At 32.8% G+C, this 144,179-nt stretch overlaps 7 protein-coding genes and 1 long non-coding RNA gene across 13 annotated transcripts in view; 3 read left to right on the forward strand and 5 right to left on the reverse strand.

The window, feature by feature from the left end:
• The first annotated feature begins 20,751 nt into the window (after positions 1–20,751).
• Positions 20,752–31,137, forward strand: LOC129302663 (uncharacterized). Its single transcript, XM_054941568.1, has 2 exons — positions 20,752–20,847; positions 30,345–31,137. The coding sequence occupies exons 1-2, from the start codon at positions 20,752–20,754 to the stop codon at positions 30,900–30,902; spliced, it is 654 nt and encodes a 217-aa protein (XP_054797543.1). The 3' UTR covers positions 30,903–31,137.
• Positions 31,138–45,160: 14,023 nt separating this feature from the next.
• LOC129304070 (uncharacterized) lies at positions 45,161–51,427 on the reverse strand. Of its 3 annotated transcripts, none has more exons than XM_054943704.1 (9): positions 50,960–51,426; positions 50,442–50,519; positions 49,867–49,956; positions 48,647–48,689; positions 47,637–47,743; positions 47,203–47,301; positions 46,471–46,661; positions 46,180–46,249; positions 45,161–45,468 (listed from the first exon to the last, which is right to left on the reverse strand). In XM_054943704.1, the coding sequence occupies exons 1-9, from the start codon at positions 51,140–51,142 to the stop codon at positions 45,394–45,396; spliced, it is 936 nt and encodes a 311-aa protein (XP_054799679.1). In that variant the 5' UTR covers positions 51,143–51,426; the 3' UTR covers positions 45,161–45,393. The 3 variants fall into 3 exon arrangements, with proteins under 3 accessions (XP_054799679.1, XP_054799680.1, XP_054799681.1); XM_054943705.1 differs by having other exon boundaries at positions 47,203–47,298; positions 50,960–51,423; XM_054943706.1 differs by lacking the exon at positions 49,867–49,956 and having other exon boundaries at positions 50,960–51,427.
• Positions 51,428–59,890: 8,463 nt separating this feature from the next.
• LOC129302664 (uncharacterized) lies at positions 59,891–60,658 on the forward strand. The gene has a single exon (XM_054941570.1). The coding sequence runs from the start codon at positions 59,891–59,893 to the stop codon at positions 60,656–60,658; it is 768 nt and encodes a 255-aa protein (XP_054797545.1).
• Positions 60,659–63,408: 2,750 nt separating this feature from the next.
• On the reverse strand, positions 63,409–64,544 carry LOC129300349 (uncharacterized). Of its 2 annotated transcripts, none has more exons than XM_054938924.1 (3): positions 64,185–64,544; positions 63,945–64,100; positions 63,409–63,731 (listed from the first exon to the last, which is right to left on the reverse strand). In XM_054938924.1, exons 1-3 carry the CDS (start codon positions 64,186–64,188, stop codon positions 63,544–63,546), a joined length of 348 nt encoding a protein of 115 aa, XP_054794899.1. In that variant the 5' UTR covers positions 64,189–64,544; the 3' UTR covers positions 63,409–63,543. The 2 variants fall into 2 exon arrangements, with proteins under 2 accessions (XP_054794899.1, XP_054794891.1); XM_054938916.1 differs by having other exon boundaries at positions 64,417–64,523.
• Positions 64,545–66,458: 1,914 nt separating this feature from the next.
• LOC129303965 (uncharacterized) lies at positions 66,459–89,957 on the forward strand. Of its 3 annotated transcripts, none has more exons than XR_008591559.1 (3): positions 66,459–66,745; positions 74,577–74,847; positions 89,613–89,957. It is a non-coding gene; the product is annotated as an uncharacterized LOC129303965 (long non-coding RNA). The 3 variants fall into 3 exon arrangements; XR_008591561.1 differs by having other exon boundaries at positions 89,619–89,957; XR_008591560.1 differs by lacking the exon at positions 89,613–89,957 and adding an exon at positions 82,933–83,350.
• A 1,462-nt stretch (positions 89,958–91,419) lies between these two features.
• On the reverse strand, positions 91,420–113,214 carry LOC129303075 (1,4-alpha-glucan-branching enzyme 3, chloroplastic/amyloplastic). Its single transcript, XM_054942089.1, has 21 exons — positions 112,817–113,214; positions 112,402–112,473; positions 112,036–112,100; positions 110,946–111,605; positions 109,568–109,740; positions 109,360–109,449; positions 107,995–108,070; positions 107,445–107,552; positions 102,338–102,428; positions 102,076–102,177; positions 101,287–101,389; positions 97,105–97,242; positions 96,911–96,982; positions 96,702–96,806; positions 96,212–96,289; positions 96,034–96,144; positions 95,637–95,717; positions 93,299–93,403; positions 93,048–93,133; positions 92,853–92,907; positions 91,420–91,979 (listed from the first exon to the last, which is right to left on the reverse strand). The coding sequence occupies exons 1-21, from the start codon at positions 113,083–113,085 to the stop codon at positions 91,947–91,949; spliced, it is 2,673 nt and encodes an 890-aa protein (XP_054798064.1). The 5' UTR covers positions 113,086–113,214; the 3' UTR covers positions 91,420–91,946.
• Positions 113,215–124,545: 11,331 nt separating this feature from the next.
• On the reverse strand, positions 124,546–124,989 carry LOC129302665 (uncharacterized). The gene is made up of 2 exons (XM_054941571.1): positions 124,906–124,989; positions 124,546–124,794 (listed from the first exon to the last, which is right to left on the reverse strand). The coding sequence occupies exons 1-2, from the start codon at positions 124,987–124,989 to the stop codon at positions 124,546–124,548; spliced, it is 333 nt and encodes a 110-aa protein (XP_054797546.1).
• A 19,116-nt stretch (positions 124,990–144,105) lies between these two features.
• The window catches only part of LOC129303020 (uncharacterized), a 6,708-nt gene continuing 6,634 nt past the window's right edge, over positions 144,106–144,179 (reverse strand). The window contains exon 8 of the transcript XR_008591384.1: positions 144,106–144,179. This exon is cut by the window's right edge and continues 516 nt beyond it. The gene's annotated coding sequence lies outside the window, so the exon portion shown is untranslated.

Genomic DNA, 144,179 nt, shown 5'->3' on the forward strand with positions numbered 1-144,179 from the left:
AACACATCAATCAGGTGGTGCAGCCCATCAACCTCATCTTTTAGTGCATTAAACTTAGCTAAAGAAGGCGTTGCACCTTTTGATGGCTTCGTAGTCCCAAATACTTGCTTTTTAGTGATGCCAAAACCAACACCCCTAACACGACCGGGGTGGTCAGGATTGCCCAATGCCTGAACTAAGATATCTTCATCCTCCAAACGCTCACCCTTTGAGACTTTATCTGAGATAGCAGCCTGTGTAACACAAATTGAAAAACCTATATTATTTGTTTAAATGAAAAATTAAATTTATTATGTCAAATTAATAATATTGATACTTATACATTTATTAGCTATCTCCTGAACATACTCATCTATAATATTACCCTCTTTGTTGGTTCGGCCTTCTATGAAAAGAACATTGCGAGATATGTTACTAATTCCTGTGTCTTCTTGTTCAATCTACGCATTTCAACAACAAAATAATTAGTAATTAGCAAATATAACAAATAAATGTGGGCAAATTTTAAAATTAGTAAATATTAGTAATTAGTATATTAAATACCATCTTTTCCTCTATGCCTGAATACCCCACACGCCCTTTCTTAAAAGGATATGGGTTTTTCTTAACCAACTCCTGATTTTGTTGGCTCAATTGCTATGAAAAAAATTAAAGACAATTAAACTTATAATATAAGAAAATATTATTAAAAAATTAAAATCAATTAGTAAAGTAAAATTACCTGAAATTCCATTTGGAAATGAGAAGCAAAAAATTCATCCCATTGCTGTTGGGTTACCAAAGGTCTTATTAAAGTGGGGACCTTAGAACTAATGTTTCCACCAGCTCTTTTAATATACTTTGATCCCACAAAATATCGAAAAGAATGCATTGCTCTCCCAGCTATTTGAATGACATGCTTCCTTCGACTACCATCAACAATAAATGCTGACTGCAAAACATTAGCATGTTATTAGTAAATTGATAAACTATTATGGGCACAACAGTCGCATAATGACAAGTTAACAAATATACCTTTACTTGTTTCCAAATATACTGCCTTATAGATTGATTTTCCTTCTTTCAATTTCTAAGTGTGATAGGCACATCTGCTCTTGCGACAGCTCCAATATAATTTTTGAATTTATCTTTATTGTCCTTAATTGGTTGCCCTTTAGCATTCTATTGGAGGGGATATTTTTGTCCAGCTATCCTCCATCTATTTACTTCTGTCATCAAAACTAAACCCTTTTTAATCTTAATTGCCTCCTCCTGAAGTTGATCATCATTCATTGTTAGACTCGGAGTGACACTAGGAGTATCACCACTAGCTACAACATTAGGACCACCACTAGGACCACCGCTAGGGTCAATGCTAGGGCCACTGCTAGGGTCAACGCTGGGGCCACCCTTAAGAACATCAAGGTCATCATGACCTTTGCGTTTATCTCTCTTGGGAGCTATTTACCTATAAAATGCAAGAACACACATGATTAGAAAATCAATGAACATATGTAATAATTATTTACAAAAGTCACCAAACATGTAACAATTATTTAGAAAGTAAACAAACCATATGCGATAATTAAATAAACACAAGTAATAATTATTTAGAAAATAAAAACACACATGTTTAAGTTGATCTTTTCCTCTTTTTTTTTTGTCTTCTTTTGATCTTTCCATTGCAATTTAATAAATTTAAACTAGTATTATGACCCTATTAACTTTTACAATTTACCATTAACAACATCTCAAGGCCCAAAATATAAACCAGCCATCATAAACCATTATATAGTGCAACTGTAAAACAAAAATGCATCTTAATTGGCAATATTAAGTACATTACACAAAATAAACAAAACATAGAGGCATTACACTAGAAATACCTAGATTCTTAAGCCTTTAGAGCTTTTTCCCTCTCTACACTAGAGCTAAAGCCTGTAAAATATTAAAGAATAGAAGTAAGTCTAGCCTCTTAGTAACTAAGGTAAACCTATCCTATGTAATTGTATATCAATTGAAATAAACACAGGTATGAAATAGATTTACTTAAAACATGTATTAATACATAAATCATAACTTATCATTTCTCAACTAACTCATTTTTATCTCACCATAAGACATTCAAACATGTGACCATGACCCAATATATTAACATGACTTACTATAACTTAATCATGTGACACGTCATACAATCACATAGGCATGATCAACCATCCTTATATCTTTCTTATTTCTTCTGACTAAAATTATGGGCTGTAACAACGAACGGGGCTCCGTCTGTGTGACTTGACTACTCAAGCTCGCCAATTATGAGGTGTGACTAGGCTAAAGATCACACGACTCACTCTCAAACCACAATTTCCCCTACTCTTAAATTTATAGGGTGTCGTATACCCTAGGTTAGTCTCCTCAATAAACTAATGGAAATAGCTAGGTTCTAATCCCTTGGCAAACTATAGGACAAGGTTATACCCTCGTACGCCAAAAACACCATATGGATTTTATCTACTCCTCTCCCTAGGCAAACTCCTACCCACTTATCATGTCATGTATGATACTCACTCACTATTTACAATTTTATTTTCAAAATTAACACATTGGGTTCACAACCATGTGCTACCCAAGTGAGTATCAAATTTCATTATTTTCACATTCTTCACATATTTCTATCATTTTCAACCTCAATACATTCATCTTTTTCATACTCATCTTTAACTACTCATTTTCATACCACAATGCAACTTTAAAATTCATTTCACAATCACCTTTGCATATTAGTTCAAATCAAAGTAAATATACAATCTCATGATTTCATAGCATGTTGCACATATTCACAAATCACAATTGTACAAGCCAAATACACACATTTCACATTACAATACAATTAATAGACAACTATTCAAGATAGGGTTCCCTTAGTTACCTCAGACCTTTGAGAGGTCAAATGTTTTGTCCTTCAATATTTAGCTTCCAAGCTTAATTTTCCAAGCCATAATGGTGCCCAAATGCTCAATCTACAATTAGTCAAATTCTCAACTTATCAACAATGTTAAACACACATTTTCAACCCTTATACTTTCACTTCTAGATTATTCAATGCCCATATTTTTCATGTTTGGGTTTATCCATTAGGTTTATTAACTATCTCTAGCTCCCAATATTATTAATGAGTCATTAAACTTCTATTAATGGCATTACAACTCTTCCAACAACCCTTATTAATGATATTTTTAGATATTAATGACATTTACCAACCAAAGATGTCAGAACTCATCATCTCTAGGTTTAACTACTCTAATCAATTCCCATTAACTCCATTTGAGTTAATGAGTTCAGCCCATAATCTATATGGATCAAAAATCATCATCCCATCTAAAACCCTAACTCTAATCCCCATTAAAACGAAAGAGAGAAGGAGGAATAGAGTATATGATATTTACCTTGGGCGATTACTAACTTTAAAATGTCTCAAGTACCCTTCAAATGTGAACCATAGTAGAAAAAGGACGAGCTCTTTTATTTCCCTCTTCTTTCTCTTATTTTTTGCCTCATTTCATGACAAAATTCTACAGAAAAGGGCTATGCACCATGGCATATGAAGCACATACTGAAAAGCATAGCACAGAGAGACCCTTCTGCTTTAGTAGCTATCTATGCGCAGCAACGAACATGCTACACACTGTGGCATGTGGTATAGAGACATCCTTTTATGTTTTTCTCCTCCTTTTGATGCCCTAGTAGCTTGTCTTCACTTTAGACCTAAAACTAAGGTTGAAAACATAACTGAATACCATTATTAGACCTCTCCGACCACACACCACACCAAAACACTCAATTTCATAATTAAACTTGATTATTTTCTTTAATAATCCATGGATTAAAACTTGAGATGTTACATTTAGTATTGCTAATAACCTATAGATGTGGCATGGGTTAGGCACGATACTCAGTGTAACACTTGCCCCGAGTGTTATCCAAAAATCACACAAGTCAAATAAACTAAGTGTGGTTAAGGAGTTAATCCTAAAACCAACTTAGGAAACAAACCATTTAAATTACTAAGCAAATACACAATTGCAAAGTAAACATTTAAAACCTTAAAAAAAATTATAGGTTCTACCTATAGCGCACAGAAGCAAGCTAGACAAAAGTGGAATAAAAAGATGCTGTGATGACAGCATTAAATTGCTGTCATGACAGCCCTCCCGGGCCAACTTCCGAGAGGCACCGTTCCGCCATCTGACCTCCGATCGAAGTGATTTTAAAGCTCACACGTCACATTCAAAGGGTACTATTAGTGTACTAAATTTTGAAAAGATCCAACAGTTGGATTAAAAATTAGACATGTTAAAAGATTGGCTATTTTTGCTGTCATGACAGCACTTCCGGACTAAATTCCGGGGTGCACCATTTCATCATCCAACCTCCGATCGGAGCGATTCTAAAGCCCACATGTTAATTTTAAATAGTATTATTAGCATTTCAAATTTTGGAAAGATCCAACAGACGGATTGAATTTTATGCATGTTGCAACATTATCAAATATTACTGTCATGACAGCACTTTTGCTGTCATGACAGCTCCTCCGGACCAAATTTCGGAGTGCGCCGTTTCTCTGTACAGTATCTAATCGACGTGATTCCAAAGCCCACATGAAGCTTATAAAAGGTTTTACTGTGACCCAAATTTTAGAGAAATCCAACGATCGAATTAAGATTTGGACACCCGGATGCAAAAGTGCAGTCTTTTTGGTAAAAACCATTTTCAAAATTGTCCAAATCTCCTCCTAATGGTCACAAACTTGTGGGAACACTTTGGACACATCAAATAGGACTAAAAACACCTGATAGAACATTTAAATGATAGAAAAAACCTTTATACCAAAATTTGACCACCCGGGTGCTATTTTCCAAAATGAACCCTAAACCCCCAAAATGCACAAATCATACAAGAGTGGCCAAAAACTATTCCAAATATCATATACACATATGAATACACACGCTAAACATTTTCACTTGGCTTAGAGATCTCTGTAGGGCCCACGTACCCACTTTCTCTATCCAAGGTGTATGTTTGCTTACAGCACACCATTTGTAATGCAACCACTTTGCATTTGCTTGTGGAATCACATATATATCAAAATAAATATTTGCTTGTAGTGAAAACTTGGTCTACTAAATAAATACATCAAAACCACACACCATACCCAAGTTTCCTAGCCACAAGTCTACAAGTAAATAAAAATTCATACACAAGCCATACAATCCACACATACACACATATACATAATCATATCCTATTGGCACCCTAATCCTAAATACATTACAATAGATTTGCTCAAAAGAAAGGGGTTGCAGTTCTTTACAATTCACAAACAACCCCTAGCTCTGTTCCTTTCCCCATCCTCCACTGGTTCCTTCGCCTGAACCTAAAAATATTAAAAAGAAAGGGGTGAGACAACCACAGTCACAGTAACAGAGAAATCTACATTGATTATTACAAAGCAAGCCATAATTGAATAAACGAATAATAAATTCAATATAGTATATAATTTAGCCATTTAAAATGCATGAATGCATGACCTAGGCTAGTATGGCCTTTCATGACCAACAAAATGCCCCCTGGCACTTTTTAACCCGCAGGTAAACCTTATACCTACTTGTACCTCCACAGGCACAAAATAAATCTGAGACATGATCTAATCCATCGAACAGCCTATGCCCCTTCGACGTGAATCCTGAGCAGTCAAAGCTAACTCCCTCCCAGAGCCAGCCCGACTTACTCTCCATGTGAGGGCTACCTTGGCCTAGGCACTCAACCTCACACTTTATATGTCTGATTCCCTCCCTCACTGAGAGGTGTTGAACACTCAATACACTAACCACTTTAATACACTAAGCCCACAATACATAAGGCAACACTGAGTACTGGCAGTGTGCCATAGAATATCAAAAGTCAACACCTTCTCATTGGTGAACTCCTACCGAGATCATGCCTTTTATTCGTGTCTACCTTTCCTGAGTATTGACCACTTCAACACTCTAAGGTAGTATAACATTTATAAATCTCCCTTAAACAGTTCCTTAGCCTATCTAAGGTACCTTACTTAATTACACTTCCTTAAGTGCAACTTCTATTCTTTATGATTACAATACATACAAACAAATTTCGTTTCCATAAAAACATTGTTGTTAAATAATTAGAAAACATATTTGCACTATAATCAAAGTAGTACCCCATAACCCCTTATAAAGTACATTTAATCTTTTAAAACATGTAATGCATGATAGCTAGTAATATTTATTCAAAAATAGCTAAAACAAAGTAATAAGAAATATAAATTCCCCTGTTAGCTCAACCCTTTGGTACCAAAAGGGTTCCTCCCGTACAAAATAGGACTCCGCTTGTTCCTTAACTTCTGAACAAATTCCACCAACAGTTCCTACAACATATAAGTGATCAACATCACTTATCATGTCAAATAGCATTAATGAAGATTATAACTCATAACACACAACTTGGGTCAATGAGTCATAATCCATCCTAATGGTCCATATATTAAACCAACCATTTACATAGTATCACTTAACCAACAAAACCATTTATTAGCCATTACTAGGCTAATTTCCAATTTATATAATTTTTAATCAATTAAAAACCTTCACTTAGTGTCACCAACTTTCACCATTGGCCCTTATAATGAAAACCAACCCTTAATTTAAATCTTATTGGGCTCAAATAGAAAAATTATAACTAAATCAATAGGCTTAAACCATTGAGGAGCAAAACCCAATCTCTCAGGGTTTAATTTGTGCCCAAAATACCTCTTTTCATTCAATTATCCACTCAAAATATTAGATCACTATATAGAAACTCAAAACATCCTCCCTAGGATCCAAAGAAACAAAAGCTTAAAAATAAAGCCTTTGGGATCAAAATTCAGAAATTCCCTCTTCCAAAAATTAAAGAAAACAGAGAGGAAGGGAAGAGGATTGAAGTAGAGAGTTTACCTATCGTGTAGCCGAGCTCGCAACGGTCACAAAGCCTCCTAGATCCAAGCCTAACTCCCTCTCTTTCTCTTCTCTTCTTCCTCTCTCCCTCTTGTGCGTTTCCTTTCTTTCCTTGGTTCTTTGCTCTGCGTTTCTGCGTGCTTTTTCCCTCTTAAATTGCTAATATTAGACTTTGGGAAAAATTACAATAAAGGGCCTAACATTTTTTTATTATAACACAAAAGCCCGGGTCAACTTTGGTAATTTTTCCCATAGTTAAAAATCAAATAAAACCAAACTTTTGTTGAGAAAAATTCAAACTCTGGACCTCTATCAAATTATTCTAAATTTTAATTTAATTATAGATATTTTATTTTATTTTTTTAAAATGAATTTGAGTCTTAAAATTTTTGGGATGTTACATTCTCCCCTCCTTTAAAAAGGATTTTATCCCCAAAATTCAAGCTAATTCATGAATCAAAGAGAGCAACATACCTAGGGAAACAACTGTGGATACTCCTTTCTCATTTGATCCTCAGTCTCCCAGGTTGTATCTCCAGGAGTTGCCCCTTTCCAAATCACTTTTACCAACCGGATTGTCTTATTTCTGAGCTGCTTATCCTTAGCATCCACAATACGATCTGGTTCAGTCCGGTAGGTTAAATTCTCTTGAATTTCAACCTCCTCAGGTTCTATCACATGCGACGGGTCTGGCTAGTACTTCTTCAGCTGTGACACATGAAACACATTGTGTAGACCCGCTAACTGAGGCGGCAATACCAACTGATAAGCCACCAGCCTAACTTTCTTTAAAACCTCAAAAGGACCCATATATTGAGGAGACAACTTCTTAGCCCGAATTGAGCGTCCAACGCCCGTCAATAGGGAAACCTTGAGAAATACATGATCCCCAACCTCAAAAGACAGGTCCTTACGATGATTATCTGCATAACTTTTCTGTCTACTCTGCACCGTAAGAAGCTTTTATTGGATCAATTTGATTTTTTCTGTGGTCTCATCTACCACATCCGGTCCCATCATTGTCCTCTCACTCAACTCATACCAACAGAGAGGTGATCTGTATCGTCTTCCATACAATGCTTTATAAGGAGACATCTAAATACTGACATGATAACTGTTATTATAAGTAAACTCCGCCAGAGGCAAATGTTTATCCCATGACCTCAACATATCCTCTAATGTCTGGATCGTCCGCTCAGTTTGTCTATCTGTTTATGGATGATAAGATGTACTGAACTTCAGATCCGTGCCCATAGCCTTTTGCATAGCTTGCTATAAATTTGATGTAAGCCAAGGATCACGGTCTGAAACAATATCCCTCAATACCTCCTTAATGTATATCTCAGCATACCTATCAATTGTATAATTGGTCTTGACCGGAAAGAAATGTGCTGACTTAGTTAAACGATCTACAATTACCCAGATAGAGTGAAAACTAGCCTGGGTCCTCGGCAAACCAGATACAAAATCCATTGAAATACTGTCCCATTTCTATTTAGGAATCTCCAAAGGCTGTAACAACCTCGATGGCTTTTGGTGCTCTATCTTGACCTTCTGACAGGTCAAACACTTACTAACATACTCTATGACATCCTTTTTCATGCCTGGCCACCATCAATGATGCTGCATGTCAGGATACATCTTAGTAGCATCGGGATGAAGGGTGTAGCTACTATGATATGCCTCATCCAATAATTTCTTTCGAATAGACTCATTATTGGGAATACACACCCTATCCTTGAAAACCACATACCCATCATCACTAAACCAATAGTCCATTGTCTCACCATTCTCGATGTCTTGGCTTACTTTTAATAAAATCGGATCTCGAAGCTGAGCATCTCGTATCTCCTTCCAAAATTCATTGGAAATAACTGTAGTTTTAAGACCATTCAAGGAGAACTCAATCATACCCAGAGAAGTCTCAACCAAAGACTCCATCAATCGATGCTCTCGAACCATTAACTAGGCTACATGTAAAGTCTTACGACTAAGAGCATCTGCTACCACATTTGCTTTTCCCAGATGATACTTAAATTCAAAATTATAATCTTTAAAAAACTCCATCCAACATCTTTGTCTCATGTTTAGCTCTTTTTGATCCACCAGGTACTTGAGACTTTTATGGTCGCTCATGACCCTGAACTCTGTTCCATAAAAATAATGACGCCAGATCTTCAATGCAAAGACCACCACAGCTAACTCGAGATCATGCGTCGGATAATTCTCCTTATGTGGCCTAAGTTGTCGAGATGCATATGCCACTACCCTCTCATCTTGCATTAGAACACAACCAAGACCCTTATGAGAGGCATCAGTGTACACATCATAGGGCTTTTGAGGATCCAAAATCACCAACACTGGAGCTGTTGTTAACCTTTCTTTCAACTCAAGAAAATCTATCTCGCACCTATCATCCCAAGTAAATAGCCTATCCTTCCTTGTGAGTCTAGTCAAAGGCATAGAAATCTGAGAGAAACCTTTGATAAAATGCCGGTAGTAACCTGCTAATCCCAAAAAACTACGGATCTCTGTTATCGATTTTAGTCTTTTCCATTACAAGACAACTTCAACCTTATATGGATCAACTACAATACCATTTGCCGACACGATATGTCCCAAGAATCTAACCTCTCTCATCCAAAACTCGCACTTACTGAGCTTGGCATATAGCTTATAATCTCGCAGAAACCTTAGGACAGTCCTCAAGTGTCTGGCATGCTGCTCCTCATCTTTAGAGTAGATCAGTATATCATCAATAAAAACCACCACAAACTGATCCAAGAAAGGTCAAAAAATGCAGTTCATATAGTCCATGAAAACTGCAGGTGCATTAGTTAGCCCGAATGGCATAACCAAAAACTCAGTGACCATATCGAGTCCTGAAAGCTGTCTTTGCCACATCCTTCTCACTAACCCTCAGCTGATGGTACCTTGAACGTAAATCAATCTTAGAGAAAATCGTGGCACCAACCAACTAATCCAAGAGATCATCGATGCGAGGCAGTGGGTACTTGTTCTTCACCGTAACCTTATTCAACTGCCTGTAATCGATACACAATCTTAAACTACCATCCTTCTTCTTCACAAATAAGATAGGGGATCCCCAAGGAGAAACACTGGGTCTAATAAATCCCTTATCTAATAGCTCCTTAAGTTGCTTCTTCAACTCAGCTAACTCTAAAGGAGCCATTCTATAGGGAGCCTTTGAAATTGGCTGAGTCCCCGGTACCAGGTCAATCGAGAATTCAACCTCACGCTCTAGAGGTAATCCTGACACATCCTCTAAAAACACCTCCAGGAACTCCTTAACAACCTTAATTTCATCCACTTTACCTGTCTCAAACCCTTGGGTAGCGAGCACTACCACGTAAGCTTCACAACCCTGCTCAATTAACCTTTCAACTTACAAAGAAGAAAGAAAACAAGAATGACCTGGGTATTCCTCAATCACCTCCGGTACTTCTACCAAAGTCACTGTCTTAGCCACACAATCTAAGACAGCACCATAAGCTATCAACCAATCCATACCAATGATTAAATCAATCCCTTACATAGGTAATTTGATCACATTCACCCAAGTCGATCGCCCATTAAAAGTCATCTTAGTACTATACACCATACTGGATCAATCAACTAAACCAGAAGTAAAGGAAACTTCTATATCATGGGGCAACTAGTCAACAGGCATACCCATTCTATCTAAGCGCTCAGCAGAAATAAAAGAATGAGTCGCACCAAAATCAAACAAAGCTTCTAAATCAAGGCCATAGATAGAAACCATACCAGTGATTAGATTTGATGACTTTCTAGTCTCCTCCTAAGATACTGTATACACTCTACCGGGAATCACGTTCCTCCGGTCCGAGCTCTCATGCAAATCAAGGCAGTCACAGATCAAATGGCCTAACTTTCCATACTTGTAGTAAGTAAAGCAACAACTAGAATGAACCCTACCACATCTATCACAAGGTGACCTCGCTGTGTTTAGAATTAGGGCCTGACTGGCATGTGAAGAATGTACTGGAGCATTCCCAGAGAAATGAGAACCCCCAGATCTCATATTACCACCCCGATTACCTTGAAATCTTAAACCCCTATTTAAATTCTGATTACCAGAAGTAGAAGAAGACCCGGCTCTAAAGGAGCCACCAGAAGAAGAATCAGAGCTAAAACCCATTCTCTTGGATACACCACTAGTAGGAGCCAACCCAGAAGAAAATTGACCTCGTGTATCCCTACTCTAGCTACTCTGTGTGTCTCGACCTCGGTGAGCGGCAATCCTCAGACGATTGCACATCTCATCATATGTCACCTCACCCAATAAAGATAGCTGCTGGCGGTATTCTAGCCTCATCTTTTCTAATAACCTCTTTGCTTTCCACTTTCTATCATTAGAAGCCTTCAGATATGTTGAGAACTTAGACAGCTGATTGAATTTTCTCATAAAAGTCTCCTCGTCTAAGTCCTGCTGCTGAAACGTATGAAACTCTGCCTCTTTCTTGTCTATGAAAGCTGGTGGAAAGTGAAAATCATAAAATTTTTCTTTGAATTCGGCCCAAGACATAGATCTTCCATCCGTGGGCTTAACAGAATCCCACCAATGCTTGGCTTCACCAACAAGCTGCATCGTAGCTAAGATAACTCTCTGCTTAGATATACACCTCACAACAGTAAATAACTGCTCCATCTGATCCAACCACTCCTCAATTTTCCCATCAAGCATACTACCTCATATGTGGTTGGATTAGATCGAGAGAATTCCTTCTAAGGTCCGGATATGTCATCCTTTCGGTTATCAGCAACCGGTCCATGAGCTCCTACAGTACTAGAAGATCCTTGCCCAGTACTTAGGTCAAAATGCTGATTTGGAACAGCACGACCTCTAAGATTTTGCTGTATATCCACCATCACTTCAAGTAGCCTAGCCATAACTGCATCCGTCCCCTGTGGTGGTGGTGGTGGAGGCAGAGGAGGTAGAGGTGGTGGTCGTTCCTCATTCCTCGATCTAACTCTTCCCCTTTGAGCCATATTAGAACTGAAAGGTGTACGGCCATAAGCGTACGGACCTTTCTCCCTTCCTAAAGGAACAAGCTAGAGAAAGAAAAACAATATTAGTCTAGGTTAGTGGGAGAAGGGAAAGAGCATAAGAGTAATGTATTTAAGGTACCAAATAGGAAAGAGGAATCATAAACCTAAAACTAATACCAAATGTAACACTTGCCCTAAGTGTTATCCAAAAATCACACAAGTCAAATAAACTAATTGTGGTTAAGGATTTAATCCTAAAACCAACTTAGGAAACAAACCATTTAAATCACTAAGCAAATACATGATTGCAAAGTAAACATTTAAAACCTTAAAAAAATTATAGGTTCTACCTATAGCGTACGGAAGCAAGCTAGACAAAAGTGGAATAAAAAGATGCTGTCATGACAGCATTAAATTGCTGTCATGACAGCCCTCCCGAGCCAACTTTCAGGAGGCACCGTTTCGCCATCTGACCCCCGATCGAAATGATTTTAAAGGTCACACGTCACATTCAAAGGGTACTATGAGTGTACCAAATTTCGAAAAGATCTAACAATCGGATTAAAAATTAGCATTTTAAAAGATTGGCTATTTTTGCTGTCATGACAGCACTTCTAGACTAACTTTTAGGGTGCACCATTTCATCATCCGACCTCCGATCGGAGCGATTCCAAATCCCACATGTCACTTTTAAATATTATTATTAGAATTCCAAATTTTGGAAAGATCCAACGGATGGATTAAATTTTGTAGATGTTGCAACATTATCAAATATTGCTGTCATGATAGCTCCTCCGGACCAAATTTCGGAGTGTGCCGTTTCTCTGTACTGTATCCGATCGATGTGATTCCAAAGCTCACATGAAGCTTATAAAAGGTTTTAATTGTGACCCAAATTTTAGAGAAATCTAATGGTCGGATTAAGATTTGGACACCTGGATGCAAAAGTGCAGTTTTTTTAGTAAAAACCATTTTTAAAATTGTCCAAATCTCGTCCTAATGGTCACAAACTTGTGGGAATACTTTGGACACGTCAAATAGGACTAAAAACACCTGATAGAACATTTAAATGATAGAAAAAACCTTTATACTAAAATTTACCACCCGGGTGCCATTTCCCAAAATGGACCCTAAACCCCCAAAATGCACAAATCACACAAAAGTGGCTAAAAACTATTCCAAATATCATATACACATATGAATACACACGCTAAACATTTTCACTTGGTTCAGAGATCTCTGTGGGGCCCACACACCCACTCTCTCTATCCAAGGTGTATGTTTGCCTATAGTACACCATTTGCAATGCAACCACTTTGCATTTGCTTGTGGAATTACATATATACCAAAATAAATATTTGCTTGCAGTGAAAACTTGGTCTACTAAATAAATACATCAAAACCACACACCATAGCCAAGTTTCCTAGCCACAAGTCTACAAGCAAACAAAAATTCATACACAAGCCATACAATCCACACATACTCACACACATATACATAATCATATCCTACTGGCACCTTAATTCTAAATACATTACAATAGATTTGCTCAAAAGAAAGGGGTTGCAATTCTTTACAATTCACAAACAACCCCTAGCTCTGCTCCTTTCCCCATCCTCCATTGGTTCCTTTACCTGGACCTAGAAATATTGAAAAGAAAGGGGTGAGACAACCACGGTCTCAGTAACAGAGAAATCTACATTGATTATTACAAAGCAAGCCATAATCGAATAAACAAATAATAAATTCAACATAGTATATAATTTAGCCATTTAAAATGCATGAATGCATGACCTAGGCCGGTATGGCCTTTCATGACCAATAGAATGCCCTCTGGCACTCTTTAACTCGTAGGTAAACCTTATACCCACTTGTACCTCCACAGGTACAAAATATAATCTAAGGCATGATCTAATCCATCGAATCGCCTATGCCCCCTCGACGTGAATCTGAGCAGTCAAAGCTAACTCCCTCCCAGAGCCAGCCCGACTTACTCTCCATGTGAGGGCTACCTTGGCCTAGGCACTCAACCTCACACTTCATATGTCGGATTCCCTCCCCCACTGAGAGGTGTCGAACACTCAATACACTAACCACTTTAGTGCACTGAGCCCACAATACATAAGGCAACACTGAGTACTGGCAGCGTGCCATAGAATATCAAAAGTCCACACCTTCTCATTGGTGAACTCCCACCGAGATCATGCCTTTTATTCGTATCTACCTTTCTCGAGTATTGACCACTTCAACACTCTAAGGTAGTATAACATTTATAAATCTCCCTTAAACGGTTCCTTAGCCTATCTAAGGTACCTTACTTAATTACACTTCCTTAAGTGCAACTTCTATTCTTTATGATTACAATACATGCAAATAAATTTCGTTTCCATAAAAACATTGTTGTTAAACAATTAGAAAACATATTTGCACTATAATCAAAGTAGTACCCCATAACCCCTTATAAAGTACATTTAATGTTTTAAAACATGTAATGCATGATAGCTAGTAATATTTATTCAAAAATAGCTAAAACAAAGTAATAAGAAATATAAATTCCCCTGTTACCTCAACCCTTTAGTACCAAAAGGGTTTTTCTTGTACAAAATAGGACTCGGCTTCTTCCTTAACTTCCGAACAAATTCCACCAACAGTTCCTACAACATATAAGTGATCCACATCACTTATCATGTCAAATAGCATTAATGAAGATTATAACTCATAACACACAACTTGGGTCAATGAGTCATAATCCATCCTAATGGTCCATATATTAAACCAACCATTCACATAGTATCACTTAACCAACAAAACCATTTATTAGCCATCACTAGGTTAATTTCCAATTTATATAATTTTTAATCAATTAAAAACCTTCACTTAGTGTCACCAACTTTCACCATTAGCCCTTATAATGAAAACCAAACCTTAATTTAAATCTTCTGGGCTCAAATAGCAAAATTATAACTAAATCAATAGGCTTAAACCATTGAAGAGCAAAACCTAATCTCTCAGGGTTTAATTTATGCCCAAAACATATCTTTTCATCCAATTATCCACTCAAAATATTAGATCACTATATAGAAACTCAAAACATCCTCCCTAGGATCCAAAGAAACAAAAGCTTACAAGAATAAAGCCTTGGGGATCAAAATTCAGAAATTTCCTCTTCCAAAAATTGAAGAAAACAAAAAGGAAAGGAAGAGGATTGAAGTAGGGAGTTTACTTATCCTGTAGCCGAGCTCGCAACGGTCACAAAGCCTCCTAGATCCAAGCCTAACTCCCTCTCTTTCTCTTCTCTTCTTCCTCTTTCCCTCTTGTGCGTTTCCTTTCTTTCCTTGGTTCTTTATTCTGCATTTCTATGTGCTTTTTCCCTCTTAAATTGCTGATATTAGACTTTGGGGAAAATTACAATAAAGGGCCCAATATTTTTTTATTATAACACAAAAGCCCGGGTTAACTTTGGTAATTTTTTCTGTAGTTAAAAATCAAATAAAACCAAACTTTTGCTGAGAAAAATTCAAACTCTAGACCTCTATCAAATTATTCTAAATTTTAATTTAATTATAGATATTTTATTTTATTTTTTAAAATAAATTCGAGTCTTAAAATTTTTGGGATGTTACACTCAGCATCATCAATCCTAGACTAAAAGGTGTAGGTCGTTAGGCACTTATGACACCCTAAAATTTGAGTAAGGAAAACCCATGGTTTGAGAGTGAGTATGGGAGCTTTTGACTGGGAAAACCCTCATAATTGGAGAGCAAGGCTAGTCCAGTCACACAAGCTAAACTTATATAAGTTAATAGCATATAGGTTCAATCTGATAATATAAGGAGGGATATAAGGTGGATGCATTGATCATAAAGTATTGATATTTGAATATATATGGTTGTGTAATAAAATAAGTTATATGTTATGAAATGATTTTATGATTATGATTGCCACACTTTAATATGCTTTAATTATATTATTGGTTACTGAGATTTTTTAATCCAGGAGACGATAAGGCTAAGGAAAAAAGGGAGGTGTTGGCACCAAAGAACTAGAGCTTCACTTGTAAAATCTCTTTTTTTTCCAACACTAGGACTATTTCATACATACATACATATATATATATATATATATATGTATGTATGTATGTATATATATATAATGAATTATGAATCATTTATATATAAGCACTAATTGTAGAATTGGCAATTTTGGTGAGTAGCCAACATTTTGAGAAAAGGCCAGTTATGCAAATGTGTAGATAATTATGGTTGATGTTTTCTCATACCTTGGCATATTTATACAATGAATGTGTGTGCATAATTGTCATTGAAATGGATTCAACATTTCAATTTGATATGAGAAGGGAGATACTCTGCTTATATTGGCACTTAGTATTCTAAGATCCTCATTTGATACCAGATTGAGTTGTAAATAGTACCATGAGTTAGGTCTCCTAATTATCTATGTGTGGATACTTGGATCACTTTAATTAGAGGTCCCAATGATTAATTATGTGTTTGAAGTTTAAATTCTATGTGTCATTTATTATACTAATATGAGATGTTCCACAATGGTGAATAGCTGTTTAGTTATGACAGATGAGTCAATTTGGTTGGCTATAATGGAAAGTTGCTTAGTTGCAACCAATTGGTCACTATAGCACTGGTAGCGGTGGAAGGACTTCTAGTCATGGCGGATGTGCATTGACTTGCTTTAAATGCTCTTTTTTTCCCTTGTGTGTTTATTCCTCAATGCTATTCTATTTTCTTATGTTTTTGTATATCTTTCCACTCTGATTCTTGAAAGAATTTAACTACATTATTTATTCAATATTTTCAAATGATTTTTGGGATCCAAACTTCTAGTCTTCTTTTGTAAGTTTAATCTATCGTCTTAGCTATGATTGGTTCTCAGTGATTATGAATGATTGTGGTTAATTGGGTTAATGATAAAGGTCATGATAAGTAACATGATCATATTGCATGATCATAGATAAGCAGGAGTTCACCCAAAAGAGTAGAACGTTATGGAAATCCATGTGATACTCGCCAACATTATGACACCTATGTGTTTTAGTTCTTGATTAGTACCCTGAACTAGGAAAAATGACACTTTATGAGTTCAAAAAAAGTATATCTATGGTTTGAGAGTTAGTATATGGCCTTCACCAAGTCACCCGTAATAATTAGAAAGCGAGGCTAATTCAATCATAGGAATTAGTCCTATATGATTTAATAGCTCAAAGATTCAGTTAAAAGATAAACGAAGGATAATAAGGGTGAAGCATGATCTTTGTTGAAGTCTAGAAGTTGCACATGTTTTATTTTCATAAATATATATATATATATATCATTATGATACATGTTGAATAATTGTAGAATTTCTAAATGTGATTGTATGCTTAAATTGCTTCTATATGCCACATAATTATATTCTTGAATTTATGTTCTTGATTACTGAGAATGTATAATCTCACTCTTGTAGTTTAATATTTTCTAGGAGACACTTTGGCTTTAGGACAAAGGGAAGCAAACGAAACTAGAGACACCTAACTATTGTAATGTCCCTAGTATCTATGTATCTATAATTGAATAACATATTGCCAACATCAAGATTCATTTTCATTAAGTTATCTGTCTACATTGTAGCCTATTTGTAGACATAGGAATCTTTAGTAAAGGCCCTACTCTTTATTAGATAGGCTGGCACCTAAGAAGGGGTGAATTGGGTAATACTAAATTTTTCTATAAAAATCAAAGGAGAGGAAGATAGAAGTAAGGAAAGAAGAGATTATACACAAGAGATTTATCCTGGTTGTAATGACCCTAAATTTTAAAATAAAAAATTTTTTGTTTTTTGATTTATATTTTATTTAAATTTATTTTATGGTAAATGAAAAAGAGTGAATTAGTGAAAATTATTAATAGCTTACTTGAAGGTCTAAAGTTTTAATATATTTTTCTAAAAATATATTAATTTTATTTAGTTTAAAATTTTGGAAAATTTACTAAAGTGCCTGTGTCTTTTATGTTATTAGAGAAAATGTTGGGCTCTCTTTTGTAATATTTGCAATTTCTTAAAGTTCAAATTTATGTTCCTCCCTCAGTCAAATATGCATACACCGCCTCTTTTTTTTTTCTCCTTCTTTACCAGAACCGAGAGAGATCGCCTCTTCTCTCCCTCTGTTCTTTCAGCATTCATCCTTGCCATTGCTGGTGTGAGTGTGAGCCAAAGAGAGAGTTGAGAGTCTTGGTCCTTTGTTCTTCTCCATCCATTTCCTTTCTGTGTCTCTGAAGTGTACGAGTGAGGAGCTAGGCTGTTCAGTCTGTCACTAATGTCAGTGTTCGTTATGAATTCGCTACTATCAAGAACTAAAGTCGCGAGTTCGTCCACTCCCCTGCTCCTCCAATGGTCTTCTTTTCATGCAATGGTGATGCCTAAACCTCTCTCCCCTGTTTGTTTTCATTAATGAATCCTCCTTTCCCATTTTTTCTTTGATTTGTTACCAGTGCTCAAGTGAGAGAGGAACTGAAATTCTTGATCTCTTTCGCCTTCTCCTTCCTTCCTCAATTGCCTTCAACATTGCGAATGTGGTTGTGAGCTGGAATGCCATAATGTTCTTGAATTGAATGTTTCTAGCTGAAGTTATGATCATCTAAAGTTTGGGATCAATTATGTGTTCATAACATGTTAAAACTAGATGAAAAGAGATTAAGCTTTATTGTTATTTAACTATGGATGTTGGTTATTGGTAAGATGTTTTAAAAATTCTAAGTGAATTGGAATGAGCTTCGGTGGTGAATGGTGGAAGACAAGCATTTTATTTCTATGTTGGAGCTATGCAATTAAACCAAAAAAAAATTAGGATTATTTAGCTGAAGTAATTTGAAGGACTAGAGACTATATTAATAGGCATATCTACAATATCTCCCTCTGTTTTAAGGGAATTAAGAGGAATTTAGGATTCTATTTCTGCTTTTATTTCAGGAAAATGTTAAGAAATCCATTTAGGAAATTTTGAAGGATTATGTTGATAAATTGAGGATGTATGAATAAGAGCAAGTATAGTAATATTTATAAAAAGGATGAATATGATGTTTACATAATTTCTTAATAAATTTATGATAGAATGTATGGATGAAATTGTTGTTGACTAGAAGAGAACATTAAAGGACAATAGCAAAATATGCATACCTTAAATAGAGGTTATTATAAGGAGTAGAATTAACTCAGTGTGTATCAATTATTCTTCAAAGGTCAAGAAAGGTGTACCAAGATTTATAAAACAAATAAACTATTTGTATTGTGGGATAGTTTGAGGAAAGGCATAATAGACTTTATCTCATGTTAGTTTGTGTGCAACACTCTAATTTACTTTGTGCCTTTAGAAAGCCTTACAAGAGACTTTGGGTGCTATCATAAACTAATGATCTATATGAAGGGATAGTTTGAATTTTAGACATTATGCCAAGATCTTATATTTTGAACTTTGGTCATTAAAAGTTAGGATAACTACTGACTTCATTGTAAAGTGCATATAATAATAATTATAAAACTAATATTTAATATTTGAGGAGTTATAAGATAAATGATGAGGATTTCTAATTGAATGGTTTGATATTACTTAAGAAATTCGAGACAGGATCTAATGCAAGATGCTATTAAGAAGGTGAAAGTAATTAGATAAGGATGGTTAATAGCCTAGAGTTAATAGAAGTCTTATGTTGATAACAAATATTAGGAGTTAGAGTTTATGGTTAGAGACAAAGTATATCTCAAGGTGTCTCCCACCAAGGGAGTGAGGAGATTTGAGAATAAAGGCAAGCTAAGTTCGAGATATATTAGCTCCTTTGAGATCTTAGTGAGAGTTGGTGTCATCACTTCTCGATTGACATTGCCACTTGAACTATCGAGTATTCATCCGGTGTTTCATGTATCAATACTACAAAAATGTGTGTATGTGTGTGTGTGTGTGTGTGTGTGTGTGTACTTGTACAACCCCTTTCATGTGATCAATACTCAAAGAGATATAGATAGACTTAGGTTTATCATATGAAAAAATCCCTGTGACTATTCTTAATAGATAAGTAAAGAAGCTATATAGGAAGTTGAAAGTAGTATGTATGTTAAGTATTTGCACTTATCCGAAATTTGAGGTAAGTGTTCATTAAAATTCAGAGGACCAAATTTCAAAAGGGGAAGAGAATGTAATGACCCTAAATTTTAAATTAAAAAATTATTATCTCCCAATTTATATTTTATTTAAATTTATTTTATGGTAAATGGAAAAGGGAAAATTAGTGAAAATTATATTAATAGCTTACTTGAAGGTCTAAAGTTTAAATATATTTTTTTTGAAATATATTAATTTTATTTAGTTTAAAATTTTGGAAAATTTACTAAAGTGCTCATGTCTTTTATGTTATTAGAGAAAATGTTGGGCTCTCTTTTGTAATATTTGCAATTTCTTAAAGTTTAAATTTATATTCTCCCTCGGTCAGATATGCACGCACCGCCTCTTTTATTTTTCTTTCTCCTTCTTCAAAAATTCCAGAACCGAGAGAGATCACCTCTTTTCTCCCTCTGTTCTTTCGGCATTCATCCTTGCTCGCTGGTGTGAGTGTGAGCCAAAGAGAGAGTCAAGAGTCTTGGTCCTTTGTTCTTCTTCATCCATTTCCTTTCTGTGTCTCTGAAGTGTACGAGTGAGGAGCTAGGCTGTTCAGTCCATCGCTGATGTCAGTGTTCGCTATGAATCCGCTACTGTCAAGAACCGAAGTCGCGAGTTCATCCACTCCCCTGCTCCTCCAGTGGTCTTCTTTTCATGCAATGGTGATGCCTAAACCTCTCTCCCCTGTTTTTTTTTCATTGTTGAATCCTACTTTCTCATTTTTTTTCTTTGATCTGTTATCGGTGCTCAAGTAAGAGAGGAACTGAAATTATTGATCTCTTTCACCTTCTCCTTCCTTCCTCAATTGCCTTCAACATTGCGAATATGGTTGTGAGCTTGAACGCCATCCGCCGCTATTGGAGATCTAATACATGATTTCTCCTACTCCCTGTTTCGTGACGCTCTCTGATCTCTATTCAGCCGGCTGTTGTGCATGCATGAGGATCTCTTTCTTCCTCTTCGAACAACAGTGTATCCTCTTACTTTTTGATATTATTGATCAAAGGAAATTTAGAAGGAGAGGAAATCGATTAATGTGGTGAGAAGAGGACTTTATACTTTGACAAAACTTCAGGTAAATGAATAACGTCCCAACTAAATTATCAATTATTTTTCTTGCCGAAAATTTCTATTTTTATATAGATTATTTTAATAATAAGTATGTTGATTAGTGGATATTTTGTTATTTAAATTTCTTCACTTTTAAGTTATAAGATAATAGTGAAGAATATTTACATCATGGCACATGAATGTTTTACCCCTTAATGCTTTCAAGATTGATAAAAATCATTTTCACTAGCTTTGGTAATTTTTGATTATTCAATAAATGCAAGCATGAATATTGGATATGAAATTTTATTTGGCAAGTTTTGATGCCTGAAAACTATTCATGCGAGTTTGATTTCAAGAAGAGAAATTATATTTTGCAAGTGATGATTTTCTCGCATATTTAAAAATGAATTTGAAAGGGACTTTATACAGAACATTAGTTGCTAACGACAGTTCTGTTAGCCCTCGGTGCGCCATGGTTCACCTAGCTAGCAGGGTGCTTATAAGAGGTGCTAGCCCCGTGCGATGGCCAACGCACGTGGAATGGAGGGATGATTATTCGTGAGCATTGTACTCATGTTTGATTTTGTGGCTTTGAACCGCATTTAATTAGTATTACCATCGTGGACTGTGTGTCCACATTTGTTTCGTGACTTCAGCTGCATTTGGTTATTTACCCTTATGAACTATATGTCCACGTTTGTTAATTGTTTTGATAAGTCCCTATAATTATGAGTTTTTAATCATTTGATGGATCTATTTTCATTGATTTTGATTAATGACATATTTATAATTATTTAATGCAATTATTTGCTTTACTAAAATTATATGGTAATGACGTTTGATATGATACTTTAATGAATCAAGAATTTATTTAAAGTTACATAAAGTCCTTTTATGATGAAGTTTTTCAAATATTTGTTTATAAAAATTGTTATTTCTAACCCATATAATCATGTTAAACTTCCTTTTTATACATATTTAATTATTTATTATTAGGATTTTATTCACTAGAAATTTATTTTGGTCTCAAATTTATTGTCTAACACTAAATCTATTGCTGACCTCTGAGGGGCATACAACTGCTCTGGGTGAAATTTTGTTTAGCACTATTTCCCAATGGTGTAAATATTTGAATTCATGTATTTTATTTTGGAAGTAAGGTTAGATGCTCCACATCACCTATAACTAGGATTCTATTTTGATATATGTTATCTGCTAGATGGAAAAAGTTGAGCTCTTGATTGATATTATATTTTATGTAAGATAGAGTGTTGTAGAAGTTTTTATAAGATTCTATTTATTGGGGAGGTTCTACCAAAATTTTAACAAAAATATTAAAACTTTTATTATGAGTTTTATTATGTCATAATTTTTAGAACAAATTCAACTATGCTTTAAAAAAATAGAAAGATTTCTCAATTTAGGGCTTAAGGGATGTGCGATAAGGTTCACATCCCATGCCAATCACCCTTTATTTTTGGGGCGTGACACTAGTTTAGCCTAAACTTGGCCTACATCTAATCCTCAAGATTACCTTAAAATTTTTAACTAAACTCATAAGCTTTAATGGATGCTTGCAACCACAGTACAAACTCCCAAAACTTAATTAGTCTTGATTCAACAATAAACCTTGCTACAATTAGAAGTTGTTATAACTCACTTGAAAAATCTCTTTTCAAGATTTCTGCTAAAATATCTCAAATATGAACTCTCTTAGACGAGTAGATAGATTATAATTGAAAGCTTGGAAACTAGTAAGAGCTTTTTTACAAACTTTATCAAGAATGGTAAATAATGAATGCAAGACTTTGATGCACAACTTTGAAAAGTTTTTTAAGAATGGTCAAATGATGAATAGTTTACTCAAATATCAGAATTCTTATTTTGAACTTGAATTGTATCACATATATAGTTTTGGCAATTGACAGACTGTTGAAACAGTGTTTATAATCGTTGGTGACATTTCTTGCATGTAACCAGTTGGTTTACACGTGAAATGGAGCTAGCCAAGTTTCAATCAAGCATATGTGACAATTCAAACATGAATATTAGGGTGACTCATGTGTGTTTTAGAGGATATGAATATATAAACCATTATGTGTGACAAAACATGCGTGTGACCCTAAGGTTCTCAAACGTGAAATGGCTGGCAAAATGCTAAAGCCATTCTGTGTGACAAATCACTCATGAGACTAACTCTTTATCATGCGTGGAATGGTTGGTTCTAAAACCAAAAACATTATGGAAGATGGATCACGCATGGAACACTCTATCACACATGCGTGAAATGGCTAGTTACAAAACTAAGCCATTCTAGAAAACAAAACATTTGTGGAACCAATGTGCATTCAAGTAAGGATTTCATGATTGAAGATACTTAGAACAGTAAGTGTACATGATGAATTAGGCTTGAAATGGCTTAAGACTTACTTAGCTAAAATGTGTTCAAAAGGCTTAGTGACAAATCACACGTGAATTCTTTCCCATTCAAGCCTAAAATGGAACTTCACAATATGTAAAGGAACACAAGATGATAATTCAAGTGTGCATACCCAATGACAGCTTGTATGAAATGGAGCACAGAAGCTTCATCAAAGCATCACACAGACATAAGTGACAAATCATGCATGGATCACTACTGATTTTGGCTTAAAACGTCAGTCAGTGTGCCTAAGATAATAAATCACATGCAGGACCATACTGAATCACACATGGATCATTAGACAGTGAAAACCACAACTTCTATGATCTACTTTAAGCTAGAATGACATACCTCACAAGCTTGAATAGACTAAGACAAGTCCTAAAATGTACAAATGAGATTTATGACCTAAGAATGATGCACTCATTTCAATTATGATAACATGTGATCTAGCTCTCAAAGTATTCATATTGAATCTAAGAGAATTAAATAACTCATCTTATAAAACTTCATCTTCTCTTGATTCTCCATGTTCTTAAGGTTTTTGTCTTCATCCATGATTTTTTATGTATCTACACACATAGCAAAAACATCTTCTCTTTGGTTTTGTAACCATCAAAACATATGATTCAACATTCTTGCTTTTAAGTTATGGCTAGATGGTATAAGTATAGGTGTTGTAATGGAGTTAGTGTCTATAATTTCCGTTCTTAACTTCCTAGACGATGGTAAGCCTTAGGAGGTGAAACCTACACTTCTTTAGTTTGTTAATGCATGACATGAATATGTATAATCAACTTTTGGTAATGTGAATGCTTGAAGCAAGTTAGTAGGCTAATGGTTAATATCAGGGGTTTAGGGACACTTTGTTAAAGTTGAAAGCATTTTGTGCATGCCTTTCATCCAAGGTGTCCAAATTTCCCATATGTTACCAGATAGGGGAAAGGCTGGTTCCATTAGTTAGATTGTTGATTTATCTATGTATAAGCGCTTAGGTCACTTTAATCGAAGGTCCAAGAAGTTAATTAGGTGCTTTGGAAGTTTGATTTTTGCTACTATAAAATTTGTGATGATATGGCATTGCACTGTGGTAGATTTCTTGGTTAACTACAGTGAATGCATGTGGATGAGCTGGTCATAATGGAAAAGCCTGTTAGCTGTGGTAGATAGCCTCTAGGTCATAGGCCACCCCGGACATGCATAGTGCTATCTAAATGACTATTTTATCCTTGTCTTAAAGCTATTTCCATTTTCCATGTTTTTGCATATTATTTATACTCTAATTCTTGGGAAATACTTTGTAAATATTTTTTGAATGACATTTTGGAATCCCAACTTCCAAGTTAATTTTTATGAAAGAATTATCTCTTGTGCCATGGTTGATCCTTAGTCATTAAAGGTTGTTATGATTAGTTGAATTTGGTTAGAATTAATGATAAAAGTCATTGTAGGGCTTAGGTCCAAATTTACTCCCTTCAATTGGGCCCAGGTGGCCCCATTCACTCTCTAACCTACTTCCAAGCTACCAACAAGTCCAATGAGTCCATTAGTCACCCCTAAACGTCATTTACTTAATTTTGCACCAAATTACAAATTTATCTCTTATTAACTTATTAATCATGAAATAAAATTTTGAGATGTTACAATAGTGACTTCTATTTTATTATATATTCTATGATAATGATAGATGCGGTCTAAAGGTAATGTATTAAGAAAGCTATTATTTCCCATTAAAGTAATGTATGGGTGAGAGGAAGATTACATGATATATACACACCTATGCAAGCTATGCTAATGTTTGAGACATGTCTCTTATGATATCATTTTATGGTTTTCATTAGTGTGGACACTAGGTATATGAGAGAGGCAATCTAAGTCTTATACTAACTCAAGGGATAAGATCAGCCACAAGAAATGTATATGTAGGTAAATCCAAGACATATGAAGCACAAAGTAAATATAAGAACAAATCAACTTTAAAGTTATTTCATGCTAGTCCAAAATAAAATTTCTAATACAAATGCCCAAAATGAAGATGTTATGTCCACACAATCACAACAAAGCATCTTGTATGAAAGGAAATAAGAGAAGGAGAAAAAATAATTCTATCAAGTGTAAGTGTGAGATGTTATATTTAGTCCATCCTTGGTATATTTGGGCCAAGCCCATTTTGTATAGACTAAAGTTGTAGCCTTCCAATCTAATTTGTTCCTTCTATGATGTTGTATCCTCATGCATGATTAAAAATGGGCGTGTAAGGAGCCAATTCCAAGCTAAACCTGTCCCTGGCTTCAGATAAAATTCAAAGAATATATCTATATGTGTGTGTGTGTGTGGGGAAAAATATAGCTTTTGGTCTCTATACTTTGCTCGCATTTTATTTTTGGTCCCTGTACTTTTTCAGTATTTTAGGTCCCTACACTTTTATTTTTCATTATTTTTGGTTCCTTTATGAACAAAGTATCGGAATTTTGGAGGAATCAAAAACAATAAAAAATAAAAGTGTAGAGACTTAAAATACTAAAAAAAATAAAGATAAAAAAAAGTGAGCAAAGTATAGGAACCAAACGTTATGTTTTTTTCTATATATATATATATATATATATAATATACAAGAAGCCGACAGACAAAATTTAATCAATTGGTGAAATCAGTTAAATATCAAGTTGTATTGACCAAATTGTCAAACTCCTAGCTCTTTTGGGCAACAATAAAAAAATAATTATTAGTCCTAATATATAATAGACACAAGAAACAGCTATGCCTAGCTAGCATAAATCCAAATAAAAAGTAACAAAAGCTGAAGACAGTTTTATTTCCTTCTTTATTTTTGCTAATAGATACTTTCTACCAAATGCCTCTCTATGATTTAAACAAGTTGGAACCTGAAAACAATATTTCTTACTAGGTTGCTTCTTCTATGTGCTTTCCTAGTTTCCTTACTGATAAGTGATAATGCCACTTGCACAAATGCACAATTCTGAAGTTATTCTATGAGCAATGACAAACTTCCAATGTCATTTGGCCAACTAATTAATTTATTCTTTATTATAATGCAGGAGTTTTCAAGTTATTATTTATTTATTCTTTAGTTAAATGTTATGATCTTTTAAGTGTTTGTAGTACACAGAATTAGATGAACGAACGTAATTTCATGGATGAAAAATATTTTTGGGAAAACATAATTATTGTGGTTGCTATAATTTTAATATGTTTTGATATATGTATCTATAATTTTTTCCATTGCTTTCCCTGTAGTTTATCAGATCTGTACGTTGGTTTCTCTATGTTTGAATATTTCTAAAAGAATGAGATGAGGTTGCATCAATGATGTTAAATATATTGACATGTGATTAATTAATGTTTTTAATCGTTGTGCTCAAATGAAATTATGATTTAACAGATTGGAATTTTAAACATAAAACAGAACAAGATGGACAACACTTGTGATTTATTAAATCATAATTCCACCTCAACATATTTAGCATAGTTAACATCATTAATGCCATTTCATCATTCTTATGAACATATTCAAAAATAAATGGACTGACATTGTAAATGAGATATAATTAGAGAGACTTGAAATAACAAAAGAAAATTATAGGGATTTATACCAAAACAAGTTAAAATATAGGGATCAATAGTTATATTTTTCTCAATATCTTTTTATGAGATTTTAAATGATGATAGTTAATTATTGTTGAATAATAACGGAATATATAATCTCCCTCTGATTCAAAATAATCGTTAATTATTTAGGTTTTAAATAAATTAATTATTTTTTGGACGATTTTATCCTTCAAAATGAAGAATTACTGATTTGGACAGTATAATTTTTTTAATGAACCTGATTTGGACAATACTATATATAAATAAGAGTTGTTTAGTAAAATGCGATTACATTTTATTAAAATTTAATTTATTTATAATTAGGTTGTTTAATTTGTGTGCACATAACTCTAAAGTGACAATTATTTTGGAAGGGACGAAGTATTATATATTTTATTTTTTGTGTAAACAAAAACTAACTAATCAAGCCTTTGTTGTGTGAAGCATGTAGGACTTACGATTTTGTTTATAATTTGAAAAATTTAATCATTTGTTCTTTATAGTTCTAACTCAATTATAAATCAATCTTTAAATTTTACCTTTTACTACTCAGTCCTTATAGTTTCAACCATTTAAATATTGATTAATATATTTTAAAAATATAATTATAAAGATTAAAAATATTTTAAACTTTTAATATTTATAATATGTATAAATATTAAAAGGGTTTAGTAATTTTAAATATTAGTAATAAATTTTAACATAGTTTTAATTTTTATAATTTTATTTTTAAGATATAAAGACTAATATTTAAATAATTAAAAATATAAGAATTGAATTATAAGAGTCAAAGTTTAAATATTGAATTACAACCGAGTTAAAACTTCATGTACTTAGTTACAATGAGTTAAAGTTTAAGAATTAAGTTATAACTAAATTAAAATTATAAGTATTAAATAATTAATTTTTTTTATAATTTTGTTGTGTTATGTGAGGTGAAGCATCAAGATTAGTAATGGAAAAGCATTCACTTCTTTATTATTTTTTTTTTTCCGCCAAGACATTTACGTACTTCTTAATAAAATCTATCTGAAGTGGATAGGTCTGTGTTATGAGGTCCGGTAAAACGTCAATTCAATATATTTATTGTCTTCTAGTATGATTAATTGTACCTTTTTCTTTCAGACAAATGGAAGAATCTTCAATTGGGTGAGTTATAGAATTTATAATATACGTTGTCTTGATTTTAAACTCTGACTTCGTTTAATTTTTTTTAATGTAAAAAGTATTTTATAAAGCTCATAATCAAAACATCAAACCATTAATGACTTTTTCTTCATTACAAATCAAACTATTAATTGAAAACAAAACTTGAGAATTTGGACTATATATTTAAATTTAGAACCAAGAAGATGATTATATATAAGTCAAATTTTCTAAATTAGCTTCACAACTCGTATCTTGCTATATACTTTTTTCATTAAAAAATATAAAGTATTTTTAATTAAATTTTACCTCTATAAATTTGTTAATTACTTTTAAACTAATAATATTTTTTTATATTTATACTTATTTAATAGGGTGTCTCACTTGAAAATAAATATAATTAAAATGTTTTATTTATTAAGGTAAATTCTGAAAAAAATACATTAATTACATCTTAAAATGCTAAAAATATTTTACAGCTTTAAACATCTAACTCCTTTACAGTTTTTGATGAGGAAGCATTTTATATTTGGTAAAAGTATATTTTTATCCCTCCAACTTTATTAACCACATTAATTTTATAAAATGTATTTTCAATAATTTAATCTTACACTAGTAGTCTCCTGAACACATTAAATGCCAACAGTAAAATTTTAAATATTAATAAAATATTTTTTAAAAAATAAAAATAATCAGATCAAATTATCATCACTTTATAATTCTTTATCATTGTCACTTAAAATTGAAATCTTGATATTCTCTATAATTAAAATTAATAGTGCTAGGATTAAATGATTGAACAAAATCCCTTTATGAAATTAAGGGATCAAATTAAGGCATGATATAAAGTTAGAGGATAAAAAGTACCTTTTATCTCTTTATATTGTTTTATGTAAAAAACTGATATATTTATCATTATATACTTAAAATATTTTTTTAATTAAATCAAGATATGTGTATCTTTATATATTATTTAATCTATAACAAAATTTTTTATTAATATTATTAACATATTAAAATTCATATCTCTTAACTTGATTAGATAAAAGTATATTAAATATATAAGGTTAAGTACATAAGTCTTGCCCTTTTTTATATCAATAATATAAATTTAAAATTTACTATGCACATTTACTTTGAACTATTCAGATTTAAAACATTTAACTTGTAATAAAGAAAAAAGGAAGATCCAGTTAATTAGGATACTATATTTACTTTTAATATTGTATTTACTAAAATAAAAAATTTATAAAATTATAAAAAATTTAATATTAAATATGGATCATTCAAATTAATTCTAGATAATCAAATAATACAAATTATAAAAAAATTAATATTAAATTTTGACAATATGAAGCTAAAGAATCCAGATTGATAGTGAGTAGATCTTGTAAAAAAATTTATTTTAATAAATATAAAATTAAATTAAAAATAAATATATGTATTTTGTGCTTTCACAGATTTAAAATAAATTTTATGCCAGCCCTTCTCTCTATCATAAGATCAATCTAATGGCAAATATGAACTTACTTCCCAGCCGCGGCACACTATCCATGGGAGGGGGCCAAATCCTACATACTTAACCTGAAAATTGACCTTATCTTTACTTCTTTCTTTCTCTCCTTGGACAAGTTTAAGAAATATCATCAAATTCTTTTACTATATTATTCACAAGTTGTACAATGTTTGATATTAATGACATTTATTTTAATAGCAGAGATTTAAATTTAATAATTTATTTAAGAAGGATTTGCTTATTGATTGGATTACATCTCAAATTATTATTTTTTAATTAAGAGATAGTCTACAATTGTCTGTCATATATACCTCCCTAGCTCCATGTCCTCTATATATATTATCCTCTCTCTCTTTATGAAGATTCATCTTATTAAATTATCTCCTACATCTTTAATTTCTATAGCTCTCTAGCTCGATCGCCATGGACAAGCTTTTAAGAAATCTCAAGTTGTTGTTCTCATTATCCTTGCTTTTCTTCTTCTGATCACACACTTGTTACCTTCCTCCATTAGACCTGCTTTCTTATACTTCATCTTCAACTTCCTCATCATATCTCTTGGTGCTGAAGCTGGTCTTCTCTCATTCTCATCAGCTTCTTCTTCTTCTTCTTCTTCTTCTTCTAAGCCATCATCATTACATACCAAAACAACTTCTTTTTCTGCTTCTTCTTCTCTTACCCAGAAACCTGTAATAATGGCCCATGAAGCTATAATACCTGAGGTAAAGGAACAAGCTACTTCTGTGTCATCAGAACATAATAATGAAAAGAAGGCCATCCTTGCTAGGGTTAAAAAGCCAAGCCTTTTCTTCATAGCATGTGAAGAAACTGAAGCAGAGGAAGCCAAGAATGATCATGATGAGCTGTGCGATAAAGCTGAGGCTTTCATTAGGAACTTTTACAAGCAGTTGAAGATGCAGAGAGAGGAGTCTTGGAAGAAGATTCATGAATTTCATCAGAAAGCCTTTTAATATTCTGCTTTTACTTTATATAATTAATGTGGCAGTTAACATTGGTTCTGGGGATGATCTACTAGTTAAAGGGATTAAGAGATGTCATTTTCATTTCTTCAATAATGATCCATAGGTTTGGTGCAGATTTTAGTTTATGATAGGTTTTGGCCAAAAAGTGAAAGGTGACATTGTACAAATAAATGTTGAAATGTTAAATATGTAAGATTAATTTGCAAAAAATATCCATAAATATTTTACGGGAAATTACAGATATCTTAAATTATTTGTTACTCAATGTGGAATTTTGCTCATCAACACTTCAAAAATGATGCAAAAATTTTCAATATATAACAAAGTTAAGACATCGATCTGTCAAGTAAGGATTATGGGTCTGTATAACTTTCAGATTAGTTTTACTTCAAAGTGTGTTTATCTAGCTATGAAGTGTGACAAAAATAAAATATTGTGCCTAGAGTTGCTGTCAATTTGAACAAATTTTAACACATGTATTTACATGCTACACTTCAGGTCAATCAATATTTCAACTTTACCAACATTCATAGTCAACATTTGTGAATGCATGTACCTATATATGTCAGGTATATATTAATAATTTTGTATCATTTGTTAAAATTGATAAGCCAAATTACACTATATACTTAAGTTCATTATATAAATATATATGTAGATCCTTGTAGAATACTTTATAGATATTTTTTCCTTTTTAATTAACCCATTTACACTTGAGGCAACATATGGGACTCATTCTTTACATAACAAAACATTTAGCATCTATTGTATATGGGTGAATTAATTTTGCACTGTTTTTTTTTTAAATTGATGGACGAAATGGCATCATAATATAGTTTAGGATATCTATAGATCCTTTCAAAATACTTTATGGGTATCTTCATTCTTAAACCCTTGAATGTATTATGAAGCATGTGATACGTACATATAGCAAAAATTACAATTCACTACTAAAAAAAGAAGCTTTGGTGGCATTTAAAATTTTAATTTTATGATGTTTATAAAATGTTATAAAATTTAATAATATAATAGGTATCAAGTGATGTTTCATTAATTATTGAAACACTATGAAATTGGTAAAAGAGCGAGGGCATCTCTTTTTGCAAACACCACTTCTTTGATTTTATTTTTTCAAAAGAAACTAAGAGAGGTAATATTTACTTCCTATTGAAACACTACCTTTATTACCTACAAAGGTGGCATTTACAATAAGTACAAACACTACCTCTATGACAAATTTTTTAAAAATTAAAAATTCAATAAAGGTGGTGTTTATACATTCGCGTTTATACAATGTATAAACACCACTTCTACAATTTTTTTTTTTAATTTAAAAGAACATAGGTGGCATTTCTATACAACTAAAATGCCACCTATGTTGTTTTAGTCCATAGAGGTGGTGTTTCTTCCACCTCTTTGGTATTATTTTTTAAAAAAATCATATGTGGTGTTTCTTTGTGAAAAAAAATAGGTGGCGTTACTTAATTTTATTTTTTAAAAATAAATTTTTTAAAATATTGTACATTCAAATTTTTCATCAGAATAACAGATTTAACAATATACAATTAGTCCAACAATTTATAAACAATCCAGCTATACAATAAAAAGTTACATAACATATATTTACAATACAACAAAGTAGTTTACAACTACATTAATATCTTTAAGTTCTCTAACTTGGTTAAGACATCTAACAGCCTCAAATCTTACAAAATATTTAACAATTACCAAAGTTTTAGTGTCCTAAATTCAAAACAAATGATGATCACTCTTCAATTAGATCATAAATTTGCTCATCACTATATTCCAAACACTTGTGTCCTCATAATACTATAAAATATATTAAAACAAGAAGTCATATATAACTAAAAATTATCAAACCCAAATAAAATTAGATAAATTTTTATATCTCAAATGAGATAAAAGTTTGACCATGAGTGATCACATCCTTCATAAATTTCATAATGTAGTACCCACAATCATTATCATTTTGTTGGAAAGGGCACTAAAAAAATTACTAAAAAGTAATATAAATTTATGAAGCAAATAAATTTATTTTTCATAATTCAATAAAATCTTTCATGTATAAATATACCATAATCTTTGTTCATTAGTAACTCTTTGAGAAGTCTTTATTTTTTGTAAAAGGAAAGCTCTTTGTGACCCCAAAAACTGTTCAATGCCCTATCAAAATAGAAAAAAAAATTAATCAATGATAATTAATGCAAATATATTTGAATATGTAAAATGATTCTTATAAATATAAATAATTACTTATTGAATAACCTCAATATATTAGGCCAATCTGTTATCATGCCTCTAGATAGAGGATTGAGATAATAAATTAAAGGCAAAGGAACAGCCACAGGATTGATAACAATCAAAATTTAATGTTTTCTAAAAAATTTAAACTTTGATTATATTCTAATATAAAATTGAGGTATCTATCAAGTCAAGAAATTAAAAAAATAATTAATAAAATACTTATCCCGTGTTATAAAGTATTAAGAATAACATACTTTTTTTCAACTACTGCCTTTCCTATGAATATTTCTTTTACAAGATTTACTTATTTAAATGCACTCAACGTTGACCCATGACTAATATCATGAGAACTAATAAATGAAAATCTATTCTCTTTCTCTGTGTCTTTTAAAAAAGAAATGTACAAGTACTTTGATAAACATCAGAAAAATGTATTAAAATCAATCACAATAGGAAATAAAAGAATCAATATCAAAAGATGTTATGAAACAAGTACCTTATTCAAATGTTGATAGCAGAAGCAATAATGCATTCTCAATTAAGTATTTCCACTATAATATTTCTATCAAAATATTTTCAACTATCTTTAAAAAGATTTTTTCTTCAAATTTTATTTCAATTGTTTGGTCATTAGTAGTAAGCTTTGCCAAAAGAAAACAAAGAGCTTCACGACAATTATTAGCTCTTTTCATCTTTAAAGCTCCATGATATACACTTTTTTGCTTATGTATGGAATTAAATTCCTTGAAAATATTACCATGCACTTCAATTATGTTCTTATTTTTTTATTTTGATTGAGTATGTAAAAATAAAAAAATTAAGTCATATAATTATAATTATATTAAAATATTATAAGAAAGGGTGAAATATAATTACCTTGTTAAATGACTCAATGAGATATAGAGGCCATGCAACAAAAGTGCCCTCAACATCTTTAACCAATACAATATCGTCATTAAGAGGTATTGATAACTTAGTATCATCATTAGTACAAATGTCCAAACAATGCCCACGACAACTGCATTTTTGAAGGGAATTTCTGTGTACAATTTGCATGTTGATTCCTCATAGAAACAAATAAAATATTTAGCAATTTATATTGTAAAAATGATAATAACCTTAAAAGTTATCTAGAAAAAGTATTGCTAGAGGGAGAGTGTGATAGTCTGACACGAAAGTGTAACTATCTCTCAAACTAGGTCTTTCAATTATTGCAACTCTCACCAAGCCATGTTGCATCAAATAAATTTTTACTTTGTTCTTGTAACTAAAGATATTGTTCTTCATAATGTTGCTTGCACATATTATGTTCCAACATTTGTTGCCGAAATACATTCATTTTCTCTTTCAACTCAATAATGACACTCTTGTTTGAGCGTCTTTGACCCTCGAAATAAGTGGTTTGGGTAACACCAAAACCAATCTCTCTGACACGACTAGGGACTTTTAAAACATTTAATGCTCTACTAAGGATGTCATCACAGCCAAATTGTTGTGCTTCTTCAAGCCTTTTCTTGTGACAAAGTTTGTTGTCATATAAGGATCATAATAGAATATTTATAGAATGAAATCATGTAAATAAAATTTTAAATATGAACTAAATACTAATACTTACACAAGTCTACTAAACTTGCCTCATACCTTCATCTTCAATTTCATCTTTTGAATTTAATCATCCTTCAACCCACACTTCATGCTGTGTAAGTTGTTCACAATTTAAATTATCTTTTTGGATCTACATATTAAAACAATTAATTGAATTTATAAATCACTCAAACATATGTAATAGATGAATGTAATAATTATTGAATATAAGACATATACTTTATCTTGTTCAATGAATACGTATCCTTTTCTTCCCCTTCTGAAGCAATATTTTTGGCATTCAGCTAGCTAATGATATCGCTTGCTTTTCACCTATTCAAATGCAAATTGAATTCATATTAATTTTATATGAGTAAAACTATATTTAATTGGCAAAATATAGAATTATTTACCTTAAATTCTTCCGTTGTGTGTGTTGGAACAAATTAATCCCATTCTTCTTGAAATATGATCCTATCATAAAGCTCCAGTGGATGTTCAATGATATTTTGATTATTATTTATTAAATACCACTTGCAAAGATCTGCTCAAAATTTTCTAAGAAGAACACCGGCTTTTTTGAGGACATACATTCTATGAGCCTTGTCAAGATCAAAACAAGATTGTAAGAAAGAAAATAATTTGGATCACTATAAGTATAGGAAAAAATAGTCAAAAAGATAAAATATTAATGGCTTTTTTTTACCTCAATTTGTTCTCATATAAATCTCTTGTATTCATTCAGTGCTTTTCTTCAATTAGTAAATGTAATAGGCACATAGTTTCAAGCCACAACCCCAATATAATTGACTAGTTTTTTTCATTTGGTTTTATTGGCTAACCCCTGATATTCCAACTAACTTGTAGCTTTATTCTCATACTTCTATTTCTAATCAACCATCACAGTCTTACCATGACGAACATCTCGAAACATTTTCTCATTTACTGCTTCAGAATCATCATCATTTGAAATAGGGTAAGGCTCATGGTCACTATGAGAACTCATTTTCTTGCAAGTTGAAATCAACATATCATCACATGCATAATAAGAAAAATGAAAAAATTAAACCAAGTAACATGAGAAATCAAATTACTTTCTTGCTTTTTCTTTTTTTGTTTTAGACTTGATAGGTCAACTCATATCCCATCTCTATGATAATCTCTCATGTACAAGTGTTTCATTTCAGTTAAATCATAATTAAAAGATTGTATTATCCTGTGAAAAGGATCATCTTCAAGATTCATATCTTCATTACCTTGAGCTTGATCATCATCTTTATGTTTTTTGTTTGATAAAAGTACAATAGACCAGTTCTTTTTAGCAGGATTATGAACAAAAAACACTTGTTGAGCTTGTTCAGCTAAAATAAAAGGGTCATCTCTATATCTAACTTTAGATAAATCCATTTGAATAAATCTAAAATTATCAATCTAGAATCCACTATAATTGTTAACCCACCTACATCTAAAGACAGGAATCCTAAATATAGAGTAATCCAACTCCCATATATGTTCAATGATACCAAAGTTTGACATTTCTGCATAGACAAGGTTAGTATCTTTTGAATCGAATACATGTAAACCACCAGTAATAAGCATTACTCTGCTATTCTTCATTGTGCTTTTGTTATCTTGTTCTTTGGTATAGAAAATGTAACCATTGATTACATAACCAATGTAAAATAAAAGTTGTAAACTCAATCCTTTGACTAGCCATCTCAATTTTTCAAAAACATTACCTAGATAATTCCCCAACTCCTCAAGGATGTGACTTTTAAACCACTTTTGAAAACATCAATTGTGTTTTTTTGTTACAAAATTATAATTTCTAACACCAAATATGTCTCTGAGAATATATTTGCGTTCTTCCACAAATGGCTTAACTTCTTAAGTGTTGTGCATAATAAATAGGTGAGCTTGTTCACATTCAGCTACTGAAATGTTAATAACTTTATTTTTAATTATTCCTTTCCTTGATCTTCGTCTATCATGGCAAGACTTTGAAATCCCTATAGCATTAACGTTGGATAAATAATCTGTACACAATTCAATTGCTTCTTCGACTATGTACTATTCTACAATACAATCCTCAAGTTGATATCTATTTTTTACATAACTTTTTAAAATTTTCATGTAATGCTCAATTGGGTACATCCGCCACATACAAGTCAAGCCACACATTTGAACTTCTTCGACCAAGTGAACAGTCAAATGAACCATGATGTTAAAGAATGAATGTAGGAACTACATTTTAAATTCACATAGGGTCAAAACAACTTGCCTTTGCAGGGCTGGCAAATTTGCAAGGTCAATCACATTATTACAAATTATTTTGAAAAACAAGTATAGATTTGTGATGGTGCATCACACTTTCTTAAGCAAAATTGATCAAATACCAATGGGTAAGAAATTTTGTATAAGCACATGACAATCATGAGATTTAAGACCTTGTAACTTCAAATCTTTCATTGATACAAGATTCTTCACATTTGAAGAGTATCCCTCTGTCATTTTAACACTATGAAGAAACTCAAAAAAAGATTTTTTCTTATGCCTGGATAAAGTGTAAGTTGCTAGTGGTAGATAAGTACAATTTTCTTTCTCCACTAGAGTCAACTTTTCTCTTATTCCCATGAAAACCAAATCCAACCTTGACTTCACACTATCCTTACTTTTTCTTGGCAACTGGAGTAACGTCCCAATCACACTATCATAAATATTTTTTTAATATGGAACACATTAAGAAAATGTCTTACATGTAAGGACTTTCAATATGATAGATAAAAAAAAATTGATCTTTTCTTCCAACCATTTGTCGTAACATTTTTTACAAAAGGTTTGCCACAATGGATGTGAAAATAGAAAACATGAATTGATCAAGTACAAGCTAAAATGAGGAACCACAAAATGAGGAATTTTAAAAGAGAGTTATGGAGAAGACAAAAGTAAACATTAGTGGGGACAAGAGTTATCCCAAGCTAACGAGTTAGAAGAAGAGGAATAACTAGATGAGAGCTTGAATAAGCTGAGAGATCTTGAACCAATACGAGTTGCAACCATGAGCTAAGAGACCTTAACGAGTTGAGGAGTTTGAACATATGGCATTGACACGAGTTGAGGAACCACAGGTTGAGAGCTGGGTGCATAAGCTGAGAGCTCGTCTAGAAGTGATGGATAAAGCTAAGAGATTTTTACAGTGAAGGAGACAACAAGATGAAGCCCTTCATCATGTGCACGGACAAGGAGAATAAATGTGATCAAATTTTTTTGAAAAAAATAAAAGACAAAGGTGGTGATTTCGAATGACCAATCGCCACCTTTATCAATATTAACATTTCAAATTCCTTTAGCTGTGCATTAATGTCAGGCACTAACTGATGGCAATAAAACTGTACGAGCGGTGGCATTTCCTATTCCACTATTTAATAAAAAAATAATACATTAAAAAATTAATGAAAAAAATAATTATATATCTAATAAAATAATATAATTGATGATTAAATAATTTTTATTATGTTAATTATATAATCATAAGAAACCAATTAATTTCAAAATCTAACTAATTGTAAAAAATTTATATTTAGAAAAAATATAATCACTTAAGTTATAATAAATTAATTAAACATCTAACAAAGTGTAGTTAATTATTATATAAATTATGTCTTAATAAGTATCAAATCTTATATAATTCATTAATCACAACATTGAATAATAATAAAATTTAAATAAATAATAATAAAATGTCATTTTCTTAATTTATTAATATAATATTTAATTAATAAATATTAGAGAGGTGGCATTTCTAATACCCTGAAACGCCGCCTCTTTTCTAATAAAAATTTATCATGAACCACAAAAGTGGCGTTTCCCTAAGCATAAAATGCCACTTGTATTATTTTCAAATTAAAATATAATTTTATATATACTAATTATTAATTATAATATATAGATTAAGTAAAATAATATATAAAAATATAAAATATAATACTTATCTTAAAAAGTATGATAGGTGCTGTTTTCAAGAATGGGAGACGTCACCTCTCTCATTATTATTAATAATTTTTATATTTATAAAAAATGTAATTAATTAATGAATTAATATTAAAATTATTAAATATCTAAAAAATTTATAATCACTTAATAAATAAATTTCATTATAATAATTACAAAATATTATAGAATTAATTATTTGCAACATTAATTAATATAAGCTTTTAAATAATGTTAATAATATGTTATTTTTTATTTTTTTTTAATTTAATATTTTATTGGTAAAAATTAGAGAATTGGTGTTTCCAACATCTCTTCTATTATTGATAAAAAATAATATATTAATAAAAATATAAATAATTAAAATATAATAAATAAAATATATCTAATAAGGTAATAATTGAAGGTTAAATAAATTACGTTATGTAATTATCTAATCCTTTGATACTAATTAATTAAAAATTATTATTAACCTAATATAATTTTTATTTTACATATATAATAATTAATACTTATATATTATTTAATTACTTATTTATTTAATAAAATTAACTAAATATATTAATTCATTATAAAATAAAAATTTATCATAAACTATGGAGGTGGCATTTCCTTGAACTTGAAACGCCATGTATTATTTTTAAATTAGAATATATATATATATATATATATATACTAATTATTGATCATAATAAATAAGTTAATTAAAATAAATATATACAATTATAAAATATAATAAATATTTAAAAAAATTAAGAGACGTGGCGTTTTCAATAGCTAGAAATGTCATCTCTCTTCTTTTAATTTTATATTTCTAAAATTTATATTTGTAAATAATATAATTTGTTAATTTATATTAAAATAAATAAATATATAGTAAAATGGTAATTAATGATTAAGTAGATAGCATCATAATAATTATCTAATCTTATACTCTCTCCGTTTAAAAATATAAGACATTTTTTAAGGAGTTAGATATTAAAAAATATAAAGTATTTTTAGTTTTTTTGATGTGTAATTATTATCTTTTTTTTCAAAACTGCCCCTACTAATGAATAAGTTTATATTTATTTTAAGGTGTTAGGAGTAAATATGAAAAAATATAGTTATTTTAAAAGTAGGTAATTATTTTATTTAAGATAAAATTTAATTAAAAATGCCTTACATTTTCAAATGGAGGGAGTAAAATTTATTAATTACAAATATTTATTCATAAATAAATTTAAATAAATAATAATAGGATATTATTTTCAATTTTTTAATGTAACATATAATTAATAAAAATTAGATTGGTGGCGTTTCTAGAAGTTAAAAACGCTAGCTCTCTGTGACTGTTTATGAAATAATCATACATTTATTTAATTGCACATACTAATTAATTAAATTATAATATAATAATTTTTTAATATGATAAAATCATATTCAAAGAGAGAGAGAGGTGACGTTTCCATGTTCCAGAAATGCCACTTCTCTCAATTTAATGAAAGTAATATATGTTTATTATTTTTCAAATTTAATAAATTATAATAAAATTATTTTTTAATGTGATGTATAATGGTGGCATTTCAAAAATTAAAAACACCACCTCTCTTATTTTAATTTATTACTTGAAACATTTTTTTTTTGTAATGAAGCAGACAGGTAGCATTTTCAAACTTCTAAAATGCCGCTTTTATGATTTTAGTTAACTAATTAAGAATATATAATTATTATTAATGATAATTAAATAATTATATTAAATTTATTATGCAATCTAATAAAAAATATAGTTAATTAAGGATAAATTAGATAGGTGGTGTTTTATTACTGTAATGCTACTAATAATGTTATTCAACTAGAAGCTGTAGCATTTCTTAAAAGAAATGCCACATATTATTATATGCTAAAATTATAAATAAAATGAGTAATTTAGAAGTGATGGTATTTGATAAAAGAAACGCCACCAAAGGTTTTTGGATTTAATATTAGTAGCATTTTATTTTTTATTGTTACAAAATGCATGCTACTAATTTTTATTTTTGTAGTAGTGATTACATACTCAATATAAGATAATTAATTATAATAAAAGATAATAAAATTTTAGAAATTTAAGAGAAGGACCAAGGTCGATTGAAATTTTAAAAAAGAAAAATAAGTGAATTTGCAAGAAAATTTCATTTCCAATCTTATTTGCACAACCCTACTTATTGAAAATCTAATCTATAAAGTTTATCAAGGAACCCTAATTCCCTAATTGCATATTAAAGGGAATAAAATGAAATGATTGTTTTTTGGGGCTGAAAGCTTCAATCATTCTTAATATAATATTAATTATTGAGCTAAGTCCATTTAAAAAAAAATAGTGAGATTCATGATACACTAATTTATATTGCATCGCTGCAATCTACCTCCTCTCGTAATATCATTTTTTGTCTTCCCATTTTCTTATTCTAAACCCTAAATCAGTGCCAAACATCAATATCAAGGTCGCATGAGTTTTTAGATCATCAAGGCCGCAACTTTATGCCTTATTAAAATCTTGTCTATAATTTATATATAATTATTGGTTTTTCTCATTAACCATCTCTCTCCATTGAATTAATTTAGCTTTTTATTATAATTACTATATTATGAAACTTTAATATATGATTTTCTAAAAAACTGACAAGTAGATTTTTTTTTTTAAATGGGCAATTATACATGCTAGATTTCGCTACCTTAAGTTTCAAAACTTATTTACATGACCCTGACATTTATGTATACAATTTGCACAAATTTATATAGTTAATCTTCTTGTAAGATATGTAACTATCATTTATATTATGATGATGATGATGATGATGATGATGATGATGATGTGAGATACATGTATTATAATGATATATCTCTTTTTTTGTTAAAGTATTGGTATGGTATGCCTTACATGATTTTTTTCTTTGATTACAATTAAATTATAAAATGTATACTTAAATGTATATCAACACTGTAATTGAATCCAAGACCTTTTTCAAATTTGAGAGGTGGCGCTGCTATTGGTTACAAGATTTTAATGTATTTTCTTAAAAAACAAAAGTGACGCAAATTTTCTTAAAAAGTGAAAAATGATGTTTGAGAACCTTTTAAGAACTTTAATTATAACTCAAGATCACTCATTTTAAAAATTTCAAAAAAGGGACCAAGTTCCTTGGTTGAACTAATATATATTTGGCTAGATTTCTTTAGCATTCATATTTCTTGTTCTTAGTACTCAAATTTAATATTTTCAAAACTAATATTTAGTCTTTTATTTTAAAAAATAATAATTTTTTAAATTTTTATTTCCTTGTGTTCATCATTTCTTTAATATTTACAAACAATCATCTTTGATTTTTTTGAAGTTCTAAAAATGTTCAAAAGGAATATTAAAAATATATAATGTAAGTATTAAAAACCATTGAAATAATTATTATTTGAATTCTAAAATAATTTAAAATGAATACTAAAATAATCAACTCAGAAAAAAAAATTATTTACAACCACGATCTTCTATATATCATTTGTTAAAATTTTTAAAATTTGTAATTTTTAATTGTAATTAATATTTTTAGAAATTTTTCTAATGTCATTTTCTTAAAAGAATTTTTTTACCAACATTTCTTAAAAGAATTAAAAAAACAGAAAGATAAAGAAATACTGCTGGCATTATGAGACCCCAGATTCTTTGTGTTGGATAATGAAGATATATATATATATATATATATTGGCCAATAAGAGATATTTATTTGGATGATGAGCTCTCTATCCGTAGAAATAGCAACTTTTGTTTCTATCACATTGGCTCATGTGAGAAATACGTAGGATGAGCTCTTGTCAGTCGTTAGTGGGCAACTTGAGTTATTTTATTTTATTTTATTTTCCTCAAAATCATGTTGAGCAATATAATATTATTTTGTTTAAAATACAAGCTGTAAATTAAAGTGAATTTCAACCGGGATTATATTGGCTTCAGATGAAGAGGGGGGATATTTTCATATGTATATTTAGTATTTAGTTTATATCTGACAAAAGTTCAAAAAGATCCAACTATTTATTGACTTTAGCAAAAATACATCCCATACATAGTTTGAATGTACTTTTAAGAATTATTTAAACAAGTCCTGTGGAGGAGTACATTATTTTAATATGTATTTATATATATATATATATATATATTTGAGTATTATACATAAGTAGCTTCTAACAGATAAATCGGGCATATAAGAGACAACAGATAGTCAGATACACATGTTTGTCTTTATATTAGCATAAAAAAAGAACTATATTTGAATAATGATCTCTTTATTATCTACTTAAATAATGAGTTTTGTATTTATCACATTGGCTTATTGTAAGAAATACATTACGTTTTGCGCTTAATTGTTACCATTTGCTGGACAACTTGAGTATTTTTATTATTTTTATTTTTATTTTTTTGGATATCTCCCTCAAGTCATGTGGAGGAATACATCATTTTTTTCATAAAAAAGCAAGTTGTATTATAGATTACGAAATAATTTAATGAATTTTACTTAAATAATCATGCAAAAGAACTCAAATTATTTGAATGCCCAATATTAGATATGCCGGATATAGAAAGGGAAAGCAAATAAATATAGAAATAAATAAAAAGGGAAAATCACATATAAAGATTGCTGAAACATATTATTCATAGACAAAGATTAATAAAGTTTGACTTCGCAATGCAAGACTTGATGACTTATATGAAAATAAGATTGAAGTTGAAATAACGAAAATAACTCTTATGAAAATAGCCACTTTTTTTTTTAAGAAAAACAAGTGCTGTGATATTATGAACAATTTACTATTAAAAAAAAAGTCCTTGTTATATTTTAACAATAATTAATTCCTTATTTAATAAGTGCAAAAAAATAATCCTTTTTTTTTTATAGAAACAAGTTTTTTGACATGGTGAATAAGTCACCCTCATGAAAAAGCAAATTCCCATTCTATTTTAAGAAACAATTCCTTTAGTTGTACTTCCTTTAAACTCATAAAGGTTATTTTCATCATTTCAACTTCAATCTTATTTTCATATAAGTCTTCATGGCCCGTAGTGCTAATCCTTGTTTGCAAATTACATGCTTCAGCAGTCTTTGTACACGATTTTCCCTAAAAAAAATTACAACTGTGTTAAAATCTTAAACAAAGTAAAAATGAACTAATATTATTGGATAAAGATCACAAAAATATGATAAATGTTAAGAAAGAAACAAGCAAATGAACTCCAATAAATTGTTGTTCAAATCATTTGGGTTTTGTGATTGAAGTGGTAAGTTCACCTAGCTTCCTTTAATTTAGTGATCAATGTTGGAACAACTAAATACTCAAGATTTTTCCATATACAAGCGCATTTTTAAATCCTCATCGCTTTAAAATCACCAAGATAAGGTGCTTGCTTTTGAGAAATGCACACATTAAAAATGTTAAGATTTGACTTTATATATATATATATATATATATATATATTTTAGATAGTATTTGAATGTTTAGGATACTTTTATGATTACATTCATGATCTAGTCGCATCTTTACCTATTGGACCAATTTTCGTTAACTTACAAGTTACCCTGACATGATACCAACACTTAAGATAAAGCAAAACATTAAAACAATGCTAAGATTTGGATTGTGTCCAGCTATCAAATCTTTTTGCTTGTCCATGACACATGACCACATGATTAAAATCTGAACCTTGAATGGTTTTAAAAGAGATAATTACTTCAACAATTTAATTGAGCGGGTCTCGGTTCATCATCCACTACTTTGCCACAACATGGTGCATGATTTTGGCTTTGCACTCAAATATTTCATTCATGAAGGCTTTTGGTTTAAAATGTATATCATGAAACTTGGTTAATTTGTGGGACACGCTTGGGATGGCCAAAAAATGGAGAGAATGATCTTTATTGAATTACAACTAGAACAAATGTAAGAAGAGACTTTGAATGATAAAACTCATCTCATGTGACACAATAACTATTTGATTTAATCGAATGATTGTCAAAAATCTTATCATATAATACCCAGAAAATATCATCTCAATTTTATTTTTTTTTGTTGAGGGAACAACATGAGTATGAAATGTTCTCATAATGAGGATTGCATTGAATTTTTAGAGAGAAATATATCTTGATAATTTTTAAGTATTGATAAAATCTAATGACTGTAATTGAGACAGACACTCATTGAGTGAATGTACTTAAATCACTCACTGAATCCAAATCTGTGGAATGTTGGATGGAATAGATGATTACAATATGTGCACTTCACAGGCATGCAAAAGAAGCCGCGTTGAGGATCCAGATGCCGTAACCTTATAGGAAATTATCACAGAAAGTCTCCTGGATCTAGAAATAAACTTCCAACATGCAAGCACGCCGAATCACAAGTTATATGAATCAAATATATTAATGAATCAAATGTATATCATTTCTACCCTGTTGATTGGACCTAATGATGAGTCAGATTCACAACATTGCTCATGCTTGCCATGGGTTCATTTAGTCTCATTTAAGGAGAAAGAAAAAAAATTAAATAATAGTCTTACAAGATTCTTATTGGACCATGAATGAAGCTAAATTCATACTTAATTCACCATCAAATCATTAAAACCTTCTAGAGCCTATAGCGGCGGCATGCGATTCACTTCGACATTGTGAAGCAATTGTTGCAGCAATCTCCTGGTTGTTGGATCTTCCTGCATTCATACATACAAGACCAGAAAATGAAAGCCAAAAACACTACTAAAGCGGAATGCTGTATCCAGTTCTGAAATAGATATTTTGGTCTTTATGCTTCCCTTGGTCGCATGATCACCATATCTATGACATTGCAACTCAATTCTAATGATAAAATCAATGGAAAATATAAGTTTTGGTCTCTATACTTTTAAGTGTGCTTTGGTATTAGTTCCTAAATTTTTTTCATCATTCCAAATCTTTTAAGTTTCATTTGTTTGATGCATTAGTCATTTACATAATTATGTTACTTCTATTGCTTAGTTTGTAAAATTATGATGTGTTGGACATTACATGAGCAAAATAACTACTAACCTTTCTGTATGTCTGCCCTAACTATCGTGTCTTCTTTCTTCTAAAACTTCATCCATTTGCTTATTTAAGAATTATGATTTAATGCCCTACTTGTTTTTCACCTTCTATTCATTTTTTATATAACTCATCATAATTTTAATAAGTCAATACAAGAAGTAATAGAGTTTATATACACATTAGCCACTATTAAGCCCTTATGGTTATATTTAAAAATAGAGAGACTAACATTGCAAACAGATAATACTTAATGGACTTAAAGCAATGAAAACAAGTGTAGGAACCAAAAGCAAAATATGCTAAAAGTATATTTTCCCAAAAATCTAATTATGAGTAACATGAATATAGCATGTACTTACACGGAGACAACTACTGAATGTAGCATCCCTTAGCATGTCCGGAAGGCAATTTCTTAATGCAGCACAAGCCCTAGTTGAAGAATACATAAACAGATTAACAATATTGTTAAGAAGTAGAGTTGCCCCAAGTTTGGTTAAGCATTTGTAGAATAAAAAGTATTTTTTTTCTTCCCCTTTGGACCCAAAAGTAACCCTTGCAGAAGACACAAAATTATGAATCCTTAAATCTGCATACTGAAAGAAATTTAAACATTTTGTAACAAAGATTACTGAGAGGGAATATAAATCAACCTTGGATTATCTGATAGACGAAGATAACAACAGATAATGTGTTTCAACAGACGAGATGAGGGTTGCTCAGCGAGAGATGCCACCATGTTCGCCAAAACTCGACCAACTGCAAAGAATCGCTCAGCTGCAGTACAAATATAATCCAGGCCCACATCGTCTGACAAAATTTTTTGAACTATAAATGTTGCAACCTGCCATAGTACAATTTTTCATTACACATTATTTACAATCGTCATTTTTTGAAGGAACTAAACAGCAAGAAAGTTTTCCACCAATCCCATGTCTATATCATAAAACTTGTTATAAGACCAATATCTCCATCAAGTATCATAAGAGGATTCACAATGTCAAACAACCCAAGGCTAAAGCCACTTTCTTAAAGGTCATGACATTCATTTTAATAAAAACCAGAAGTTCATAAGCAGATACAGTATAAGTGCATTGCCTAAGACTTGCTTGTCTAACACTGCACTGGAACAAAGGAAGATAGACTTCATGAATACTGTATAAGTGGGAAATAATTATATATATATATATATATATATAGAAATGCATAAATTAAAACCATAAGACTACCTGCATATAAAAGTACCATTTTTAAAAATTAATAATATGGCAACAAAAGGATGGAAAAAGAAAATGACAATGCACTTGCGACTAGGCGAAATACACTTGTAGACCGTAGTGGCATGAAATTACACAAGGCTAAAAGAAAGAATGAAAAAACTCAACTGTTTTTGACAATTCACTACCCATTTCCATGGTGCGAAGGCAGAGTGGAATTATTTCTGTTGAAAGAAGAAAACTGATAACTTCTGTATCATCAACCTGCTAAAGAAAGCAAAGATTATTAAAAACTGATAAACACACATGTTAAGTATTGACTCCATCAGTCCATCTTCACACTTACCAAATATGGAAGCATGTAATTTCAAACAATTTGCTAAAAAAAGTAACATAATAATGAGGAACTTTTATTTATCACTTTGATTGCACTGACGAGTTCATCAAAACAAGTTGCATTCAGTTATATATACAAACTTTCAAATCATTAAGAACTTTGAAGATTTGACACAAATTTACCAAATACAATAAAAGCATGTTTGGTTACACATTGAAACGAAACATGCACTAAGATTGTCTAGCAAAGTAACAAGGATGATTACCTTCACCAGGGCACCAATGACACCTAGACTAGTAAGCCTTAAGTATTCAAATGGTCTTGATTTGCTTGTTGTATTAAGAAAAGGATAAAGATATAGAGGTATATGGGCTGCAAAAGAGAGAAGATAAGTCTAAATAATAACTATGAATGACAATATTGTTTCTGTCCATACATTAAGTATATTCTATAAACAAGAACGAATCATATAAAGTAGTATAAAAGTCACGTCAAGGAAAAATAAAATACTAATATCTAATCTTAAAATGAAGAGAGCATACTCTCTTCCTGTTTAACCTTGGGAAGAAGGTAGTCAAACAGCCAGAAAAAAATGATCACCAGGAAAGAAAATCATACACAAATTTATGATGACATTTAAATTATGGGAGAAAGAAATTCTATCTTGAGCAATATAGGAAGTTAGGAGCTCCAATGGAGTCAAAGGCATGGGTATCTTAGGTGCCTTAAATTTTTTTCTAATCAAGAACTGATTTTATTAATGGAAACTAATTTTTGAATGGGAGAATTAGATTTCCAAGGCAGACATATATCAATTAAGCATCCAATACACCGAAGCAGTCAGCTGAAGGAAGTATAAAAAATTAGAGCTGTAGAAAGAAAACTTGTGAATCCGTTTTGGCAGATAATTAATTTTTAGCAAGATCAATTTAAAAGTAAGAATCTGAATTTAATAGCACACACTCATCCCTCTTCTCAAGATAATCCCGAGACCATAAACAGTTCATAACTTAGCTCATCTACTTACCTTCTAACCCTTCCTTTCTCATCTTAATCCGGTAATTTATACAAGAGAAAACTTGCCCGTTATGGTTTTAATCAGATACCATCAAACATAGCACAGTAAGTTGCCACTGTCTCCACAAAAATTATAAAGGAGGAACTCTTACGTCAAGCACATGCTACAGCTAATGATATCACAGGTAATCATGCTGAGAAGATAAGTAGAAAACACAATATCAAAATCCAGCACATCAAGAACAGAAGTGGAGTTACCATTGAGGAATAGCATCTTTGTATCTGGGTGAGATGCAACACACTGCCGAAAAGCATAAGAATCAGAAGTCATCATGACATCTCTTTTGTTATTTCATTTTTATAGTAGCATGTCTCAAATCAATAGAAGCAATAGATGATAGCTCCCAAACAAAGGAAAAAAATTAAGATAAAAACCATGACTAAAAAAACATATGGGAAAATTAATATATAGGTCCACGTAGATTGATTTAATTTTCAAGCACTGTCCCTGTGCTTCAAAAGTTTATAAGGCCCTCCTCATAGATTTCATTGGTCACATAGTTAGTCCTTGGACTTCTAGACATTTGTATCTCAATCCCAATGATGCTGATGTGTCTTAACAGTGCAAACAGATTTAGAAAAGTCAATAGGTTTTACATGAAAAACAAAAAGTTATATCATCTACCCCAATATTTTTGAATTATAAAACAGATGATTCATTGTGTGAAGAAGGAATGTTGGCTCCAGCTGCAAGCGCTCGCTGATGCTGCTGTGAGAAGATAGTGAGGAGGGCTGAAAGAAAACGAGGAAGAGGAAAGAGTTGACCATTATATTGGTTCCATGATTGTCCCTTCCTAGTATCGTAGGCATTATAACGGTTCTGCTTTGAGGACAGAGTGGAGCATTTATATCCCATCATTTCAACCAGTGTCTTGTGGGCTCCAGAACAAACCAAAAATTAGTTTGCAACAAAATCTCGTCTTGATTAAAAGATTCACATATGATAAATGTAGAATCCTAAATTGCCATTGATTATTTCAGTTCCATCTTTAGAAATGAAGTCTCATAAAACCAAGAACAGGATATCACAGAACTTAATGGAAAACGAAATTAGAGCCTCCAAAGACCACAAGCCTAAAAGTAGCTATTTGAAAAACAGACTATAGGAACTTGCAGAATAATTTTCCCTAAAATAATTATGGCTTCACCTATACCTTAAGCAAATGATTTCCACAGTTCCAAAATTTCAAGAACTTATCTACTTTGCAGAAGCAAAATGTTCAATAAAGTAACTGTGCAAAAAAGTAACAAAGTTGAAAATAAATAAATAAATACAGGCTATGCAGTTTGATGATATATAACATGATATAATAAAGCTTTCCACAACGTTATTATATGTCAAATATAATATACTGCATACAAGGAATTTATCACAACTGACAGCCTAGCTGTAAGGACCCAGTACAATGGCATCTTACCTGAAGAAGAGCAAGAGCATTGCACACTCGATTTGATTGTGCTGGAGTAAGGTTTGGGGGTGAAAGAACGGGGTATATTGAAACTATTTCCTGTAGGGGAAAAATGAATTGAAATCCCAAAGGAACAGGACAACTAATAAGCAGTCTAATAATTCAATATAACATGCAACAAAGCTTCAACCTTCGAGGAAATGAGAGTTGAATGTTGATGATATTATTATACATTAATAGAACATGAAAAAAATGGAAAAAATACAGTGCAAGCAGCAAAATAAACTATGATAATAGAACAACTAATGTTCATTAATTGTTGTCAACATTAACAGAGTCAAAAGGTACTATGACCGATTTTTCAATAAGAATGACTATGCCCAATTTTGTCAAAGATGAAAACGGAATTTGGGAAACAATATATCACATATTTGTGGTAGAACAAGACCATAGGCGAGAAATATACCATTCAAAGAAGAGAGTATCTTTATCAGCTAAACAAAAAGGAGCTAAACTGTAAAAATGTACAATAATCATAAACGAAGCATCTAGAAAAGGAATAGCATGCAAGTGGGATAAAATACCTGCAAAAGTGCAGCAATGGTACCAAATGAATTCCACAACAATGGGGCTACCGCCAGGTCTTGAAACAATTCCCTCTTCTAAACGTAAACAATAAGAAACAAAAATAAAGAGATACTAATACAGCTGAATTTATATCTCTACATAACAAAGATGTGATAATGAGCAATGAAATCAATCAGGAACCAAGTCAATCGACCATAAGAACTAGCATTCTCATAAATATGGAGAAGCATAAGGCTTCCATAAACTCCTCCATTACAATGGAATATGATTGAACATTTGAGTTACTATTGCCATCACATAACAGGATACAAGATGTTATTCCCAACTCAATGCAGGTATTTGCTTCAACTGAGATGACCACATCAATCTTCGAGAACCCATAAAAACAGACATTAAAACAAACACATAAAAATAAAAAGTTTCCACCCAAATTCTGCAAATCCCGATATCATAAACCATCACGAATTCACGAAAAAAACTCCCATATGTGTGTGGATGTTTATGGACTATCTACCTTAGAGAGCTCAAGAAGGGCATTCTCACGAAGATCAGGATTGCTCAGTTGCAGAATGAGATGCTCTACAGACGCCATCTTGTGATCCTTGTTGGCCTGAGAAGCGGCGGCGGCATTTTGGGCGGAGGAACCAGCAGCTGCAAATGGCGCATTGATCGAGAGGGATTGAGGCAAATTCGCCATTGTTGATAGATAGAAAGATGCAGCGAATGAATGAAGCGGTGGCTTCCCTTACTTCCGTCCTTGTATTTCGAAGTCTTTTATGTCTGACAGCTCCAAGAAGAATACATAGCTGCTGAGTTATAACCGTTGATCGGCTCGGGGACACGTGCTATGCATGCCGGAGAGCAGAAGAAGCAACTATTGTGTGCAAAAGCGCGCGCCAAAGAAGGAAAACTTGAAAAGCCTGCCGGTGAATTGGCCGTTTCTGAAATTTTACCGAGAAAATCCGACGTTTAAATCCTTCCCAGGTTGTTTTGTTTATTCCCTTCTCTGTACTTTGAATATTTCCAGGTACAATGAATATATTTCTTGGGATTTGATTACAGGTTATCGTGAGTATTAGCCATTAATATCGTATTAAATATAATTAATGATTTGGTGATGTTTATTGTTTAAAAATATATTACATTAATAATTTTTTGGACCCCCTCACCCCTTGTAAATTTGAAAATTAATCATCCATAATTGATTATTAGTAAGTTAAATATAAAAAAGTCTACCTAACTTGCTTTCATTTAACAAAATAAAAAATTTAATATGACTATTAGACCTGATAAGATGTGTACATATTTATAAACAAGTATATATTACTCCCTTCATTTAACAATATAAAAAAAATTTAACTAAATTATACTCTCAATAAATTTATTGATGCCTTCATTATAGTTGTTAAATTCTTAAGTTAACTCTACGAATTTAATGTTTTTATGTTTTTAATTTATAAAATCGTGTCAACTTACTCATAAACTTAAACTAGATACAAACTCGGTTAAATTCGTGAGTTTATCTTCGAATTTATTGTTTTTACATTTATAACTTACAAAATCGTGTTAACTAATTCATAAACTCGGATTAGATGTAAGCTTGGTTAAACTTGTTAAGCTTGTTAATTTTCTAAGTTGAGCCAATTAAGTATATACTATGAAAAATTTAGTTCATAAAAATTATAGGACTTAGTTCAAAAAAAAAAAACTTGAAATGCAAACATTAATATTAATAAAAAAGAAAACAAAAATACTAAAAAATAAGTTCCCTTATTTTAAAATTTTTATGTCTTATATATGATAATTTATTAATGTAAATGTGTTTAATTTCAATTATTTATATTTTTAATATATTTAAATTAAATTATAGTCATATTTTAATGGCTCTTTATTAATAGAGGTAAATTTTTATGAATTTACAATCTGAATTTGGAATACTGAGTTTATATTTTTATCACGAATTTATTTAAACTCACGAGTTTAACAATCTTGGTCTTTACACCAATGTTATTTTTTCATTTATGTTCTTATTTAATAAAGTGTCATGTTTAAAGGTAAAAGGTTAAGTGACATATTTGGTGAGAGTATTTTTGAAAAAAAAAATTAATTACATACCAAAAAAATGAAAATATCTTATATTTTTAAATATTAAATATTTTATATTTTTTAAGAGAGGGAGTGCATATATATGATCTTATTTATCGACTACTTTTAATTACTGTATACAAAAAATAATTAAATTTAGTTTATGTTTTAAAATTATCTCATTTTTTTTCTACCTTACCTTTGATTATCTGCATTAAATTCTAACTCATTCTTATTATTTCTCTCCTTCCTCCCCATAAAAAAATATATTAATTAATTTCTCTTTAAAGATGTACTTCTTTATTTTAAACCAAAAAACGTATTATTACTTTATAAATATCACAAAGTGATTTATAAATAACATCATGAAAATATTTTAAAAGATAACCCATAAATAATACTTGAGGGAATATATTCATGAAAGTTTTATTTGGAAATTTAATAAAATTTCACGAAAGCTCCTGGCGATTTTCAATTAACCCAATAGCCAGGTTTGTTCAATCTTGCTTCAAATTGAAAAGAAAAGGTTTCATAATTCAATTTAGCAAACTTCATAGAAAGTTTTGTTTTTTTTTTTTTAAACAGGAAAAGTGTAACAACCTTATTTTTAAAATGAAATAATATTATAATTAAATAATGTCATGAAGCAGTGAGATCCCGAAATCATTCATCAATTGGACCAAGGGCATATGAAGCCCAACAACAATCTCAAAAAATTAGTTTGACTAATGCCAATGATATTAAAAAGGGAGAATTTCTTATTAGAATCATGGATGTGACATAATTAAAAAAAGGACAAAATGAATGTAAGAATAATTTTGTAAATAATTTTGTAAATGCGTAATCAATTTTACAAGTTAATAATTTCCCATGTCATGTTAAATCCCTAGCCACTTTACTTGTAGCACGAAGTAACATTAATGGATTTTACAAGTTAATTTAATAATTTAACAAGTCAGTGTGGATTTAACACAAGTTAAATAATTAACAAGTAGCATAATAGACTTATCAAGTAATGTAAGGAAATTAACAAGTAATATAATATTTTTATCACGTATAAGTTAAGATAATGATTTAACAAGTTACTACCTTAATTGGGGTCTAATAAATTCACAAACAAAGTTACAGATAGTAATGTAAAATATTTAACAAGTCATGTTACTTCTCCAACAACTTGCAGTGTATTTTTCAAATTTATTTAGTCTGATTTTTAAATAAGTCATATCTATGGTCCTAATATAAAATTCTCCCTATGAATAAGGCTCAACGTAAATTCAAGAAACTATCCTGTTGATTCTTTCCAAAAATTCACATTCATAACAGAAATTAGAGTTCATATGTTAAGCACAAAAATAAGTTTTCAAAAGCCCAAAATGAAGTTTATAAGTTCCTATGTCATGGCAATTTACCAAACAATTGATACATATGTTAAACCAAAAGATAAATGAGCACATAAGCCCAAATCTCTAGCACTTTTTCTCATGCTCTATCTGAACTCTCACATGAAAATGGCAAAAAGTAACAAATGAGATCTAATATCTTAATAATAAATGAATAATTTAACCTATCCGACAAACCATCACAAACTCATTTTGCAAGCAATATATCAAGGTACTATCACAATTTGTTTTTCCATTGATTTCACAGTCATGGGAATGCATGTTTCACACAATACTGCAACAATTGCCTTTCAAATTGTGTCTTTTGAAGTGCTTATGAACAAAAGCGCTACAAAACGAGGAGGCGGAACCTAATGGAGCGGTTTTAACAAAAAGCATTCTATTAAGTTAAATCTTTTGAAGTGCTCTATTAAAGAGCTCTCAAAAAGGCAAGGATAAAATAAATTTTAAAAATTATCATACGAGTGCTCCTATAAGTTCAAATAAAAAATTGAAAATCCTTTAGGAATGGTCCTAAAGGAGACATAAAAAATGACAAAAAAAAAGGGACGAACAAAGCCTTTAGGAGCACTCTAAAAGTTGTACTCTTTAGGAGTGCTTAGAAAATGAGCACTCCTAAAGCACCGCTTCAAAGTCATTGTCGCACATCACAAAAGTTTGCTTGAAGCATGCCATTGATTCAATTTGCACTCACCTCTAGTTTTTTTTTTCAAATAAATAATGATGTGTGTATGTGAATAATTTAGACTTAATAATATATAGATAAGCTGCTTTCATTTTTTTTTTATGACTTTAATCTCATGTTAGTTGATCTTAAACTTGAAATTATTGTGTTTGGCATTTACAGATCAAATAACACATACTTGTACGCCTAGTCTAAAGTTTTTTTTTTTGTTGTATACAACTTCTAATGTTCAGTTGTATTGTTGCTGGATTGGTTTCATTTTGCTGGATTAGTTACTTGTAATGGCAAGAGAAAGTGTGAAAAGATTTAAAAAAAATTAAAAAAAATTAAAAATTACCATATAGGAGTGCTCCCATAGAAACCAAATATAGGAGCATTCATCTAAAAAGCACTCCCATAAGACATACATACAGGAGCGCTCAACTAAAAAGGCTCCCGTATGAATACATACAGGTGTGCTATTCGAGAAAGCACTCCCACATGGCACTCATTCAGGAGCACTCAAATAGAAAAGCACTCTTATAGGTATATTATTTTAAAAAAAATTAAAATTCTTTGGATCTTGCTTGAGCACTTTGACAAAAAGCACTTTTGTAGGCCACACCTATAAGAGCGTTTTTCAAAATGACACTCTAAAATCCTCACCTCAAAGCACTCCTATATATACAGAGTGATGGATATAGGAGTGCTCTAAAGGTGCTTCCAAAATTTTATGTTGTAGTAGTGACAATAATTAAAAGAGATTAATCATTTAAAACAATTAAACAAGTGATATAAGCCTCAACTCATTCTTTTGTCCCACCTTGTCCACCTTATTCTATTAGCTAGAGCTCAGGTTGAGGATACATTTGGCCAAAAAAATATATTGCCTACAAAGCTACACTCCTCCCTCGAAAGAAATTGCCCTTTGTCTCACAACCCTAGCCCAAGAAAAGGAGCCCAACACAGAAGCACATGCCTTAAGTAAGAAGACGATTAATACGGCTCTTCTTCGTTTTTTTTTTTTAAGACGATTAATACGGCTCTTCTTCGTTTTTTTTTTTTTGGATGAACATTCATATGGCTCTTTTCACTGTTCATGAATATCAGCTTTTAGAGGATTTCATGAATGCTTAGAGGGAACTGCCACACCATCCTAGAAATTCTATAAATATAACCATGTTTTGATTTTATACAAACAGTATATATGTGTGTGTATATAAATAGGATTATATAAATAAATATGTAAAGTATAATGTAAGATAAATAATAGTAATAATAATAATAAAATATTTATTTTAATACAGTGACAGATCTAGAAAAATTTAGTAATGGGGGCAATATTTATACCAAATATAAATATTAATATTTTTTAAAAAATATATTTTTAAGTAATAATTAAAGTAATATATAAATAAATTAAATGAAAATTTTAAAAATATATCTTAATTTCATTTACATCATAAATATATTTTTATTATAAATAAAAGGGCAAAAAATATTTTTAAATATGTATATTTGATAGTTTTAAAGAGAATGTGGGGCAATTGCAATTTTAAAAAGGGAACAAGTGTAATTTAAACAAAAAAATGAATGTAATTTTTGTAAATTTTATGGGAACAATTGCCCCCTCTTTTTCCAACATGGATACGTCCTGTTTTAATACCTAGATGAATAATGAATTTATGATGCCTTTAGGAATTTTAAGATTCACGTATTCACTTGAATTTTTGCAGAACATTGACTTAGATGTGAAGCATTTATTTTCTATTTAATGTTGTTCTTTTAATTTTGTGATTTTGGGTTCTTTTTGCAATTTGCCCATTTCTTTAGTGTATATGTGTAAAAAGGAAAAAAACACACACTACATCACGTGAGAAGAAAGAAGAAGGAAGGGAGGAATTGATGTGATGTAAATAAAATAATTTTTTTTAAAAAAAAAGCATTGTAACGGATGGTAATTAACGTAGTATGCAAATAGTGACTGATGATCTGGTAACACTCCAGCCATCCATTCCTTCTCGTTCACCCATCCACATTACCTTTGTAAATGGCACCCCAACACTCCACCGTGACGTGGAGGGAAAGAAAAACAAGAATGTGAGAGAGAGAGAGAGAGAGACTTGGGGAAGGTAAAGTGAGGGGAAAAAAATGACAAAAAAACTTAAATACACCATCATTTATAATTTATTTAATTAAATTTTTTTAAATAATTTAAATAAAATTTTGTGTAATATTTTTTAATTAATTTTATTTTTATAACAGAATGTTAATTTAATTTTTTATTTTTTCTCTCTACTATCATTAATATTAAAATTAATTTATATTTAATACACTCTAAATGTTATGTTTTTATTAGATAGACTATAAATGATATGGTGTATTAAATCTATTTAAGAATTTTTTTAAAAAAAAATGAGGGGACTACAGTAAGATTTTTTTAAAAAATCATTTGCATATCTTTTAATAGTATCTGGATATTATGCTTATTTTCAAGATATTATTATAGAGCAGCCTCTATTAAAATTTTTTTTTACATATCTGTTATTAATTATTCTAAGACTCACGTATATATTATATTTACATAATCACATGCCCTTAGACTAAAATAAAATGTAGCTTTTCGTATACGAAAGTGGTAAAAGAAGCATGAAAGAAATGGATAAATTACACACATAATCTCACTCCCATGTTAGGAGTTTTAATAGTAATTTATACTTTCTATATTATATTTATATGCATAGTTTGTTTTATATTTTTTCTATAATTGTTAGGAATAATTATTTATTTATTTTAGGATAAATTGACCCACTGGCCAAGAAAATCTTATATCTATAAAATATAAACCAAATTTTTAAAATTTTAGAAGTATGATCGATTTATATTAATATATAAAAAATTTATCATTGATATATATGGAGTTTATCATTAAAAATTTAAAAATTTATAAAGAATTCATCATTGATATACAACGATATATCATTAACAAATATAATAAATTAATCATAATAAAAATATAATAAATATTAGACTATTTACTTAGTTTAATCCTAGAACATATGCAAAATCTCCAAGTAGTTATTCATTTAGATTAATAATTCATATTTATTTCTTTCTATAAGTGTTTGTTTGTTTTTGGCTGATAATAAGTGTTTGTTATATATGCATATATACATTGTTATTTAATGTTTTAGTTTTAATTATAGTTTTTTATTTACTCATTTAGTTTGATAATTTATATTTATTCTTTTCTATAATTGTTAGTTATTTATATGTTATATTTCAATTTTAGTAATGATTGTTTATTTATTGTTTCATATATCATACATTGACTGCTTAAATTTATTTATATAAGTTATTTTCTTAGATAAATAATTGTTATTTATTTTCTTATATAATTGTAAGCCCACACACATTGTTATTTTTATTTCTATTAGTTATTCCCTGAGATAAATAATTTGCATTTATTTTCTTCTAGGGGTTAAGGGGCAAAATTGCCTAAGAAGTTTTCTGAAAGGAGCATCGAGAACTTTTACATTTTAGAAGGAGCAACGTTACCCCATAAGTGTTAAAAATAATGTAATTTTATCCTATTATTAAGGTTGACTGTTTGTTGACCATTAATTCCTTTTTATTTGACACATGGCATACACTTACCAGTTAAAAAAAAAAAGAAAAAAAAATTGATACAAAAAATAATGGCTTTCTCTCTCTACTTCTAGTTCTTCAAGCACCTTCAAGAGGTGAATGGCTTCTGCAATCTTTAAGCATCTTAAAGCACCTTCTTCACATCCCTACTCGCCTCCCTCCTATTGTTGATTTTGGTTACACACACCATTGTCAAAGTCTTCTCGCACAATACTGTTGAACTAGGTTCTTCTTAAATCTATTGAGTCGTTGAACTACATTTCTTACCTTACTGAAACAATGTTTGATCCTTCTTCTTCATACCTACTGTTATTGGTGGCTGTGATAGTTGAAGCGTTGAGGAGGTTGAGATCTTACTGAAATGATGTTTGTGCAGAGATTGATTTTCTTCTTCATACCCATCATTTTTCTATTGGTTGAAAGTAGATCCAAGGGCTTTAAATTTAACATCTTTGAGATATGTCCAAGGTTTGACAAATCCATTGAAATGGGTTTCACTTTATTTTGATTCTTTTTTTTTTTTTTTTTTTGAGATCTTGAAATGATTGAATCTAAGGTTTAGTTTTTTCTTTGATTTTTCTCACACTCCATTGTTGAATATCCTGCTCTAGTTTCCTCTTATTTTTCCTTTGATTTTTGCTTATCCACTTCATAATGTCTTCTTCTTGGATGATTAAAACTTTGGTGTTGAAAATTTTCTTTTCTTTTACCAAAGCTTTGAATATCTTCTAACTTGACTAAAGCAGTGAATGGCACATGGTTTGATTTGTTTTCTTCAATTAAATCTCTAAAACGTTTGCCAGATGAGGTTGAGTATGGGTTGTTGGTGTGTCTAAGATTTGAGGTGGAGGAAAATCTGGACAAAGCTTACGTGTTTTGCTAGGTGTGTATCATCAAACTAGTGTTCTCCCCGTGCGATGCACGGGGAAGCTTCATTCTTGGAAGGTTTTCTATTTTTAGGTTATATAATGACCAGTTACAAATGTTTGGTGAGGTGGGGGAGTTATGTGGATGGAATAATTGTTTGCAATGTGACGTAAAAAAGTACGGTAAATGGAATCGTAGTAGAATTACAGGTAAAAGGATGATAAGTTATTGAAATTATTTTTAACAGTAAGGAATGTTTAAGGTTTGATAGTATAATGAGATGGAAGTGTCATATGTCAAGATCTATTTATTTATTTCTTTGTGCGTGTGTGTGGGGTGTTTTTTTTTTTTTTTTTGGTAATGAATCACGTTAGCAATCATTAGGCAAAATTTTTTGTATATGTTAGGGAGCTTAGTTGAATGGGTTTGGTAATGTGATAACATCGAGCCAAGGTTGGTGTCCAAAAGATGGGCTAAGGAAAGGGTGGGCTTGTACTGGAGTGCAGTAAAATGGGTCCATGTGAAGACAAGGATTGTATTGGGCCTATTTAGTATGTTGTGACGGACGGGCTGGAACTCGTGAAACTGGATAGACATGGTGAAACGATATGGCAAGGGTCCAGGAGGATGGTGATTTTAGAGGACGTTAAACATTAGCAAGTTATTTATCGCCTTTGTGGAGTCATAAGTCCAAGTGTAAGTATAAATAGGAGGTGAATTTTGAATAAAAGTACTATTGTGGAAATATGTTAAAGGAAGCAATCTTTTAAGGGATCTGTAGATGGCTACAAGAAAGCGATTTGTGGCCCGAACTGTTGGACGTCAATGGGACGTTGTTGGTTTGCCTCTATTGGCACTTCCAAATGACGTGATTATTGTGATTCTAGAGAAAGTGGCTTCGCAATCGCTTTGGTCACTGAGACAACTGAGACGTACATGTAGAGAGCTAAGAGTGTTGGCCGTTCATGAAGCTATATATCCTGTTGCCGCCACAGATCAAATTCCCTTGATGCTGGAAGACCAAAATCATCATGCAAGACTGTTTATCAAACGTTGTTTTGATGCAGGAAACTTGGAGACGATTTTCTACATTGGGATCGTAAACTTCTTTTGGAGAGGAAAGGATGCCTTTTTTGGATGGACAAACTTGGTCAGGGTTGCGAGAAGCGGTCTTAGAAAGGCAATGTATGTTTGTGTGATGTTAAGCTTTATCAATGGGAGAATGCATCGAGCTGGAGTGGAACCAGAAATGATACGGTTTTGGCAAACATTAAGGGAAGAGAAAGAAATACAAGTATGTAGGTTACAAGTTCAAGGGATTATTATGTTCCTCTCCATTGGTCTTAGGCATGGGGTCGTTCAGAAATCACTTGCATCTGTATGTTCAAAGCCAGACTGTGACTGGAGCAGCATGTACTACCCAGGGGATGTCGTCACTATAATGGATGAGGCGCCATGGAACGACGGGACGATTTGTGAGGAATGTAGACTGGACATTGAAATGCAATGGGTTTGTGAAACCATTGGGTTTTGGCCTACGTGGACTTAAGTGATGTAGTAGAGATATGATATTATTTTTATCAAAACGGGGTAGCATGATATGGCGTTACATAGGTCGTTGTAGGTCTTGGTATTTTCTATGGTTGTGTTTGTTTTATCACTTAGATTTGGGTGTGGTTTGGAAAGTGTTTTACGTGTGTTTTGTTGCTATTATTGTTTTTTTTCCCGTCTTGGTCGTGTTTGCCTCAAATGTGAGGTTATCCATGTAGGAGTTGTTATTCTAGCTGAGTAGAGCTGAATATGTATTTTGGATTATGTGTTATATGTTGTTCTCGAATGTGTGTTGGTGTCCGATACTCGCTATAAGTACGTAAAGGTTTTGTGTAAGTTGTTAGTAATGTATGTTGATTCTTATCCCAGTGGATCAAAATATTGGTGTAATATTGTGTGTACTTTTATACTAAGTGATATGGGGATACATGAGGATAGAAGATTAAGGGAAAAAGGTCATGAAGGTAATACTGGATGATGAAACGATTGTTTATAAATGTAGCGTTGGTTTACGGTGTTCGGGTAATATCAATAGATGAAATTGTGGTCCTGATAATGTTTATCATTATTCAGTTCACGTGGCAAGAATAACAATAAGAGTAAGAAATAGATTGCAAGTTTTGGTTTTATTATGTTTTTGTTAAAAGAAAAATATAAATGAGTTTATTTAGTCGAGTGGTACCAAGATTATTCAAGTTGTGGGAAGAAAATTGGATGCGTTTGTAGTCTTAACGAAGGTTAAAAAATTACAACTTTGAAACCGAGAGGAAAACGGGTGTTGTAATTGTGATCTTCAAAGAACAGATGATGATAAGCATTGGAACATGAAGATGTGTTGTGAGGAGATCTATGCTAAGTATGATGATCACATGGTAGACGGGATGAAGGCAGTCATGTCGTTTTTCCGGTTCTTGTTTTGCTTTCATAAGGAGACTGAAGATTCATGCAAAATTGAATTATGTATCAAATATGGACATGTCTTTTGAGGGAAGCTAGGGCTGGGGTGAACTTGGAGAGCTTCTCCGGGGTGAGTGGCAGTATCGCAGAAGTGATCAAAGTTCTGCCAAAGAACAGATGCTAGATGAGATTGAAAACTGTGCAAATTTGATAGTGTTCTCAGCTAGATGGGGCGTTATGTAATCTTGTAAAGTAAGATTGGGCGGAGTTAAGTGGTTTCTTGTTTCTTGTAGCGTGACATTAAAGCAATCAAATAGCCTCAAAAAAAGAATGGCAAATTGAGGTAAAATCGAAGAAAAAACTTGGGGCGGAAGGGTTTACAGCCATGTGTCGTAAGGGGAAATGATGCTCGAGAAACAATAAAAAGTTCCAAGAGGTAAAAAGGACAAAAAGAAAGATAACGTGCATTAATTGCACTTGATGTGACAAATTTTATTACAGAAAAAGATTACGGGTTAGACGCAATAGGATCACCTAATGATGTAATAGACAGTAAGAGAATAAATTGTCATGGGTGACTGTGATCCTCAAGGCGGTGAAAGATCAAGGGGATTGTGGTAAAATACATGTAAAATGGAAAAAAGATGTAAGTCCATTGAGGTGATCATTTTTTAGGAATATTTGAAGACGAAATGTTGAGGAAAATCGGGTTAGTAGATTTGACGTATACTAATGAAGCAAGTAGTAGGGGTCTAGGGGATAAAGTGGCCTAAACACGAGATCTATAGACTTGATAGTTTTCAGCTTTGTTTATGGAGTAGTAGACTCTGGATCGCTTGTTCCAAGATGATGATCAATCCTGTGAGAAAGTGTAGTACACACAAGGTTGGCTATACAGCTAATTGGCAAAACGTGGTGGAAAGAAATATGTAAGCCATTAAATGCTTACCATAATGGAAGTTCTGTAGAGTTTGACTTGTTGGAGGCACACAAAAAAGGAGTAATAAGAAGCAAATAAAGAAAAAGAAAAAAAGGACCAAAAACTAAAGGATAAAAGGGGGGGAAGAAGTTAACGTTAAAAGGGATAAGCACATAATAAGTTCTCATGTGGGCGTTCTATGTGAAATTATTAGTAGTCAAGTAATGGAAAGAGATTAGTTAGATATTGTTTTTATGGGCACACATGTTCTGAGGAATTTATGTAACATATCAAAATATTAAAGTAGGCGTTGATAGTATGGGTAAAAGTTTATTGTTGAGTATATTTATTATGTATGTATATATCAGTATTGTTTAGCTACAGTAATTTTTTTATGTTGATTTCATGAAAAGTTTCCATGCTTGATAGGTTTTAGTGGTGAATATATAAAGTAGATAAATGTTATGATAAAAGCTCATCATAACAATTGTCAAAATGGAATAGAATGTAAATAATGTAAATAAAATAAGTATCAACATGCCGGGTAGGGGAAAAAATGACAAGCGATTTTAACATGTCTTATGGCTTATTTTGTACTATGTGTTATTGCAAAAATGGGATTATCTGGAGTTGAAGGTTATGAAATACGTTAATTCATTATGGAATATATAATATAGTAAAATATAGCTTGAGTGTGTTTCATTGGATTTTATATGGTTAATGATGTTTTTTTTTATCAGTATGAAGTAGGAATAAATATAATAGATAAACTATATAAAGAAAATGGAGACGTTTCGATATTCGAAAATAAGTAAATTTTTCGTCTTGAATTTCATACATTGCATTTTTTAATTGTTTTATATTACTTTACTTTAAAAAATAAATGTATCTATCAGAGGGATGTGACTCACAAGGACACGTATTTAGAGGATTCTTTGCTCAAACTTTAAAAACTTAAGATACGATAATTCAAATAAAACTACACTGAGAATTTTAAAAAAAAAAAAACAAAAAAAAGTAGAAAATGAAAAACAAAAATACAAAAGAGACAAGATAGGGGAAAAACATTAGGTAAAAAAAAAAGAGAGAGAGAGAGAGAGAGCAAAGTTAAAGAGCAAAACGAAACATGCTAAACATGTTTCAACATTAAAAACCAAATTCAAACAGAAAACCAGACCACTCACTTGCTTGCTCCTCAACAGGTACCACTGACAAAGCCTCACTTGAATCATGGCCTTCACACCCACATACTCCACTACATAACAACAACAACCCAAATGAAGACACATAAGAGACCATGAAAGAAGTACTCTAGTCACATGAAAGGGACCAAATAATAATAATAATAAAAAAAAAAGAAAAGAAAACAAACCAAAAATGAAAATCGCATATGAATATACACCAGGCATAAACCCAACTCTAAGAGAATCATGAATCCTAAACATGTAACGAAACAATAATCACCCACCGTTCAATTCATCTTCAATTACGTTCAATTCCTCGGACCCCACGCCAGAGAAGAAATCACAGCGGCTCTGAAGACGGAATCTCTTCCTCGCTGAAACCAAGGCTTCAACATTGGCACTATCGTTGTACACCGAACCATCTCCCACATTTGATCCACCTACACGAAACAAGCTGAATCACAAGAAAGAACAATGCAATGCTCATCCCAAACCCAACAACCAAATGCCGCGACATCCATTACCCATAACAGAAGAACAACACCCCACACAATCGCCACACGATCAGCCTAAGCAAACCAGAACATGAAAGGGGAAACACACATGGACTACACCTTGAGCTAGGACACAAAGAAAGGAAACACGCGGCAGAGATCGGGGCAAAAAAACCACAAAGGAAAACAATAAATCAAACTGGGAATACACCAACAACAACTACAGTGGTCGCCGAAACTGACATCACGAATCACCAAATACCCACTGCAGGCAGCCCAAAAAAGGATGACAGCCAACGAAGCACAATATTCATCTCATGGTGCCGATAACCCCGAAAGCGGCAACCGACAGACCACGATCATTCAAATCTTTCCCTAGGCAAACCCACGTGCAAAGACACCGCCCACAAATCCAATTTTTCATGTTTTAAAAGACTATATCGATAAAGCAAATAATGATTTAAATTTAAATAAATCAAAACAAAAGGCAGCGAGAAATTTCTAGTAAGCCCGCCAAAGGCAACACGCGCGAAGCACTGTTTAAGTACCATTCACGGGGACATCCGAAATTGATAAGGATTATTGATGATTTTTCAATCTTTTCGTTAGTTAAAAGTTGGTCAAAAGTTAGAAAAAAACAATATTATTTTACTTTTAATACTTTCAAAATAACATTGCTCCTTTTAAAAAATAAGAGTACCTAATGCTCATTTAAAAAAACTTTTAAAATATTTTTGCCTCTTAACCCTCTTGTTAGTTATGTGTGTGTACATTGTTAGCAATAGTTGCTTACACTATGCATTGTTTTCTTAAATTTATTTATATTAGTTTCTCATTTAGACTAATGATTAATATTTATTTCCTTTTATAATTATTAATTGTATATATTCATTGATTAGTTTTAGTAATAATTGTTTAATTACTGTGTCAATATTTATTTTTAGTATTATTATTATGATGATTAAAATGGTGATACACACATAATTTTCCAAGGAAATTCCTTTTATATAAGAAGATTTGGGATAACCTAATGGAATTTTTAACTAGGAAGAAAATCTGAGTAAAAGAAACTATGTTTGTGGATTCTCCCTAAGGGATGTCCTAGTGTAGTTTCTTATGAATTTTTTTTTTTCATACCAAACTAAACCATCTTAGTAAGAGAAGTTACATTTATGATATCAGAGTCAAGTTCTAATTCTAAAGGCACTATTATTTCCATCTAGTCAAGTATTATAGGGTAGTACAAATATGAATACTTATATCTTATATATATATATATATATATATATATGACTCTTGCATTAGTATAATAGTTAGTATTGAGACCGATTACTTTAATACTCACTACTCTATTATGTAAAAAGAAATGGCTTTAGGTAGGAGAAGTAATTGTAATAATGTTAACAACCATATAGAAAATGATTTAGTTTATGCTATTGAAAGAGATGACTGCGAAAATGAAAGCACAAGTAGATTTAACAGCTACTATTATTAAGGAACACGTTGCTATCACTATTCAACTAGTACAAATGTTTCAAGAAACTCAAGATGACAACGTAAATTCCACTAATGGGAATCAATCGCCTACTATAGAATTCCAAAATTTTGTCAACCCAAAGATGATTCCACATTTTTCAAGCCTCATCGAATTTAGAAAGGTCAAACTTCCATCCTTTCAAGGAGAATACAAGCCAACTATGGCATATGAATGGCTAGAATAGCTAGAAATTTTTCTTGAAGTTATGCAATGTACAGATAATCAAAAAGTTTGTTTTGCCACATATATGTTGGTAGAAAATGCTTATAACTAGTGGAAAAAGATAAGACGAGCTATAGAAGCTTATTGAATTGTGATAATTAACCTGAGAAGTGTTCAAATTTGATTTTCTGGATAAATATTTTCTAGAAAATATCAAACATGATAAGGAGATAGAGTTCTTAAGATTGGTATAAGAAATTATGACTATAGATCAATATGTCACAAAGTTTGAAAAATTATCAAAGTACTCCTCCTATCTCATTAATAATCTTCATGAGTCTTGGAAGGCAAGAAAGTTTCAAGTTAGTCTACGATTGGATATGTAATGACCCTATTTTTTAAATTTAAAAAAAAAATCCCAAGAAATATTTCATATAAATAAGAAAATTTGTTAGCAAATTTGATTTTATTTCAAATCTTAAAAGAATTTGGGTCCTTCTTGTAATTTTTCCTGACTCCTTCTTATAATTTTCTTCGGGCTTTTCTTGCTAGTTTTTCCAAACTTTCTTTCATCAGATTATATCTTCCAGAGCAAGCCAGAAAACAGGGCATTCGCAAAGCCTCTTGTTCACCGACCTTGGATTACTCCCTTCTCGTTACTATGGAACCCTTCCCCCTCACCTTTGGCTTGTTCTTCTCCTCACCATCAGCGTGCTTCTTGCTTCACTGGTTCGTTTTTGCTGTTCGTCCGTTTGCTGTGTGGTAGTGAGCTAAATTTCTGCTCTGATTTTCGCTGTTCTGTGGCTGAAAGTGCTGCTCGGAGATGTTCTCTTCCTCTTCTTCAGTTCCGGTCACGTGCTGACTCAAGGGAGCTACTGCAGTTTCGTTGAAGGTGAGTTGCTGTTCTTTATTTCTTTTCTGCTCAGTGGCCGACTGTGGCGGTGCGTGCGTTCAGTTCCTACATGCTTTTCCTCCTAAATTGTTGGCATCGTGTGTTTGCTTGATCTTCATCTTCACTCTTCCTTCTTATTCAGCTAGTGGGTGCCGTGTGAGTGTATATGATAAATTCAATTTCCTCTTCTTTGTTTTTGGTCGAAACTTCTGCCTGTGCTTTTCTTGTTGCTGCCGTGACTTGCTTGAGAATTAAGGGGCTGAATTGGTTAATGCTGTGGAATTTTATTGTGATGCTAAGCTTAATGTTGATGATAAACTTTATGTGGAAAGTGAATTAAATGGTTAGATGATTATTGCTAGTTAAAGTTGGATGTCCTCAATATGTTTGTAAAAATGCGAAGAATTTAGAAGCTATTTTGTAAAACATTGGATGTTATTCTGTTGAGCTAAAGATTTATGAAGAAATTAAATGGTAGAAATTTGTATTTGTTTGGATGTTTGCCTCATGATTTTGTTAATAGTAAATGTTCTCATGATGTTTGTAAGTATGCTTGAAAATTTTGTTGATGAAAATGAGATTGTTAAATTTTATAGTAAAGTTTAGATGAATTATGAATATTATTGGAAGGAGTATATGTATGTTTTGGAATTTTAAAAATATCAAATAAAAGAAAGGAATGCCTAGATTGTTATAGTATGTTATTAAATCTAAAGGATGTAAGAGAATGGTTGATATGAGTTATTATGACTTATGGTTGATAATAGGTTACGAGGAGATATGAGAATGAATTGAGAATTATTAAAGATTTAACTAACTCAAGTATCTATGGGACAGAATTAGTTAGAGTATTATCTTTAATATTATTGGGTTGAATTTAAATGCCCATGAAGTACTTGAAAAATTAATTGTAAAGTTAGGACATCATTAGAATAAATGTGTAAAGTAAGAAAAGTAAATTTTAGAACTTTTAAAAAACTTTCAGGTGAGTGGGTAGCGTTTTGAATGAATTTTTAATAATTGTTTATAAAATTCCTTTACTTAAATTTTAATACTATCTCTTTATTAGTTATTTAAACATTCTTGTTAATTCTATTTTTTTAATAATTATTTTATTAGTGATGATATCTTGATTTTACTAATGATTTATGCTATTGATAAGTAATAATAAGAGTTGATATACGACAAATGGTGTTACTTAAAAAAAAGAAAAGCTCAATTGTTTAATTTTATGTTTGATATGCAAACTTTTAGTATAGTGTAACTCGTGCATGGAGGAAATGACAATGAATATGGGAATGGAAAATGACAACCAAATCGTATATTTTGAAAGTCTAAATTTTGAAGTTGTTTTCCAACTTTATGCACACTTGATTTTAATTACGGGGATTGAGTTCAGAACGCTAGATACTAACGGTAGTTTCGTTAGTCTTTGGCGTGCCATGGTACACCTAGCTAGCAAGTTGCTTGTTAGAGGTGCTAGACTCGTGTGAAGGTCGACGCATGTGGATTGAAGGGATGATAATTCGTGAGTATTGTACTCACGCTTGTTTTCGTGGGCTTCGTGCTTGCACTTGATTGATGGCTCCTGCCATACTTCTTTCGTGGCTTTCAGCTGCGTTTGATTGGTTATTTATCATTGTGTACTGTATGTTCGCGCTTGTTATTTGTTTTGATAAAGCCCTCCTAAGTTTAAGTTAAAAAATTTATCATTTCTCTAATAGTTCTCTGAAAGTACTTTATCGAACTACACTATATTTGTGGTTAGGATAAACTTTTAACATATATGTGATCTTATTAGCATTGTTTAATTTCAAGATCATATTATTGAGAAAAATCTTTATTTATTTCTAGCTAAAGGATGTAATTCATTATTGCATTAAGTCATTTAAAGCTAAATTTATTATTTACTATTGTCATATTTTATTATTTATAATTTTGATTAGAACACTATTCACCGGTAAATTATTTGGTCCCTGATATTATAGCTGACCCTACACCTTTAGCAGATCATTGAGGGCTTTTTTGATTTTTCTTTTGTAAAAAGAGGAGGCATATTGCGATTATTGTTTTGGTAAACTATTTATTGTATTTTGTAATTATAATTTAGTGTTCCACGTACAACGTAGTTAGGTTCTAGTCTTATTGTGTAAAATTGCTAGAATGGAGTTAATCTCCTTACTAGTCTGGTTGGTCGGTTCTATTGTTATTGTGAAAATTTTGGGAGGTTTAAGTTATGGGCTAGATTTTGCTAAAATTTCTACAAAATACTTAAGATTTTATGAACTTATTATATATAACTTACATATATCAATATTTTAGCTTAATTTCTGGTTATTAAGGTTGATGGAATATGAGTTCTCCTCATATTTCATGCCAATCATACCCTTAGTATCGAGGTGTGACAGGATATTTGTAGGGTAGTTATTGCTCTCAAAATTCAAGATTATGCAAACTTTCATACTTAATCAACAAGTGTAAAGCACTAGCAAGACACTTGATAGATACCGAGAAAGACAAACAAAAAAATAATTGGGATAAAAATAAGGTAGGAATTGTGCCAAGATGAAATTTCAAATTGCCAATAAAAAGGAAGAATATAAAGATAAGATAGAAATGATATCACTAAACAAAGCTGAAAATAGAGAAGAGAAGCTTTACAAAGATAGTTTGTCCTGGTTTAGCTCTATTCACATAAGCCTACATCTAGCTCTGAAGGCACTCTTTAGATTTCTCACTATTCACAAATATTTAATCAGGCTCTTGGTCACCTCATTACAATATAGACTTGTTATGGAGTCTGGAACTCTTCCCTTAACAAAGGTGATTATAAATTCCCTTAAGCTCCTTGAGCTTAAGTTCCTTTATTTTAAGTCGTGAAAACATGGATTAATAAAGTAAGTTTAAGAATGAACTATTCTTATTAAATATCTCTCTCTAATAGTAAATTTACAATCAATCAGGCTCATAAATAAGGAATGTAATAGCATAGCATAAAAAAAGCAATGTAATAGTAGTAAGTTGTTAGAATTGAATGCATGCATTTAGTTCAATTATTCTCTATCCATTCACTTCATAAATGAGTCCTATTTATAATTAATTTTTGAAATAAATCCGTTAGACTCATAAATTAGCTATTAGAGACTTCATCTTTATTTCTTATGAGTTTCCTATTGTTCAAAACAATAAAACAATGCTTTTCGGAGGGTTTGTGTGCCTTTGGCACCTTAAGAAAAGTAATGGCTATATGCATTAAATGCTCTAACAAAAGGTAAAAGAGAGTAATACTGGTAGAGCAAATACATACAAGTAGGAAGAATCAGTGCTTTAAAACAAGATCGAACTAGATGGTCGACTGGCTCGACCGTTGATTGCTCAACAAAACGGCTTGATTCAACCATTTGGACCACTTGGGCATTTGGACCAAGTTAACTCGAGTAGTTTTAAGAGAACTGACTTTAACCCCAAAACAGGAGCGGGTCAAAATAGGTCAACCCTAGTCAAGGTCTCAAAAGAAAAAAGAGTAAAGGTGTATTTTTGCCCCAGATGTTTTTTCCTAGAAGCATCCAGTACTTTAACATTTTTTATGTAGCATTTTTTCCCTTGATGTAATTAATTTGATGCACATGTTACCCTGAGGTTAAATCCATACTAACTTTGTTAAAAATTTCCTGTGGGCCTCATTTTATGTGATAGGTTTTCATCTCCCTCCGACGATGATTCTTCTATTGCTGCCTCAGTCTTCAGTGTTATCGTCTCTCTCTAGCACTGGAAGCATTGATACGACACCCTTGTCACCTACTTCCTCTTCTCTTTGTCATCGCTCCCCCACTTCTAATGAAGCTCGAAGCTCAGCAGCATCCATCATCACCATTTACCTCAAAGTTCGTGCCTCTATATGTTCACCATTGCCATCCTTAAAGCTCAACATCTTCATCTCCTTCTCTCTTCATAGCTATCAACCTTGAAGTTCATCCTCTCTATTGTTGGCGACACTCTCCCTCTTCCTTGGCCTCCTACAATGATTTTGCTAACCAAAAACACCTATAGTGATTTTTCAAATTTTCAAGACCACCTGTTCAAGCTTTTTGACTTCTTCCCAAACCATGAGGTAATTGTGATGACTTGGGATAGTTATGTTGCAAACGTTTGAAGTGAAGATTGGTGAGGAGGACGAGTTGTGTGGTCGACATTGAGAGTGATGATGGTGACAATTGCAAATGTTCAAAGGTCATAGCAACGCGTTTTGCTCTCTATTGGCAACAAAAGCTAGTCCACACCATTCATATTGATGCCTTTCTAGTGTCAATCATGACCTTGTCAGTTATTCTATGGATGATGCCTTTTAAAGTACACAATATGACCCTTGACTAGTCTTTTTTTCTAAGAACAAAAGCAGGAGAGAACAGAGATGTCAGCATTATCGATCCTTAACCCGTCTCCTTCATCTCCCTCTCTCTTCATAGTCGTCCCCTTCATGTAGTAGGTCCTCCTCTTTCACCTCCACTTTATCGACCACATAGGATCAAAAACCACCATAAGCGACGCATGCATGCATGATGTTGGAGAAAGAAAGGAGGAGAGAAAGAAGAGAGAAGGTTGGTGAGAGAGGAAAGAGATTAACTTTAAGAGGAATTTTTTTGACCAGTTGACTATATAGTGTAGAGAAAGAGGAAGAGCTTAGTCTAACTTAACATTTTCGATCAAAATGTAGTCTAACTCAGTAATTCAGAGTCAATGTGTGAGGAGTTAATTTTAGGGTAGTGAATGCTCTGACTTAATTATTTAAGGGTGAAAATATTACGTGAAAAATATTAGGGTACTAGGTGCTCATCGGAAAAAATATCAGGGGCAAAAATGCACATTTACCTAAGACAAACTTAGGCTTAGTCGCTCAGATTTATGATTTCTCTTCTTTAATCTCTAGTTCTCTTCTCTAATTTCTAATCTCTCCTCCACGGCCCGAGCTCAATCCTTGATCTCTCTTCCATCCTTTGCCTCCAACTCCAAAAATATAGCCTTTGGCGTCAAGATCAAAAGCTCAATCTCAATCACTTAGTTAATTTATGTTTATATTTAGAAAATGTCATCCAAACAATTCTACAATGCTGCATCCACATAATCGAGTGATTCTTATAATGTTGTGAACTTTGCAATGATATGTTAGCTTGTTGACATTTTTATACATTTTAGATTTGGGGTGTCATTGTTTGGGCAATTAGAACATATTATGCAATGGTGGTGTTACTTGATAGTTGATATATTATGATTTTTTTGAAAAATTAATATTTTATTTATATATTTGTGTATATAAATATTATTTTTTATTTAATTTTTATGTCACTGGTTCGATCGTTGGTCTAACTGGTTGAACCATGAAAACCACAACTCGTTGCTCTTTTTGGTTTGACGTCTGATTTAGGTTTCAAATCATTGGGAAGAATAATTCAAAGAATGAATAAGAGATAAATTTCACCTGTGATTGTGTTTAAAATTATTCTAGAATGATAAGAAGATGAACACAATACTTGAAATCATAAAAGGATAGCATTTAAGTGAACTTTGAGATGATATATTCAAGGAACAAAAAAAAGAGAGAGCTAAAATCTTTAAAGATATACAGGTAAGAAATGGCCTATACCTATGAATGTTTTAAGAATGATAATGAAGAGCTTCACACGGATAGGTGAGATATATGCTGGAATGACTTATCATAAAAGATGATGATTGAAGGAGACTTCTATCGGAATGATTAAAGACATTTGAGAATGAATTATATATTTGGGTAGAGCTCCAATATATTGACAGGAAAGTTATGAACATGGGAGGCAAAGAACAAAAGATGACCTTTAGGTAGGAAATCACACCTTTGGGTGGGAAATGGTCATACCGTTAGGAGTAATTTCTACTAATATGTCCACGAGCAATTTTAGCCCAAAAGTTTTAAACTAAATTAGCTCACGTTAAAGTCAATTCAAGGACCAAAAAATAATTGAAATAAATATCTATAAATAAGGAAAAGGAAAGTCAAAGATTTAAACATGTAGATCTTATTTCATTAAATATTTCAATGACAATTATTTGTAAAAAAACAACTTCTCTATTTTGTATAATCAAAATTAGGATTCAACAAGTCATAGAATGCATTTTAAGGGTTGAGACACGCACGCGTCCTTACTCAGACAAGCATGCATTCGACTATGAACACCAAATGCATTTCAAGTGTTTTACAATAAATTGCTAGAACTTACAAGTCTATGACATGTTCTAAATGGAAGTTTCTTACCATGCAAGATATGAAATTTCTGTCAACATTGTTTTTCACAAATAATTCTAAGAGAAGATAAAATAATAAACATATATAAACTAAGTCTTCTCTTGCTCTTTATGCTCTTGATATTTTGTCTCTTTATAATATAACGATTTATCAGTACAAGTAATAAATATTTTTTTTAATTTTGTAATTATCAAAACACATGGTGCTATACCTTCTTTTGCTTGTTTATAGCATTTATAAGTTATGTGAAATATGAATATAATGCTTTATGTAACACCTAAAATTTTAAATGGGGATTAATTAGATTAATTAAAGGGTTAAATTAATTAATCTAAGTCCTAATTGGATCAATGAGAGTAATTGGATGGTCTTTTGGGTCAATTAAATCTTATATGAAGCTTATAAGGGGACTAGAAAGGCATTTGGGTCGTTTTGGGCCTAAATCAATGGGCTTAATTTAAGGTCCTCGGACTGTATCATTCACTGCGATGAACAATGTTGTGCGTAGCGGTGGAAAGAAATACAAACCAACTCCGAATGGGAGGAATTTTGAGCTAGGGCTTGAGTTTGGTGATGGTTGGAGGCTATTTAGGGCTATCAAAACTTTAGGTAAGCTTTCTTTTTTCTTTTCCTTCCCTTTTATGTGTTTTTCTCTTATTGTTTGGGCTTGGGGAATTTTTGTTCTAATCTTAGGCAAGTTTCTATTCACTCTAATGGCATCAATAGAGATTAATGAGGGTTATTTAAGGTTATTATTCTTGAATTTTTGTTAATAGCAATAGTTAAAGTCATTAATGATGGATTTAGAGTAAATCCTTATGCTAATTAATTAAGTTTAAGCTAATAAGAGGAGCTCATGATGGTTATTAAGCTAAATAGAAGTTAAATAAGTTCATGGAAGTGATTTTTGGGATTTTTTAGCTTAATTTGCTTAATGAGGGTTTAAGGCCTTAATTGTGATTAAGGTTAATTAATGACAATTAGTCATTAATGATGTCTATTAATGATTAATTGTAAACTAATTGCTTTAGAGCTCTTTAGGCTTGTTAGGAAACTCTTTTGAAATTCGAAGTTCACTCTTGGGATGGTAATCTAAAGGTAGAGGTAAGCAGGAGTTAAATTCTTATAAATAATTGTTGTATGCAATTATGAGTTGTATGTTATTGATTGTGATGAATATGATCATGTGGATATGTAAGCATGTTGGTAATGATTGGTATGAATTATGCGATTTGCAGTCACGAGCTTGTTTGATGATGAAATGGAATGATTGAATTGATTGGAGTTGTATGGTTTTACCATGTTAAAGGGAATGATGACATGATTGAAGAAATTTCAATGTGACTATAAAGTATGATGTGATGATGGTATTGTGACTATTATAATTTTAATGAGCATAAATATGGGTATGTGAATTAAGGAGCATGTGTATAACATCATAAGTTTTCCATTTATGAATTTCTAGTGTTTCTAAGGATAATTTGATCAATTTGAATAAATTATTGATTAATGAGGCTTATGGGAGACTAATATGGTTTTTGAATTCTTGGACAGCCTTAGGAGAAGGCTCGGTCGATGTTTGAGCGGGCCATGGCACGGAAGGGAGTTTAAATTTTTGTGAGACTTTTTGTGTTATGTGTCAAGCCGAGCGTGTCAATGTGTCATGACATACATGCAAAAATTAGCACTTATCAGACACGAAAACAAATCGAAAACAGAAGAAAGAAAGAGAGATAATGAGAGAGTGATGGAGAAGAGCTTGTGTTCTGCTAGGGCACGATCCTTAGGTCATGTTGGGAGCATTTGGAGCTTGAATCACCATTGGGTAAGTTCTACATTCTCTCACCTTCTCCATTTGTGCGAAATTTCTGACTTAAGTTGTAGTGTGGGGCTTGATCTCGATTCCCTTTGGTTTAGACCAAACCCATTAGTTTATGTAAGGTCTTAGGGAGTTAAATTAAGTCTCTAACCCTAAGTTTATGAGTGTATTGGGATATAATGATTAAAAATTTTATGATGAGTTTTATGACGATTAAAAATTTTTGTTGAGGGTTTGGACGAACCCTAGACATAATTTGGAGGTTTTGAGACAATGTGGGGTATTGGTTAGTGATTTTGGTGTATTGGGATGTTTAATAAGATGGTTAGTGTTTGGAAATGGTTGATGTGGTTAGAAAAGAAATTTGAGTATTTTAGGTACTTAGAACCTTGTGAATTCGGGGTTATTCGAAGTGATAATTGACGATTGTCACTTGATTGTGTATATTAAGTATTGCTCGAGCTATCTCTTACATATAAAACATGTGGAGCTAACGTTGAGTCACGGTAAACCTGTTGTGTGACAAAAGGTTGAGGTAACGAAATAATTTACACTATTTGATTATATTGCGTAATTGTTTGCAAGTAGATATGTTAAATTTATTACTTGAAATTTGATAATCTTGCATATTGCAAAATGTGGTTTTGCGCATGAAAAACTATTTGTGAACGATGAGAATGATGAAAGTTTTATATGGACTAGTTGAGAAATTTGAAATGTATATGTGTTGTATATGATGAGTGTGAGCATAATCATATGAGGGGATGGGAGTTTACTCGTAGGAAGGAATAGTAGAAGTCCATATGACATGTATCTCCTTAATGTCTAGTGAGGCATGGTGTTGGAGATTTTTTCTTTAGTATTCATGCAGGATACGGCATTGGAGAGTGACACTCCTTAGCATCAGTGATGCAGTGTTAGAGTAACAACATCCCAATTCATATGCGATAGGGGGAGATCATAGTCCAAAAGTGAAATAGGACACCTTTGGCCAGGTGATCCTATCATCGAAGGTGAGCTCGAATCATTATAGATGTGCATTAGGTTCAAGAGCCTATGGTTTTAATCAGGGTGATATGGAGGCTTAGATGATAGAATGATCATGCTAGTGGGAAATGATTTGTGTTGAAGAAAAAGAGGATGTTATAATATGTAAAAGTATATTTTGGTGTTTTAATAACTTTATTCCTTGATGGTTGTATATGTTAATAGTAGTGAATTATTCTGTTATTGAGATGTTTATCTCACCCCGTGGCTATATTTTACAAGTGAAGGCTTCAGTAAGGGTAAAGGGAAGGAAGGGACGGTTGAAGAGTGATGAGCGTAATTGTATAGCTCTTCCCTTTTCTCTTTTTGGGTATTGTAATGAATATTATCAATATGTTATATATATATTTATATATATAATGTCAACTTAAAAACATGATATTATTTTGGAATATTAATTGTTTGAATTTGTGATAAGTGTGTATCTTGTTTCAAGATTGATGTTGTGGATTAAGTTTGTGTATTTGATCAAGTTATAATTACAAGTGAGATATTTGAAATGATCTATATGTCAAAATAATCAAATTGACATGTGTGTCACATTTTATCCACCTCGTTGTGTTATTGTCAAATGGGGGGTTTGATGGTCATTTTGAGTGTGATTACTTATTTGTGTGATGTGAATCAATTGTCATGTTGTGTGTGATTCATTTGAGGTGGTCAAAGTGTCTCTAGGGCTAATAGCATTTGGCATTGTGAGTTGGACACCTTTGTATGTGTTTTGAGGTAAAACAAACTATTTTGGGTTTAGGTGTTCATTTTTTTAATGGATGATTATTTGAATGTGAGATTGATGCCATTAGCTAGAGGGCTTGAAGAGCTTCATATGAATACTTGAATCGTTCAAATTGGACGTCGGATGGTGAAACGGCGTGCTCCAAAAGTTTAGAGAGCTGTCATGACAGAATTAGACGTCAAATGGCGAAACGGCGCGCTCCAAAAGTTTGGAGAGCTGTCATGACAACAATCTGTTGTCATGACAGTAGGTGGACGCCGCGGCGCATGGTAGTTGCGCTGTGGAGCAAGAGGCCTTCGTGGGACGGGTTAGGTTTTTGAAAAATGACTGGTTTTAGCTTGTTTTTGAAGTGGTTTGATTTTCATGATTTCGTATTTGTTCTTAATTGATTTTTAATTATGGTTTGAGTTTAAACAATAAATTTTTAAAAAAGCTTTTCTTAAAATCTCACTATTTTAAATTAATTATTTTTTAAATCCTTGGGTTTTGATAACTTTTATTTAAAATGTTATTTAATCTTGATTATCATAATAGTGTGTAAGAGTGTTGTTCTTGTAAAGTCAAGGACAACATTACAACATGCATGAGAATGTGGGTATGTGCTTAAGTGAATGCTTGGTATTATGATTAGCATGAATATATGACTTATATGATCTAACTTTTTAGTTTGTGTAATTGAATTCTTACTATTGCCAACATTAAGGATTCTACTTGTTATATATATACATGAATATATGACTTATATGATCTAGCTTTTTTTTTAGTTTGTGTAATTAAATTCTTATTATTGCCAACATTAGGGATTGTACTTGTTATATATTTAAATATATATATATATATATATTACATTGCATGTGCCTATGATGTGACTTAAATATTATTGCTTGAACCCTTATTTGCCTTTTGAATTGGGTCAAGTGATGTATGTGGGTTCATGTTTTTGGTTTGGTCAAATTGAGAGGATTTTCATTTACTTCCAGCTTTAGTAACCTTTTAGTTGATGGTAAGCCTTGGGAGAGGAGACTTGAATGTCTACAGCTATGAATCCAAGTAAATTGTTAAGTACGTTTAGTTAAGTATGACAAAGTTTATATGGATAACGGCTTAAGATGGGAGACACTTGATTTTGGTGCTTTTAGCATTAGTGCTTGTTTGGCGCCAAATGTTTTAGGATCGTCATTTGGTATTGGATTTGGATGAAACTAGAGCTATAAGTTAGATTTCCTACTTATTTGCATGTGGGCATTTGGATCACCTTAATTGGAGGTCCAATAATTAACGAGAAGACTTGAAAGTTTAAATTAAGGATTGTCACAGTTATGATGTACACATGGTTATGTCACGATGGATATGGCTATTGGTCATAGTGGAGTTGTCTCTACACCATAAGTTGCAATGGGTGCACACTTCGTAGTGACATATATGCATTTTTGGTTGGTTATGGTGGAAGGTCTTTTCAACCATAATGGATTGCTACTTTTGGGAAATTAGCTACAGTGATTGTGTTTTAGGCCATGACGAATGCAACAAAATTTTAAAATGTCCGTCTTGCATTTTTTTTATCCTATTTTCAATTGCTCAATTTGGATTCCTATATTTCTGCAATCTTTTCTACTTTGATTTTAAGTGTTACTACTTTGTTAGTTTTCCATGTAAGCTTGAGATCCCTTTCTTTGAAAAGAATTTTGAGAACTTTGATTTATTTAATTGTAGCCATAGTTGATCCTTAATAGTAAAAGATGAATTGATTAATTAATTGAGGTTATAATTGATTAATGATGGAGGTCATTATACTTTATCTATAAAAATGATGTTTTATGTTTTAGAAATTATGTAAAATGGGTGTAAGATTTGTTTTGGTTATGAGAAATTGATTTATTAAGTTCAATGAGAATTATGATGTTGATATAGGTTTGAAATAATAGCAAGTATTATTTAAGGAGCATGGAAACTTTTGTGGCATAATCATAACTGAATTTGGGTAGGAGCTCACCTTATGGGGGAAAAGTGAATTATAAGACCACGTGGCATTGTCAACTCTTGGGTGGCTTCGATATTGCATTATTACCTTGTTCATGATCTCTAACATAAGAATGGTGTGATTCTGACATAGCCATGTTTACCTCTCCTATGTTGGGGACTGGTATGGAATTTGAAAGTAAGGGAGCTAATGGGTCGAGACTAAGTATGGTGGCCTTTAATTGGGTCATCCTTCAAAAATTAGTGAGCTTAGACTAATCCAGTCACATAGATTGGTCCTATTATTACTTGTAGCTTAAGAATTCAATCAAAAGAAATAAGGAGGTTATAAGGTGGGATTGTCATTGATCATGCATGTAAATATATATTAATATTTTATTAGGAATTATTAGGAATCATGGATCTTATTGGAATTAATTTGCATACTTTGCATGCTCTTGAACACTCTTGCTTGCATATGATTGAGCACTAGTTATTGAGACATTGTCTCACTGCTATGGTTTAGCATTTTATAAGCGAAAAATTTGATAAGAGCAAGGGGAAGTATTCGAAAGCATAGAACTAGTTATATAGTAACTTATTGTCTCTTATATTTATATGTGTAGATGAATATTAATTATTGTCAACTAGGGTATTTTTGCATAGTACTTGCGTTATGGATCTAATAGTATTGTTTTGTTGTATTTCTAGCCATGTTGGGGAAATGCACTGTGACTTTTGGGATAAGCTAAAAATACTTGTGCAAGTGCGAATGAATGTTTAATGATGATTTATGGTGGATGTTTTGGCATATAGTTATTATTATTAAATTTCATATATAATTGTGTTGGAAAGGAAAGTCAATAGGTCAATTTGAGTTATATGATGATTTGAATGTGTATGATGTGTTGAATAGATGTCCTAAGGTCTATTGAGTGTGGTTTGCGGCCCATTAACAGCTAATGACTTTTGGTAATGGTATTGAACACTTGGATTGTTTGGAAATGTGAAAAAGTAGTGAAATATGATCTTGGGTATCTAATTTTAACATATAATATTATTTTGGAATGAAACTAAAGTTTTTAGTTAGACTATAAAATAAGTTTCGTGTAGGCACTTGAATCATTTCAATTGAATATTGGATGAAAAAGTTGTGCACTGTAGAAGTTCTCTCTTGAGTGTTGTCATGATAGGGGAAAAAAATTGTCATGAAATTCTAGACAATGTGCCCTGGTGCATGGAGCCTTAGTCGAGACATATGGTACATAAATGAGGGGAGTCTCTATAGTATTCTCTTTGTGTAATTCTCTATAGCAAATGGGTCAACTGAGGCATTTTCCTTCTATTTTGATTTTTAATGAAGTTTTCCAATCTAAAATGATTACCCATGCTTCCAAATGTGCTTCTAACTCTAATTTCAAGTTGTTTAAGTTAAATTGAGCTTGATTTGGTTTATAGTTCAGGGATCTTAATTTTTGTTATAGTTTACTAATTAAATTGTATTTTGAAACTTTATGCCATATTAGTGTTTTAGAAATAGTAGTTCAATCTTTTATACTATGATAGACTCTTATTGGGTTAGTTTGACACTTTTATTATTATGGTAGACTCTTTTTTACCATGATATTTTACTTTATTGAGTGTTTAACTTTATAAATCTATCTTTAAGCTTTTCTACTATGAGAAGAATGGACTTTGTGAGACTATGAAGTGGATATTCCAATGGGGTCCAAAACCAATATGAACCCAAGAAGATTTGAACAATTAAAAAAGCTTAATTTCTATTTTTGAAGATATGCTTGAGAACTACATGTGAAAAATAGTACTTGGATAGTGGTTATTCAAAACACATGACTAGTGATAGCTCCAAGTTCATCAATATCATGTAAAGTAAATGAGGAAGAGTCACATTTGGTAATGATACTTGGAAAAGGTAAAGTTACTAAGAACTAAGTATTGAAAATGTTTCATTAGTTGAAGGTTTAAAATGAACAACCCATATCTGAAATAATGTTTTGCAAGGAGAAAAGGTATATTGGACATTGTTAACAAATTCCGCTTAGTAAATGGACAAGTAAGCATTAATGAAATTACAAATTGACTTAAGTTCTTGACAAGTAAAAAGCTTGCTATCTGAAGTGACAATAGAACTTCAACAAATTGACAAGTGAATTTACTAAAATAATAAGTTCAGTTTAGCTTTTGACTAGTAGACATCAGGTTATAAAGGTACTCATGCATATTAAACCCTCTTGACAAGTTTATTTTAGTCATTGATAAGTAAACATAAAAAAATAACAAACTAAATTGAACTTTTAACAAGTACAAGATTAGGAAATTGAAAATTAAATTAATAACATAGATAATTTTTTGCATTATATAACTAAAAAGCAATTGTGGCTTGGTGAATTCATATCCTTTTAGTAAAATAAGGAGTCATTAGTTCAAGCTCTCCTTAACCACCTTGAGAAATTAATTCGTCACCAAAGCTCCGGCGATCAATAGCCACCATCAATGATCTTGTAGCTAGTGATGGGGCTCTAGTGATAGTTTGCCAATTATGGTGGTAGAGGGTGAGATAAGGAAAATTTGCTTTCATTTCTCATGTAAACGTATTTATAATTTGATCTTTCCATATTGCAATGTAATTTTATATTGTATTGGTCCTTTCTAGTAAATATATTCTCTCAGAGGTACTTAAATGCAATTTTAAATATGCTCTCTCAGAGGTCTTTAAATGCAATTTTTCCTTCTTTTTATTCTAAGTAGTTAAAAGCAAGGTATTAAAAATCAAATTAATCATTAAACTGGTCAAGATATTGGTTCAAAAATTAGTGATTTATTCGTGATGGAATCAAGATCAACTTAGCCATGATTAAAATAATATAATATAATTTAAATATATAAAAATATTCTAGTATATCATGAAAAGAGTGATATATAAATAAAAAAGTTATTAGTTCTTAATTAAATGGAACATTCATATATAAACCACACATAATTCAACAAGAGAAAGTTATTAAAGTACAAATATGACATACCACTATTTTCTTTATTTTCTTAATGCAGAACAATGTTGTTTTAGGCTTAACAAAAGGAGGAAAAAAAATACAAGATCCAACTCAACCGATTGTCGTCCAAAACTATTGGCCAAATTAGTTAGAAGACTAATTTATCAATTCATTTGTTAAAATCAGCCAACTTAGGTTGAATTTTAATACCATGGTTAGAAATGTTATTGGTTCAAACTTCCCTTAACCACTTTTTTAATCTATGTCATTTAGATAGAAATGTTCTATAAATAGAATTAGAGCAAAAATTGGGACTCATTTTGACAAACAAAGTTCATCTTTTATGTAAATGCATGCATTATATGGATCATAGTGCCCTTGAATGAAATCCTTTTATTTTAATTAAATTGCACAAAATAATGACATCAAAGAAAAGATTTACCAAGCTATTATGAGATCAATTATATATGGTAATAAATATTGAGCTGTAAAAAGACAAGAACATGAAATTAGAATAACAAAAATGAGAAGAATATGGAGATAGAATGCTCTGGTTCCTTCGAGAGTTGTCTTAAAGGAGAACCACCACCTTATCTTGGTGAAGACCGCAATACCAAGAAGGTAAAGATACAAAGCGAGCATGAGGAAACTATAAGGTTGTGGCCATAAAAGACGATTACTCTCTCCCTTCTAACGATGAGACTCGCGTCTCTGCTACCATCCCACCTAAAATGGTCCTTGAGACACAGGAAGCTACTAAAGTAGTAATATTGAAAAACCTTAGCCAGTAAGCTCCCACTACTCCTGTTCTATCCTTTAAGGATAAGCTACTTAACAAGGGAAATAGTGACGAGGAAGAAGATATTAAATTAGAAATAGGGGATGTTACCATTGGCCTCAATGAAGGTATTCCAATGGTTACCTTCTCAACTAAAGTTCTTAAAGTTCTGAATAAAAAAATGGGTCACGCTTTGGTGATAAAGCTCCTTGGAAGGAAAATAGGTTTCAGGAAACTTTGTACTTAGCTCCAAAACATGTGGAGACTCTCAGGGCAGTTCCAACTCAATGATTTAGATGAAGAATGCTTCCTAGTTAAATTTAAGGAGGAAGAGGATTTCAAGAAAGTGCTAACTAATAGACCTTGGGTCATATTTGGTCATTATCTTACTATGCAACCATGGACACCCTTTTTCAAGCCACAAGATCATGTTGTTAACCAGGACATAGGTTGGGTTTATCTTCTAGGACTGGCAACTAGATACTACCACAAGAGCATTATTCACTCTATTAGAAATGTATTCATTGATGTGCTAAAAGTTGATTACAATACTGATTCAGGAGACAGGAGGAAGTTTGCTTGACTTGCAGTCCCTATTGATCTTACTAAGCCACTCATTTCTAATATTCAAGTTGATGGAGAAACCATATACATGGAATATGAGAGCCTACCTACAATATGCTTCCATTATGGAAGATACAGCCACCGTGAAGAGCATTGCCCTGAAAAGACACAAGCAATGACTACAACTACAACAGAATAATCACAGCAACCACCTGAATTCATTACTCACCAACCACCTTCTGATGACCGTAAAAAGGTAAAGTATGTCTCATAGATGTGGGTCCTCCCACGGTTTACATGTAGGTATGATAGAGGTGGGAGGAAGGAGGATGCTGCGCTATGCAAGGGTATTGGAACAAGCATGAGGTATGAAATCCTTAACATGGCAGAGGAATTGGAGGAACCACGACAAGCAGTGTATGATGCTATCAAATCTGTACCTTATGGCAATTCTACTAACTTGTGACAGCCAGAGAAGGAAAAATTCTATAAAAAAAAAAGGATTGAGGCAGAAAACAAATAAAAAGGAGGCCACAAGCAATGACTGTATTTTTAATTCTCGCCTATATAGCCACACATGCAAGCACAACTCTAGATAAGAGCAACAACCAAGTGGTCGTTATTCATGATGACAGGATGCCTAATAAACCTCTGGCATTAGGCCAACCCTCTCATCCTAAGGCCTATTCCACCTTTTCAAATGACTCTCCTAGATAGCCCAAACCACTAAATCCTTAAGAGGAATGCAGAGGCATCAATCTCTCATCTAGACTTTGACTCTAACATGCCAAGGAGAAACCCAGAGACCAAGCACTAGGTCTATCTATTAGATTGATGAAAGTAATAGAAAGAAGTCATCAGGAAAACACAGTCACAATAGGGAATGATGATGTCATTGCCATGCTTGTAAAGGGAGTAAACTTTAGCTCATCTTATAAGCAATAATTTACTTTATGTTTTTTTATGTTAGTTTTCTTTTGGAATTGTCAAGGAGCCTTAGAAAAAATGTTTCCTTCTATTATGAAATCATTAATTTCTCATTATAAACCTAAAATATGTGTTCTTGTAAAACCCAAGATTTTAGGCATCAAAGCTGATCAAGTAATCAAGCATATTGGTCTTCAACATTCTTACAGAGTTAAAGCTTCAAGGTTCTCTAGTGGTATTCGGATCTTGTGGATAGATAGTGTAGAAGTATCAGTTATTACTAATCACTTTTGGTTTGTTCACATGAAGGTGGTCTTCCTTTTTTATCACAAGCAATTTTTCTTTTCTGCCGTTTATGGCAACCCTTAAAATTGCCTTCATAAATTACTCTGGAATGACCTGAGTGAAATAGCCCTAACTAATGATCATCTGTAGCTCCTTGCAGGGGACTTCAATGCAACTGTCACTAGCAAAGAACGCTTAGGAGGTTCTAGCTAACTTATCTCTAGTTGTGAGTTCTTTAGAGGGTTTATTGAGCAAAATGGACTCATTGACTTGGGCTCTAATGGACTGAAGTATACATGGAGATGGGGAACTCTTATGGTTTGATTAGACTGAGCCCTTAGTAACTCAACATGGTTCAATTCCTTTTCTTCCAACAAGGAAGACCATCTTCCAAAAGTCCTTTCAGATTATCGGCCCATCTTAGTTTGTCTCAATTCTCATGAAAGGCCAAGGGCTTCAAACAGGCCGTTCAAGTTCTTAGCATTGTGGCTTTGCCATCCTGACTTTAAAGGCTTGGCTCAATGTTGTTGGATCCCAAATAGTTTAATTGTAGAAAATATTAATACTTTTGTGAGGGAGGCTGAAACCTGGAATGGAGAAGTTTTTGGGCTTATTGGGCAAAACAAATGCAAGCTTCTTTCAAGAATTAAGGGCATTCAATAGAAACTTAAAACCTCCACTCCCTCTGACTTCCTTATCGACCTTGAATCCTACTTAAGAGATGAGTATGAAAATACTTGCTTCTAAGAAGAATTACTTTGGCTCCAAAAATCTTCGACAAATTGGTTTCACCTGGGAGATTGTAATACTTCCTATTTTCCCACTAAAGCTTTAATTCACAGGAAAAAGAATCACATTGCTCAAATTAGATCTGAACATGGTGATTGGATCACTGATGATTCTTAACTCTCTGAAATGGTCCGTGGTTATTTTGCAAATCTTTATTCCCTTAAAGATAGGAACTTTATGCCATATGGAGTTTCAAGTAGGTTCCCTAAAATCTCTGATTCTTCCCTTACTGCATTGGGTAGAATGGTCTCTATCGATGAGGTGAAAAAAGCTTTATTTAAAATGAAACCACTTAAAGCCCCTGGTGCTGATGAGTTACATGCTTTGTTCTTTTAGAGCCTATGGGACCAAGTTGGTTAGAGCTTATTTAGGCTTGTTTTTTATTTTTGGCTTGGATGTCCTCTTGACCCATCTCTTAATGAAACTCTTGTTGTTTTAATTCCTAAAGTTAGCAAGCCTCAATACTTAAAGGAATTTCAGCCCATTAGTCTTTGTTCTGTTGCTTACAAGGTTGTTACCAAGGTGGTTGGTAATTGCATAAGTATAGTCGTGCCTGATATTATTGCACCTTACCACTCTAGCTTTATTCAAAATAGAAGTATTATAGACAATATTATAATTACTTAGGAGATGATGCATTTTATGAGGAAGAAGTCAAGAAAGACTGGTTCGATGGCAATTAAAGTTGACCTTGAAAAAGCCTTTGACAAGTTGCATTGGGATTTCATAGAGGACACTCTAAAGGATGTGGGATTTCATACTCCTATGATCAATCTTATTATGACCTGTATTACTACTTCTACTATGCAAATTTTATAGAATGGTAAACCCTCAACAAGATTTTCACCTATAAGGGGTATTCGACAAGGAGATCTATTATATCTTTACCTCTTTATTTTATGCATGGAGCAGCTCTCTCATGCCATTATTGATGAAGTCATTAAGAAGACATGGCGCACCATCAAAATGGGAAGGAGGGGTATCCCTCTCTCACATCTCTTTTTTACTGATGATCTCGTCCTGTTCAGGGATACTTCCACAGCACAAATTGAAGTTATTTAAAGAATTCTGCACCAATTTTGTGCTTCCTTAGGTTAGGTTATAAGCCAATCTAAGACAAAGATTTACTTTTCCAAGAATGTCACTGTTACCAAACACAATTCCATCTGCACTCAATTGGGATATTAGTATATTGAGTCATTGGGACGTTACCTTGGTGTTCCTCTTATCACTGGAATCTAGAACTTATAACTATATTCTAGAAAGACTCCAGTAAAAACTTGCAGGTTGGAAAAGCTAAGCTCTCTCTTTGGCATGCCGTCTGACTTTAGCCAAATCTGTGCTTTGCTCAATTCCTTTATATACAATGCAAAGTGCCCTATTACTTGTTTCTTGCTGCAAGGCTATTGAGAAGATAATTCAAAAATTTATTTGGGGCCACACAGAGGATCGTTAGGGTATTAGTTTGGTCAAATGGGATGAGATGTGTCAACCATTAGCATATGGAGGTGCTGGATTATTAAACCTTCAAACCCAAAACAAGGCTTTTATGGCTAAGCTTACTTACAAGATTGTGTCAGAGCTCAATCTATTATGGGTACGTGTCCTCAAAAGTAAGTATGGACTTTGTGGAAATATGCCACATATTGTTAATAAATGTAACTCTTCCTCTTTTTAGAGAAACATTGCTTCAATTTGGCAAGATACCATTTTCCATATTAAATGGAAGCTTGGCAATGGACGAGACACCAAATTTTGGTCTGACTTTTGGGTTGGTGACTCTGGCCCTTTAAAGTTCCTTTCCTTCATTAATATTCTGGCTAGAGATCTCACAAGGCCAATCTCTAACTTCATGGATGATACTGGACAGTGGAAATGGCACCTTTTTAGACATCTATTACCATAGAACACTCTTAATAAGATTGCTTCTGTTTCTATTAATACTCAAGGAATAGAAGCTCCATCTTGCTTCTGGAATTTGACTTCAAATGGCCAATTTACTATTAAATCCTTTTATAATTTCTATCAGTCACTAGATTGGCACGACACAAATGTCAAGTGATTGAACATATGGAAACTTCCTATGGCCCAAAGAGTTAAAACCTTCATGTGGTTATTGATTAAAGGAAAATTGTCAACCAACATTGAACGCTACAGAAGAAAGATAACACTTGATCAGGAATGCTCACTTTGCCACTCTTCAGCTGAATCAATTGATCATATCTTCAAGGAATGCTCTCTTGCTACTAATGTTTGGCGAAAGGTATTGATGCAGGATATGCACGCTGACTTCTATAGCAAGAGTCTCCAACAATGGCTATTACAAACCCTACAATACTCCCATATTGACATCTGGAAAATTGAAATATGCATATAATGTTGGAAATTATGGGAGGCCAGAAATTGACATATCTTTGCTAATGAATCTTTCACTACAAAAGGAATTAAATCATGTTCGGTACATCCTCAATTTTAAATTTAGATTAATTAAGCTTAAATAGATTAGTAAAGTGTATCTTTGAGGTATGTGGCCAGAGAGGCCTAATGGGCGTGTTGATCTCGATTTCAGTTCTAAACGCAGGTTCGAAGGAGAATCGGGTCACTCGGGAATATAAGAGGAAGAAATTCTAAAGGGAGTAATTCTGTGCCACGCGCTGCAGCATGGGGTTGGTCCGCCGTGACGCATGCATGCCAACACGCCTGGAAGAAGCTCTCTGTGCCATGCGCCGCGGTACATTGTGCATCCGCCACGGTGCTGGCCAGAATTTTGCATTATTAAGTCACGAATCTGAAGTGAAAAAGAGGAGTAAACAAAAGAGAATGAGAGAGTGGCAAAAAAAGTTGAGCTAGGGCTTGAAGAAACTGACTATTGAGAGTAATTTGGAGCTCATAAACACCCAAGGTAAGCTTCCTTGCTTAAATCTTCCTCTTTCATTTTCTTAATGGTAGAGGTTAGAGTTTGATTTCTAAAGGTGATTTTCGGTCCACAGAGATAATGGGTCCGAACCTATTGACTTAAATAGAGTTAATGGGGATAGATTGAGCTAAGTAAACTTGATATTTATGATTTTATGATGATTGGTGGTTGGAAGACATTAAATGTCTAAAATTCCCATAAATCTGGTGATTGGAAATAATGTGACTTCATTAATGCCCATTTAAGAGCTCAATGTTATTAATGAGAGATAAAGGAAGCTAAGAAGCCTTATGGGTACTTCTACATGAGTTTAGAATAAAGCTTGAGTATTAAGAAATGATGAAATGTTAGTGGCAAATAGCTCAAAATGAATATTGATGTTTTGCATGGTAAATGCTTGTAGTGTAATTACTATTGGCACCATTCAAGCTTCTTAGAAGCTTCAGGAGTGAATAGTTGAGGGGTGAAACCTTTGACCTTTCAAAGGTTTGAGATAACTAGGAGAATTCTATCTTATGCTTGTGCGTGTCTATTAGTTTGTTGATTTATGAATTATTATTGAAATGTAAAAAATAAAAGAAACGCAAGTGTAGCTTAATTTGTGAAGAAATCCACTAGATCAAATTTGTGAGTTTATGCCTTATGATGTAAAATTTTCCTTGAGAACAATAATAGTAGATTTTCATACTAATGTTCATTGGGAGTGAAATGATTTCTATTAATAGAGGAGTAAAATGAATCTTTGTTTAAGAGGAGTTCAATGATTTTGAAAGTGAGATATAATGATTGTGAATTGGGAGTTCAAAGATTTTGCAAATAGAGGAGTAAAATGAACCTTTGTTTAGGAGAAGTTCAATGATTTTAAAAATGTGAGGTACAATGATTGTAATTTGGGAGTTCAATGACTTGTTAGGTTTTGAAGTTTCATGAAATGTGTTTGAGAAGTTCAATGATTGTGTAATGGTGAAGTTCAATGAAAAATGATAATGTGAAGTTTTATGAATTGTATATGTGTGAATTATGGCATGAATGTCCATTGCATGATTTTAAGATGCGGGAGTTCGCCTAGGAAGCAGAGTAGATGAGAAATCCACATAGTAAGGCCCCATCTGTGTGATGGATTGGTAAGACTAATTCTATTTATATTGTCCCATTAGTTCAACGAGGGACTGTCCCACTGGTTCAATGAGGGACTCGAACCTAGCTAGCTATCCACCGGTTCAATAAGGAAGCTAGTCTAGGGTGTATAACACCCCATGGTGAGAGAAATAAGGGAAATCGTGATCCATAAGTGAGATGGGTACACCTTGGCCGGGTGATCTACTCACAAGTGTTTAGGATAGGGAAGTCAAGAAACATAGACTATCCTAATAAATTATAGCCCACGGTTTCGTGTCAGAGGAATAAGGAGGATATAAGGGAAGTATGATCATGCATATAGTGAGAAAAGACATTTGTTGTCTATATTGAGTCCATAATGTGGATATGTCGACTTGAGTAATAATTTTTGTCATTAGGCTTATCAATAAATTGTGTGAGCAATTTTATTTATATGAAAGATGCTAAAAGCATGGTTTCTCCAAGTGAATGCCATTATGTGAGCTGAGTTGTGATTTCTTATTTCAAATGTTTCTCATGGGTTAAAGTAAAAATTTTACTATCACTTGCATTTAAACTAATTGTTATGCATTAGTATGGGTTAGTCGGGCCTTGGTTACTGAGTAGTTGTACTCACCTTGTTATCTTCAATATTTCAAGGAATAGCTCAAGAAGTGGAGACAGAGGAAAACAACCCGAGGCTTAGGATCACGATCTATTCGAAATAGGCCTATTTATTTTTGGATAATTTATGTGTATGATAATTTCGATTGCCAACTAGGATTTTCATTTTTGTTACTTGCATTAAGTGAAATGTAAATTGTAAAGGTATTTTGGGCCCAAGGGAGAGAGTTAATTATCATGTGTTATCATGATAGGGCCAAAATACTAATACAAGTGAGGGTAGTGAATATTATGTGATGATTTGGGAAATCTTGATAAAAATTGTGGTAAACTTCCCCTTTTATGATTTTGAGTTAAGGGGTTGAATAGTGGAAATGTGATCTGGAAATCTTTCTTGTGTTTCGGTGCATTGCATGAGTTAACTTTGTTGAGTTGTATGTGGTCACTTGGTGTCGGTGGCCATTGGTCCTTAGTTTTGGTTAGGACACTTTAAATTTATGAAATTTGTTGTAATAGTGTAAGTTTTGAAAAGGGTGTTTAATTTTTATTTTAAAATTTTTATTTTAAAAAGAATTTGAGCCTGAGGCCAACGCCATTAGTTAGAGTACAAAAAGAGTTTTATGTAGACTCTTAGTTCACATCATTCGGATGTCGAATGGAGATTTGGAGCGCGTCAAAAATTGGCCCTAATGCTGTCAAATTGACAGCAGAATTCACTATCAAAATTCATGCATTTGTGCCGAGTGCATGTTCAACGAGCCGCGCCTTATAATTTTTTCAAAATTTTTCTTGTTCCAGATTTTACACTTATGTATCCACTTATGTGATAACCCCTTACTTCCGCGTATTTGCAAACTTTGATATGTCTCTTTGCAAGACTATGAATTGATTTTAGTTTTATAAACTTGGGATCTTCATTTTATTAATCAACGAGAATTTCATATTTGATGGTTACCAATGCTTCATTTTCCTAATTATCTGGAATTTGGGTTTAATTATGGGATTAAAAGAAGGAGGATATTACATGTCCGAGCTCCTGTGGATCATACTATCAAATTTTTTTTCCAATTTTAAATCTCCGTTATAATTTTGTCTTCTTTATTCTGTTTATTTTGTATTCTGTTTATAATATTTCTAAAAGCTTAATAAATGATAGAGCACAATGGCGTCTTGCAATCCATGTAGCCGACCCCACCTAGTGGGATAAAGGCTTGTTGTTGTTGTATTCTGTTTATTTTGTCATCTTCAATCAGCTATATTACCTAATCTCTTTATACAGCTTTCTCGATTAATGATATATCCATTTCACTCAGAGAAAAAAAAAAAGAACAACAAAAATGAGAATGTTGAGATAAATGTATTGACATACAACATAAAAGATGATTTGGCAAGTACAAAGAAAACAATGAGAAGTGCCAGTGAAGAATGTGAAACAAATAGTCTAGAATCTTGTAAAAAGAAGTGAAGAAAGATCAAACAGAACATTTAATAAAATTGGAACAAAACTTTTTGTTTAATAATATGCCTAAAGGTTTAGTTGTTCGTGTCACGTAATACATAATAACTATCTCCACCAGGGGAGTTCAAGGCTTGTCACACAAAATGATGGCATTTAATTTATTAATTATAATATGATACAACTTATAAAATGCAAAACCTAATCATCATGCATAAGGACATTATATAGGACATTGTGACCTTGATTCTAGCCTAATAAGATTTATTAGTACACAAAAACGAAATTCAATGTACAGTTTAATTATAAAAATGTCAACACTACTAATCGCAGACATAATGGTTTTTTTTTTTTTAAAAGAAACAAGAGAAGAAAAATACCGATAACTTAAACTGTAAAAAGGGAATAGCTAAATACTTTTGTTACAATAATCAATTCTCTCAAATCACTATTTACACAGCCTATCTCATAAATCACCAGCAATCACCGTGGAGAAATTATGCCTGATAAAATTTGAAGATTAATTGACATAAAATTTGAAGATTAATTGACTATAATGACACAAAAAATCAGTTTTACAAACATAATATTCGAATTGGAAAATGAAGTGTCATGTTCCAATATTGTCTTCACGCATCTCTGATTCAAGCATCCACCTTTCTGAAAACATTTCTCAGGCATAATGCTCTATAGGCAATCAATTTGGTTCCATCACTTGTCAGGGAGAAGCACAATCAGCCCATCACCAGCACAAAGGCTTGAGAAATTTTACTTAATCTACCATTTAGTTTACCGTTTTCTGAACTTCAAGGGCTCCACTATTCACTGGCTAACATGGCTTGCCATCACAATACTGCTATTTATACAGCGTAATCCTACTCTGCCTTGAGGATTCACCATAGATGCAGTATGTCTCATATCCTCAAAATCCGCCTTAATTTGTAAACCTGAAAAACAGAAAATTTTCACACTCAATCCTGTCAAGCATATTACACACGCGCATACATATTTAACATAGCAGAACAGTTGTGTGTGTGAAGACATGCGATCAAAGTGATGTCCTTCCCCCCCCCCCTTAAAGTGGTGTCTAATACCGATTAATTCAGCATTAGCATATAATTAGTACTACATGCAGTGATACAGTAGATTTTTTTTATTTATTATTTTTTTCTAAAGAAGGGTTTTCAATAAAATATTGAACAAGGAAGAAAAATAAGTTTAGAGATTTACTACTCAAGTGTCATAAAGTATAAGTGCTCAAAAACATATTTGTGATTATTTTCTTCACGCACTATATCAATGTGCACAACTTCAAGCACTTTATGATTTACTTTTCAGATATTCTGCCTTGCTAAGTCTTGTACTTTCCAGAATTTTAACAAGCTTTTGTCCAAATTCTGCATAGTTAATTCATTTCACAAATGGCTTGGAATCCATGTAAGTTAAGACGGTAAAGAAACTATAGGTCAGACTTTGAGCACATAATTGGGTATCAGTTGCCAAAAACACATCCCAATTTCTGTAAATTGATGCAGCCCATTCATCAAACTCAATATGAGACTATGAACCAGAACAACAAAGAAGGAAAAAATTTTGACCAAAAAGGACAGATTTCAAGGCTTCAACAAAGAAAGAAAAAATGAGAGTATTGCATACTTTAATATATTATAATAGATTATAATATATTAAAGTATGCAATAAATGATGTGTTCAACAAAACATGAAGTGATTTTTAGTTGATGACAGATTTCAAGGTTTCATGTAGATTGATGCCCATTTGGGAACAAAATAAAGTGCAAGAGTAGCAACAAGCCACCAACCTGTGCAGTTCTGCTGGGCAATGGCACCTCTAAGCAGTTTCTAAGGCCATCAACTCTGCCAAGTTCGCCACATCAAAAATTTAGAAATAGTATCGTTTTCTTTTTCTTTTTTATTTGTGGGTGGTTTTTTTTTTTTTTTAATGGGGTGGGGGTGAGAAGACACAACGACAATAGACTTGAAAAGTATGAGACTACCTTCTGCTGACAGTTTTATGAATATACTGGTTTTCTTTGAGGCGCCCCTGACCTCCATACTTCATTTCATCCGTGTTCAGAACGATCTGTGCCATCAAGATGTATCCACCAAAATTAGTGCCTATCCCATTATAGAAACCGAAATAACAACAATAATAATTACAAAAATCATTTTAATTATGATCATGTTGATAAAAGAGCAACGACAACACAACAACACGAGAAAAGAATCAGAAGAGACCGATACCTACTTGATATTCTCCTGCTTCTTCTACGCCTACACTGTAGCTATCATATGACTTTGTTGGATGGAAATTGAAATTAAAGAGAAGGGGACCTCTAATGTAAGATATGACCTGAAAAATGTGAATGTATCTAAGAGCAGCACACAAAGGGGAAAAAAAAGGAAAAGTAAAAAAAGTCTGCTATGTACAATAATTGACAAAAGAAGACACAGAAAAACATCACATCCTCTCAAAACAATAAATTAAAAAATGACAGATGGACGTGCATATACTCTGGAGAAAAACAGTATCAAGAACATTTACTAGCTTCACATACCTTTGAAAGATAACCTTGCTACAACAGGAAAAGGAAATCCAAGGTGAAATGTATGCTTTTCGCACATTTAATCAGTTTACTCATTACACTGGGTTTTATTTCTGTTTACCTTTAGCATAAAAAGTGCAATTTAATTGGGGAAAGGAAGCAAGATGGAATAAAAATGACTTTAGACTAGAAAATTTCCTAAAACATGCTTTGCAATTGAAAGATGACAATGTTAGGTGAAACAGATACTTTTGGTGGTGTCTCAGGCGTCCATTCATTGTTTGAGCGGAGAGCTCCCCATCTGAATGGTTTTTTAGGAGTTGAAAGGTGTACGCTTAAAGAATGTAACAATGAAGGCTGTGTAGAATTATTATTATTATTATTATTATTATTATTATTTCATTTTATTTTATTTTTTTGGTGGATAGACGGTAGCATTTATAGCTTTACTTGGTTGAGTATCCTAGAAATATACATTTAATGCATTAAGGCCTAAGTTCCCCCCCTGATTGTTATGGACAAAAGCAATACAGCCAAACACATGGAAGAGAAAATAAATTTTTAGTTTTGGCAGAAGTCACGATAGCCTCTGCCCAATATAGTCAGGGACATTTAATGATAGGCAAACCGACCAAGCCACTTCTTGGAGGTGTCTATCCATCCTTTCTGCTACCTCATCCTGTTGAGTGGCATTTTAGTGGATAATTCTATGGATAGTTAGGTATACTTTTAGTTCAGATTTGAAAAATCCTCTTCCTTTCAGCTCCTGTCACATCAATTAAGCCATTCTTGAATGCACCGATAAGCACTTCATCAGGTAAATCATGAAAAGTTGCTAGTAGGAGCTCAAACTGCTCTCTCATCTCTCACAATTCCTTCTTGTTTTCTCACCTTCCCCGGCACAATTGATTGAGAAGTAAAACAGTTTTGAACAAGCAGCAAACTGGGTCTTCTCAGTCTAAAGTAGGGAACTCTAACATTCCAAAGCCCCCCCAAGTCCTCCTCTCCAAATATTGCAGTCCTCTCTTCCTGTTGTGCCATGTCAGTAGCCTCCATCACAGCATTGTAGGCTTCAATCATTGTATTCTGAGTTCAGCTACTATGTTCTAGCTTACCATTATTTTGTCTAGCTTGATTCCTGACATTGAAAGCAGCTTGGAAGTCCTCAAGCTCTACCTTCAGCTGTGTTTTGCCAGTTGCACCATCATCAACTCCTTCATGTCCTGGTTCCCATTTTGAAGCTCACCCAGACTCCTCTCTAGTACATCGATTCTGTTCTTTATTCTAAAACCAACCATGCACCGACATTACTGATCTAATACCAACCATGCACTGACATCAGCTCTGGTTCTATATGCTATGCATTAACGGAAAATTAGCTTAAGGTTGTCCTGAAGATAAAGAAACACAGTTAAACGTGAAAGAAAAAGCAGTAAAGCATCCTCACACACTAGTTTCTGAGAGACCAATGCTCTCCCTCACTCCCACATGCATTTTGTTTTATGCCATGTCCCCCAATCGCTATTCTTAATTCCTTGACATGCACGCACTACCTGCCAAGGTAGACCCCTTTTTGCTTCTCCTTAATCTGGCCCTCCATTTCTAGGTTGTTGCCCTAGGTTTCTTGCTCTTCTTATTTATCCTTCTTCCTAGTAAGCCTTATAGGGCTTGGCTCTCATAAACTATACCCCACAGCCCATTTTGTCCATCATCTGTTCACTTTAATTAATTTTTTTTAAGAAAAAAATAATTAAGGATACAATTGTCATTTTCAATTTTCATTTACATCCATATTACCTTTCCATTTATTTAAATATATAAATATTGTGTACTAAATATAAAGTCATGGCACAAGATCAAGATATGCACCCACAATTACTGCTAGCTATTTATTAACCAAATGAACCGAAGTGCATCTAAAACAGAACAGACTCACTTATGACAGTGATAACAGACAAAAAGAAAAGGTTATCAACTAATTGAGAAAGGTAGCCAGCAACTAAAATAACAGTAAATGGAAGGCATAAAAATGCAGTTTACCATTGAATTTTCGTTCACATGGTGAATGTTGGAAAAACCTCGAGAAAGTACTCTCTCATTTTCATCTAGAATCATCATGTCCTGGCCAAAAAAAAAAAAAAAAGAAAAGTAAATTCATCATCTGCCACTTTAAGCATTAGTCATTTCAGATTGCTAAGAGGCTTTTCAAAACATCAAGTGTGGAGCTAGATGGTAGCTTCAAGTCAAAAGTCAAAAGAAAATTTAAAACAGATTAAACAATCTCCTAGCAGTACATACTGTATAAACATTTATGATTATTTTCAAACAGACAAACACAGTCTGGCATCAGATAACTTAAAATTTCAGTTAATTTCTGAAAAGAGTCCTACAATGTAATCAACAACATAAGTTTTAAAGAAAAGGACTCGAATAACACCTTATCAAAGGAAAACAACTCATGATTAACTCCATCTTTTCCCAACAGATCCCACTGACGGTTGGCAAGTGAATATGAGAAATTGTTGCTTGGCATCGGAAACTCAACCCTCTGGCACAAGCAGAACATCATAAGTTTAAAATTATTTTTTAAGGATTCTTAATGTGTGTAACTCTACCTTGGGATGCCCAAATTCATTGCCCATGAAATTCAGAAAGGCACGGCCTCCACTTGCAAATGTTATCAATCTAATCATCTGGCTCAAGATCAACAAAAGTTAATAAAACAATGCATTGAAAGCTGTAAGAGAATCATCCATGTAATTCATAATTTGTTTAAATTCAGCCAATTCCAACAGCCAAAAATGAGATATAGAGAAACAGAAATTTGGAAGAAAAAACTGGCAGAACCCACAATACAAGTTTATTGGAGAAAATACTTTATATTCCGGCTCAAGATCAACAAAAATTAATAAAACAATGCATTGAAAATTGTAAGAGAATCATCCATGTTATTCATAATTTGTTAAAATCTAGCCTATTCCAACAACCAAAAAATGTGAGATATATAGAGAAACAGAAATTTGGAAGAAAAAACTGGCAGAACCCACAACCCAAGTTTATTGGAGTAAATATAATTATGTTGAATCTCAATTACAATTAACATACTTTATATAATGAAGATCCTCTCATCAGTGAGTCCTTATAGTTAGGTGAATGCTCATTCAATTCACCAAACAATATCTCTGCAAAAGACCTCCCTCCTGAAATGGACTGACAAGCAAAATAAGAAGACATCAATAGATTAAAAGCTACACATTCAACAAAAATATTCCTAACACGTGCAAGAGAGAGGATATAATTTAAGAGTAGGATACCTGATTGTGATTTTCTGCATACACAAGCGTCTTGTCAGCATATTCTCTATTGGACATTAATGTGTTGACAATCTGAAGAGTGAAATGCAGCAAAAACGGAAGCATGAAATTATGATAAGCTTGAGAAAAAGAATATAGAACCAACCAGAGCATCCCATTTTATTATGAAATGAACAAATACATTCAAGTACAACCTTAGTCATGCTCCACTCATGGTCAGGAACATTCTCAAGTAGAGATGCCCACATCTCAGATACAGAAAGGTTAACATAATAATCAAATCCCAATCCACCTTGAGAAGTTGCCTCACATAATCCTGGATAAAATGTTGCCTGAAACAATATATATAACGATTATACACAAATAGAGAAAGCTGATGTCCTCAAGAAAATGAATCCTAACTTTATAGAAGTCTACTCGTTATGTGAAGAAGATTCAATATGCACAAGGTGTCTTCATAAGATGAAGTATACCTATCAAAATGTTAAATGAACATTTCATTTTAGTAAAATTTACTTGTCAATTTATTAAGGGAATCTTGTTAACAAGGTTCATTAGTCACAAGGTGTCATTTAACATTTACTTATCACCTAAGTTTCCAAACCATTTACTTGTCAATAGTTTAAGTCAATTTGTCATTTCATTAACCTTTGCTTGTTAATTTTTTAAAGAGAGACTGATAGTTAAGTCCCAAAAGATCAAATTCATGACAATGTCACCAAAACAAATTTCTGAAAATGAAGTTGAAAATATCAAACTCCGCCTATGTTTATAGCCGGTCCCAAGCCCGGGTAAAGGAGGAGGGTTGTGTTAGGCCATCAACAGCCAATGTAAAACTTTGTTGAATCTATCATGAACATGGACAATAGACGTTATAATGTTAATGCTAGGTCGTTGCCCGTAAGTAACGCGCTGCATGGCTCGAGTACAGTGATAAGTGAGTTAGAGCCGCTGCATCGGCGCCCGGATGTAGTGTTAAATGAGCAAGGGCTACCGCGTCATTCTGGACGCACGCGGCTAAAGAAGTTAGTCCATAAGAGCAAAATTAGATTTGGTACTTGGAATGTTGGGACATTAAATTGTAAATCTTTAGAGGTTGTAGGGGTTATGATTCAAAGGAAAATCAATATCCTTTGCCTGCAAGAAACAAAATGGCGTGGAGAAGAAGCTAAGGATATTCAAGGTTTCAAACTTTGGTATACAGGAAAAGTAAGTGCACGCAATGGAGTAGGCATCATTATAGATAAGGAGTGGAAGAAGAACGTTGTAGAAGTTAGCAGAATTGGAGACAGAATTATTTCCTTAAAAATGATAATTGGACGTGAGACTGTTAATATTGTTAGCACTTATGCGCCGCAAGTCGGGACAGAAGCCAGTCTTAAGGAATTATTTTGGGAGGATCTAGAGGGGTTGATTCGACATATACCACAGAGTGAAAAATTTTTTATTGGAGGAGACTTTAATGGGCATGTTGGGAGGGAAGCTGGTCACTATGCAAGGGTGCATGGTGGTTTTGGTTTTGGAGAGCTAAACAATGAAGGACAAACTCTTCTTGATTTCTCATTGGCGTATGATTTTAAGATTGCCAACACTTGTTTCAAGAAGAGAGATGAGCATCTCATTACTTACAAAAGCGGAGCCTCAAGGTCACAGATTGATTTTCTTTTGGTTAGGAACACAGATAGAAGACTTTGTAAAAATTGTAAGGTGATCCCCGGAGATGCTGTTACGACACAACATAGGGTCCTAGTCCTTGATGTGTGTATTATGAGTAAAATCCAAAAATGTCGACAAGTAGTAACACCAAGGATTAGGTGGTGGCAATTAAAAGGTGAGAAGCAAGATATTTTCAAGCGAAATCTTTTGGATAAAGGAATTTGGGAATCTCAGGGAAGTGCTAACATCATCTGGGAGGATATGGCTAAAAAGATACGGGAGGTTGCAAAAGTAGTTTTGGGAGAATCGAAAGGTTCTGGTCCGAGAGATAAGGAGTCTTGGTGGTGGAATAATAGTGTACAGGACAAAATCAAGTATAAGAAGAACTGTTTTAAAGCCATACATTTGTGTAACAATGAGGAAAATTGGGAGAGGTACCGTATGGCTAAGAAGGAAACTAAGAGAGCTGTGGGTGAAGCTCGTTCTAAAGCTTTTGAAGAATTTTATAAGAACCTTGAGACGAAAGAAGGAGAGCAAAATATTTATAAGATTGCCAAGAGTAGGGAAAGAAAATCAAGAGATCTAGAACAGGTAAGGTGTATTAAGGATGAAGAGGGAAGAATTTTAGTTACAGATGATGAAATTAAAAATAGATGGGAGACTTACTTTTCTAAACTTTTCAATGATGGAGAGGATTCATCTAGTAACTTGGAGGATTTAGTAACTGGTGAAGGAGAACAAAATTTGTCATTCTATCGAATAATACGTGATAAGGAGGTAAAGGAAGCTCTTAAGAAAATGGCAAATGGTAGAGCCAACGGACCTGATTGTATATCTATTGAAGCGTGGAAATGTTTAGGTGAAGAAGGGGTGAGATGGTTAACTAAGTTATTTAATGTGATTTTACGGTCCAAGAAAATGCCTGATGAGTGGAGGAGAAGTACATTAATTCCTATTTATAAAAATAAAGGAGATATTCAGAATTATACTAACTATAGAGGGATTAAACTCATGAGCCACACAATGAAATTGTGGGAGAAAGTAATTGAGCAGAGGTTAAGATTGGAGACAAGTATTTCTGAGAATCAGTTTGGTTTTATGCCAGGTAGATCAACTACAGAGGCGATTTATCTACTAAAGGGATTAATGGAAAAGTATCGTTGTAAAGATAAAGATCTACACATGGTTTTTATTGATTTGGAAAAAGCTTATGACCGTATACCAAGAGAAGTGCTTTGGAAAGCGTTGGAGAAAAAGGGAGTACGGATTGCTTATATTAAAGCCATACAAGATATGTATGAGGGGGTAAAAACTAGTATAAGAACACCTAGTGGTCAAACAAAGGATTTTCCTATAAAGATTGGACTACATCAGGGATCATCTCTGAGTCCTTATTTGTTCAACTTGATTTTAAATGTTTTGACGGAACATATTCAAGAGGAAATCCCGAAATATATGCTCTTCGTGGATGATATAGTTCTTATAGCAGAGACAAGAGAAGAGATTAATTGTAAACTTGAGTTATGGAGGAGGACATTGGAGTCGAAAGGTTTTCGTCTGAGTAGAAGTAAGACGGAATATTTATATTGTAAATTTGGTAAAGGAATATTCAACAATAATTTAGAAGTGAAATTGGGAGATCAAATTATACCTCAAGTAGAAAAGTTTAGATATTTGAGAGCCATTATTCAAAATGATGGCGAAATCAGTGGAGATATTTCACATAGAATTCAAGCTGGGTGGTTTAATTGGAAAAAAGCTAAAGGAGTTATTTGTGACCGTAAGGTGCCTAATAAACTTAAAGGAAAGTTTTATCACACTGCTATCAGACCGGCAATGATATATAGTAGTGAATGCTGGGCTCTAACGGGACAGCAAGAGCATAAAGTTGGAGTAGCAGAGATGAGAATGTTACGATGGATGTGCGGACATACACGTAAAGATAAAATTCGAAATGAGCACGTACGTGAAAAAGTGAGGGTGGCACCTATTGAGGAAAAAATGGTAGAAAATCGGTTGAGATGGTTTGGGCATGTACAAAGAAGACCAAGGGAGACACCAGTGAGAAGAGTGGAACATATAACTTTGAGTCCGATTAAGAGAGGTAGAGGAAGGCCTAAGAGAACACTCTTGGAAGTTGTTGAACGCGATCTCTTAATTAATAATATTCCTAAAAGTTTGATAAATGATAGAGCACAATGGCGTCTTGCAATCCATGTAGCCGACCCCACCTAGTGGGATAAAGGCTTGTTGTTGTTGTTGTTGTTGTTGAAGTTGAAATATCAATTCAAACAATTGTAAATTCAAGAATTTCAATTGCAAATGAGGTATTTCAAATTCAAATGTGACTAAGATTGTAACTAGTATTCCTGTTTGTAAGTGCCTAAATTAGTATTTGCAACTCTTCTTAAAAAAAAAAAATTGTTGAAGACTTAACTAGTAACACAAAAAAGAAAGGAGAGATTCATGGAATTATAGACCCCTAAAGTCTAGGGTTAAAATTCTATAAATAATTAAATCATGCATAATATTATCTATTGTGAATGAATAGATGTTGTGGTTGGGGAATAACAAAAGCAGTCCTCATGAATATGGGAAAATTTTCAACTCCAAATTAAACAATCAGTAGCATATTGATTTTTGTTTAATACGCTTTGTGAAGACAGAATACTCAAATTATCAAGAATATCTAAATAAATCAGAAAAGAAAATATACTTACGTCCTCTGCTATAGTGATGATAGTAGGATAAAGAGCGTGCAGTATTTCATTGGCCAATATGAGGTATAATAGTGCATCCTTGTCAACATATTGATTGCAGTAGCTGCGAGAAAATAGGATTCAATGCATTGATTTTTAGTGTTATATATATATATATATATATATTTTAGATGAAAGAAGAAATTGTATTGAACAGAGAATAAAGTACAAAACAAAGTAACAAAGTAACACAACAAAATAAAAGTATAGGAACTAATACCAAAATACATTAAAAGTATAGGACCAAAAGTTATATTTTACCTTCATGTTTTGTATCTAGGATTCAATGCATTGATTTTTAGTGTTATATATATATATATATATTTTAGATGAAAGAAGAAATTGTATTGAACAGAGAATAAAGTACAAAACAAAGTAACAAAGTAACACAACAAAATAAAAAGTATAGGAACTAATACCAAAATACATTAAAAGTATAGGACCAAAAGTTATATTTTCCCTTCATGTTTTGTATCTTCTTCAATTAGCAATAATCTAATTGCACTAATAGTCCGGGTTTCTTCCTCTCTCCACTCTTCAAAAAATGGTACAAAAAACCTTCAAGAACCCTTTTAGAGGGTGGTAACTATCATATGGATACCTTCTTAACAGCATGAGGACACTAAAGCCATGTATTGGGAACTAAATAGCCTCTGTAAAGCCAACTGATAGCCATGCCATAAATTCATAATACAAATAGTTTCACGCACAAGTTAAAAAAAAAAAAAAAAAGTTAGAGGAAGGCCGTACTCCTCCAAATCACCAGTGAATGAAGCAAAACCGTTGTGAGTATATATCATAGAGGACAGGGAATGGAACTGGAAACCATCAATCTTATACTCAACGATCCACCTGTTCAAACAAAATTTCATTAGCATAAACCAATACTGCCTGTCAAATGGTTGGGGGGGGGGGAGAAAGAAAAAGAACCACTATTATGTCTATAGTTCAATCACATATAGAAGGAATAACTCAGAGGCAGTAGTAATTAAAGTATTTGCTACGCACATACCAGTTCAGGTTTGAGAGAAGGAAATGCAGAACATCAGGATCGCCATAATTAAACATTCTGGTGCCCCAATATTTGTGCTGTCCTCGTTTACCTATTCAAGAAAGGAATTTGGGATCATGGCCAGTATTTAATGCAATTAGTTTTATATAAGATTAATGACCATTCACAAGTCAATTCTCTTACATAATTATTATAGCTTTCTTGTGAAAGATCTAACAAACAACAGCATATTAGCATACATGTATAGTTGGATACATAGAAACATGTCACTAGCAACAACAACAAACAACAACAACAAGCCTTTATCCCACTAGGTGGGGTCGGCTAAACATGTCACTAGCAGAATTATTAAAATAGTCCCTCAGAAAAGCATCAACGAGCTTGTTTGTGAAGAGCAATTTATCCTTACCTCATTGGAAATCTAAGAAATACCATCAGGCACTAAAAAAAAAACTTAAGTCCCAGGTTCTGCATTAGAGGAAAATATTTACAACATACAACTAGCACTCTAGAGTTCAATAATATGGAGCAACTGGCACTCTCATTTTTCTTAATTAACGAAAGATATAGCAACATGATGCTTAGGGTGTCACATAACTTGTTAACTAGACACTTGTCGATTTAAAAAAAAAAATTGTCAATTCACACTAATTTTCAACTAATGGTGCTGTCACAAATTACATGAGTCCATCCTGGCTAGCTATAGAACTAACATATCTATTACTTACAAATACATTTGTAACCTATGATAGTGTAGACATACATAACATGTGATAGTATTGTCAATGGACCCTAACTCTGTGTTGGTAGACTTTTTTTTTTTTTTTTCCCTTTCAACTGACGAATACCTGATTGGCAAGCCATGAGAGACCATAAATATGATGCCACATGTTTTGATATTTAAAAAAAAAAAAAGCAGAGAGAGAGAGAGAGAGAGAGGTAAGGGTGTGGGTGACAATTGTTCATCCACAAATACTTTAGGGACAAACATACCCATTAACCCAAATATTTTTTCCCACCATTCATGCCACATGTAGTTATTGTATAGTTAAAATGCCCTTTTGACTCTATAAAAATTAATAAAGAACAGTTAGGGAACTTTTGTGGAGATATTCTAGTTATTGCAAACATCCTTTTCTATTTATTAGGAGTTATTAGTCTTTGTTAGTTTTTATTAGTCACTATTACCTCATTTTTCCATCTTGACAAATAAATACACAAAAAAGTATCGCACAGAAAACTATATATCAATTTACATAAACAGACAAAACCCTATAAGATCTAAATCAAATGACATTCGTTGCATAATAGAATTAATAATATGAGATGAAGTACACTATGTGAAAATAAGATCTAACTCAACTTTACATCCAAGCAACATAAAACAGTTTTCAATATGTCAATATGCAGTTAAAATTAGTTATTATGCATTGTCTGTGTTGCAACTCCGCCTATGTTTATAGTCGGTCCCAAACCCGGGTAAAGGAGGAGGGTTGTGTTAGGCCATCAACAGCCAACGTAAAACTTTGTTGAATCTATCATGAACATGGACAATAGACGTTATAATGTTAATGCTAGGTCATTGTCCGTAAGTAACACGCTACATGGCTCGAGTATAGTGATAAGTGAATTAGAGCCGCTACATCGGCGACCGGATGTAGTGTTAAATGAGTAAGGGCTACCGTATTATTCTGGACATGTGCAGCTAAAGAGGTTAGTCCATGAGAGTAAGATTAGATTTGATACTTGAAATGTTGGAACATTGAATTGTAAATCTGTAGAGGTTGTAGGGGTTATGATTCAAAGGAAAATCAATATCCTATGCTTGTAAGAAACAAAATGGCGTGGAGAAAAAGCTAAGGATATTCATGGTTTCAAACTTTAGTATACAAGAAAAGTAAGCGCACGCAATAGAGTAGGCATAATTATTGATAAGGAGTGGAAGAAGAACATTGTAGAAGTTAGCAGAATTGAAGACAGAATTATTTCCTTAAAAATGATGGTTGGACGTGAGACTGTTAATATTGTTAGTGTTTATGCACCTCAAGTCGGGATAGAAGCCAATCTTAAGGAATTATTTTGGGAGGATCTGGAGGGGTTGATTCAACACATACCACAGAGTGAAAAGATTTTTATTGGAGGAGACTTTAATGGGCATGTTGGGAGGGAGGCTGGTCAATATGCGAGGGTGCATGGTGGTTTTGGTTTTGAAGAGTTAAACAATAAAAGACAAACTCTTCTTGATTTCTCGTTGGCGTATGATTTTAAAATTGCCAACACTTGTTTCAAGAAGAGAGATGAGCATCTCATCACTTACAAAAGTGGAGCCTCAAGGTGACAGATTAATTTTCTTTTGGTTAGAAACACAGATAGAAAACTCAGCAAAAATTGCAAGGTGATTCCCGGGGATGCTGTAACGACACAACGTAGGGTCCTTATCCTTGATGTGTATATTATGAGTAAAACTCAAAAACGTCGACAAGTAATAGTACCAAAGATTAGGTGGTGGCAATTAAAAGATGAGAAGCAAGATATTTTCAAACGGAATCTTTTGGACAAAGGAATTTGGAAATCTCAGGGAAGTACTAACATCATATGGAAAGATATGGTTAAAAAGATAAGGGAGGTTGCAAAAGTAGTTTTGGGAGAATCAAAAGGTTCTAGTCCGAGAGATAAGGAGTCTTGGTGGTGGAATAATAGTATACAGGACAAAATCAAACATAAGAAGAACTGTTTTAAAGCCATACATTTGTGTAATAATGAGGAAAATTGGGAGAGGTACTATATGGCTAAGAAGGAAACTAAGAGAGCTGTGAGTAAAGCTCGTTCTAAAGCTTTTGAAGAATTTTATAAGAGCCTTGAGACGAAGGAAGGAGAACGAAACATTTATAAAATTGCTAAGAGTAGGGAAAGAAAATCAAGAAATCTAGAACAGGTAAGGTGTATAAAAGGATGAAGAAGAAAGAATTTTAGTTATAGATGATGAAATTAAAAATAGATGGGAGACTTACTTTTCCAAACTTTTCAATGATGGAGAGGGTTCATCTAGTAATTTGAGGATTTAGTAACCCGTGAAGGAGAACAAAATTTGTCATTCTATCGAATAATATGTGATAAGGAGGTAAAAAAAGCTTTTAAGAAAATGGCGAATGGTAGAGCCAACAGACTTGATTGTATATCTATTGAAGTGTGGAAGTGTTTAGGTGAAGAAGGGGTGAGATGGTTAACTAAGTTATTTAATGTGATTTTACGATCCAAGAAAATGCCTGACAAGTGGAGGAGAAATACATTAATTCTTATTTATAAAAATAAAGAGAATATTCAGAATTGTACTAACTATAAAGGGATTAAACTCATGAGCCACACAATGAAATTGTGGGAGAAAGTAATTGAGTACAAGTTGAGATTGGAGACAAGTATTTTTGAAAATCAGTTTGATTTTATGCCAGGTAGATTGACTACAGAGGCGATTTATCTACTAAGGGGATTAATAGAAAAGTATCATTGTAAAGATAAAGATTTACACATAGTTTTTATTGATTTGAAAAAAGATTATGACCATATACCAAAAGAAATGCTTTGGAAAGCCTTGGAAAAGAAGGGAGTACGGATTGCTTATATTAAAGTCATACAAGATATGTATGAGGGAGTAAAAACTAGTATAAGAACATTTAGTGATCAAACAAAAGACTTTCCTATAAAGATTGGACTACATCAAGGATCATCTTTGAGTCCTTATCTATTTAACTACATCCTAAATGTTTTGATGGAACATAATCAAGGGGAAATTCACAAATGTATGCTTTTTGCGGATGATATAGTTCTTATAGCAGAGACAAGATACGAGATCAATTGTAAACTTGAGTTATAGAGGAGGACATTGGAGTCGAAAGGTTTCCATTTGAGTATGAGTAAGACGGAATATTTATATTATAAATTTGGTAAGAGACTAGTCGACAATAATTTGGAAGTGAAATTGGGAGATCAAATTATACCTCAAGTGAAAAAGTTTAGATATTTGGGAGCTATTATTCAAAATGATAGCGAAATCAATGGGGATATTTCATATAAGATTCAAGCTGGGTGGTTTAATTGGAAAAAAGCTAAAGGAATTATTTGCGACCGTAAAGTGCCTAATAAACTTAAAGGAAAGTTTTATCGTACTGCTATCAGACCGACTATGTTATATAATAGTGAGTGCTGGGCTCTAATGGGACAGCAAGAGCATAAAGTTGGAGTAGTAGAGATGAGAATGTTACGATGGATGTACAGACATACACGTAAAGATAAAATTCAAAATGAGCACGTACGTGAAAAAGTGAGGGTAGCACCTATTGAGAAAAAAATGATAGAAAATCGTTTGAGATGGTTTGGACATGTACAAAGAAGACCACGGGAGGCACCAGTGAGAATAGTGGAACATATAACTTTGAGCCCTGTTAAGAGGGGTAGAGGAAGGCCTAAAAGAACACTCTTGGAAGTTGTTGAACGCGATCTCTTAATTAATAATATTCCTAAAAGCTTGATAAATGATAGAACACAATGACATCTTGCAATCCATATAGCTAACCTCATCTAGTGGGATAAAGGCTTGTTGTTGTTGTTGTTGTTGTATTGTCTGTGTTGCCAAGTGTTAGATGTTAAGTGTTGATCAGTTGCCTTATGTGTGACGTGCTGTCACATTCCAAAGGCGGTGGTATTTTCAGTTATTGCTGTCAGTTCTATAATACATGTGAGACTTCGCTTGTGGATTTGAAGTATCATTCAAATCTATTAAAAGAGATTCTTCTTGTTACTTTGTTGGTCTGCAAATGTAAGATTCTAACTTATAATCTGCCAGAGATTTCAAATCCTTATAATCTCTTGATCCCAGAACTTATCACCCTTTTAGAGTAGCGATGTGCATCAGTGTATTCTAGGTAGATAAGATGTTCAGTATGCTAAAAATAACTTTTTTGATGAATTCAACACAGGATAACACATTAGAATCGTTTCTAACCAAAGTGTAACAGATAGAGATTAGACTGCATGACTTAGATGAGGGAGGAATTCAAAAACACACAACACTTTAAGTGTTATTAAGCTAAAGAGAAGCATTAACAGATACCAGTATGAAAATAGCAGTCATTCGACCCATCAAAAAGTGACAATCCAACCATCTCATCAGCAGCTGCATAGGAATGGACGATTTCTAAGAAGACCAGCAGTCCCAATCCTGAGAAGAAGAAAAAAAAAAAGTAAACAAAATGGACTCTTGCATAACAAAGACAATGAAAGAAACAAAAATAATAACTGGAATTAAAATGAATATATAAATATCCTTTCATACAAAGAAGAGTAAGTTGAAATTGTGCACTGATGAAGACAACATTTCCGTATTTAATTCCTAATATATCTGTGTTCAAGTCACCATTAATACCATTAATTATCAAGTTCATGCATTACGGCCGTCTATGTCATAATTTCATTGCACTCCTCCAAGTTATCAACTTTTTATTAGGCATGTAAATATTATATCAGAAATCTTTTGCATGTACAAAGCATTTCAATTAGCTGCAATGACTCAATAAAGTATATGATCAACATAATCACTCCTAATCTTCTCACTGAAACAAAAAGGGAAAACAAATCATCCCTATGACATGGAGAATGCTAACCATGGGCTTCATCAACTAACTGCTTGAAATCTTCAGGAGTGCCATATCGACTACTAACAGCATAAAAATTGGTAACCTGCACTCGCAAGGAAAATTTATAGCAGACTCCAAATAATATACATTATTAGAGTCCCAAAAAGGAAATGAAGATGCCAATGAACATCAGAGCAGAATCATTCTCTAATTAATAACATACATTACTAATGAAACTCACAAAGAGATATCAATTGCAATTGGAAGGAACACATGCATATTTCTATCATAATTTACAAACACATGCATATTTCTATCATAATTTACAAGATAAAGCATGTATGCATTTAGCATTATCAGTGCTTATCAATTATTATAAGAAAGGCTGCTTTAAGAATCATTTGGCCATGCTTGTAGGTAATTACTTTCTCCAGTGATCAACACATGTGTTTGGGGCCGTTGTCAAGGAGACACATAATTTTGTTATTTCATTGATTTTAATTTTCTTTTTCTGTTTTTCCTTTCTTTTTGCATTTTACCCTGCTTTCATGCTTACTATATGTTCTAAAAGCCTAAGTGACTAAATTAATTTATATTAATCCTGAAATTGAGCAACTTTGTGAGGAAAACAGATCTAGGAAGAGAAAAGAGATGGCTGCAAACAATAATAACAATGTTATGGCACCCTGCTGGAGAGACATGCAAATGCCAATGGTGATAGAAAGCCCCCTTCTGTTCGGGTAGGTAAACAAAGCTAAAATCAACATTTCTTTAAATATGATTCAACTGATAGAACCAAACATATTGAAGTGGATAAGCCTGTCATCAAAGAGAAGGTAAAGGAAAGCATCATGTGTATCATCTATATACCCTGCAGACATTCTCACAAACAAGCTTTCAAGATAGTTTCAAGGATTGTATAGGAAAGTTGGAGATGATAAATATCTATGATCTAATTTGAGGTGAAGTGTATTCACATGATGATATCTAATATCCAATGTAAATATCAGTGTAATATACTAGATAGTATGATTGACTAAGGGCCTGTTTGGGTAACTCCCAAAAGCACATTCAAACTACATCTAAAATATGCTTTTGCCAAATCCAACAAATAGTTGGATCCCGAAATGTACTTTTGCAAGATGTGAACTGAAAACCAAACACACAAAGTCATGACTCATAAGTATTCCTTCCCATGTTTTTGGTCTCTTGGTTGTCACACATGAGTATATGTATGAATATCAAAATTATACTGTGTTACTCAAATCAATGAAATGTGATTCCTAATATCCTCAAAAGCTTCATCAAGAAAAATCTATTGTTTTATATGGGGGAAAAGAAATATTATTAGAGGAAAAGTGTAATAATGAAATACAAGAATGGTTTACTTACTCTATAGCCCACAGTGAAATAATCCTTGTGTTCAATAACTCCAATTAACTGGATTGCATTGTACCCAGCTTCCTTGATGTGAGGAAGAACCTACTTTGAACATAAAATAAAATAAAAATGTCAATAATTCAAATTTCTATACATGCATAATATACAATATACAAATCAGTAATGAAGGGGGAAATTAAAAAAGAAACGGGGAAGAAACCTTTTTTGTGAATTCACTGAAAGAGGATATCTTTGGCTCAGATCCACTGATTCCAACATGACACTCATATATCCGCAAGGAAGTTGGGACTTTGGGACTTGTGTTTTTCCATTTGTATGCTTGTTCTGGGGAAGGTTCCCAATGGACTGCAAAAGCTTGGCTTCCCTCAGCAACTGCATAAAATCAACAACATTTAGATTATCCACAAGATTGATATGAGGAAGGGAAAAAACAATTACAGTAAATAAATTAAACCCCATATCCTAGTAGAAAGGATACCCTAAAAAGTAAATAGGACATGTTTTTAATCTTATGCAAAAGCATTGAAAACTAGCAAACAACTTATACCATACCTATCAGCGGAAGAGTAAATTTAATCTTACCTCCCTTGAGAAATACCCAAATTATATAGCTCTTCCATCTATTATTAAGATAGCTTCTTGAACAACCAAAAGATAACCAAAACACACTCAAGGATAATATTAATTGTTTTAATTGAAAATATAACTTATTAAAAATTGTACTTCTTAAACTTTTATTTCAAGGATAACAAGCATGTGGAGATTGGTTGGCATTTCATTAAAGAGGTGGAGTGATGGAGATAAGGTCCATCTAGCCGCCCAGACTACATAGCATCTAATTTATTTCATTTATTACTTGTACAATCTGTTTTATATTTTTATCAGATTAGATTGTTACTAAGGAATTCAATTAGATTGTGATGTCTTTGATTTCGGTGGTTAGAGTAGTTGTTTGCCATGGGGCTACCAACCCAATGATACTTGGATGTACATCATTATTCAATGAATGGCACAATAAACTCCCGAAATTTTCATAAACGAATCTTAAACACAGAGGCATTGTCCAACATAAAGTTAAAACCAAATAAGCATTAATCAAAATGAAACAAATACAATGATTAATCGATGGGAATAATAGTTGCAATCAATGGTTTAAGGCATAACTAACATATAAAATGCTCAAAACCAGCTAATAACTCGAGTAAAGATGCTTTGGCATTGTATCCGTTGACCGGTAGACTAAGCACCATTTTTCAATCATGGCAACCAAAAGATGCTACCATTGATAACTACCATTCTCCAAACATCCAAATTCAAGATGCATTTTGGTTGCAGATACCCAAACTTTGCCATCAGTGCAAAGACTAGCACATCAAAGGCACACTTCTAAGATTCAAATTAACAATTGAACACAATGATAATATACATGCATGCTACCTGTTTAAGTCCAAAATTAAATAATCCAGATCTTTCAAATAGAAATAACCACAACATATTGTGTGATACCACATATAGCTCCAAAATAGTTTATGCAAGTGGAAGAATAAATGATTTCCAAAAATCCATATAACATTTACCTGGCTCCACATATGTAGCCCAAGCAGGTACTCGCTCTAAGGGCCCATTAGGAGTGTTAAAGAAAACTCGATACTTGCTGCCATGAGGAATGCCAGGAATATATTTTTTCAGCCATGCCTTCCTTCCTTTACGAGTCTCAAGCCAGTATGCTATAGGAGGCTTCTTTGCAAGAATTTTTTCTTGCCATTCAGGATCCACTATCACATTAAAAATGTCATACTCTTTACCACTATCAATCACATCATAAGGCGTAGGTTCATTGTGTGCTGTCCATCGCTTGTATCTAGTTTCCGCATCTGGTATGTCTTCTAATTCCTCCTCAGTTTGAGGTCCATTAGGACCAAATATTTGCTCATATAACTTTGCTGGCACTTCCAAACGGTTTTTTAAGTAACGATCTTCTCCTGGCTCCCAGTACTCCTCATTTGCTTTCTTGAAGATTTCTTCAATGGTGACACCACTATCACCTTTGTCATAATCATCCACATAGTTATACTGTTGAAAATAGAGTTTGTCTGGCTCTTCACCCTCTCTTAGCTTATCTTCAAGAATGATAAACCAGTATCCATAATCATCTCGCCCAAAGTGACCCTCCCTTGCACAATTTTCAGTAGGTGACCACCCATTGAAATCACCAATAAGTGCACAATAGCGAGCCCCTATATTTTACACCATTATATTAACACAAGGTGAACAGTCTACTTCTACAGAAGACTCGACAAGAGAACAACATTATTTTTATGGAATCTTTTTTCAATAGCCGCATATTATCACTGTTAGGAAGAACTAAGCTAGGTTTTTGATAAATACGAGGTGAGCAGGACAGAGACACATAGTTAAACAGAAAACACTGGAACCTAACTATGCCTCTTAAAAAGCCAAGAAAAGTGGATGAGAAGAAAACATTCACTTGCATCTCAAACACAATAATTTGCCAATATATTTAAAGAGCTCATATAACTCAAGAATAATTCAGGGGCAAGACTGAAAAATTAAGAGTCAGGCGTGTAACATGTCTGAAATTGTCAAAAGAAATTTATTCAATAGCCAAAATGACCACAAAAGTAGTCCACTGGAACAATATCAAACCTGGAGCCCATTCCATATAATCCACCCGATGTTCTGGATGACGATGCATGCCCAGTATCTCAAATCTGGACAAAAATATAAACGAAGCATATGCAGGTCATAGGTGTCTAAATTGCAGTAATCCTTGGGAATCTTTGTAAAGTAAAATTGAGTAACGGAAACCAATAATTCAAAGCATAATGATAACATGAAATTGGGACATGAATTTTGAATAAAGAATGAGTCAGAAACACTCAAAGACGCCACAACAATAAATACAAAATATACACTGAATTAAAAGTACAAGTTTCGTCAGTAAAACTAGTCCTCATGGGGAAAGCGAAAGGAAAAAGGTACAAGTTTCAACTTGGATCACACAGAACTAACCCAGAAGACATCTCCTTGAGGTTCATGTGACGATTGAAAATTTCATCTTTCAGGTCCTTCAGTGATTTATATCTGCAAAATACAAAATAGTACATAACATTTCCCTGCACGAAATCTCCAAATTTATTTCGAAACAAACAGTTTCCAGTACGCTTTTCCCTGCGCTGCTACGTTGCATCTTTGCCGAAAAATAAAGAAAATGAAAAATGCAAGTCACTTTAGTCCTCCTTAATTAGTCTCCTGACATGTCTTTTAGAAATGTTCAACCTAACACACGCAGCGAATTCAAACGGCAACACTTTAAACCTTTACGTGAATAACGTCATTATTGACTTCACAAAACGGGGGGAAAAACACCAGAGACTTTCATTTCTCATCTCGTCCCTGTAGTTTTCAGATGTAATGTAAGTGTTACCTTTCACGAAGGAACTGGCCAAATGTTTTGTGGGTAATGCCGCGTTTGGTGAGAAACCCAACTGGGTCAATTCCCTTTTCGCCATCGTCGAAACTTCCCTTCTTTGTTGGATTTGGTTGTTTTTGCTGCTTCTGGGGTTGCTCTGAGGCTGAACAAACTACGTTTGTTTTTCTGGGAAAAGTAATGGTTTGAGATTTGGGTTGGGATTGAAATTGAAGAAATGAAGTGCTGGGATAAAGTGAAACTTTAACCGGCATGGAAAGCATCATTGGGAACAGCACAAAGAACAAGTCGAAGAGGGAGTTTGAGATAAGAAGGGCGGGTCGAGTTCTTAAACGGTTGGGTTTCTGGAGAGGTTTATGAGTCGACTCGGTGAACAAACCGATGGGTGGGACGGAGAGACGCGACCCTCCTGTTTTTTTGGATTTTTTAATATTCGCGCCTTTGATTCGGTTAATATTTAAATATAAATATATTTATGAAAGTAGAGGCACAGCACAACACAGCATGCAGAAAATAGGGCAAATTGACCTCGATACAACGTATAAAAAATGGAAAAAAAATAATTATGAACTTTATAAAAATATTAATGATAATTAAAGACCTCTAAATATTGAAATACTAGAAAAAAGTCATAGTGTACTAGGAGGTGTAATTTAATTAAAAATATTTTATATTTTTTTTAAGGAAAGAAGTATTAAATCACTCTTGTTTAAATTTTGAGGTAAAAATAAAAAAGTAGTTTAATTTTAATACAATTATTACTTTAACTAACATACATTAAATTTAATGGGTCAGTTAGAAATGACTTTAGAAAAAAGGTTGGAGTCCAATTTTATGTATTCTAGAGCTCGCAAGAATCTGTGCGAGGGCGATTGCACGACAAAGCCAAGGATTCGTGTCTGATGATATGCTTGGATTTGGGAATTTCTCTGTTTGATGACATGCATGGATTGGATTTGTCTATCTAATTGTTTGCTTAGATTGGAACTGAAGGGAGGGAGAAGAAAAATGAAGACAACGAACCATTCCTTCAGATTTTCCTCATGGGAGGATCAAAAGGGGTCTGACAATTACCTGTCAAGTTGCATGGGCCCCATTCCATGGCACATAAGTAAAAAAATAAAGGAATAAATGATTGATTAATAGAAGGGCAATTTTTGTTCCTTTAAAAAATAATTTAAAAAAAATATTGTCTCACTTAAGAGCTTAAGATGTTTAATGATCCTTAAAAAAAATATAAAAATAAAATTAAACCTTAACAAAAATAGAGTTAAAGGGCTAAAATGATCATAAACTTTTCTTTTAAGAATGTCTAGTATCTTTGAAAAAAAGATGATACAAAAGTTTCCATAACATTAACTAAGTGGTTCAAAAGTACCCAACTGTTAAATACCTCAATAGTTATGTTGACCGTTTAAAATGGTTGACTAATTTTGTTGATGTGCAGTGAATAAGGTGTCTTTGCTTGTTGAGTCACTTTCTCTATGTCTTCCTCGAGCTTGTCTGTGCTCAGAACATCCAACCCGAATAGCAAGTCCACATAAGTATCACCGATCAAACTCATCATCTCATAATAGCAAGTCCCATTCTGGGCTTTCTATCCCAGGTCCTCACTTTCCTTGACCTCTCATTCAATAATCTTTTTGGCACAATCCTACCCTTCCTCACCCAATTGCATCACCATACATCCCTTAATTTGGACCACAATCGGTTTCCACCATGAGTCCTTTGGTTACTTCAACAACGGTCGTAATATTTATCTCTCTCGCAACAATCTATTTAGTCAGATCCTCGACTCTCCGACCAACTTGAATTTGACTACCATTGATTTTTTATGGAATGATTAGTGGCTACTGCGCAAGTTCCGCAAAAATTTGAAGAGCATTGATAAACAGAATGGAAAAAAAAACCAGTCACCGCCTATCCCACTCAACTCAAAATAAAATGAAAAAGTGAGTGCAAACAAAATGCATATTCCCTCCATTAAAAAATGTAAGGTATTTTTTAACCGAATCTCACATCCCAATAAAGTAATTACCTACTTTTTAACTAACACTATCTTTTCATATTTACCCCTATTAAACACCTTACAATAAATATAAAATTATTATCAATAGGGACACTTTTGAAAAAAAAGGCAATGATTACAACTTAAAAGATTAAAAATGCCTCACATTTTTTAGCATTCAATTCTTCAAAAAATATCTTATATTTTTAAATAAAGGGAGTATTAAATATGAATTATCATGAAATTAGGGTAATCTGTAAGCGCACAAGACAAAATTTCCTTCTGGGAAAAAAGTTCTTGTAGACTATGTTCATGGCAAGAGACTCAAGCTTGGTATATATGCATTTGCAAGGTATTAAATACTATTTTTTAGTCAGTTTCTGACAATATGGCGCAATGACAATACATCAAAAGTCTCTATATTTAAGGCAAGATCGAAAAAACCTGTCCCCACATATCCCACTCAACTCAAATTAGGAGGTAGAAAGAAATGAGGAGGCTTACGATTGTCTAGAAGATTAGAGTGAGAAAGGGAGGCTAAAAATGAGGAACCCTCCAAGCAATGTTTTTAGAACTGAATTGGATGAATCAAAAAGACTAGCAGTTCATGATTCGCATGATCCAATTGGATTGAACTAATGGCTGAACCAATGATCTAATGATTAAATAAAAATAGTTTTAAATGCATAAATAAAATAAATACAAGAAAAAAATAATATGTTAATAAAATGATACAACATGGTTGTAAATTAATAATATTATAAATTATAAATTATAATTTTATAAATTATCAAATATATGTAGATCTTGGTTAAAATATATATGAGTAAACTCAAAAGTACTTGTATTTTAATTTATAATTGTCAACATCTTTATAAAAAAAAAAGTCTCAAATCATATTTTATACATGTGAATTGGCCAAAAATAAAGTTGGCTTTTAATAGAATCTACTTTTTTGAATTTTTCTATTTTTTTAAGTTTTTAAGCTTTTTTAATATTATGTTTAAAATCATCTGATTTCTAAAAACTGCTTTAGTTCTCAATTCAACTCTAGTTTCCGACTCAATAGTGACTCAACTCCAATCTAATCCGGCTCAATTATGAAAATAGTTGTTTTGTCCAAACCGAGCCATTAACGGCTCTGGTCAACAATCCAACCATCTTATTCTATCCAATTTTTAAATCATTGCTTCTAGGTAAACAAGGTCAAAGTAGTCAATTTTGACAAGTGTCAAATACACTTAGCATTTAATGGTGAAAATTAATGGATGTATGAGGCATTTAACAATTTGGGCACTCTTGTGCCCCCTTAATTAACGTTATGGGTACTTTCACATCATCTTTTACTTTAGGATATTAAGTGTCCTTGGATAAAAAGTTTATAAGTATTTGTGCCTTTTAAGCAAAAAAAAATCAAGTAGATAGTATATGCAATAAAATGAGTACATCAAAATGGGCTTTTAGAATAAAAACTAAAAGCCCCAGAAGATGACCCAACGTAAAACAAGGACAAACGCACAAATAAAAACTAAAGTGTAGAAAAGAAAGACAATTAGATGACTCAAACCAACACCAGCTTGAATGTTAAAGTGGTCCCTATTGCCAAATTATAATTCATGTAGATGATTGTTTTGAACACTCATGTAAAAGAAATAAGTAGACAATTTTCATTTAAAAAGGTAGTAGGCACAATGAGTGAAGGATGAATGAACTAGTCTTTTTTTTAATTTGATATTTAGAAATTAGTTCAATTAAAGGTATCCTAAGGATTTGAATATCAAAGCAATAACAGCTTTGATATGAAAAGAAAATTATCTACATGAACCATAATGAAGCAATAAAAAACTATGTCAACAAACACAAATGAACATATATGAAAAACAAAGACATAAAACACTAAAACCAAACTCAATAAGCAGTTACTAACAAAATGACGCCATCTACATAATTGTAATATGGAAAAGAGAGAGCAAGAGAGGGAAACAGGATAGAAGCAAAGAGATAGCAAGGAAAGAGGAGAGAATAGAGAAGAGAGAGAGAGTTGCAAAGAGATTGAGAGAGAATAGAAACACAAGAGATTCTTAATAAAACATAGTACTCACATTATACTAGCATAATGTTTACAATTGAATCACAAAGTATTTATAAGTTCTCAATTCCAGTAGCTATATTCCTAACTACCTAATGGCTATTCCCTTAAACTAGAATATTAACTAATAAAACAAATAGAATGTCATAATTATAATGACATAGCAATACCCCCATCAAAAAGACTCTTACCCTCAAGAGTCATTGACAATAAATTGGGGCAACTTTTTCTAAAATTGGTAAAAGGGCATCTTAGATGCTTCTTCATCCAGTAATTGCTTCCATTTAACCAAGACTTTAATGATAGTTTGCCCTCTTTCATTTTCAACATGTTTATTTAGAGTAGTTTCAGATTCAAAAATTGTTGGTAACTTTGGCCAATCAATTAGAGGATGTTTTTACTTTACTTTAGGGTTTAGAAATAACTTTAATAAGGACAAATGAAAATAGGATGAATTTTGGAATCTCATGACAACTTTAGCTTGTATGCTACTGCACCAATCTTCTCTAAGATTTTATATGGAGAAGCAACTTTTGAGAGCTCCTTGTGGATGCCAAAATTTGGCAAAAAGGCTGTGATTTAAAAAATATCCACTGTCCAATTGGGAATTCTTCATCAAACCTATGCAATTAAGCTTTCTGCTTCATGATATTCGCTAATCGATGAAGATGATGCTTTAAAACTCCCAATACTTCTTTCCTAGCTATAAAATGTTTGCCTAACACATCTAAAATAGAGTCATGAGGCAAAAAAGGAGAATGAATAGGATATTTTTTACCATACAATAATTCATAAGGAGTCACATTTGTGGCTAAATAGAATGTGATATTATACCACCATTCAGCTTGGGGTAGCCAATTGCTCCCATTCTTAGGTTGCTCCCAACACATGTATCTTATGTAAGTCTCTAGACACCTATTAAGAACCTTTAATTGTCCATTTATTTGGGGATGGTAAGCTATAAAAATTTCTATTGCATCTCTAAAACTTGTAGAAATTCTTTTCAAATCCCATTCACAAATATAAGGTCACGGTCACTAATTATTTTAGCCAATGCCCTATGCAATTTCTACATATTGTCCATGAACATTTAAGCTAAAGTGAAAGCAAAATAAGGGTGAATAAGAGAAATAAAGTAGGCATACTTACTCATTCAATCAATTACAATCTAAATAGTGTCCTTACTAAAATATTTAGGGAGACCTTCAATGAAGTCCATAGTGATGCTTTCCCAAATCCTACTTGGATTTAGTAAGGTTTGCAATCATTCAGGCAGTGGCGGAGCTAAGACCCTGAGTCAGGGGATGCAAGATAATGTAATTTAAAAATTAATAATTAAAAAAATATTCTAATTTTTTAAAATTAATTACATTAGGCAAAGAATATATTAACATAAGTAAAATTATACATATTTTTATTTGGGAAAAATATGTTGAGAAGGTTGATATAGAGTTTAAATTTAGACCCCTAAATATTTTTTTAAGGAGTCTAAAGAGTTCAAAATACTAAAAATATGGGGTGTAATGTTGTAAATTTCCCATGCTATAATATAATTTCCCTCATATGATGGGGTGCATTTGCCCCCCACATGAACTTGGCTCCACCATTGAGTCTAGGTGAAGCAATAGGCTCATATTTGTATCGAGCAGAAGTATTGCACTATTTAATAAATTTTGAGACATCATTGATCAATTTCTTCCACCAAAACAAGGACTTAACTTGTTGGTAAGTAGCTTGAATCCTTAAATGGCCCCCTTATGGACTAGAATGAAGCCACTTTAGGATTTATTAATTCAAATTTAGGTCATTTTCTATCACAAATTTCCCCTCCCTTCTTAACAAATTGCCATCCCATGTAAAATGGCCCCAATTTCCATCTTGTTTTTGAATGTTTTCTTGTAACAATGTAATGACAACATCATACACCTAACTTTCTTTGATTTTCTCAAGCATTTATGATGAGGAATTGTCTAATACCATTGCAAAAGTATTGTTTAGGCATTCTAGAGAGAGGATTAGCCACAAAATTGTCATTTCCCTTTATGTATTGAATCTTATAGTCAAACCTAGCAAGTTTTGCTATTTAAAACATCTTAAATGGTGTTTTTAGCTCCTATGTTAGCAAGTATTTTAAGCTTTGCTAGTCTAATTTGATCGTAAATTTCTTTCTCTTAAGATATTAGTGCCAATGAAGCATGACCAACACCACTAACATCTGTTCCTTCTTAAAAATTAAGAGCTTTTGGTGCCTTTTAACTAACCCCTGGCTGAAATAAGCAATTGGCTAACCACCTTACATCAAAACAACTCCTAAACCAACCATACATGCATTAGTTTCTAGCACAAATGGTTTTATAAAATCGAGAAGTATAAGGATAGGTGCTAAAATCAATACTCCCTTAAGCTTGTTGAATGATACAGCATCTATAATAGGCCATTCAAATTCATTTTTTTAGAAGAGTTATTGGCTTAGCCAAGATCCCATACCCTTTGATAAAATGCCTACAACATCCAACCAATCCCAAAAAATGCCCGAAGTTGCTTGATATTTCTTGGCTTTAACTAATCAACTACTGCTTGAATTTTCTTAGGATCTATACTCTTCTTCCCCAATTAAATGCCCTAAATGCTCAACTTCAATGGCAATAAAAGATCACTCACTCTTTGTTAACAAAATACTAATTTTTTTTCTTAATATTGAGAAAATTTGTTTCAAATGCTATATATGATCAACAAGACTAACACTATAAATTAAAATATCATTAAAAAAAATACTAAAACAAACCTCCTTAAATAAGGTCTAAAAATGCTATTTATAACTCATTGGAATGCTACAGAGGCATTGGTTAAGCCAAATGACATAACCAACAACTCATAATGCCTACTATAAGTCCTGAAGGTAGTCTTATGAACATCTTCTAACACCATTCTAATTTGATGATACCGTTCTCTTAAGCACCATTCTATTCAAGTTTCACTTAACTCATCAAACAGGTCTTCCACTAATGGAATGGGATATTAATTTTTGACATTTTTCTTATTCAACTCTCTATAGTTAATGCACATTTTCTAAGTGACATCCTTTTTCTTCACCAAGACTACAGGAGATAAAAAAAGATAGCAACTTTCTTGTATAATCCCAGTTTGTAAAAAATCACCCACCAATTTTTCTCAATAACAGTCTTTTTGTGCAGTAGGGTACTTATAGTGTAATGTTCGCCTCGACATTACTAGGACAACACTCATACATGCCATTGTGATAATTGGGATTAAATAAAATCCTATAAAGAAGTTATCACAACTTAAGGGTTTAAAAGATAATTAGTTTAAAACATTGGGATCCCAAGAAAACCCTTTTTTAAAATATTGTTTGAGCTTAAACCATAGTTAAAAATTAATTTAGAATAAATACGGAAACATAAAAATCAAACCACATCAAATTAGGCTAAAACAAGTCACTTTTCAACAATTCTGGTCCGTCCACAGTGACGAATGGCATAGACCCCTTGCACCGTGGTGCAACAACCACGCGCCGTGGTGCACACCTACTATCATGATAGCCTTCCGAACCTCCGAAGCACGCTGTTTCGCCATTCGATGTCCGATTTGGGCGATTCAAGTGTCCACACGAAGCTCTTTGAGCCCTCTAACTAATGGCACTGATTTTATACTTAAACAATCATCCGTTTAAAAGACAGACATCCAAACCCAGAATGGTTTGTTTTCACATCAAAACACACACAAAAGTGTCCAACTCACAATGCCAATTGCCATTAGCCCTAGAGATACTTTGACCACCTCAAATGGACCACACACAACATGACAATTCAATTATAATACACAATTAAGCATTCACACTCAAAATAACTATTAAAACCCCAATTTAAAACAACATAAAAGAGGTGGATAAAATCTAACACACATATCAACTTAGTCATTTTGGTACATCCATCTCTTTAAATATATCACATGCAAGTGTAACTTGGCCAAGCACACACACTTAATCCACAATATCAACCTTTGACCAAGATACACACACCCTTATCACAAATTCATATCAAAGGATAATCACAACAATGTCATGTTCTTAAGTTGGCATTATATATTGACAATATTCATTACAATACCCAAAAAGAGGAAAGGGAAGAGCTATACAACTATGTTCTTCACTCTTCAAACCCTTCCTTTCCCTTGCCTCTACCAGAGCCCTCACCTGTAAAATATAACTACGGGGTGAGATAAACATCTCAGTAATAGAATAATTCACTACTATTAATTAGCATGCACAACCATAAGAGAGTAAAATTATAAAACTCCAAAATATACTTTTAGCATATCACCATATACTTTTTTCATCAGTACAAATCTTTTACCACTAGTATGATCATTCTACCATCCGAGCCTCCATATCACCCCGACTGAAACCATATGCTCTTGGACTAAGTACACATTCACAATGATCCAAGCTCACCTTCAGTGGTAGGATCACTTGGCCAAAGGTGTCCTATCCCACTTCCGGACTACAGTTTCCCCCAATTGAATTGAGGTGTTGTTACTCCAATACCACATCATTGATGCTAAGGAGCATTACTCTCCAACGCCGTATCTTGCATGGATACTAAGGAGAAAATCTCTAACATCGTGCCTCACTAGACACTAAGAAGATACATGCCATATAGACTTCCACTTCTCCTTCCTATAGGTGAACTCCCACCCCTTAACATGATCACGCCCATACTCAACATATATATCACATATACATTTCAAATTTCTCAACCTATTCATATATAACTTTAATCATCCTCATCATTTATAAATAAATTTTTTATGCACAAAACCACATTTCGCAATATGTAAGGTTATCAAATCTCAAGTAATAGATTTAACATATATACTCACGTACAGTTAAGAAATATAATTAAATAGTGTAAATCATTCCATTACCTCAACCCTTTATCACACAAAAGGATTATTGTGGCTCAACGTTAACTCCACACGTTCTATACACACGATATAGCTCGAGCAACGCTTAATCTATACAATCAAGTGACAATCATCAATTATCACTCCATATAACTCCATATTCACTAGGTTCTAAGTGTCTAAAGTACTTAAATTCCTTTTCTAACAACATCAACCATTCTCAAACACTCTAACCATCCTATTAAACATCCCTAACACCAAAATTACTAACCAATATCCCACATTATCTCAAAATCTTTAAATTATATTTAAGATTCATCCAAACCCTAATTAAAAATTTTAAATCACCATAAAACTCACAAACCTAGGGTTAGAAGCTTGACTTAACTCTCTAAGACCTTAAATAAATTAATAGGTTCAATCTAAACCTAAGGGAACCAAAATTAAAGCCCACATTGCCCCAAATGTCTAGATTTTTGCATAATGAGGGAGAGGGAGAAGAAAGGAAGGCTTACCCAATGTATATGAAGCTTGAAAGGCCTCCAAAATCATGTTAGAAGCAAGCCCTAGTAGCCACAAGTCTCTCTTCATTGCTGCTCTTGAGTTCCTTCTTTCTCTCTTCTGTTTTTTGAGTCTGATTCGCGATCTGATAAGTGTAAATTTTGCACGTGCGCCGCAGCACATTGACACGCCCGTTGCGGCGCATAGCACAGAAAGTCTCACAAAATTTTAAACTCTTTTCCGTGCCATAACCCGCTCAAACATAGCCCTAGCCCTCTTCTAAGACTGTCCAAGGATGTAAAAACTATATTAGTTTCCCATAAACCTCGTTAAATCAATAATTTATCTAAATTGATCAAATTACTCTTGAAAACACTGATAATTGCTAATTGGAAAACTTAGGTTGTTATAATTCTTCTCTCCTTTTAGGAATTTTACCCTCAAAATTTAAAATCTTGCATAAACACATACTTATAAAAATAATTGAGGATATAACTGCCTCATTTTGTCCTCGATCTCCTAAGTTGTATTACCGAGAGTCATACCCTTCCAAAAGACCTTAATCAATCGAATAGTCTTATTCCTCAATTGTCAATCTTTGACATTCACAATTCACTTTGATTCAACTCGATAGGTCAAGTTTTCCTGAAGTTTCACATCTTCTGACTCAATAACATGAGAAGGATTTGGTTGATACTTCTTAAGCTAACTCATATGAAATATATCATGAACACTCGATAAACTCGATGGTAAGGCAATCCGATAGGCAGTAGGTCCCAACTTTTCCAAAATCTTAAAGGAACCAATAAACCTGAGAGTCAATTTCTTAGCCTTTATCAATTTCCTAATGCCATTCATTGGCGTGACCCTAAAAAATACATGATCACCAACCAAAAATTTCAACGGTCTTCTACGCCGATTTGCGCAGCTCTTTTGTCAACTCTGGGTTGTCAACAACTTTTGCTTAATCAACTAGATCTTCTGGGTGGTTTGGTCTACCAAATCCGAACCTAACAAACTTCTTTCACTTAATTCTATCAAAATAAAGGCAATCAACATCTTCTTCCATATAATGCCTCATATAGAGCCATTCCAATGCTAGAATGAAAACTGTTGTTGTAAGCAAATTTTGCTAACGGTAGATGTGTATCCCAACTACCTCTTTACTCTAAGGCACAAGCTCGTAACATATCCTCGAGCGTTTAGATAGTCCTCTCAATCTAGCCCTCCGTCTATGGATGATATGTCGTGCTAAATTTCAATCTAGTACCCATTGATCTTTACAATGCTCGCCAAAAGTTTAATGTAAACCTCAGATCATGATCAGAGACAATGTCTTTCGGCATCCTATGAAGTCTTATTATCTCATTTACATAGACCTCGGCATACTTTTTAAGTAAATAGGTATTCTTCACTGCCAAGAAATGCATTGACTTTGTCAACCGATCCATAATCACCCATATTACGTCATAGCCTGCTTGAGTTCTAGGTAATCCAGTGATGAAATTCATTGATATGCTATTCTACTTCCACTTTGGGATCTCTAGTGGTTGCAACACACCACTAGGCCTTTAGTGCTCAATCTTAAACTTTTGGCACGTCAGACACCTAGTCACAAACTCTGTTACATCTTTCTTCATTCCTGGCCACCACCACATTTGCTTCATATCCTAATACATCTTAGTGACACCAGGGTGAATAGTATACTCACTATAATGTACTTCTTCTAGAGTCACCTTCCTTATCTCCTCATCACTTGGTTCGTAAATCCGATCCTGATAAGTTACATATCCATCATCATTGAATCCAAATTCTGTGGATCTTTTCTCTTCAATATCCTCCCAAATTCCCAACAAATATTGATTGTCAAACTAAGCAGTCCGCAGCTCTTTTTAGAATTCATTGGTTATAATTATAGAATGCATATTGTACAACGTCATCTGAGGCGCTTTCCTCTGAGTATCCAGGCAGGTCTCAAGTAATTGATGCTCTTAGATCATCATGTGGATGACATGCACTATTTTCCTGCTTAACGCATCGGCCACTATATTGGCTTTACTGGATGATACTTAATCTCAAAGTTGTAGTCCTTGAGAAATTACATCCACCTGCGTTGCCTCATGTTTAGTTCCTTCTTATCCACTAAGTACTTCAAACTCTTGTGGTCGCTAAGTACTTCAAACAAGACCCATAGAGATAGTGTCGTCAAATTTTCAAGGCAAAAACCACTGCTGTTAACTCTAGATCATGAGTCGAGTAATTCTCCTTATGCGGTCGTAGTTGTCTTAAGGCATAAGCAGCAACTCGCTCATCTTGCATTAAAACACACCCTAAACCTTTCAATGATGCATTCGTATAAACCACATATGGTAATTGAGGATTAAGAATAACCAGTACTGGAGCAGACGTCAGTTTCCTCTTTAGCCCTTGAAATGCCAACTCACACTTATCTGTCTACATATACGGTTGATCCTTTCAAGTCAACTTAGTCAATAGAGGCGCGATCTGCAAAAATCCTTAAATGAATCGTCGATAGTAGCCTGCTAATCCCAAAAAGCTTCTGACCTCTGTCACTGAGGTAGGTGGTTCCCATGTCAACATATCATCTACCTTGTGTGGATCCACGGTAATCCCTTCTGTTGACACCATGTGACTAAGAAATCTCACTTCCCTTAACCAAAACTCACATTTACTGAGTTTGGCATACAACTTATTATCCTTTAAAAGTTACAGGACAGTACAAAGATGCTTCGCATGCTCTTCCTTGTCTCTTGAGTAAATTAGAATATCATCGATGAATACCACCATGAACTTATCCAGATAAGGACGGAAGATTGTATTCATATAGTCCATAAATACTGTTGGAGCATTCATCAATCTAAATGGCATCACTAGAAATTCATAGTGACCATATCTAGTGCAAAAGGCAATCTTTGGCACATCTTCAACCCTGACTCATAGTTGATGATAGCTTGATCACAGGTCGATCTTAGAAAACACTGCAACTCTACCCAGCTGATATAGTAAGTCATCAATTCTGGGCAAAGGATATTTGTTCTTGACTATCACCTTGTTCAACTATCTGTAGTCAATGCAAAGTCTCATACTACCATCTTTTTTCTTCACAAATAACACCGGTGATCCCCACAGAGATATACTCAGTCTTATGAACCCTTTTTCTAGCAATTCCTCTAGTTGTTTCTTTAGCTCTGCCAACTCAAATGGAGACATCCGATACGAAGCTTTTAATATAGGTTCTGCTCCAAGCACAAGGTCAATGAAAAATTCCATCTCTCACTCATGCAGTAATCCAAATACTTCCTCTGAAAAGACTTTAAGGAATTTGTTCACCACTCCTATTATCTCAATTCCTCCATCATAAGTAGCATGAACAGAAAAGAACACCATATATGCCTGACAACCTTGTTGAATGCACTTTTCTACTTGCATCATAGACAAGAGTTTTAATTGACTAGGTTTCACAATAGATGCAGTGTACACTAGCAAGGATATTATCTTTCTTGCACAATCTAGTATTGCATTATTTGCTGACAACCAGTCCATACCAACAACTACATTAATCCCAATCACGAGTAGACAGATCAAATCAATAGTAGTTGATCTATTCTCAAATCTCAAATCAATACACAGGCAAGCACGGTAGGTTCTTATAAAAATTCCCACTAACATAGACACATTAATCACATATGGCAAGGTATGCATAGACAATTTCAACCTCAACACACAGTCACCAAAAATACAAGAATGGTTAGCACCCGAATCAAACAAAGCATCTATATAACAGTTGTGTAGAGAGATTTTACCTCTAATCAAATTTAGAGACACACCTGCCTCCTCTTAGGATAACCCGAATACTCTTCTAGGAATAGTCGATCTCTGTTCTGTAGTACCCACTTTGCCCTCTTCACAATATTTGGCTATATGCCTTGTCTTGCCACACTTAAAGGAAATCCAATACTTTCCCACATGGTATCTCCCACACTTTGAGTACTGAGGGATTCTGGCCATGCTAAGAGTAGGCACAAGCACTGTAGAAGCTTGTTGAGATGGCTGTGTACCACTGGCACTGTTCTTGGGTCCACTACTCCTTTAGAAAGAACCTCGGGACTGTGATCCCCTCTAAAAAGTCTTCTTCTTCCCAAAGCTCTCAGAACTACTAGAGCTAAAACCAGATCTCTTGCTAACTCTACCAGTAGGGCCAAGCGACTGTGAGAATCTGCCTTGACTATCCCTTCTCTTCTTAGTCTCTGCCTCTCTGCCCTTTCTCGTAGCTATTCTTAGCTTATTGCACATCTCATCATAAGATGTGATCTCCAACAAGGCTAATTGCTATCAGTACTCAGGCCTTATCTTCTCAAGTAGTCTCTTAGCCTTCCATTTCAAGTCATCATTTCTTATGAGGTAAGTGGAGTACTTTGACAATTGGTTGAACATAGCAATGAATGCTTCTTCATCAAGATTCCCTTGCTTGAATTTGTGAAACTTAGCCTCTTTCTCTACTCTAAAGGCCATTGGAAAGTAAAAGTTGGAAAACCTCACTTTAAATTCATCCCATGTCCACTTAATTCCACCCGTTGGTCTCACCGACTTCCACCAATATTTAGCCTCTTTTATAAGTAACATGGAGGCCAAAGTCACCTTCTACTCCTTTGAGCATGGCACCACTTCAAATATTATCTCAATTCTCTTCATCCACTCTTCGGCTTCGTCCTCCATTGTTCCATCAAAGGTAGGCAGATTAAGCTATGAGAAACTCTTCCATGCTTGATTCATGGAATTCTGTAACCACTACCATCCACAGCTCTAAATTGCTTGGGTGTGCTCTCCTCATAAGCTTCATCTTCTTCCTCATACATCTCTTCTTCATTCTCAATTGTTCTATACTCTCCTCTTGCCCTATCATTCTTTAGTGTACCTTGCCCCCGTATTGAATTACATATTTCTTACATCAAATTCCTCATATCCAATAGCAAGGCCTCATTACCCTATGGCTCATTCCTCAGTTGTTCCAAGTTCTGACCAACCAAAATGTGATTCTCTGGCAATAGCTCATTAATCTCTGGTACCACATCCGTATTAGATGGGTTACTACTCGTAGCCATTCTGGCAGTTCTTCTTCTTGCCATTCTCTCTCCCCTCTTAAGGATGGAAGTAACTATACAAAGAGTAAGCGTTACATGAGATAACTATGCAAAGGGAAGGTAAGTGTAACAAATATATATGCTAACTTCTAGACATGAATGCAACAACAATACAATCCAACACAACAATCACATATACCAGTCTCAAAACACTTGAAACTAATACCAAATTGTAATGTCCGCCTCGACATTACTAAGACAACACTCATACATGCCGTTGTGATAACTAGGATTAAATAAAATCCCATAAAGAAGTTATCACAACCTAAGGGTTTAAAAGATAATTAGTTTAAAACATTGGAATTCCAAGAAAATCATTTTTTAAAATATTGTTTGAGCTCAAACTATGGTTAAAAATTAATTTAGAACAAATACGACAGTATGAAAATCAAACCACGTCAAATTAAGCTAAAACAAGCCACTTTTCAACAATTTTAGTCCGTCCGCCGTGACGGATGGCATAAAGGGATGAGTCCCTCAAAAGCCCCTTACATTATGGCGCAACAACCACGCATCGTGGTGCACATCTACTGTCATAACAGTAGATTGCTATCATGACAACCCTCCGAACTTTTGGATTGCGTTGTTTTGCCATCCGACGTCCAATTTAGGCGATTCAAGTATCCGTATGAAACCTTTGAGCAATCTAACTAATGGTACTGATTTCACACTCAAAAAATCATCTGCTTAAAAGATGGACACTCAAACCCAAAATGGTTCATTTTCACATCAAAACACACACAAAGGTGCCCAACTTACAATGCCAATTGCTATTAGCCCTAGAGACACTTTGATCACCTTAAATGGACCACACACAACATGACAATTCAATCATAACACACAATTAAGTATTTACACTCAAAATGACCATTAAAACCTTAATTCACAACAACATAAAGGGGTGGATAAAATCTAACACACATATCAACTTAGTCATTTTGGTACATCCATCTCTTTAAATATATCACATGCAAGTGTAAATTGGCCAAGCACACACACTTAATCCACAACATCAACCTTGGACCAAGATACACACACCCTTATTACAAATTCATATCAAAGGATAATCACAACAATGTCATGTTCTTAAGTTGGCATTATATATTGACAATATTCATTACAATACCCAAAAAGAGGAAAGGGAAGAGCTATACAACTATGCTCTTTACTCTTCAAACCCTTCCTTTCCTTTATCTCTATTTAAGCCCTCACTTGTAAAATATAACCATGGGGTGAGATAAACATTTCAGTAGCAAAATAATTTACCACTATTAATTAACATGCACAACCATAAAAGAGTAAAACTATAAAACTCCAAAATATACTTTTAGCATATCACCACATACTCTTTTCATCAATACAAATCTTTTACCACTAGCATGATCGTTTTACCATCTGAGCCTCCATATGACCCCGACCAAAATCATAGGCTCTTGGACCAAGTGCACATTCACAATTATCTAAGATCACCTTCAGTGGTAGGATCACCCAGCCAAATGTGTCCTATCCCACTTGCGGACTACAGTTTCCCCCTATTGCACACGAATCAGGGTGTAGTTACTCCAATACCGTATCATTGATGCTAATGAGTGTTACTATCCAATGCCGTATCTTGCATGGATACTAAGGAGAAAATCTCCAACACCGTGCCTCACTAGATACTAAAGAGATGCATGCTATATGGACTTCCACTACTTCTTCCTATGGGTGAACTCCCACCCCCTAACATGATCACGCCCACACTCAACATATATATCACATATACATTTCAAATTTCTCAACCTATTCATATATAACTTTCATCATTTTGATCATTTACAAATAGATTTTTCATGCATAAAACCATATTTCACAATATGTAAGGTTATCAAATCTCAAGTAATAGATTTAACATATATACTCACATACAGTTAAGCAATATAATCGAATAGTGTAAATTATTCCATTACCTCAATCCTTTGTCACACAAAAGGGTTACCGTGGCTCAACGTTAGCTCCACATGTTCTATACACATGATATAGCTCAAGCAACGCTCAATCTACATAATCAAATGACAATTATCAATTATCATTCCACATAACTCCAAATTCACTAAGTTCTAAGTGTCTAAAATACTTAAATTCCTTTTCTAACAACATTCACCATTCTCAAACACTCTAACCATCCTATTAAACATTCCTAACACCAAAATTACTAACCAATATCCCACATTGTCTCAAAATTTTCAAATTATACTTAGGGTTTGTCCAAACCCTAACTAAAAATTTCAAATCACTATAAAACTCACAAACTTAGGGTTAGAAGCTTAACTTAACTCTCTAAGATCTTAAATAAATTAATATGTTCGATCTAAACCTAAAAAAACTAAAATCAAGGCCCCCATTACCCTAAATGTTCATATTTTTGCATAATGAGGGAGAGGAAGAAGAAAGGAAGGCTTACCCAATCTATATGAAGCTTGAAAGGCCTCTAAAATCATGTTAGAAGCAAGCCCTAGTAGCCACAAGTCTCTCTTCATCGCTGCTCTTGAGTTCCTTCTTTCTCTCTTCTATTTTTCGAGTCTGATTCACGATCTGATAAGTGTAAATTTTGCACGTGCACTGCGGCGCATTGACATGCCCTCCACGATGCATGGCACAAAAAGTCTCACAAAATTTTAAACTCCCTTCCGTGCTATGACCTACTTAAACATAGCCCTAGCCCTCTTCTAAGACTATCCAAGGATCCAAAAACTATATTAGTTTCCCCTAAACCTCGCTAAATTAATAATTTATCTAAATTGATCAAATTATCCTTGAAAACACTAATAATTACTAATTGAAAAACTTAAGATGTTACATATAGGGCTTCAAATTAACGGGGCTTGTACCATCTTACAAGATGATTGAGATTATGACATTATCCACTACAAAAAATAGCATATCAGCGATGAAAATTAGTGATGAAATTCCTTTCCGTCGCCAATCTGAGGCAAATCCTTCACAAATTCCATTGCTAAAATTAACGACGGACTTTTTCTATTGTAAATGTTCAGTCACTATTCCGTTGCTAATTTTTTTGCGACAGAAATTTTCGTCGCAAACCCCAAGGATAGCATATTCTTATTTGTGATAGATTTACTGATAGAATTGTTTCATCACTAATTTCTGTGGCTAATCCATGTCTAAATTCCATCACTAAGGAACTTCCCACATAATATTCCATTGCAAATTCCGTTGAAAAGTTGTTCCACTATTCCGTTACTAATTTATTATTTTAATGATTTTAATATCTATATTATTTTAAAATTTAAAAGAAAAATCAAGAAATAGTTAATTATATCTAACATATCTCTACTTGCAATTTGCACTCTTTGTTTCATAAAATATTATTTTTTGAACATGTATAATATATGTAATTTATACTTTATTATATCACAATCACTATAAATTAATTCAAGCTAAAGATAATTCTCTATTACTTTCTTAATATAAAGCTTCTTGTCATATATTAGATATTTCAAGATTATTCCATTATTGATTTAATTGATTTTTTTAATATATGTCTTAATCATGAAATAGTTTTGTATATATCGAATTGATTTTAGTAGTAATACAAAAAATTGGAATTACAAAGTTGTGCTTATCTTGCTTGTATCCAATTAATGATGAAATTAGTTATATATGCCTTGGTGATGTATTTTATTTATAATTTTATATTGTAATTAATATTAACAATATTTTTTTATTTGATTATAGTGAAATTTTTTATGTAAATCAAATTATGTAATGTCGGTTAATCCAATTTTACTAGACCAAATGCCTACTTTATTGTCACCAATTTTCTTCTACTTGCTACCCAGTAAGAAACCTATGGTTTCTCTTCTGTCTAAGTAGCTACTGTCCTTGAAGGCGAGGCATGCCTTTTTTCAAGGGTAACTGAGGAGAGAGGAAGCTAGCGGCTACATTTTAGTGTTCGACTGTAATAGTATATCTACTCCGAATGGACAAGTACCCTAAATGGGATGGTATTTGTGGTTGGACTGGAGTTCCTTTTGCATTTGCTTTAAAGCCCTCTATTTAGCTCCTAGCTAAAAGAGTGGAAAAGGTGGCTGCCCTAACCCTTTCACGCATCATACGGGACAAGACTATAGTGACTAGCCATCGGAATGTATCTACTTGTAGAAAGAGTTTCTCATATGGTTATTGCTTCAAAAAGTGTGTCATAAGGATCCTCATTCATACCTTTAGGCTAGCATACTTGAGAGCAGTTATTTACTTTTTTTTAGCAATTTTTATTTAGGCCAAGAAAGCAATTCTTTATTGGATATATAATTTCATAAGTAGTCCTAATCACCCTCACAGCCTAGGTCACATTACCATTTTTGCTTATAAAGGAAACTTCAAGCCTCTAGATAAAAAAATTAATTGATTACTTTGCTCAAAATGTTCTTTGGCTACTCGGTTATTTTAATGATGTTTTGATTGAGAAGTAATGGTTGCAATAGTATGTTGATCTTTTTGTAATTCTCCATTTTTATTTTCTTTTGAATTGTAAGACTACTTTTATACCTTTTAGTTAATATATTCATTTGATTTTCTTTAAAAAAAAGAGTTTTCATATGATATACATATAAAGTTTAAATTTATAACATTACAAATCACTTTTCATATGTGTAGTTTTTAATTGTAGATATTAGTAATTTTTTTTAATTATAATATAGAGAAATTAAAAAATAAATAAAAATTCATTAAATTTTTTTTCATATGATATATATATATATATATATTATAAAGTTTAAATTTATAACATTACAAATAACTTTTCACATGTGCAGTTTTTAATTGTAGATATTTTTAAAAGTAATTATTTTTTGATTATATATAGAGAAATTAAAAGATAAATAAAAATTCAAAAAAACATTACATTTGCCCATTTGGAGTGTAGAACACATGACCTGCACTTTGCAAGTCCACATTTGAAGCCATTAGGCTAAAACAATTTTATTTATTAACTTGGATAACCTATAAATAAATAATTGGCCTAAATGAAAACCCAATCTAATTTCCCTCCCCCATTTTCATTTCCCTCTTCAATTTTCAATTGATTAGAAACCCTATCAAATTTTATTTTCACTCTCTCACATCTCCTTTGTTTACCTTTGCCTCCTACTCTTTTTCACTCTCTCTTCTTCTTCATCCCCACTGTGGCTTTCACTCCCGCACGTCTAAATCCACCACCACCCGCTTGCTTTTACTGGTGGTCTTGCTTGATTTCATCTTGCTCACATGATTTTGGGTTGAAGAAGAAAAGCTAGAAGGGGTACAAACATGAAGGAGAAGCAAAGTAGGAGGAAGAACGAGCTAATTTCCAAAAAAAAAACTAAGTGTGAGTATGCTATTTCTACCACTATCAGAGCTATATTTATGACTTCTTCTACTTCTTCTTTGGATTTTTTTAAAAAGATTTATTATGAAGTTTTTAAGTTTGATCTAGTTCTGAGTGAGAATGTGGATTTTTTGTGAAGTTTTTAAGCTTGGTTTGCTTTTAATGACATACTGAAATATTATATCTATGATTTCAGTTGATTAATATTAGCATGTTTCATTAATTGGGAAATAAAATGGAGGTTCCAGAAAATTGAAGATGGATGTATAATAGAATAGATCCAAGTACTAGATGGTTTACAATAGATTTTGAGCAAGGTGTAGAGGCATTTCTTACTTATGCATTGCAATTACCTTATGCTAAAAAATCAAGAAAGATTAGATGTTCATGTGCCCAATGTAAATGTAGGCCGTATCTAACTTTTGATAAGGTAAAGACACACATTTATAGCTATGGATTCATGCTAGACTATTATATATGGAGTAATCATGGCGAAGAAGAAATTGATGTAACTGGACCAAGTGCCCAAGATGCCTCACATAGGCCACTTGCTAACCAACTTATGCAATATGAGACCATGGTGATGGATGTAGCTAGGCCAAGTTTTAGGGAAAGCTATGATGAAGGTGTTGAAGAGATGCCAAATCCTAATGCAAGAGCATTTTATGACATGTTACATGTTGTACAACAACCTTTATGGGAAGATTGTAAAGAGGAATCTTAACTTTCAATAGCTTTACAATTATTAAGTATTAAGGCAACAACTAACATGTCACAACAAGGCTATAATTTAATTTCCCAACTAATGAGAAGGACACAACCTAAAGACACTCTTATGCCTACAGACTTGTACCGAACAAAGAAGTTGGTGTCAAAGAGGTCTTAATTATAAGAAGATTAATTATTATGTGAATGGGTATACGTTGTACTATAAAGTTGATGAGAGTGCAACTCAATGTAAGTTTTGTTTTGAGGAAAGATATGCCTCTAAAAAGTGTCATGGAAGAAAAAGGAAAGTTGCAAGGAAGCAATTGTGGTTCTTGCCATTAATTCTAAGATTGCAAAGATTGTTTGCTTTAGAAAAAAAATGCAAAGCTTATGTGGTGGCATTATGAGAATTATTGAGGTTTTAATGTCCTTTCTCACCCTTCTGATAGTGAAGTATGGAAGGTTTTTGATAATATATTTCCTAACTTAGCCTATAGTCCATGAAATGTGAGGCTTGGGTTATGTATTGATGGATTTATGCCATTTGGGGAGACAATATTCTTGTTGGCCTGTGATTCTTACTCTATATAATTTACCACCTGAGGTATGCATGACATGAGCTTATATGTTCTTGACATTGATCATCCCTGGCCCTAATAATCCTAAATGAAAAATAGATGTATATTTACAACCATTAATAGATGAATTAAAATTATTATGGGATAAGGGTGTCTCAACATATGATGCCTTATTGAGATAAGATTTTTGTATGCATGCCACACTATTATGGACAATCAATGACTTTCCTGCATGTGACCTAGTTGGATGATGATGGGGAGATTATCATGTCCTATATGTATAGAGAATTCTAAAGCATTTCAGTTGAAACATGGGAGGAAAACATCTTTTTTTTACTGTCATCGTCAATTTCTTCTTGATAATCACCAATTCAAGGGAAATAGAAGTTCATTTTACAAGAATAGAGTTGAAAAATCAATGCCTCCACCTCAACTAAGTGGAGAGGAAGTTTGGCAAAGTGTGAAGAAATTTTCAAAGGTCATTGAGTATGGAAAAATTGTACCTATTGAAGGCTATAAGTGCACTCATCATTGGACAAAACAAAGCATATTTTGGGAATTGCCATATTGGAAAAGTAACCTCATTTGACATAATCTTGATGTCATGAACTTTGAAATTTTTTTTTTGACAATTTGTTTCACACAATCATGAACACAAAAGGAAAAACAAAAGATAACATACAAGCTCAAATGGACTTGAAAGAATATTGTCAATGAAAGGAAGAGGAACTTGTTGAAAGAAGAGGAAAAATGATGAAACCCAAAGCACGATATACTTTGAATTTAGATCAAAAATGAGAAATTTATCATTGGGTTAAGAAGTTAAAACTCCCTGATGGATATCCATCTAATCTAGCTCGATATGTTGACATGAAGGAAGTAAAGTTGTATGGAATGAAGAGTCATAATTGTCATGTGTTTATGGAATGATTGCTTCCTATTGTCTTTGTTACTTTGCTTGAAGTTGTATGGAATCTTATTGTTGAGCTTTGTCAATTCTTTAAACAAATTTGTTCTACTACCTTGATGAGAGATCAACTAGGGTTGTTAGAGAAAAATATTAGTGTGACATTGTGCAAGTTGGAGAAGGTCTTTCCCCTAGGGTTCTTTGACTCAATAGAACATTTGCCCATCCATCTTCCCTATGAAGCTAAGGTTTAGGGACCTATCCAATACCGATGGATGTATCTATTTGAAAAGTAATGAAACCTACTTTTATGAGTTGAGAATGAATATATGATAAGTATAATAATCAATCTTAACCTTCATTTCTCTTTATGTAGGTTCCTTTATACTTTGAAATAAAAGGTCAAGAACAAAACTCAAGTTGAAGCATCTATATGTGAAGCTTATATAATTGAGGAAACCACACTATTTTGCTCACACTACTTTGAGCCAGGTGTTGCACCAAGAATAACAAGACCTCCAAGAAATGATGATGGTGGTGTATTAGATTTGCTAATGATGTCTATATTTAACTATCCAGGAAGACCTTCTAGGGAATGTAAGGAATGTTTCTTGGATAATGAAAAAGCAAAAGCTATCATAAGATATGTTCTAATGAATTGTGATGAGATGCAACCTTATATAAAGTAAGTAATGTTAAGCTATAATAAAATTAAACTTTATATCAAATATATGCTTGGTTATTAACATAGTATTTGTCATGTAGTTTATTTGTCCAAACATTAAAGGAAGAGAGCCCTCAAATTATGGAAAATGAAATAGAATCTCAAATCAATGGACATTTTCCCTCATAGTTTAAAGATCATGTGAGTAGTAATTGGTTTAAATTTTGTTTCATAAAACAAACCTTAACTAACATAATATTCATAAAAAACTATCATGTAGGTTCAAAACCGAAACAATAATATTGTGGATCCATTTTTGCATGACATTGCTTAGGGCCCAAAGAGAAGAGTTAGAACATGGCCCATGTACTTTATTAATGGATATAAATTTCATACACATTTATGGACCCTTCGAAAATCAACAATAAATAGTGGTGTTTGCATTAAGATAGCTAACTATGCACAATTAGAACATGACTTCTATGGCATTCTACAAGAGATTGTGGAAATTGAATATATAAGGCTTCTTATAAAGAGGTTAGTGTTATTCAACTACAAGTGGTTTGATCCAACACCAAATTATAGTACAAGGGTTCACGAACAATATGGGATTATTGAAGTTCATGAATCACAGAGGTACAAAAAGTATGACCTATTTATTTTCGCTCAACAAGCAGCATCAGTGTATTATGTGCCTTATCCTTGTTGCTGTCCAAAGGCTAATTGGTTAACTGTTATTAAGGTTAAGGCTCATAGTATATGACATTTCTCCATCTGAAACAAACATAGGAGCATTTCAATTGGATGGACTAAAAGTCATACTACCAACAATTATTCATGATGATGAATTAAATAACCAAAGAGATTCTGAGATTTGTTATGAAGAAGTAGATATGTCAATTGTTGTGAAGAAGATGATGAAGCTACAGAAGATGACGAAGATGGTGAAGATGGTGATGAAGATTCTTATATAGAAGATGATGAAGTTGATGATTATAATGATGAAGATATATAAATTATGGTTTTAATTTAGTATTGATTTATATTTAATTTTGTGATGGTGTAATTATTATTTATTCCTAATTCAAGGTTGAAATTTGAATATGTAAATGTCAAGTCATCACCAAAAATGTTCTCAAGCGTAGTTGAGTTCTCCAACACCTATACCATCATCTCTACAGCTTAAAAAATCTTATATTCCTCATGTAGCAGCTACAACTACTCCTACTATGGCAGACACATCAAGTGGACCTCCAACCATGCTTGAACCATCTAGACCTATATCATCTCCAATTATGCATGAATCAATTAGGAGACCTTCATTATTACCTGTACCATCTCCCATGCTATCTCATGGAACAAAAAACTCATAACCCTCCACTCCACAAAGCCCTCTATCTAGTTTTGCACTATGGGATCGTGATCCCATAGATGAACGAACTTGGATATATCTTGAGAAGAAAATGTTAGTTAATTTAGTTTACATTATTTTATTTAATATGTCTATTTAGTAGCTTAAAGTCATTCTTACATTTATAATTGTTTCTCTAAAATTGTTATTTGGTTTAATCCTGTTGTTAGTACTGTGCAGACTATTCTTCCTATAATTCAAGCTAAATTTGAGCATCCATGTTTTAGTTGGAAAGTGACACCGTCTCAAATTAAGCAAATGTGGTTTGCTAAATGGGCAGTATATCTTATATCTATTATGTATTTGTATTATGTCTTATGTTTTCCTCTCATTTTGTTATACTTTTGATTTTTTTCTTATCATTTATGAAGAAAAAATATAAATGGTTGCCACAAGATGAAGCTGCTATTAAGAAAAATTGGAACTCAAAGTGTGTAGACATCTTAAGAAACACAATGCATAATGTGAGGTAGGATTTGTTTCAAAAAAAAATGTTATGCCTAATTGGATTTCAGATGATGTGATGGATGTTTTAGAGAAAATATGGACATCCCAAAAATTAGTGACAAAATTTTAATTAACGATAGAAATATTCCATCACTAATTAGCAATAGAATTCAAATTTCTATCACTAAAGAAGTAGTGACGGTGTTTTTACCGACGGAAGAATTCCATCGCTAATGCGTTTAGCGAAAAAAATTTTACTGATTAGCAATGAAACTTTCCATCGCTAATAAGCTGTTTTTTTGTAGTGATCTAAAGGGTGGCAACCCCTTAGATTCTTAAAAAAGATTTGAAAAATCATCTGATACCACTAATGTATCTTTATAATTCTGACAAAGATATAAAAAGAGAAAGAGAGATAGGAAGAACACGTGAGAAGACCAGAAAAGGTAGAGAGAAGGATTCAAAGAGGAAGAGGGAAGAGAAACAGAGATTTGAATAATGTGGGATTATCATTGGACTAATACTGAATTTGGATTGCAAAGGTATTTCAAGTATATATAGGCATCTAATCCTCATAACTACCCAATAGTTATATCTATAACTACCCTAACGACCATTTCCCTTAATTTTGAATAAAACTAATAAAATTTCACAAGGACAATGACATAACAACACCCTTTCCTAAAAGAGCCTTGCCATCAAGGGTCATGTACATTAACAGCAACAACTTTCAGGAATTAAATAGAAAAACATTGGCTATTGTTCACCTATCAATATTCAATGTTGAATACATGGAAGAAACTTATTCAGTGCTGACCCTAATCACATATCGATCAATTCTCTTTTGTCCCACAGTAAAACAAACAGAAGGGGTAAGGAGAATTTGAACAATTAAAGCCCAATAAAAAAAATTTGTTACTAAGCCCATGCAATTGATATTGACCCATTTAATTGACTTGTGAGGCCTTATATTGACTACTCATGATGTCAGGCATCCACTAACACCAAATATGTAATGCCCATTAAAACTAAAGAGTATCCATCCTTTAGCCATGCTTCCACATGTGTAGACTCCAAAAGAAACCTATTGATGCTAGTTGTGGGTTTGAGTTTTCAACACCAAAAGAACACCCCCATGTGACCTTTTGAGAGAAAACCCCAAAAGAGATTGAGATAGACAATGATAATAAAGCATGTAGAGGAGATGGTGGACGAAAACCAAGAATATAGTGGCAGAAAAGGTACAAAAGGTAACAAAAATGAAGAACCATGAATAAAAGATGATGAAGAAAAATAAGTAATTGATAGTGAAATAGATTGTGATGGCACTGAAAAAATAGAAGGTGACAAAGCCTACAATGAGAAGATAAAGACAAAGGATAACAGTGGACAACAATGACATGAACCTATTCCATCTTCAAACTTACATAGAGAAATTTTCTTGAAATCATGGACTCACCCTTCTTACACTTCTACGCACACATCTTGTGATGATGACAAGGATAACTGACAATCTTACATCAGCATCTTTCTTTCATCCTTCTTTAAGTTGATTTCTTAGAGTTTGGATAGGCTTCTAGTCTCCACTAATTTAACAGGTTTGAATAGCTATACCATATCCTTGATTTCTTCCTAAAGGCCCAATATGTGTGCATTCACAAGGTAGTCTCCAATTAGCTAATACTTGTTGGTGATTATGGCAAAATCAATATTATATTCAACTACACTACTCTGCTGCATAATCAAGGGAAGACCTTTCTTTTAAAATTCTTGGATGCTCAACATCTTTTCTGGTTGATTGTAATGACCTCATATATTGGGTCTTTTGCTTGGATATCTGGATGAGAGATTGTTGAATATTATCCAATATTTTGGAACCCATATTGGCAACGATGATTGGATCTAATGCCTAAATAATTGAAATACAGAGAAGAGAGAGAAAGAGATGAAAATAAGATAGGAATAGAGTGATAGGAGGGAAAGAGCAAAGAACATAACATATAAGAGAGAAAGTTGTAGAGAGATTGAGAAAGAATAGAAACACAAGATATTTTGGATAATATGCATGACTCATATTAGACTAGCATAAGGTTTTTACAATTGAATCGCAAAGTATTTATAGACTCCTAATCCCAACGACTATATTCTTAACTACCTAACAGCTATTCCCTTAAACTAGAATATTTAATATTAAAATGAATAAAATGTCATAATTATAATGACATAACAACTTGCTACCAAAAAGTTGCAACACCAAAAGCTGGCCCTTTATGCATTGCATCTCATGAAGGCCATCAAGAGACTTTTTGGCCAAATCCTCATCAAACTAGAGAAATTAGTAGACTTCATTTTAAAAGAGCAAAACAAAGCATGCTTCCTTTTCTTGGAAGGCTTCAAAAGAACAAAAATTCTAGCTAGTTTAGCCATTACAAACCCAAGCTTAGGTGAACATGATCAATAGCAGAACCACTTGATATCCAAGGGGCCACCCAAAAAAAAAAAAATTACCGTCTCTTTGTAAAATATTGGTGTATCTATATCTATATCTCTCAAATCACTCTCATTCAAAACTCCCCACATCCTTTCACATGTATAGAAATGTTCTTTCCATTGACGTGTTACATGTATATTTTCTATATATTTATTCATTTTTGTTTCTTCACATGTTCCTTACCATGCATCTCATATATAAGTTATTTTTAATTATTTTATAAGAATCAAGAAAAAGTAGTTAAATTATTGGTATTGCTTAAAAAAGAAATAGATTTTTGAGTTTACTTTTATTAAATATATCATTTTTAAAAAATAATTTTCTCTTATGTGTAGATTTAGATATAGTGAGGGGCTCCAATCCACCCACTTAATGAGTGTTTCAATTACAGCCACTAGATTTCATCAACATTTACAAATTATTAAGATATATTCTTCTCTAAAAATTCAAAACAATCCTTGTTATCAAAACACTTCTCATGTGTCCCCCAAAAAATTTGAATGAGTAGACTCACTGGATGCAAATCCCACATATATTGCCTCTTGCTCTACTTATAAAAGATTCTAAAAGAGTAAAATTGAAAAAAAAAAAAAGAAGTAATTAATGATCCATTCTTTATTATAGGATAGACCGCACTATTTATTTACTTTTCATTATTGTTGTTTTTTCACTTCTAAAATATAATAGTACTTAATGGTACATGTTAGTTCCTTTTTCAAATATATTTAGAAGAATGCATACCATTAATTATTATAAAAATTTAAAAAACCTTAAATAATGTATGTACCTAGAGGATTACCTAAAAAATAACATATACATATATTCAAAAAAAAAAATGCCCCCACCCTTAATTTCATTGCTGGTTCCACCCCCTGAACGCTATGTTAGAACGGATATGAGAGACACTGCAAGTGAACTCATGTAAGCATGATGTATGAAGCCATTCTCCTAGATATTAGAAAAAGAAAAGTTAGGCTGACCACCATCAAAATCATTTGCATGCATGAAGTCGTAATATGTATGGCCCCACTACTGGCATCACACGAATATAAACTTCATGCCAAGAGTTGTGAATGACTGTGTTTTGTTTTAGAGCTCATCAAGTACCATGGTGCTCATCACTTAATAAGTAATCTGAAGTGTCTAGACGATCCAGATTTTAAAATTTTATTTGGGAAGCTTGTTTTGCCAATCCTTATAGTTCACCTTAGTTTTTAATTAGGTCCCCAAGGTTTTTTTTTTTTTTCCTTTTTTAAGTGGCTCCTTCAAATTTATGCCGTCAATAGCTTTGATCCTCATAGATTGAGAAACTGAATGAAGGACGAACAGAGATGATAACGCCATGAAAATCTAATGAAACGGGGAAAGGACAAAAGAGCATGAGCTTTAAAAAGCCAAATATATGTGACTCCGTACATTCCAAAAGCCAAATATATGACCTCCATCGATCAGAACAGGTGAGCTCACCAAAGAGTTCATTTTTTTTTCTCTTGTCATGGGATCCTCTTTAACAAGAAGCTTGAAAGGAAGTTTCTATTCAAATTTGCTCTCCGAAGATGCTGTTAAAAGTTGCTATGCGAAACTGGTAGAAAGTGTTGTTTTATAGTTAGAAGATCATAGTGTTGAATTCCATTTATGGACTTGGCTATTGATGATTTTGATGAGTTCCAGTTTGATAATAAGTGAACAAGTTTCTCATCACACATACATATTTGACCAAATATAAATAGCATATGTAATATAAATATAGGGGGTGTGTGGGAGGGGGTGGTGAAAAAATGATAGAATGTAATAAGAAGAAAATAATACTATGTATGAATGAGGAGCAGCTTTTGGGTTTGAAGCATGCAAGATGCATCATGAGTGTCAATATAGAAATGGTTATGTTCTTCTATGAATGTAGCATTCCACCAAGTGGACCATTCTTGCATGGGTTCTTTGAAAGTAGCATCCACCAACTGGTTGTTCTTGCTTGTATTGTCTTTCTCTCCATCACCAAGGCTCTGAGTAACAATTATTGGGTTGTTGTTAGAGTTGTAAGTATGAGCCCCCACCACTGATAGGTGACTTGTCTTCCTAGGTTCATCTCCATTTTCTGTCTTGGAAAACAGAGGTAAATAGAGTGTTGTCATTATATATATAATGACTAAATATTACTTTCTCTTGCTTTTAAAATTTATATACAAGGACATGGTTTAAAGAGTTACTTCATCGTACTTTAGCCGTGGTTCATATTCACCTCCTCTTTCTAGTTTTAGCTTATTTACTTGATTAGCTTCAAATATTGATATGAGTTCTTCACGGTGGACATGAAACTAGAAAAAGACTCTCTCCATATTATATGAGTTTTTGGATTTTTACATTGGCTCCATGGTCATTTTTAACTTTGACCATATCATGATTATGCTTTTGCCTGTCAATCTCTTTGTTCAAAGCAGAAATACAGTGGTCTTGTGATGGGTCTGGAGTTATCGTGGATGTTGCTCAATGAAACACATGATCAACCTATAACACCATCTTCATGATCCACTTTGTTTCCAAGGCTTTCTCCATCCACCGTGTGTTAATTTATTTTATTGCAATTCATTCTACTTCAACTCCATCTGACGTCAGTTCGCCCTTCATTCAGTTTTTTAATCTATAGGATCAATGCTATTAACAGCGTAAATTTGAAGGAGCCAATAAAAAAGGAAAAAAAAAAAAAAAAACCTTGGGGACCTACTTAAAAACTAAGGTAAACTATAAGGATTGGCAAATTAATTTTCTCATTTTATTTTTATATTTATTATACAAAACTATAAAATTTTAATAAATTTATTTTATCATCAATATGACAATACAAATTTAATCTAAATGGTCTAATTTTATATTAAATTTTTTTATAATTTTTATAAATTAACTATTTAGATATATTCTGAATAGTTTGAATTTTAAATTTTCAAGTTGCAACTTTTTCTTAATTTTTTTTAAAGCACCAATTTGAAGGTTATCTTTATTTTTATATTTTAATATTATATTTACTAAAATAAAAATTTATAAAAATTCTAGAAAAGTTTATTATTAGATCCAAATGATTCATAATACGTTTGGATAGTTAATTTATAAAAATTATAAAAAAAATTAATATTAAATTGAACCATTCAAATTACACTTGTATTGTGTAGGTTAGTGATAAGATATATTTATTAAAATTTTATAATTTTTCATGATAAAAATAAAATAAAAATATAAAAATAAAATCCTAAAATTAACCTAGATCGTCCAGCAAAACCGGACTCGTGAATAACAAGTGGCTCTCATATCCCTCGGAAACTCTGCCCGCAAATGAGGAAGTAGCTACGGAAATCCATCTAGACAACGCTGTGTTGGAGGATAGTGCTAGTGATCATTAGCCTCCCAAGTTAAATCAATGAAACCATAGCTAAGTAGTATCCCCTAAAAACCAGTGAGCCCATGTAAATCTTGGTTCAAGCCAGCGATGTGAGCCCACGTTGAGACACTAATGACCATGGAAATGCACTCTGTACCGACAAGGAAAGACATTACGCTCCACATATATGTCCAAACCTGCACATGACACACGAACCTATGCTATAACACTTCATGACATCGCCATTCATGAGCTAAAAGGATTCATGAGTGCTCAGTGAGTAGAATGTAGCGTGACACTGGTATGTTAGTTGAGAAAGCACATGGACTGTATAGACATGCAGCAAACAGTGAAGTTGAGAGGTAAAAAGATCGGAGTAATAGGACCGAGTAAAAAAGCAAATGACTGAAGACAAAGTTACATTTAGAGAACCAGTGAACAATGTAGCTGATTAATTACTCGAATTCCTTGGTGTTAGAATTTTGAATTTACATAATTTCCACCCATGATGAGTCATTAGTGGGATTTGCAATAATTTCTGTCATAATGAGTTGACAGAAATCTGGAATTAATTTTTGATTAATAGCCTGAAAAAGAAACAATCATCCGTCATAATAACGATTATTTTAGTCAGCATGTTTTCTTTACAATGAGGCGAATTAATATCTATTGAATTTTTTTTTTATACGGAGACTTCCCTTCACTATAAATAGTGAACAAAGGTTGGAGGTAG

This window comes from Prosopis cineraria, unplaced genomic scaffold (assembly GCF_029017545.1).
Source record: "Prosopis cineraria cultivar Desert tree isolate PC_DT_omini unplaced genomic scaffold, ASM2901754v1 PC2, whole genome shotgun sequence".
In the NCBI taxonomy this organism is placed as follows: domain Eukaryota; kingdom Viridiplantae; phylum Streptophyta; class Magnoliopsida; order Fabales; family Fabaceae; genus Prosopis; species Prosopis cineraria.

Bases quoted from the DNA above. Each gene is read 5' to 3' on its own strand.
- LOC129300349 (XM_054938916.1), bottom strand. From the start codon at position 64,468: ATGAATATTGTGCTTCGTTGGCTGTCATCCTTTTTTGGGCTGCCTGCA. The intron at 64,101-64,416 runs GTATTTGGTGAT...TGTTTCGTGTAG, and splicing joins TTTTGGGCTGCCTGCAGTGG to GTGGATCAAATGTGGGAGAT. The intron at 63,732-63,944 runs GTGGGTGATTAT...GTTGTTATGTAG, and splicing joins AATTGAAGATGAATTGAACG to TGGAGTATGTGGGTGTGAAG.
- LOC129302665 (XM_054941571.1), bottom strand. From the start codon at position 124,989: ATGGTGTCAACAGAAGGGATTACCGTGGATCCACACAAGGTAGATGAT. The intron at 124,795-124,905 runs GTCAGAAGCTTT...CCGTATATGTAG, and splicing joins CACCTACCTCAGTGACAGAG to ACAGATAAGTGTGAGTTGGC.
- LOC129302663 (XM_054941568.1), top strand. From the start codon at position 20,752: ATGTCAGTGTTCGCTATGAATCCGCTACTGTCAAGAACCGAAGTCGCG. The intron at 20,848-30,344 runs GTGATGCCTAAA...ATAGCTCTCTAG, and splicing joins GGTCTTCTTTTCATGCAATG to CTCGATCGCCATGGACAAGC.
- LOC129302664 (XM_054941570.1), top strand. From the start codon at position 59,891: ATGGCTACAAGAAAGCGATTTGTGGCCCGAACTGTTGGACGTCAATGG.
- LOC129303075 (XM_054942089.1), bottom strand. From the start codon at position 113,085: ATGATGCTTTCCATGCCGGTTAAAGTTTCACTTTATCCCAGCACTTCA. The intron at 112,474-112,816 runs GTAACACTTACA...TGTATTTTGCAG, and splicing joins GGCCAGTTCCTTCGTGAAAG to ATATAAATCACTGAAGGACC. The intron at 102,178-102,337 runs GTATGTGCGTAG...TTGTTTGAACAG, and splicing joins CTTCTCTCAAACCTGAACTG to GTGGATCGTTGAGTATAAGA.
- LOC129304070 (XM_054943704.1), bottom strand. From the start codon at position 51,142: ATGGCGAATTTGCCTCAATCCCTCTCGATCAATGCGCCATTTGCAGCT. The intron at 47,744-48,646 runs GTAACTCCACTT...TCTCTTTTGCAG, and splicing joins AAAGATGCTATTCCTCAATG to CCCATATACCTCTATATCTT. The intron at 46,250-46,470 runs GTTGATTTATAT...TTCTTCAACTAG, and splicing joins CGTCTATCAGATAATCCAAG to GGCTTGTGCTGCATTAAGAA.